Source organism: Peromyscus californicus, unplaced genomic scaffold, assembly GCF_007827085.1.
Source record: "Peromyscus californicus insignis strain IS unplaced genomic scaffold, ASM782708v3 Scaffold_6__1_contigs__length_162567912, whole genome shotgun sequence".
Lineage (NCBI taxonomy): Eukaryota > Metazoa > Chordata > Mammalia > Rodentia > Cricetidae > Peromyscus > Peromyscus californicus.
Window position 1 is genome coordinate 18687267 of NW_026294584.1, and position 144179 is coordinate 18831445.

General features: G+C 37.6%; 1 protein-coding gene and 1 long non-coding RNA gene across 3 annotated transcripts; one reads left to right on the plus strand and one right to left on the minus strand.

Annotated features, from left to right (window-relative positions):
* Positions 1-850: 850 nt before the first annotated feature.
* Calcr (calcitonin receptor) lies at positions 851-80454 on the minus strand. Of its 2 annotated transcripts, XM_052720670.1 has the most exons (16): positions 80334-80454; positions 79977-80152; positions 69951-70057; positions 37608-37686; positions 31682-31841; positions 30221-30331; positions 27811-27923; positions 25784-25875; positions 23287-23413; positions 22243-22353; positions 12695-12848; positions 9657-9717; positions 9508-9574; positions 8481-8699; positions 7121-7162; positions 851-2883 (listed from the first exon to the last, which is right to left on the minus strand). In XM_052720670.1, the coding sequence occupies exons 3-16, from the start codon at positions 69971-69973 to the stop codon at positions 2602-2604; spliced, it is 1641 nt and encodes a 546-aa protein (XP_052576630.1). In that variant the 5' UTR covers positions 69974-70057; positions 79977-80152; positions 80334-80454; the 3' UTR covers positions 851-2601. The 2 variants fall into 2 exon arrangements, with proteins under 2 accessions (XP_052576630.1, XP_052576631.1); XM_052720671.1 differs by lacking the exon at positions 22243-22353.
* A 164-nt stretch (positions 80455-80618) lies between these two features.
* Positions 80619-116733, plus strand: LOC128099908 (uncharacterized). Its single transcript, XR_008214597.1, has 4 exons — positions 80619-80815; positions 106421-106448; positions 115515-115555; positions 116275-116733. It is a non-coding gene; the product is annotated as an uncharacterized LOC128099908 (long non-coding RNA).
* The last annotated feature ends 27446 nt before the right edge of the window (positions 116734-144179 follow it).

The following is a 144179-nucleotide window of genomic DNA, read 5'->3' on the forward strand; positions in this document are numbered from 1 at the left end:
GTTGTACACAAAGGCCCATTTTGAGCAATTTTATATTAGAAAATCTAAAGAGATGGGCAGTTACCTCTGCATAAGTCACCCTCTTGAAGAATTACATTGATGATGTGGGAAATTATTTTTTGTTCTTCAAAATCTCAAGGGTGTAACAGTCTGTTTTTTCTGCTCTCTGGAGCATACAGGGGAAGATGCATATCTGTGTATCCCTTCTCAAAAAATTCTCAGGTCTCAGGAGGCAGCAATTTAGGGTGTTATATCTACAAATCACTCTTGTTCCCCTTTATTAGTTTAGGAGTTCTCATTTAATCCTCAGGTTTTCCATTTCATGCTTTCTGGATCTGAAAAATCTTTCTAATAGTGGCCTTTATGCACCCTAGTGATATTTAATTGGTTACCTTTTATTAAGTCTTAGTCTTCCAAATTATATTAGAAACTTGTAATTATAACAATTCTAATGACCTCAGGTGATGCTAGACAGATCAAGCCTGGCTCTAGAATAATGAAAACTAACACACTACAAAATGATTTTGTACTTCCCTGTCCTGGGTTTCTTTGCTGTAATCCCCAAATGTATCTAATAGCAGACTGACAGTTATGGATGGTTTCATATTATCAAGAGTATGAGGGCTGTGTCACTAGGTTAGATTGAAAAGTGGTTATACCAATAAAGATAAGGATCGTGTGATACATGTCAATCATTTCACCTATGCTTTTAGATCTTTCTCCCTCCCATATGACAGACAAGGTGGGCTGTTGGTAGTTTAAGGCTGACATGGAGAAAGCATGGAATGACCAGAGACAAGATGAATGAATGAAAGATGAAAGTATATTTCTCTAGAAAAATAAGCAAACACACATCTTTGCCTTTTTATTATGCTCTATATTAATTTATACATGCACATAGCAGAAGCGTTTCACACAATTTAGGTATTACATGCAATGCTATGATAAGCTAGTTTGATTTCATCAGCTCCTACCACATCAGCACAATAACATCTCAAATATTATCACATTTGTACTAGAGCTGCCTGAAATACACTGTTTTTGATGTTTGTAAACAAAAAAATAGGAACATCACTATGTAACACTGTGATTGGAACAAAACACCTTCGTTTCAATTCTTCCCTTACATTTCGTAAAGGAGACATACTTTCAGTATCCAAAGTCCACGGTCACTTGGAAAATACAGTTTTCTCTAGGTGCACTAAACATTTAACCAGAACCAGTTATTTTTTGCCTTTACACAACTAAATCCCTCCTGAAAGGCAGTGATATGTCATAGATGGGCCCCGATTTGGAGGATTTCCATGAAACTCATTTAGCATATAAATTAAATAATGATAACTGTTATAGATTCAGAAATCAGTAATGATATTGGTTTATTCATGGATCTTTGAAGATCTTATACTGGGGAGTAAAGAGAGATGTGGAAATATAAATCTGGGTTTTGATGAGAAGTTCGTTTGTATTTTAAGATGAATTAATATGTGGTTAAAAGAAGTCTCTGTGTTGTGTTTTTTCTCCCTCTTTTGCTAATAGCAGCAAACAAGAGGTCAACTAGAAACTGATATGTAATTAGCCGCACTGAGTCTTCCTGGAAAATACAGAGACCTTGTTAAGCTTTGAAGCTGGGTGGAAGGAAGTTAATGGACTTGTATGGAGTCTTTTAATTACCAGCCGTAAACAAATCTATCTCTCACTGCTAGATAGCACCCGAGGGCAAGAGGTAATCTGCTTTAGAAACCTTGGAGTGATTTGCTTTATAAATCTTGTGGTTTAGGAAAGTGGAAAACTCTTTAAAGAGTGTTCTCTTTCACAGAGAATTACATTTTTGGCAGTGTTGTGAAAAATTTGGTGATAGATTCTTGGTGACCTCCCAATTTATAAATGTCAGTGACCAAAGCACATTCAACATTAAGATCAATTCCTTACAGCATTTGGGTCTTCCTGGTGGACAGGATTATCCAAAAGCAATCTGAGTATGGTACAGTTCCAGCAAATTTACTGTAAATGTCTTCCTGCCCAATGCCCAGATTGTCTCCTATCATCTTAGCCGTTTGTATGTTTAAAAGCCACACCATCTTCCAGAGGTCATATTATTTGTGCAGTTTAATTGTATGGATGGTAAAACATGTAATAGAGAATTGGTTGAAATAAAAGAATTAAAAGTCAGATCCATAGCCAAATACAGAAATATTCCAATTCAAAGTCCAGTGCTAAAATTAAAAATATTGAGAGTGATTTTAATTTCTCAAAGGTACAAATGGCTCAATATTAACAAGGAGCACCCTGTATCTGAACTAGGACAATTTAGTGGCATTTTTTGGATACCTTGCCTTCATTTCTATGACACTGTCATCTCAGTCCTAGATGAATGATGGAGTTCACAAGTTGCAGTGGGGGACTCTATTCCTAGACTGTCTCCCAAAGCAATAGTACCAAGAATAACTTTCTTCAAAATCACTATGGACAAATTCACTTAATAATTCTTCACGAATGAATGCTGAGCTCCTGGGAGGGTGGGGATCACTTGAAACGCATGGTCTATCTTTCCCCCAGGAAATGAAGGCTCAGCGGTTCACAATGCATGGGGTAGCTTCACGTTCAAGCAGATGTGTCTTCCGGGACGGCGGATGGATCTTGCTGGATGACGTTCATGGGGATCATTTCAGTACTCTCTTCGCCTTGATGGTTGTTGACGGGAGGATTCCTCGGTTCCTGGTGGCAGATGTAAATGGGGAGATCACCTTGCTCAACAAACGCTGCCTGGCGAGGAGCCGCAACTACGCGGTTGCGGTTGGTGGTACGGCGGCGGCGGCGCCTCCCCCAGCGCTGTCTCCACTGGATCTTGAGCTTCGCCCACTGGCGCTTCAGGGCAACTTGCACCTTGAAGAGCAAAGGGAGACTGTGGTCAATAACTGTCAGCTTACATACCTGACTCTTGGGGCTTATCAGAGGCTAGAAGAGGCTAAATTGTAGATCTGCTCTAAGAACTGAGTTTATACCGTGGTTATGAAATATACCACCCTGGAATAACAATATGCCAATCGAAGAAGTGAGTTACTTGTCTGGGTAACAACGGGCAAGCTATTTGCCATTTTTGAGCAAAGCTTTCTGTCTTGGCTCTCACAGCCTGTGAAGGAACGTTGATTTGTTTCATAATGTAGCAGACATGTCTCATTAGAGGGAAGGAGTTAGGAAAATTTTTACCTGCTGCCATTCATGCTAAGACATGATTTTATCCAAATCTGAACTCATGGATCATGAAAATATATCCATAAACGGCAACATAGTCCTAAATTTTATGATAATGGACCCACGTTGTGGATTTACCCTTACCAAACGAGGCTCCAAGTGAGGTGTTGCAGATAAAAATCTGACTAAGGCAGCTAAAACCTTTTAAGAATGAGACTTCAGTCTCTTTCAGTAGAAAAACAGTCAGAAGAATTTGGCAATCTGATCATTTGAAATACTGAACTTTTCAAACAAACTATGGATATATGTTTTTGGGTGTAGCATTTTAGATTCAATTATATTTTAAACAGATAAAGAAGCAAGATCTTGAAGCGCTAAGGGCTGGGGTGAGCCATGCAGCTGCATTTTGCCTTGATAAAAGTCATACAGGGACAAGGGATGGTGTAAAGCATTTAGTTACCACTTACTGACTGATTGCCATAGGCCACATTATAATCACTTGATTTGCATTAATTTATTTAATCCTCACAACAGTCTCCTTATAAGGACACCACTGTTGTGTTCACTTACAGACGGGAGGTCTAAGACTATGGCATGTGTGCACAGTCAGGGAGCTGCAGTGTGGCAAAACTTGAGTTCCTTGTGAAGCCTGCCTTTATTTGGATTGTAGATAAGCCCTTTGATGTCAGGGTTATAGTCTAGAAACCATCAATGTACTCTTGAGAAACTAGGAAAGGCTCCAGTTTGGTATCTTTGGAGATGCAGTGTTTGTAGATAAAGGAAACCGATAGTTTCCATGGATTCAGCATCTCTTAAAACCGAGGTTGTCCTTACAGCTAAAACTTACTTAGAGTTGTAGAGGTATACATTTCCGATGGTTACAAATGTAGTGTTAGTTGGCATAGGTGCCCCACAGAAAACACATCTTGCTTTTGCCTCACCTGTCTTTTTACAATCTCCACCAGAGTATCCACATATATTGAATTATCCAGTCCAACATGAGGCTAATGGGTGTGAAGTCAATTTTAATATTTAAAATTATTATTCCAGGAAGTTAGCAACCTTCTCTAATTGCATCCCAAATTTATGAACCATCCTTTTGTGTGGTGATGGCAATCTGCTTCCATTTATAAAGTATATATTTAGAAACAGGCCCTCAGCAGCATGCAAAAGATACTGCAATGGTTATAGTCTAAGAAGGGTGATTATCTCTTACAGTAGGAGGTGGACACAATACATGGACTAGATGGTGCTTTGATGAATAAGGGCATTAAATCTGTGACCTTGAAAACAAAACAAAACAAACCAACCCAGAGACTTTTTTTTTTGCTTCTGGAAAGCAGAAGAAATATTCAGAGAGGTCAAGGGGTAAGTATAACACACAACATTCTGAATTATATAGGTTTATCGCTCATTTTGAAAAAATAAGAACCACAAATAACTTTAATTTCCCCCTTGATTTTTATCAATATATTTATTGTTGAATTTGAAGTATGAAAGCTTGGTCTGAAGGTCTGAAGATACAGTTGTTCTCGCTGGCTCTATTGTATAGTATGAAATTGTGGAAGGCTGGTGTATTTAGGTCTTGGTTCCCATACTTGTAGAGACAAACATGACACTAATATCTTCTTGATCAGGTTTGAATGCTTTGGGGTGTAGCTCTCTTTTCCCGTTAAGCTTATCATAGGCACCTGTAGTTATGTGCTGATGCATGGAAGGGGGGCTTTCCTCCCATAATGGGAAGAGGTAAGTCCTCCTCTCCATTTGTCACTCTGCCACCACAGTCTAACATACCTGCTGCTCTTAGTCTATCCATGGACCCTCTACATAAGGCTTTATTTTCATGATGGCAATCACTGATAGCAACATGTTAATAATTAATCAGAGTTAAAATTTCAACTTGCATCATTGCATTGCTCACCTATTAGTCCCTTGGATCTTTGCTGAAACTCAATACCCAGCCAGGCAAAGACTCATGATGTACCTATCTCACATGTAGCTGGAAATAACTTCCTACGAGTGTGAGTGCCTTGCTTGAGTTCAATGACAGAAGGAGAAATAGATGCAGAATGTCCAGCTGAGACCCAGATGCCTGATATCCATGGGACTGTGATAATACATTTGGCAAAGCATACCATTTTTGTATTATTAGAAATGTCATGCCTCTAGCTACATGATCTTAATGAAAACAGGAATGTTTCAAAAAACAGAAAACATATGCAATAAACTCCAGAAATTTCAACTGTTAAGAATTGGGTTTACTTTCTATGTCTGAGACTCCCAGTGACATTGTAGCTAAGACACAATAAATATTGTAGCATTTTTACAAATTCATACAAACCTCTGGCGCTTTACAAGGCTTTTAGCCATTCTGAGTCTTATTTTTCTATTAGCCCTATTTTGACATTGTTTTGTATGAAAGAGTTTATTTTGTGTACTAAAAACAAACAAAATGTAAGAGTCTACATTTGCAGGGTGTTCTCACTGGTGCAGTATTCTACATGGGATGATAATAAGACCTATTCACTTTGTAGTTTTTACTGTTAAAGAATAAAAGGAGGGCTAGAGGTTACTCTGTCAGCTAACAACTGAAGGATATCTCCTTTTTATCCCAGGCTAGTGTGTGCCTTAGCAATCATGAGTACACAGATGCATTTTGTTGAATGGAGGAATAAGTTTTTGGATGAAAGAATAAGATGTACCAGTTGTAAAGGAAATAATGAAATTCTTTCTAAGTTGGATTTGGAGATGGGCATCAGGTAACAAAGCAGGCAAGCATTTTAGATACTCACTGAATACTATCTAAAGAAATAATAAAGCAGGTATAAGGTATCGATTGCTAACGATTAGAAAATGTTCCTCAATACTAACAGGATAGTATATGGGCATATCTTAACAAACTATTGAATAGAATTATTTTTGGTAGGAATTAATTTACAATGATAAGAATACCTGTGTATTAAGATTATGTGGTCTTGAGAAAGCAGAGTATGTTTTCTAGGGAAGGATTGCATATATAGATAATTTACTGCAATTTAGTTGATTTAATTGAGAGTCAGAAAGTTTGGACTATGATTCTGGCTGTCACAGCTGTATTTGTGACACTGGGTGAGTGACACCATTTTCCTGGAGCTTAGACTTATCACCTAAAATTTGAGGGAAACTTTCAAGTTGTATTCCTTGAGATCATGGAGGTTCACTGGAAGAAACGCTAGGGCTATAGCAGCTTTCCTTTCACATTTTATAATTAAGCTCTCAGGAAAGCTTTTGTTAGAGGACATTGTAATCTGGTTGAAACTACCTGAGTAGCCTGGTTGTATAAGTTTCTGCAGAACACTGAACCAGATATTCAGATTATTTATATAAGTCTTTAGTCCATGACAGCAATCACTGTCATTTTTGAGAATCCTCTATTTAGTCTTAACTTCAGGGTAATTTTTCAAAATATTTGAATACATGGTCTTACAGTGGCATAATCAACTAGAAAATAGGCAGAACACTGACTGTTGTGGCCTGGGTGTGGGTTTCCAAAAAGAATAGATAGATGGCTTCTTATTCTGTGGGAACCCAAAATAATTTTTGCTAATTCTGCTGAGCATGCTGACCTGCTCACTACACAACCCAAGGAAGTATGAACTTAGCATGCTCTTTGGGTCCTATGTGTAATTGTACCACACATTCATAGGTGAGACTCAGCTTGAGGTAGCATGCACACACACACACACACACACACACACACACACACACACACACACACATACACACATACACACACACACCCCTCAAAAACCCACTATCCCATTACTCACAAACCCCTATGAGATCATGCAGGAAGGAGATCTGAAGAAATTGCACTGTTGTCCTTCCAAACTGCAAAATGTTGGCTTTATATAAATTGGTGATAGTATTACATGAAATGCATGCTTACCTCATGGTTGCAGAAGCAGTAGATAGTCGCAACAAAGAATCCCTAAAAAGAAAAGAAAAAATACATTTGAAGTTACTCATGTTTGCATGATGTCATTTCATAAAATCAACACACATAGACAGTCTAGGAAGGAATATTCCACTATTTCAACAGCATGTCATGGTTTGATGAAACAGAAATTCAGGAAAAAGAATGACCTACTTCTCTTCAGTGCTATGCCACAAAAATATTTCCATTAGAAGTTTATTTTCTGCTCAGTGGTAGAGCATTTACCTACCACGTAGGAAACCAGGGACAAATCTTCAGCACCAAAAGTTTAAAAATCATTCTATCAGTAGAGAAACATGTTTCTTGTAAAGATTCAGCAACTAGAAGGGTTCTAGTGATTTTGCTTATGTATTGCTCCATTTAACATGGAGAGTTTTGGTGAACATGCTGGCTATGGTAGATTTGGAAAGTCTTTGTACTTTAAAAAGTTAGAGGCTGTGATCATCAGGTCTTTTGAAATCTTTTGAAAAGTCTGAGTATGAAGCTGTGGGCTGTGAATTAGTGCAGGAATATCCAAAGTATGTCTTTCAGAAACCCAGACTCAGTTGCCTTTGGGGCTTTGCTTAATCTTTGTAAGATGCCTTGTACTGAGTTTTAAGTATGATCCCAATAGCTTAGGTTATTAAAGAAACACGGGATCTATTTTTAACGTAAATGACTTCGGCCTTCTCCTCACATTAGGCCTTGACAGTTGGAAAAAAAATGCAGTGGATTTGAAATTTATAATTGAGAAGGAAAAATTCTGGTCTAGGATCCTGTGTTAGAACCTCTCCCTGAGAACATCTTCATGCCCAGATCTATCTAGAAGTTGCCTTTATTAGAGTTTTTGATCTGGGCCAAAGCTCTGGAGTGAATGGAAGGAAGGTACCCACTCTCTTCTCTAGTGTGGCTAACTATGCAGCCCACTCTGGTAACTCTGTGTTCTCCTACATGAGAAACCCAGGGACAGTGTCCCCATACAGTCCCCAAACTGTCATGGATAGATTCTGACAATGAAAGGTCAAAGGAGCAGGAGGCATGGGCAGCTCTGTATAAATGCGTTCCTCTCATCACTCCAAAGAAAGAAATGCTCAGCACCTACTTGTTATGCAATCAGTAGCCTGAGTGGGACCAGTAAAAGGCCCTGAGTAGCAATAAAGTGGAAACGTACTCCTTATACAACCTCATTTCTTTCAAAAGTTCTGGTTGGGCCTGCTGAGTTGAAGGCTGTGAGTTTTAAGATCATAATCTTACAAAGAAGATTATGGGTTTTAGTCAGATGGACTTACCAGGAGAACAAGACACCAAGTAAACATGTAGTTGCTTTTCTTACCTGGAAATGAATCAGAGTGTGCATGACATAATCATAGATCATCCCAAACACCTTGTGGGAAGGCCTCCAGGGAAACACAACAAACTGGGCACCCAGCAGGGGCACAAGGACCATGGTAGCCTTCACAGCCTTCAGGTACATGTAGGTTTCTGGCTCATGAGTTTGCCTCATCTTGTTCACAAGCACTCGGACGATGTTGAGCAGAAAGAAGAAATTGACCTGCAAGATTCATATGAGCAAATAATCCATTACTGTTGTGTGAAATATGCTACCTGTCAGATCAATGAGTAGAGAACTTTTAAAATACAAGAAGTTGGCATCTTTGAACCACAGACTTTCTGGCTCTGAAGCTTAGTTTTGAAAATAAAACCTTAAAATAAATTAATTCTAAGTGCTCAGAGTGAGTTTTTAAAACCTGGGATAGAAATGGCCATTGTGCATAACATGTAAGACAAGAACAAGACTTTTGATGGTAGTTGAATTCTATGGACCTGGGTCCTCAACTGAATAAGAGGAACAAAAGGAGATGAGCACCAGCACTCAGCCTTCTCTGTCTGTTGTCTGTGGACAAGACAATGCGACATTGACTCACACTCTGTCGTGCATTCTCTGTCATGATAGTCTGTCTCCCCTCAAACCAGGAGCCAAATAAACTCTTTCTTAAGTTGCTTTTGTCATAGCAAACAAGGGAAGTTGCTAATACAACTGGAGAGACTGAGAAACAGCCTGGATGGCAATCCAAGTTGCTCACTTACTAACAGATGCCTCCTTAGTGGAAGAACAGAATGTGGGCATGAGGATTGGAAACTGTTGTTACTTTTCTTACCATGAGAAAAGAAAACATTGTCTTAGAGATTAAAATGCTATATTGCCTCTCTCCTATGTGTGCAAATGAGCTTCTCCACATATAAAGAAAAAGACATTTTTTGAAAAATATAATTGGTTACAGTACATGTGCCACATAGAAATATATTCACAAAGCTGAGCAATGACACTGATACCAATATATTAAAAAATCAATTCTTACCACCAGAGCCATCATGATAGGTCCATGGATGATGTAAAGCAAGTTGGTATTCACACTCAGCCAGCAGCTGCAAAAAGTGAGGGTATATATCATTACAAATATGCTTTCACTTTGGAATACATTAGCTTAAAAGTCAATGTGATACTTACTTGTCATTGTAGTAGAAAACACGAGTAACGGCATGGATAATGGTTGGCACAATTGGGAACCCTAAAATTGGGAAAAGTACAAATCAAACTTGGATCCCATGCCATAGCTTAACTGCAATTGCATGGATAATGGTAGCATTTTTGTAAAGACGGTGGCAAATTGAGTGTACCTATCAAGACATTCCCCTGATATGTTGGTATACAAATTATTTCATCAAGCCAGACTTGGGGAGTTTGGCTAAGAGCATCCAGACAATTAAAAGCCTTTTGCCAACTCCCAGCTGTAGTCAGTACCTTGCAACTTGCATTGTGACCCTTCCTAACATTGTTACATTTTTGAAGATGCTTTTGCTGATACTGTGAACTGGGACAAGAAAGTCTTTCATTGTGTGAATTAGACTTTCATGTAGTAAGATTCTGGGTCACCTTTAAGGGATGTGACCTGGGTCAATTATTTGCTGTGAAAGCCTTCTTTGATATTCATATGATTTCTTTTGGGTATTTCGTTTTCCTGTTTATTTCTGTACATTGATCCTTTTAAGACAAGTATTCTGGAGAAATCAGTGTATTCCTATCCTTCTAAGTTCTGGCTATGGCTTGTAGAGGAAGTGGAGTATCCTATTCCTTGACTAAATTGAAGTACTAGTAAAGATAAACAAAACTCCTTTGAGTTTATCTTCAGGAAAATTTAGATGCTATCTATTCAGCCAGTCAAATTACATGTTTTTAAAATAATTTTTCTTTCTAAGAATGTATTCTGAAGTTGTAATTTTCCTTTTACAAAGATTGTCTTTTTACTCAGATGTACCTAGTACATGATAATACTGTTGATTTGATTGAAGCATCTGTAGAAAGAGGTTTGTTGCTATAGTCAGGCTAAGAAATATGTCTCAGGAAAGAATTAAGCTGGTATATTTTAAATTTTAGTGAGCGAGATGAAAAAAAAGAGGTCTCAAACTCTTAGGTTTTCACATAAAATCATGTTGATTTTTAAAGGCATAAATGAACTAATTCAATAATACCATTGATTACATACTGGGCTTGAAATAATTTTAACTTGGACTACTTAGACAACATATGATTGGGTTATTCACAGCAGCTCTAACAGACTATTTCCTCGTTTGAATTCAAAGACTCAGTTATTCTCTGGATTTATTCTGAAGAACACATTTTAGGATAAGACAACAACAACAAAAGTAGGTATTTAGGAACCTGCGTCTGCCTCTCCACTTCACTTGAAGACCACCATGTTTCCTAGCTGTTGGGGTAGACCCTACCTCTAACTCCTGGGGCTTGACACCTTCCTGCGACTAGTGTGGTTGTTGTTATGTACAGTCTTGGTTTTTCTATCAATCCCTGCTCTTCTAGTCCCCAAGACTTGGAACAACCTTTCTGCTTCTACCGAAGATAGTGAAAACAAGAGCAATACTTAGTCCACAGGATTCCTTTCCTAAAAACAGGAAATCAAAGAAATCCTCCTTGTTCAAAGTGTAAATCCACAGGAAGATTTATCCTTCCTTCAGTTTATAGCAAGGGGAACCAGTAAAGGCAGGAAGGACCCTGGAGACATGGCATTGCCTGAATATGAGAGATGCTGAACACTAAGTGATGCAATACAGATGAGGAAAAAAGCAGCCAGGGTAGACTCAGTCTTTCATTTTTGTGGTGGGGAGAATTTGAGCACCAGACAGTTGTTCACCCACAGGATGGGTTTATTATGATGCTCACAAATCTCAGAGTTCCATTCCAGTTTAGATCCTGGATTTGGAAACATTTTTCACACAGATGGCCTTGATGTTTCTTAAAGATAAGTTCCCAGAAAATAGCAGATGTTCTGCAACCCAACTTTGAAGAGTATTTTCAAATATCAGTTGTGCATTATTTTATTGAAATTGTAAATTCTATAACCTATGTTACTGTTTTAGTATTTTCAAAAGGAAATTGTATTAACCAACAGAAAGTTTTCTCTGTTCCATTACATCTTTTAACATTCCTGGGAAGCACTTTTCTTGAGACGTTATTAGGGTTCCCCTTTACTTGTCTCCCTTCTACACAAAGACAACGCTGTGTCAGTTCTAAGCAAAGGCTACTGTTTTAAAAATGTGCCTCTCGAATGGCCTCATATTTGTTTGGGGGGAGTTGTATTTGGCGTTGCAAGTTTCTTAATGGTAAGGAAAGTGGTGGATTTTAGTTTTTTCTTCTCTCTCTCTCTCTCTCTCTCTCTCTCTCTCTGTGTGTGTGTGTGTGTGTGTGTGTGTGTGTGTGTGTGTGTGTGTGCGTGTGTGCTAGGTAGAAGTGGAGCATAGACTTTGACATGTCCCAATAGTTAACTTTTTGTCTTTCCAAATACATATCAATAAGGAGAAAATCCTCAATTTTGAAGCTTTCTATTTTCTGTGGCTAGAATACTGAACAAGAGATCTATCTACTGCCTTAGCCAGCACTGGCTAGCAGTGCCCTCTTCAGCGGCTACTGTGAGTTTAATATTCTTTGATTCTACTTGCATCATGCTAATGAAGTTTTAAATATATGCTGAGCAAAGAAGGTTAAGGTATTGTATAAATCCTTTGTTATCATTCCTTCCTTTTTGATACTGGTGAACAACTCATTTCTTTCTTCCTTTGTATTGGTTATGTGCTAAGTAGAGATCTTTATTGATCTGTACACAAAGATGCCAACAAGCTTTATAATTAACTTGCGGTGTACCAGTATGGAAAGAAACATGTAAATGTTCCTTTCAAGGTACCCTTGTCTCAGCTGAATGTCATAGGTGAGGACAAATTTATAGCCAGCGTTTCTTTCATGGAATATTTTCTGAGTTTGAGAGAACTCAGAAGTTCTGAAACACTTATGGAGAAAATTCCAACTGGGTTTCAAATGAAATAAGTAAAATAGATCTGACAGAAATATGTGAGGGAAGCTCTGCAGCAGAAGACTGGAATGCTGACTATGTTTTCTGAAACCAAGACTGGAAGAAGGTTATAAACATGTGAATCCAGGTGGATCTAGCTCAAAACCCAATTGTACGAAATACATACCCCAGCCAAGAAGGTAATACCACCACAGGCGATGATCCTCAGCGAACACAGACATGACGATGAGAGTGTGAAGGTAGATTCCCTCACAGAGCATCCAGAAATAGTTGCAAGCCATCATGTACTGGTGGATGAAGTGTAGAATCTTGCAACTTATCTGTTAGAAAAAATGAAGATTCTTAGTGGAAGGAAGGCATGGTTATAGATCTAATGGTAAAGGGAGGAGCACAATTATGAGCCAACGTATCTGCATTGAACTCTCAAGAATTACCCTGAGTATTTGTTAATGTGTGCCCTCTAGATTTACAAATCAAAGGGACAGTGTGTAAGTCACAAGTATGGTATGTAAATAGATGCATGGGCCAATGGAAGCTGAGGCCACAGAATATTTTTTCCTCCGTTAAATTCTGTAGACTTACCTAGACTAGAGAAGTTCATTTTCCTACAAGGTGTCTGAGGCTAGTAATGTTAAAGAGCATCCAAGCGTTTGCCATAGGGCTTCTGTACTCTTTCCTCCTCCTGTGGTCCAGGAGGCAAATAACCCTGGACATTTTTCGTGCTGCCTCTGAAGCTGATTGATCTGTTAGCAATGCTTTTTTAACCATAAAGAGGAGATGACCGGGGGAGCAAGTTCTCTTGTATGGACCCAGAGCCCAGGCTGATCTCAGCTTCTGTTTCATAGGCAGCCCTGTTTTCTATATAAGGAATCAAATGTTTGCCAAACCCTCTCTGCATATTAGGATTGTGTCCTGAATGACTTCTTAGAGAAGACTTAGGAAGCATACCAATGTAGACTTAATCACAGATCTCTTAACCACCTGTACGGGAAAACCACAAACCACGTAACAGAATATCCTGTTATTCCCTAGTCTTTCTAGAATAGGGCTCTTCATCTTGACATCACTGGCGTTTGGGGCTAGATAACTGGTTGCTGTTGTGAGGGATTGCCCTAGGCTTGTTGGCAGTTAATGGTGTTTCTGCCCTCTAGCTAGGTGATGTCTACGGCATCCTTCACCCACTTGTAATGAAAAACGTCTCCAGATACTTCCAAATGTTCTTGGTGGAGCAAAATGTCTCCAGTTAAGAATCCCTACCTGGGAACACCTAGCACTGATTAACTTCCAACAACCACAAGACAATAACAACAAGACTCAGCATTCTGACTCTAGATAAAAGGAAGTGGTTGTTTGCCCAGCAATTATTTTACCAAATGATATGTATTCTATCACATTACTCCTCCTTGGGGTATCTTTGAGTCTAGTTGGATTTCAATTTTCCTTTCACAAAGCAAAGTAACAATGAAGTGACTTTCATCCAAGCACCTTTCTGGGATTGTAAATTTCTATTGAATGCATAAGAGTTCTAATTCATTGGGTGGGAAGCGATATGCTGAGCCAATTCTAGTATGTTCCTTTTCCCTTCAGGATTCATAGGAGAAAGCCAGCTTGGCTCATGAAAAGTAGTTACTATGCTTTCAAAGGTAGAATCAAACTCTGGTTCAGACCATGAGGAATAGAAATGTTGAAAATCCACAACATCAGGAAATCTAAGCAATATCTATATAAGTTTTGGGAAAGAATATTTCTGGCCCTGCAGTCCTTGCCATCAGATGATCTTCCTTAACCAGGATTAGTTGATTGACTAGTATATCAGTTTTGTATATACTAAGTAAATACTTGCTACGATGACTCCAAGACACCCAAACATCAGTAAAATGAGGAATTCAGTTGAGATTCAAGATTCCTTTTGAAGATTACTCTTTGAAATCCCAGCTTCCCTTTGATTCCTACAGGCTGTGGTGATTTTTCTCTTGTGGGAGAAGAGACAAGTAGGTGGAGATGGCCTTTTGCTTATGTGATCCAGAGTAGCTGAGGTTTCATGTTCAATCAAGCTCGTTCTTGTTATTCTTGGTAGTTGCATTCTGAGAAATCATCATAAAAACTGAATTAGCAAGCACTAAGTCATGCATTTAAGCATAATTCAAGGTGAGAGTTCTTTGAGACCCTGGTCACAACATTTTCATCAAGCAAACAATACACAGCTTTTGTTTTATATGTTTTGTGTACAGACACCTTATTTGATATATATTATTAATTTATTGATACTGAATGTTTGGCCCACAGCACAATAGCCACTTTTTGAAAGAAATATATTTAATACTTACTTTCTTCGTAAGTATATCAAGACTTTTTTGTTTTGTCTTAAAACAAATTTATCAAGGGAAAATTAAAAATAATAGTCATATATTCCTTAAAGGTTCTATTCTTGCAGAGTTCAATGCTTATGGTCAAGGGGGTGGCCTTCTGGTGGCAAGACAGACAAGTAAACAAATAAATGTAATCATGCACGATGACTTCTAGAAATATATATTTTCTAGTTAATCTGACTATTAAATTATTTTAACAATTGTTTTCTCAGGTACATAACAAAGTCTGGCATTTAGAAGAATCAATGAAGCCAACTAGAGGGGCTTGTTTTAAGAACATTAAATTCTCTACTCAATTTGTGGACAACCAGCAAGGAGTGGAGTATTAGACTGTGACAAAGTGAACACATTGCTTGGTACTGTAAAGCACTATGCTCACACTCTAGCCTTCGCACTTTGGAGGGCACAGGGGCGACAATGTGGACTATTTTATACAAAGAGAGGTGGCTGTCTATAAATTTGCTTTTCAATTTCTTGTGAAAATATTGAAGCAAAATGGAGAGAATAAAAAGAATCTCCTCTTTCTTTAGTTATTGAGGGATAAACAAATTCCTAAGGAAATATGGCAAATATTGAAGACTACATTGCTTATGGGCTAGTGTACTAACTCCTAAATGCTTTTCCCTGAACTAAAGCTTCCAATTGTACTACTGTGAAGTCTTGTTTTTAAACAGAAGTAAACTTTGTTACTCATTCAAGTGATCTCCAGTGATACAACATGTTTGTTTATATTTCTCTGGAACTTCTGAAAACATTTTCTCATAAGTTCACTTTAATACGCCTGACTCCTCCACTACTTACATCCAATAATATTCAGATAGAGGTGAGCAACAGATTCTTAGTCAATTTGAATGAGTATGGCTTTGTATGTTGCTCAGCTGAGTGTTCAACACTTAATTAATATTATTTATTATTTAATACCTAAACCAGTATTGCTTATCAAGAATGGACACAATTTTCTGGGCCTTTAATTTTAACAAAAGAGTACTGAAATTCTTGGTAATATTTGTAGAGATCAGGACATATCTGAAAAGATCAGGCTGCTGACATCCATAGAAAATGTATAATGTTGGGGCAAACTCTCCTAAACTGAGTTTTTATATTAGTTGCATTTTTGATCTTTGTCATGTTTTTCTAAGTGTCCAGAAAGGGTATCCTTTGATGACAGCACTCCTCAAATAAAACACCCAGATAAACTCTGTTATTTTTCTCCTGTGTCCCTGCTAGAAGAGCTGTTTGACTTTGCACAGCATTTAAAAAAAATGGTATGCGTAGGTTCCATTGGTAGAATGCAGAAATTCTCTAGTGGTCAACTTTTAACTTCCATTAACCCAAATTTCTAGTTTCCTTTACTAAGTAAAAGTATATACTGTTCTGCTATGGCTTGTTTTTCCACAAACTTGCAAAACAACTTTCAGGTGTCAAATTGACAATTTGAAAATATTTGTGATTAAATTAATAAAGGTGTCTCAAACCTAATTTAGAATATTCTGGTTTTCCCTGATAAATGCATTGACTTTCTGAAGTAAATAAAGTGGACATGTATATTTTCACTTGTTGGTAGCTTCTGAAATTAGAGTATGTGCAGTGAGAATTATGACCATTTTTTTAATCTAATAATCTGAACTCCTTGTTCAAGAAGTGAATTTTGGTTAAGACAATTTATCCTTCATAAAGATTGAGACATTTTTGGCATTTTTAGCTTCATTTTGTTTCCAGTCAGTTCTTTGTTGTCTCTTCATGGTATTCATGATATCTGTATTTTAAATTTTTATGTATTTGGCTTACATGTTCTTGGGACTACTCATCACCCTGGTATTTTACGTGTATTCTTCAAATTGGATAGTTATTCTTGGTTAAGCACCGATTTTGCTGAATCCTTCCTTTGTGGTCTCCATCCTGGAAATAAGCTAATCTAATGTAACATATTTAAATTTAGGTTCCTCTTCTTTTTGGTTCTGGAATTTCCATGTAGTTCTTTGGTTCTAGGATTTCCATGTAGTTTATTTTTAGTAATTTCAACTTTTCTGGTTACGATTTCTTGTCTTTTGATTCATTCACAACTTTTAGCATGGTTATGCGACTACTACATACTTCAATATTTTTAACATCTGGGTTAAATAACAGTTGATCTTAATTCTATTTTCTTTCTTGTTGTAGCCCAAGCAGGCCTAACACACATGGCAACTTTTCTGTCTCAGCCTCCTGAACGTTGGGATTGCAGATGTGAGCTACCAAACTCAGTTGTACACTTTCTCTTGACAGTAGGTCATATTTTCTAAAATCGTTTTTTTAAATCTGGTAGCTTTGAACTACTTCTAGATATAATAAACAATGGGATGATGTAGACTCTCTGGTTTAGAGTCTAGATTCTGTTATATTCCTTTGAAGTTTTCTTATTTTGTTTGTTTGAATAGGTGCTTTACATAGCTAAACCCAAAGCACAAATTCCCAGTTGGACTGTTGGTATCTTGAATCTCAGCTGAGTTACTTCAATTTAATCATACTCTTGGATTCCTTTGAACATATACGGTCAGATGGGATCTAAACATAAACATATATTTATGTATAAAGAGAGAGAGCCTAAGCGCCTCACTTTTCTGAGAAGAATACCCTTTACTTTTAGGGCACTGTAATTGCCCTATATCTAATAATATGCAATACAGGAGCTACTCAGCCATAACCATTTTCTCTTCAATTCAGACAATTAATCTATAACACTTTGTGATGATTATAATGGCTGACTAAGCATAAACCAAATTTTAAAGAAGCATTTCCCCCACAAAACTCGTTTTACTCTTTAAGTAAAATGAAGTGTATAGTAGTCCAGAGTAGGCTGCCCATAATAGGACCACATCATGGCATTATTCTCCTATATCACCCAAGGAAATCCATCACAGATTTTTATTTCCAGTCTACTTGTCCACAGGATATTGAAACAGGTAACCCCCATCTAGTTTAACCTACTGTGGACTTTCCATTCCAGTCTGTTCTCTCAGTCATCTCTCCCTTGTTTATGTGTTCTGCCTTGCAACAGCAGCCCTTGACTGGGCAGGAGCAGTCTTTTCCACCCTGGACCTTACAAACCCCAGTGTCTAGATGCTGAGGACTCTTTCAAGTTGACCTTTTTATAAAATCGTAGGGTGATGCTCTATACAGTCTGATGGCTCAATTGTTCTGAGCAAGTGATAGAAGAAAATCATGCCATTTTTTGAGCTTGGGACTCTTTTGCCTTTACTTAGGTAAGATGCTACAAAAAAATTTAATCGGATTGTCTCAACTTGAGCTGCAAAGTGCTCTCTGGTTCCCAGTAAAAACCAATCTCCCCATATTGTCCCCTTTAGAGCCAGATAGAAAGTTCAGACAGATATTTCTTTCTAGAAAATGACAAGTATCCTGGCAGCTTTGTTCAGATGCAAAAAGAACAATGCTTTAAAAGCTGCCTCTTGACTCTACATGGAGATCATTAAACGAACAGATAGAATAAGAAAAGTGAAAATTTAGATATGGAAATGAAATGCTTAAATGACAGTGGGCAATTTTCACATCACTCAGTAAACTGAGGATCTATTCAGCCCTTATTTATGGCATGAGTTATTTTGAATTTAACTTGGAAAAAAACCAAAATAGAAGAAAGTGAAGGAATAAGAATCTTATCTTGGGTAATACAGAAAAGAATAAACCTTTCAAAAATATTGGAGGGAGAGAGTGACTACCTTGACAGAGAAGGAGGCACAGAGCCATAGAGATACACCACTGCTGAGTGGGATGTCCCATGTCCTTTCTTTCCTTCAGACAACTAAATAAAAGATCATAGAGGAGTACCACCACATTTGGTACATACAAGATGAGGTGACCTCTCTCATTGAGAATGAATTTCTTATTTTTAATAATTCCTTTAGTCTTTGGATAGAAAAAGTTTTGTGCCTCTTGAGTACTGACTCAGTGGCTTGAGAATAGGAACAGAGTGGAAAAATTGTCCCTTCTCTGATTTAGTCTGCTTAGGAGAGAAAAATGTCATTGAAAATTAAGTGTTGTGCTATTCTTTGAAGGAGATAGATGTCCATGTAATATTCAGAAATGGAAAGTATGCTGGTGAATTAGCTTTTCTTGAATTTATGACTATGACTATACTGTTCACATTATATTTCAATTAATATCTGTAGATTGACAATGCCTGATAACATTCCCTTTACAAAAGATTTTTTTTTTGCTTTTTTCCTATTTATTTATTTGCACTTTTTTTCTTCCTTGTCTCTATTTTTTATGGTGTGAGAGAACCTTGATTTAATACTATTTGGATTGATGCTTTTATTTTTTTTTAAGGGAGATACTTCAAATTGCTGCCTTAAAGTAATGTTAAATGCATGATTCTGCATATGACTTAATAGGATTGAGAACATGGTCCTTAGGCTTTAGATGCTGGCATGGATGTCTCATTAGACAGGAGAACTTTACTTCCAAGAAAGATGGAGTTTGGGAAAAACAATTGAGTCTTCCTTGTTATCATCTGTTCCTTCTACACTCAATTCTCTGACAATAGGGAAAATGTCTTCTTTCCTCCTACTTAAATGATGGGATCTACTATAACCAAAGAAATAATGTTCTGGTTGGGAAAAGATTCCCAAGAAATTGGGCTTTCATAAATATACTTGTGATGACTATCTATTTGCAAGGTGAGAGAATATGAATTTCACCTTGCATCCTCCATAGATGGTAATAGCTTTAAGGACCAGAAACATTTCAAATACACCAGTTTAAGAAAATTCCTGAAGCAATTTTGCTTCTGTAGATGGAGTGAGTGGTCCTATGCTGCTTGTTTATGGAGGGTTCGATTTAACCAATTCTCATTGGGAAGCAGTAACTATTTAAACAGAGAAAGTACCTGAAAAAAATCGTCTCATTTCTTTCTTCTGGGAGAAGGGTAGGCTGTGGGGTTTACAGGCCTGAGTTAACTTTTAGATTGTAATCATTTACTTTTAGCCTATACTATTTAAATGATTTGTTGAGAGATTTGAGTTTCCACACTATCTCTCAGGGATGAAACAGGCATTTGGAATTGTGAAAGAACACATCATGGTATCACTTATTTACCATGTAATTGAGCTGGTACTGGCAGCCCATTCTCATTTTGTGTAGCCTTAGACAAAAGGAAGTTTCATTTTTAGACTCAAAGAGAAATATATTCAGATTTGTGTTCTTTTATTTTTCATGATAAAAACAGCCACGTATCAAAACAGGCCAAAATATCATAGACGTTCACAAGTGTGTCTGTAAAACACAGTATGCCGTGTGAGCCTGGGCTCATTCCGAGAGACAGTGGAGATGATGGCAGGAAGAAATATTGTCACCTAATAGTATCACTTCTGTCCAGGCTGAGGACTAACATTTGAATCTTGAGTGTGCAGTAAACACTTAATTGATTGGATAAAATTGTTATAGTGTTCCATGGTTTTTCATTAGGAGATTTGCTCTTATATATCTAAACTAATGAGTTTGTTAGATTAGAAATGTACTGATGGGAGAAGCAGTTTTTTATTTTTCGTGTCACTAGGACAAACTTCTTTCCTTGTGTTCTAACATATGCGAGAGAATCACCCTCATTCCTGAACACTAGAGAAAAGCTTTCTGTTTATTTCTCTGGCTCTCCTAAGGTCTCACTGACATTTTCCCAGGAAGTCAGCAGCACAATGGCCAAGCTAGCCCTCCAGACATCTGCTCACCAGCTTCAATAAAGGTTCTAGGCAATGGAGGAGCCACAGGATAGATACAGGATGATTTGGTGATGGTTAAGAACAGCTCAACTGGAAGAGTGCTTTGGCATGTCTTCTGCTAAGACAGCCTATGAAAGTAAAAGCATTTAGCAAAGATAGCTAATAAGACTATTATGAGTAAGAAGTTGTGTAATAAACTCATTAGAAATGCCAAGCACAGAGATGCATGGACTGAACTACAAGGTAACAGTTAACAAAAACCTTGTGAGTTTACAATATTAAGCTCTCAGGGATCATAAAAAAAACTTTATGCATCTTTTGTGTTCTAGGGCAACTCCTTAAAACCAAGCAGAGTGGTTTTGTTGTTCTCATGTGATGAATAAGTTTTCACTAGTTCCCACAATTAGTAGTGAACTTGGTAATGGGGTAGAGACTAGCTTTTTAGACTATTCAAGATGATAGCAAGGTCAGCAAGACCTCACAAACTGTGAGGGTCCTCTTTGCTAGTAACAGCAGGGGAGCAAGCTGAGCAGATGGGAGAAAATCTATTTGTGAGCATAAGTACTTCAGCATAAGCCCAGGTCAGTGTGGTTGGTTATTCAATAACTGAAGTGCCACCCTTTAATGAGAAATGAAAAAGTCAAAACTCTGACAGTCCAGAGAGATGCTTAAAGCATCACTTCTACTTTGATAGGGTTGGCTCATTAATTAACCATACAATGTATGGCTAATTACAGAGAATCACTGCAATGGATGAGACTTGTTTTTTTCAAGAACATAAGGAAATAACAGACAGTCAAGAGTATAGGAAAGAGGGATAGAATTGAATGAGATTGGGCTGTCTTTGAATCCTATCTCCAAGTATTCATAACATGAAAGAAATTTGCCTTCATAGAACTTTATTTTCCTAACTTTAAAAATAGAGTAATATCCACTTCTCACTGGAGATGTTGTTAGCATTAAATTAAATGAGATTAATTTTATTTCAATCAGTTGGAATTTAAAAAGAAAAGTCATCAAGGAAACCATTTGGTTACATAATTCTTCAGGTAAGACAGGACTTTGTGTCCATTAGCAGATGGCAGGGATTTTAAAGAAGAAACATAATGCTTTTCTGAATATACTCAAATGGCAAGTGATTAACACTGTGGATTTCATTAGAAGCCAAATTAGGCTTCTTTCCCATGATATGCCACTGTTATGCAGGATGCATGCTCTGGGCAGATTTCACGCATTTTTGTCATTGGGTTGGAAGAACTGTCAAATGCCAGATTTGAAAGATGAGGCTATCTACAGATGCTTGCATAATACAGTTAAGCAGAGAAACAAAAGTTAAAATATGCCCTGGCCAGTCCTGTGTGCTAGATGGCTTCAGTTTCTGCTTCCAGGTTCCCTCTCCTCCCCATTCCCACTGCCCTGGGCACATACAAACATCTGTCTACATGTAGTAGGGCTTCCCTGATCTCCAGTTTCTAGATACAACTCAGTTAATGGGACCCTCTACACAAACTAGTAGATGAGAATGAATTAGGAAAAAGCAAACCCCCACCCACACCACCCTTTGTGGTTTTGTCCCAGGCTGTGTCTGGAGACAGAAGTTCCGAGTTTCTGAAGGTCAATCCTCATCATACCACTCGACTGTCATTAGAGTCCATCTTTCCCTCGTTTGCACTCAGGGGTAAGAGTGGTGACAGTTCCCACTGCATTGTCCACATATGTGTATTATGATGAAACATATGCATCTGTCAATGTTTCAGAACAAAAATGATCAAATATTGGCAATTTCATATGCAATGTAATAATTACATCATTAAACCATTTTTCTGAATTGACTTTACAGCAACTGAACTTCAGCATCATGTGAATAGCAGCTAGCTCATATTTCTTTTGCCCCCATTGACTAAAGTGAAGCCACATTCAGAAACTATTATAAGGAGTACAATCTTAGAGAAAAAGAAAGAATGTTAAAGACAAGTGTGAGTTACTGTGAACAACCCTGGGGAAAATTGTGGTAAAAGGAATCCATGGTAGTTGCTGGCAATAGAGACAAATGACTTGAGTTCTTTTCAATAATGCATAAGATGACGGTGCTCATGGCATGTGTTTCATGAATGTCTGTCTGGTTGACCTTAGGCTTTTGTATTTATGTCCATATGGATCTTTCCCAAGCATGTAGATGTAGAACTTGACCATATCTGTGTGATTCATATTAGTAAATGCACAAGTGCTTACAGCTGAGGTGACTGCAAGAGCCCATCCTAGCAGCATAACAATGAAATAATTACTATCGTGGCCCGTGTATAATAATCAGTGGCAAAACTGGGTTTACTGGGAAGCACTGGTATGGTGTGCCTAGTATCATTTGTATTCCCAAGAAGTGCTCAGTATTTTTACTATGTTAAGAGATCATTAATATTGATCAATCATTGGGTGGTCATAAAACATATGATTTGTTGCATAATTATTTACCTATGTTTCAATGATTCCCACCCCTTTAACTTGCAACAATTACTTTCATGAACCACTAATAGGCTTGCTTAATAAAACTCAACTATAGAAGCAAATATGATTATACTTTAAACAACTGATTAAGTCAACCATTAGTATCATGTTCAATATGTATAATTACTGTGTTCTTTACAATAAAATTAAAATCAAAGGCTGATAGTGCTTACCGGATCCCGTCTCACCAGATCGCCATTGGGCACGACCTCAACCAGGTGGATGATGATAACGATAGAGTTCAGAATGTAAGTAACAAACATATTCTTGTGCAGTGTCACCCTATGGCATGCAAGGTTCCTGGGAGAAAAACAATACAAAAGCATTAAGTGTTGTAAAAATGCTGAAATTTTTGTGATGAGAATATTCATTAATTCAGATTTTCAGCGGAAAGTCTTAAAATCCAGTTTCCAGTGGCATTTCATGACTTTCTTTTCTCAAAGTGGCTTCCTATAGCAGCTGAAAGATTGAGTGGGAAAATTCCTTTTAATGATAGTAAATGCTATAGAGTTAATTAAGTTGTTAGTGAAGAAACAATGAGGGTTTGGTATGTGCTCTCAATCCAAAGTCTACTGTCCACTGCTGTGAGCAAGCAGGAGACATCAGCAAATGAAGGGAGAGCGTGTGGTCACAACTGCTGTGACAAGGCACAGGATCCATGTCCTAAAGCCATTCCAGTGCTTCCCACCATTTCTCTTCCATCATTTCCCGCTGGTGGGGCTCAAACACTAGTAAGGAATTCTAAATGAGATCCGATTCACTCTCATGGTGAGCCCAGCTACGCTTTGGATCTGAGGAGATTGACAGCTGCTGCTCCTGCTTGGCATAATCCTTTCCTACTTTGTGGGCACTAAGCAAGTTTCTGGGTTTCCCCTCTACTTCATTAACTTGTATGTATGAGCAAATGTTGATGTACACATGAAAATAGAAGATTATAAATCAGGTATATGTGTTCCTCCTTCCTAGGTTTAAGTTTCTGTTTGGTAGGCTCTGGGAACTGGGAGGCAGTGGACCATATTCAGTTATTCCCAGATGAACTGCCTGGTGCTATGTGAAGGGTATGACAAGAATCATTTTCCTTTGGGACTAAGTTGAGAAATATTTCACTTTGTCCATGTACTGAATTTATAGACATTCATCTTGAGTGGCTTAATATAGAAATGATGGCTCCAAGAGCATTCTTAGTTTCTTTTTTTATTTGACTCTCACACCTCATCATACATTTAAATGACTAGTGAAACAAGGACTCAGAGTATGATCTCTGCCACTTATCTTTCAGCCATGGCTACATTTAATATTTTTGTGTGATTAGAGTTTTGAATATTTTTTCATTCTTTCACTTTTCTTGTGATTTTATTAGAAAAGAACTCAAAGGTGGACTTTTAGCATCTTGTTTTTTAATGAAAGCTGTTGTGAGTCATGATGATTTATTTATTTACCATGGTAAAGAGCAATTGAGAAATGAAGAGACATTCCAAAATTAATCATGTGTTGTGATTACTCTGCTGTGTTCTCATCATTATAATTGAAAACATTCTTCTAATTCTAGTAATTAATTCTCTATGTCTTGTTGCTTTAACAGTCCTTCTTCTGCTAAACCTCTTATTGAAGGAGCTTATTGATGATTTGCTTATGTCATTTACTAATCACTAAAAATTGCTTAGGTGTAATATTTAATAAATTGTGAATATGATAGAGATGAAAACTTAAAAAGGACCCAGGAAAGGTATCTTGCTAAGGATGTGCATACAGGTGATTGTTCTACCCTTGGGTTAGTTATCTTTAGTATTATCAAGGTAATATTTTAATAAAATTTAAATTAGTATTCTATTATTCTATCTATGAGTCACTATATATTTATTTACATGTAACATACTTTAAGTATGGAGGATTATTTGGATTTGGAATTCATTACATAGGTAATACAACCAAGTATATAGATTCAACTTTAGATCAAACCCTTCACTGGACTTTTGTTCCCAAGTATCTTAGAAAGTTATTGTCCTGAACAACAACTAACAAAGTCAATGAAGTGACACTGGATAATGAACTAAATTCTTTCAGAAGTTTTCTTTAAGCTTACTTGAATGAGTCAAAGTCACAGAGAGAGTCAGGATTTACCCTTCCTTCTCCATGAGATGCTCTCACAGCTTCACCAGCCCCACTCATGTTCTAGTTAAATTCACTATCATACAACTCATAACTAGGTAGCTGCATTTGAACTTGAGGATTTGTGAGTGAAAGGAAATGGGGGATACATTCTTGTCAGTCCATGATGGAACCTTTACTGTGGCAAAGAAATTTTTACTGTATGACCACAGAGTCCTTATGGGTTTGCAGAATTAATATGGGAAGGAGGCACATTGCCTGTGAAGGTGGTAAGGAATAGATCTTACTCTATTTAAAGTTCAAAGTATATTTAGTTCATTTCAGTTTTCTTGCTAACTCATCATGCCCAATGGCATATGTTCCTACAATCCCCATTACCCTACTCTTTCAAGAGTTACTGTTATTTATGTAAACTGAAAATAAGACAATAATAATGATAGTAATATAAATGGAGGATGGGACTTCAAGAACTTTTCTTATGATATTGTTTTGCTGGGAACAAAGACATAAAATAAAGCTGACACTAGAATAAAAAGGAAGTGGTATTTTAAATGTACTTACTTGAAATACAGGAAGATCGCCATGGAAGCAACTAAAGCACCAATCGACAGAGAGTGCCCCACAAGAGCCAGGTAGTACAGGACATATGCATTCTAGAGCAGAATGAGTTGGAAAAACATCTAAGTAGATGAACCGTGACTATGGAAAGCAACAGTAGTTTCTATTTCTAAATGTAAGTATAAATCAACAAGGGTTTACCCCTTAAATGTATCAAAGTTATAACAATATTTCAGAGGATGAAATTATTTTTTCTATATTAAAGGTGTACATAGAAACAAACTGAGCCACTTTCAAGGACCAAAATTCCTTGAGATAAATATCATTCAAAATATTGCAGAAGTGATTTTAAGTGAATTAAAAGTTAATATCCCTAATCGTAGTAAGCAATCAAGGCAGATTTTCAGTCCTTGGGTCCTGTTATCAGCAACAGGTATGTCTAATTCACTGAAGTGTTGATGAATAATCCTTCTAGAATCTTCTGACCCCTGACGCTTAGAGCGACACTTAGAGAGATTAGGGAGGTTTATGGCAGGTTTTTCACTTTTATTTAACTCAAAATTCAAGGAGATATACCTTTGTATATCAATTTAAATAAAACGGAAAATTCCCATTAGTATTTTCTTAGCCGAAGAAGTCAACATTCTCCTTGAAAGAAATTTGCTAATTCTATTATTTTTAAATGATAATGAACTTATTTCTGTTCTTATGCTGTTATGTTAGTTGACTCAAAAGAATATCTTCCTTATTAAATTTATAACATTAGTTTATTTTTTCATATCTGGTACCTGAAGGAGAGTATTTCTTCTCATATGTGGCCATAGTGTTTGAGGAGGTCAAACACAGCAACACTGAGAGTAATTTATTTAGATTTGCATTGCTCCTAATACTCTAATTAACATAGTTATACTTTTCTATAGGAACCCAATTAGCATGCACTCATGAAATTCCTTACACGGTCACATCACTTCCATCAGACTTCATCAAGTGACTAGTTCTCCATTAGGGTATAGACATATATCTATGATGTAGAATAGCTAAGCAATTTGTAAAGGGGCCACAGGCTTTGGTGACCTCATCTTATCTTGAAGGTGGCTCACTAGTTAACTGGACCCTTCAGAGATTCTCTTTATAGCTAAATATTGATGCTATTTCTCCCAGCTCTCAAAAGTAAAGGAGCTGAGGGTAGATTTAGTAATATTTTCAGATGTTTAATGTGGTTAAAGGCAAAATATAATCTGTTTCTCTCCTCAATGGACTTAAATAGACGTTTTAACACCAAGATATTATTAAAAGTATTTCATAGCCTGTAAGACATGAGTATTAATGAATCCTAGTTGACACCTCTGAAAATTTTCTGAACTGCCCTCACTGTATCGGTGGGTTGATGGGAAGCTCCACCATACCCAATTGTAAAATTTAGGTCATATCTAACATGTGTGTTAAGAGAAGTAAGTTTAGCCTGTTGCTTTCCAAAAATTGGAGGCTCTGAAATGGTCTCACGAGGAGAAAGATATTAGTGAGTTCCTTAAAATGCTCCCTAACTTCTGGCACCAGAGGAAATCCCATCATCTGCTCCATGTACAGCATTATCGTTGTCATAACTGGCCTGATTCCCCGTTCAAGCAGAAGTATTGATACTGAGTACCAACAAGAAGGTAAGTGCTAGTTTCTCTAGTGTCCTTCAGAAACCCTATTTCCTTATATAGAAATCTGGTGCGTTTTTGTTTGCTTGTTTGTTTTTGTGGCTTTTGGTAGCAGATATTTCATAGTTTTTTTTGTTGTTGTTTTTTGTGTTTTGTTTTTTCGAGACAGGGTTTCTCTGTGTAGTTTTGGTGCCTTTCCTGGATCTCGTGCTGTAGACCAGGCTGGCCTCGAACTCACAGAGATCCACCTGCCTCTGCCTCCCGAGTGCTGGGATTAAAGGCGTGCGCCACCACCGCCCGGCTGATATTTCATAGTTTTACATCCATTTCCACGTACAAACAATGGCACTCTCATCTAATACTGAAATTCTAAAGAGAACTTACGTTCAGTTTCTCAGTAGTGAAAGCATTACACAGAGTATAGTTGGACCAGGTTCGATTGCTGTCAGGGTGTCTAAACCATTCTCCATTTTCATCACAGTATTTGGAAACCATTTCTATTAACGGAACAGAATGGTGGTGCATTAGTATCTCAAATCCTAAGAAGAAAACTAAAGCTTACAGCCATTCCTAAGAGTGAACCACATTGTAGAACGTGACTATAGAGATAACATGGACCATCTTGCCACTTTGACATTGGATGCGATAGAGTGAGTCCAAGTGTAGGGCATCATATGCCTCCTTGGTAAATGTTCCTGTTTACACTTTAGCATATTCCTGTGCACTACACCCTCTTCAGAATTCCAATACTGAATTCACTCTTTCACTATTTGTTTTTGTGTGGTATACATATGTGTATATGTTCGTGTGTGTGTGTGTGTGTGTGTGTGTGTGTGTGTGTGTGTGTGTGTGAAGGTCAGAGGTAGATGTGTTAGGGATTTTCCCCAATTGTTCTCCATCTTATGCTTTGAGAAAGGATCTTCCAATGAACCTGAGCTCACCAATTTGGATAACCTGAATGGATCCTTCTGTCTCTGCCTTCCCAGCATTGGGATTTAAAGGTGTACCTCTGTGCACAGATTTGAATGTGGGTGTTGGGGAATAAACTTACATCTTCCTGCTTTCACTAACTTGTTGACTAAGATTCCTCAGCCTACCCCACAATGAAAATTCTGACATTTTGTTGGAGTATTTTTGTGATGCTAAGATGTAGCCCTATGTCAACAATAAAATCATAAAAAAATTGAAATGTGTTGTAGACAGATTTATTGAAGATCTGTTTTTCTTTAGAAGTGAATTTGTCTCTTAGCTAATATGTCTCCATCCAAAAACTAGACCAAAAAGATGGACCTATGACTGGAATCTCCACTTTGCTTATCAAAACCTCACCTTGAAGTCAATATTTAGAACGACTTTGGCAAGAGCCCGTTGCTGCTTTTGAACTGCCCCCCTAGCCTCACTGCAGACCAGCTTTTCTGTTCCAGCCAAGTCACCTTAAACAAAGCTGCAGATCAAGAGCCATGAAGCATTGTGTGTTAGGCAGAGATAATAAGGGCCTGAAGGATTCTCGTCATGCAGCATTTTGGTTCCAGTTTACAGGATGCAGCTCAGAGTTAGGGCACTGGACAGAGCCCATTCTTCATATACCATCCTGTAAAAGGAGATTCCTAGAAGTGTCTGGCCTGCACTGGTTTTTATTTTGTTTCACATTGGTTTTAAAAGTAGCCCCTGTAATTATACTTTGATTATATCTATTGTTCTGACTTCAGTGATAAGTGAGATCTTCCCTTAAGGAAGTCCCCCAAAGTGTTTTCCAGATCTCGCCTCAGAGAAGGGCTCCTATTTGCTCTTATGGAGATCCAGAGACACTTAAATACCTTTGGCTGGATCAAAACCATCTGACTCATACCTCATCTTTTTCTAGAGACTGACATGTTGTGTCTAGCTTATCCCATTTAGTTGTATCGTCAGGACCTCTTTTATAACTAAGGTTTCTATATCCCTTCCAGTGTCTTCTAAATTTAGTCCAATGGGACAGACCTTTCTTTTTCTAGGGTGGCTGGATATGATTTTCCTGGTTCTGACCAGGCAGATCCTGTAGTTGTGTGACTATCACCACTAACCCTTTGGTGCCTGCCTTACCAGGCTCATCTGGTGTGCACTGATTCTAAGGCACAGCTGTTCAGTACATTTATTTGAGCCTTCCAAACCCTCATCACCTCTGTTCCTGGATTTTTTTCATCTTTTATTAGATTCAATTTACCCAATCCCATTTTCTACTCACATCTTTCTGCCTTGTTTCTGGATTGAGGCTGGGACATACTACCCACATGCTGCTGCACTACTCCTAAGTATTAATCATGGAACTACCTCAATTCCAGACCCCTATGTTTGGATACATGACAATCCTAAAATAAGTGACATCAGCCCTTTAGTCTCTCATGTCACTTAGAAACTGCTCCTCTGAGACCATTATTCTGCTTGAGCGTTTTGTGTCGGCATCCAACAATACATATGTTGACAGGACCAAGGCCTGAAAAAGCAACATGTCTTCTCCTAAAAGTTACGAATGTACAACTTCTGCAAGTTTGCATGAAGATTATGAAATGCTTCATTCTAAATAGAGAAGTCTCAACATCATGTGTCGAGGTGGAGTCGCTTGTGGTTTTGTGTGACATACTGGAAAGATAAAAGGAGACACTAAGTATGAAAACACGTTACAATGTGAAAAGCGATGTTCCAAGTGAAACACGGCTGCGTAACTTCCAGAGCTCACATAGATATGGTTCCACTTGTCCACTTAACAAGTTTTTTTATTCGGAACAAAACCAGAAAACGAAACTAGAGACCTTACCTGCTGTGTCAAAGTCCGGGAAGTAGTCTGGGCAGTGCTGATAGGCTGTGACTCCGGCGGGCGTGTCATCCCAGCACAGCCATCCATCCCAGGTACGGTTGCAATATGGGCCTGGGAATTCAGAAAGAACTTGACATCGGAAGATGTGACTTAACTAAAAGACTGCTTATCTGAAGATATCTCAGAAGGCTGATCCTACTGCTGCAATCAAGACTAATCAGACTTCAAATGAGCATTCGTCCTTTGGATACCAACTTTCAAATGCTTTTAGTGTATCTGTGGAAGAATATCTCACTGGATGAGAGGCAGGGTTCTTGCTTTGCTTTGTAAGAGGTTCTGAAGTTAGGCTTCCCATAAAACAAGCAGCCCCCAATACTGTGTTTCTGTCTATTTATTTAATCGTGGAGGAAATCTAAAGTGCCACTCAGAAATTAATCAAATGGGCTCTGAGGTATGTTTATAAGTTTTACTTATAGAAGTTTTACCTTTTGAAAAGTATTCAACCAAGAAGTTGAATTTAATTTGTAACATGTAAGGCAAGGCATGCTCTACTACCGTTGCCCACATAACAATTTGAAGAAAAATTTAGTGAAGGCATTATTTATCAAAATTCATGGCACAAATGAATTCCTCAAAAATCTGAAATCAATTGACATAGAGGTGAGGATATTTTCTAATTCAATAAAGCATATCAGTATGATGCATCCAATGAACCTTTTTGTTTAGTCATTACTTAACACAGACTCTGTGTATTAGGAGAGTATATTTAATCATTTCCCTCTTGCTAAGTAGCTTTGTCTTAGAATGTTCAAGGTTATACAAAAGTCTTAATTGAATCTTTTCAAGAGTTTCAGAGACATGGAAAAGAATTAAAAAGCTGTGTTAGAGCTTGGTGGGCAACATTCTTGCTTTTTATTTTTCTCTGGGACTTCTATAGCCAGTAGACTATGCTCAGCCCTGAAAATATTCGGGCTGTTACTCTAAAGAAGGACATAGATTAACAAGGCTTACTGTGGCAACTTCTTTCCCCCTCTTAGTCCCCATGGAACTGGGGGTGGGGTAGCAAGAGAGAAGAAATAGCAGAGTTGTCAATGAATTGACATGGAAGGAAAGATATGCCTAATTAATCCAAACAAGACAGGGTTTGCACAGGTTCTGCCTCAGGCAGATTCTCTGCTCATCGCTTTCCATTTTCCTGCCATCATTCAGTCCTATGTTGTTCCTGCTTATTAGGTGTGATTCCTGAGTTATTGTGGTAATTTTGTCAGAAGGGCAAATGTCAGCCAAAATGATGTTAGATGAAGTAGGGGAAAATCATCATATCTGCTGCACAAAATGCATACGCACACCATAATGTGAGAACTGTGGATCTATTCCATTTTAGCTCTTCATCACTATATACCTTAGGATGACACAGTCTGAAATGATGTTTCACACAAAGGTTCACATGACTTCTCTTACCTTCTCCATCATAAGGGGGCATCTCCTGGATCCTGTCATAGCAACCGTACTGGGCTTTCAGCAGCTTCTTGCGTCCAACCAAGTAGACAAATGGCTCGTGATCATGGGTGGGCTCATTGTCACTGTCGTTGGAAGAAGCCTGAAGAACTGGAGTTGGGGTCTGTATAAAAGGTAAAATCATTACTTACAAGTAGGTCATAAATTAACACATAAATAAATGTGATGATTTTAAATGTATGAAAACATATTTTTCATTTTATAGGCAACATTTATGCAAGATTCCAATAAAATATTCTATACTAAAATAATTGCACTTCACATTCATATTTTTTTTTATTAATTTATTTTGCAATACAATTCAGTTCTACATATCAGCCACGGATTCCCTTGTTCTCCCCCCTCCCGTCCCCCTCACCTTCCCCCCAACCCCCCCCCCCCATTCCCATCTCCTCCAGGGCAAAGCCTTCCCCACAGACTGAGGTCAACCTGGTAGACTCAGTCCAGGTAGGTCTAGTCCCCTCCTCCCAGGCCGAGCCAAACAATCCTGCATAGGCCCCAGGTTTCAAACAGCCAACTCATGCAATGAGCACAAGATCTGGTCCCACTGCCTGGATGCCTCCCAAACAGATCAAGCCAATCAACTGTCTCATCCATTCAGAGGGCCTGATCCAGTGTGGACCCCTCAGCCATTGGTTCATAGTTCATGTGTTTCCATTCATTTGGCTATTTGTCCCTGTGCTTTATCCAACCTTGGTCTCAACAATTCTCGCTCATATAAACCCTCCTCATTCTCGCTAATTGGACTCCCAGAGATCCACCCGGGGCCTAGTCATGGATCTCTGCATCCAGATCCCTCAGTAGTTGGATGAGGTTTCTAGCACAACATCACATTCATATTTTATCCATTTATATTTGTAACAATATCCGTTTGCTATTGAGAATGTAGAGCAACCATACACACTCACACACATCTTGATCATCTCCTATTGTTTTAATTTTATTGTCTTTAGAAAGTTTACACAAAAGCAAAGCAAATAATTTGATTTCCAAAACATCTCCATTATAGTCAACATTTCTATCTTTGGAAATATTTTTTTTTTTTTTTTTTTGGTTTTTCGAGACAGGATTTCTCTGTGTAGTTTTGGTGCCTGTCCTGGATCTCACTCTGTAGACCAGGCTGGCCTCGAATTCACAGAGATCTGCCTGGCTCTGCCTCCCGAGTGTTGGGATTAAAGGCGTGTGCCACCACCACCCGGCTCATTTTTTGGAAATCTTAAGAATCATGGCTCACATACAAAAAATAGGAAGTGTGAAATAAATATGCTTCTTTAGTGAATATTTTCAGCTAAGTTTTGCTCAGGTATGGGTTATATGCTCTGACAAAATTTGCCTCGTTTATCCCTCAGAACAAACAAAATAATTGATTTTAAGTTCTTCATATTGGTTCCATTAGCACTTGACCTACACATAGTAATTCATTTTCAATGAGGAAGGCAAATGCAATTCTTAAATATTTATATTGGTGCATCAGTTTTCAGAACAGGTTGCCATTGTTTTCCCACTTAATCACTGCCATAGTTCTTGGCTTCTTATAAGTTGTGTGTTTGTCCACGTGTGTATGTGTGTGATTGTTTACCGAAACTGACAAGCCAAACACTACTGAGGAACCAGTGCTGAAGCAAACAGGTGTGAATCCTGCTCCTGTGGCGCTTACAGTCTAGAAACATAAGCACTGTGCGTGTTCCTGACACCAGACACTGAGAACAATAATCTTCCATAAGGACATTCTCAGATATCCCATTGGGAGTTAGAATGTGTTTTTATTCAGCTTAAAAAGATTTTTGAAGGGTTTCCTTATTTTTGCTTGCTTTTTGTATCTTATTTGCTCACATGTGTATAAATGTATGTGAGTGTATTTAAAAATTCAAACTAATATGACTAAACCACCAAAGAAGGGAAAATTACTGTCCCATGCAGGAGAGATGTTCACTTGATATGTTTAACTGTGAGACATCTTCTCATTGTCTTCTAATTAAATTAGAAGCTGGAATTTCATATATATAGATACATATTTTATACTAGAAATTTTAGACATTAGGAGTTATTTTTTCTTAGGTATGGGTCTTTCCAAACCACATTCTGAACTCTGTCCTTATATGCTTGGCAGCTCATTAAGAAATATTCTTTCATTAATTGGAAATTCATGGGAGCCTGGGGGGAATATTATGTATATATATTAAGGATGCTAAACAGAAAAACTCTACACTTGTGTGTTTTCAGTGACATCTTTATTAGGTTTCACACATTGTAGCATTAGTAGGAGTGGGAATAACATGTGAGTGAGAGTAGGCATGGTTCTGCTGATTGGAGGAACTTCATACTTACCATTCTTGCAATATTGAAACAAACTCCAGTGAACTGGGTTTGGAGCCTGGCTCAATAGAGATTGTTTCAACACTGAAAGAATGAAAAATCGGAACCTCTGTTTTCAGATGAGCCACAGCATTCTGGGCCTGCTCCTGGTCTGGTCCTTGCTTGAACATTGAAGGTGAGATGTTCCCAGTGGTCCCTGAATCTCTCAATGAATTTCTTCCTAAAATTATATGCACCTTGGGGCACTCCATTTACAGATGGATGGATGGATAGATAGGCAGATAGAAATATGTAAATGCAGATAGAAATATATAATATATTTCTAGTCATGAAATTAGTACTGCTTAAAAACAACATATATATATAAAACTTTTACATTGTTAAATAAACTTTTCTAATAATTACATGCAAATAAATTTGCTAATGATAATATTATTTTCAACAATAAAAAGGAAAAGTAAAGCCAGCAGTGATATCATGAGACAATCAAGCAATATGGAAGATGTCACAAGATTCTACTAATTTTAAGTATTGTGTTTATGCTATGAGCGATTCAACAAATATATGATACCATGCTAATAAAGGTGGCAATGGGACATGAGCATGTTACATGAATCTTCAAAACCAACCAACCTACCTACCTACCTACCTACCTACCTACCTATCTACCTACCTATCTACATCTTAATTGCTGTTCCATGTAGCAGTTTAGCTACCATATATGTGGTGTCATTTTGGAAGATCGTAGAAAGTGGCATCACACATATGACAACCAAGCTGCCACAGCGGCAGTTGGCAGGTGAGGCTTCACAAGGTCTTTTTTTTTTTTCAGTAAATACTCTAAATATCTCCCATATGTCAGGTCCTGTTGTAGGTCTTGAAAACTCAACGGTGAACTTGCCAGCATGGTTTCTGCCCTCAAGAAGCATATATTCTAGGTTTAATTCATACTAAACATGAAGGACAGAAGAAAATCATCTCAAATGAAATGAATATATGCTAAGGTAACTCCTACTTTGATAGGAGACAATATGTCTTTCTTCTGTTTGGTTCCAGATCCCTGGATCCATGCTACTGTGCTGCAGGAAGCGCTGCTTGTGATTGTATCAGGCACAATTGCTCACAATGGAGTAAGTGTTCATCAACTTTCTTAAACATTGAATGAGAGGAAAGTAGTAAATAACTTACTCTGGTCATTACTCGCTGTAAGGTGTCAAATGATCCCACTATAACCCATAAATTAAAACAATTAGAGTAAAATAATTGTAAGAAAGAATATTAGCTAGATTTAGAAATTGGCATGATTAATAAGCTTTCCAGGTCACTGTCCTTAGCACTGAATGTATAGGTTATGATTATTTGTGGTTTTTAGTTATACTTTTCACAACAACTAAGGAGAAGAGATAGTGCTCTAAAGTATTCACCCCATTTTCCGACTGTGATCCGATGCCTGTTTGGTGTCCTATGTATTTTCTGGGGGAACACAACTTAGTAGACAAATGATAACAAAAATCCAAATACTTCTAGAAGAATCTTGTTTCTTTTTCTGTTTTCCTCAGTGTTGTCCTTACCACCACTGGCATCACCGCCAGTATGTGGTGTAAGTCTTCACTATGTCCCCACCACTGTCTAACCCCACAGAGAGTGGCCATCAGTGTGGGATTAACGTAGGCGAGACCACAGGAAGGAGGGGGCCCAAAGACAAAATAAAATTACTTTAAGGACAAATAGGGAAATTAGTTGGTAGAATTTAATCAATATACTGGGGGTGATATTTCACATCATTATGTTATATAAAATTGATGGTTTAGATTTATTAAGAGTATTTTACTTCAATTTTTTCTGAAATATATCAATGTGAAATAAGCTGTTTTGAAAAAAAATTGGTGTGTCAAATTTTATGTGATGGAAAAGTCCTCCAAAAGAAATACATAATTAATACAAAGAACACAATTTTTTTCTGTTATAGTAGAAATCATGGAGCCATTTGTATACCCTACTCAAACATGTTTCGTAGAAAAGATATGTCTATAAACCATGGTTATTAAAGCCTATAACTCATGTAAATACATGCATTTTCTTTTCAATATTATAAAATACATTAGTAAAAGCTTTGAATAAATATGACCTGTGTTGGCTTTGTAACATACTAAAATGATTTGTAGCCTAATTTATCTTGCTAATCTTTAGTAGTTTTTTTAAAATCATGCATATCTCTCTCCCAAGTCCTTCCAGAGAGGGGAAGAATATTATCAAAATATATTTAAATTTAAAAATTGCTTTAAATAATAAAAAATATTAAAAAAATAAAATCATGCCCAATATTATGTGTTTTATGGCACAAAGTTAAGAGGTGTTTATGTATATTCTATCAGGATTTAACCTGAGGAATGAAAAATAACAGTATTATTTATGATCAATAAATACCATACTTCTACATTTATAAATGTTATGTAAGGGTTAGGCATTTATAAGCAAAATAAAACTGTCTACCTCTACAACATTCTCGCTGAGGTATTTTGTTTAGAGTTATGATATGAAGTAACCTGAATTTCCAAATATTGGGTTAATTATATAAAATTGTATTTTGCTAATGACATTTTCACAGTTTAAAATCATATGCTAGTTTGGCAGAATAAACTAAGAGATAAAAGTGACTGCTAGACATTCCCATACACATTTACTTGGTCTATGAACGCTCCCTTTCAAATTAGCTTCATATCTACAGAAAGCCAGTACTTTTTTTTCCTTTACTTATACAGGTGAAGAAATTTAGGTGGACTTGCAAACCTGCCACCTCGTGGTAGAGAATGAGTAAATGATGTCCTGGAACCCATTGCAATCCTTGCTTTGGTTTGTAGCGTGAGATTTTAAATGATATGTATTGACAGCTGTGATTCAGTTTGGTGATAGAGCAAGGATTCAGACATCCCTTTTTGCTCATCTCCCTTTTACACACTACTGAAGGTGATGTAACAGTGTGTTGATGCAAACAGATGCTGATAGTGTCTCCTAAAGCAATTATGCTTTTAACTAGCTAAGTCTTTATGAATAACGAAACATGAAGTTATGTAATATGAACCTGATATGAAAAAGCTGCAGAAGAGTTACAGAGTGCCAATGGTTCCTCAAGTACTGAACATTCTTGGTTTTGAACAGGAATATACCAGAAATCAATCATTAGACTGGTGAAATTTAGATGTTTTAAAAGTATAGTAGGAGTTCAGAAGCCATGATTCAAATCCACATTTCAAAAACACGCAAAAAAAAAAACCTTATCCAGAAAATTTTCAACTTTCTGTACTACAGAGATGAATCAAATTATTGCTAACTTTTCCAAACAAATGGAACTCAATTGTCTAGATAAACTATGACAATAATTAAAACGAGCAAAAGTTCAAAGGAAAGAGTTGTTAACAAAGTGTGAATAAAAATGACAGTTTGAAGAAGCTCAGTTTTGATTCCCTTGCGATTGTCAGTTCACTCACACTCAGACACTCCTCCCTGCTCTGCATGCTTATTAACATGGAGTAGAATAATTGTCTCCACTTACGATCAGAAGCAGGAACATCAGTGTGAACTTGTTCAGCAAATGGAACCTCATCTTCGGTTTGCGAAGATTCCCCCTTCTCCTAGAAAAATACAAAAGTAACAAAGATTTAAAATAATGTAGCTCTGATACCTTTATATTGTTCCCTCCAGACCCACTAAATATAATACATGAAAACACGACGATTATGCCTCTGACATACTTGCAGGTACGTGTTCCATTGTCCCTTCTGTTAACTAGAATGTTGTCCTTAAGGCACTATTAAAATTTTCTGATCATATCTATTAACATTTTTTGTCAGCTAAAATGAGATCGCCTGGCTTTAAAAGGTCTTAAGTTGAATAAAACAGTTTAATACAGGTTATAAGAAAGAAGGAAAGATATATATTTGAACAGGGTGGTGGGGAGCCATGTGAAATGTGTATGAATAAGATAATGAGGTCATGAAATATATTTTAGATTATCAAGAAGTACATAGGTACAATTTAACACTAACTTTAAAATTAGTATAATTTATTATTATTTCTCAAGTTTAGCAAGCCATGTGTACTATGCTATAAAACAAACAAGAGGAAACAACACCTACTAGAATGTTTATCAGATATTCAAATCAGCCCATTAAAACCTATTTTCACTATGACAATTTCAGTATTTTTTATTACTGATCTGAAAGGCTAAGTATTACAGTTGATATATACATAAAGCATTGCATATACAACATATTTTCTTATATTTTATTTGAGGCTTAAATATAACAATAAATGTGAAAATTAAATTTACATAACTACTTTGCATTTCGTAACTGAAATAAAGGAATTCTAAGCAATCAAGAACAATCATGCTGATTTTAATAATATATCTTATCAATGAAAATTGATGAGTATTGCAATGGGGACATAAGGAAGAAGTCATTTCACTGGGCATGGCAAACAAAATCTATGTTTTGTGAAAGATATACAACCTATTTGACAACAGTCCCCTGTAAGGATAACTCATACATTAAAAGAAAACAATTAAATCAATGGAAATCCATTTTAGTGAGGGCCTTTCTCTACAACCAAAGCTTTATTCCTACTATCACGAGCATGCTGATAGAAAAATTGAATTAGTATTAATTATCAATATTTAAGAAGGAATATTGGATTAGCTTTCTAATTGCATTCCTTAGGAGAGCCCTGATGGTGATTAGGTGTTAAAAATGTATTTTGAAAATGTAATTACAAAACCATAAAGGAGAAAGAATCTCAGTGGCAATGAAAGATAATTATGATGCCTAAAAATATCTCTCAACAAAACATGAATGAAGGCAGATCACATTCAGTAATATACCAGAAAATGGTCCAAATTTCCCCTTTTGAGTCTCGTCACTGGTTAGATCCATTAGAAATTTCCTCTAATGGGGAAAAACAAAAACAAACAGAACAAAGCAAAAAAAAGAACCCACCTCTTCCCATCTCATATTTGCCTCACCTAGTACATATTATCACTATTACAAGATTTAAGTGTAGTCCAAAATAATGACATTTTGCAACATATGTACTTGACATAAACCCATGGCTGCTCACTAATAGACTACAAGATAGTTAGTTGTACTGTCAAATGTAAGCAATATTTGGTACTCAATTGATAACAGAAATTATTTAACCAAATATTACCTCTAATCAGTAATGTTTATCCCTCCACTCTGTAAAATCCATGACCTGCCATATTGGGTAGACACTCATAGAGTCTGTGATAACTTATGTCTATCTTCATGATTATCTAATGCCTCAGTCTCTGACCTACTTTTATGTCAGACCCCCAAGGGTTTAGTGTCCTTAACTGTCACCCCTTTCTTCCCCCCCACTTAGGAAAAACCTCATTGTTTTCCCATTTAGTACAACAAAGTAATTTACGTTTCGGGAAAAAAAAATAACTTCACACTGTTAGTAAAGAGCAGAACATGCCTATTGTTTCTCCTAAGGAAACTGATTTAGCTTATCTACCCAGTGATGTCTGATCATGATGCTTGCTTCATAATAATTTTTGTAGCATATATACAATATATATGTTTGACAAATGTTCAGTATACTCAAGGTGTAATATAAATTCCTTAAGAAATATACTAGAGAGTAGGGTAAATTAATATTTAGGAGAGTTTCTAGTTAAATTTCCAATCCTGGAAATGGGTAGCTTATGGTTTTAGGATTACATATACTTTTTTTTTTTTTTTTTTTTTTTTGGTTTTTCGAGACAGGGTTTCTCTGTGTAGCTTTGCACCTTTCCTGGGACTCACTTGGTAGCCCAGGCTGGCCTCGAACTCACAGAGATCCGCCTGGCTCTGCCTCCCGAGTGCTGGGATTAAAGGCGTGCGCCACCACCGCCCGGCTACATATACTTTTATAAGGAGTAATTTGCCAAGAATTTATTGAGCATACTGACATTGACTCTTAGGTAAGAATCACTCAAAATAAAGAAATTACTAGACACTAAGAAGTGAGAAATAGCTGATAGGTGGTGCCACACACCTTTAAACCCACCACTTGGAAAGCAGAGTCAGGCAGATCTCTGTGAGTTCGAGGCCAGCCTGGTCTACAGAGCGAGATCCAGGACAGGCACCAAAACTACACAGAGAAACCCCATCTCGATACCCCCCCCCCAAAAAAAAGTGGGAAATATAACTTATACTTTAAAGTTGGGAAGAATATTTAGAAGTAAACCCATTCATAGACCAATTGTTGGGCTTCACTGGCCAGTACTTTAAAGTCGTTATTAAACGTAGATGAACTAGTAGCATAGTTATGAAAGGTAGCTATTGCAAATGAAGTGACAGGGAGTATCAGGAGACATTGAAAAATTAATGAAGTACTAAATGAAAATTTTAGGAATGAATATCAAATATCTGGAATAAAATAAAATACCAGCTAGAATAAACAACAGATTGATCTCAGCGAATGAAAGAGATCTGTTTAGGGAAGGGTACCAACAGATCCCCCTAGTTAAGACCAGCTGTATATATCTCTATTTTAAATGTCTTCTAGTTGAAACAGTTCTTTATCTTAGAACAAGCAATGCTTAATGTTCTGTAGGAGCCCCTGCTGAAATATAGACCCACAAGTCACAGCCTTTTCAGTGATGGATAGGATACAGTCTGAATAATGGTTAATCTTTCTATGGTCTCAGCTGAGTATGCTTTGTAGGTAAAGGGAACTAAAAGCCTGGGTGGAGAAACCAGGTCTCATGCTATTTGCCTTCTTTTGCCACTATACTGTTTGGTACATGATGTTTTCAGTTTTTAGAGGAAGTCACCATATTCCAGAGAGATGAAGACACTCATCGGAGAACTTTCAAGCCCAAGTCTTTTTGACTCTCCAGCCCATGCTTTTATTTTTCCAAGTACACCATATTAGTTTCTTCTTGTTAGAAAAGTCTTCTGTTTGATTGCTACAGTATGAAATACAAGTGATCCAGAGCCTTAGATACTTTCATGAGACCTTTGTAAAATTACATGGAATCAGCAACCATGTGGTAAGTACACACATGGGGGATACACTCTTGAACTAAATTCAACTGGATATCTTACAATATTTAAGATAATTATGTTTCTTTTGATGACACGAATTATTATGACTTGTGTTGACAACCTAAAATGTCTAATTAAAAGGTAATTGTGCCTACAGAGTGGATACTCTCGGGCTGTTCTTGAAGGGCCTGCACCTGCCTCTTACACACACAAGGGTATCATAGGATTCTAAAGAAAATTACATGGTCTTAAATTGTCCTTATGAAACCTTTTTCCTTATGAGTGACAACACAAATGATTTATGATAAGCTCCTTCCCCCACCCCAGCAAATAATTACTGTTCCTAGGAGCTGTTATCTCACTGTCACAGTAGAGCCTGCTACATAACATAACAAAACATTTCACACAAATTGGAGACTCTGAGAACACCAGAGTTGACTACCAATGCTCTTCTGATACATTTGCATTGCTTGTCACTGGCAGATGAATCTGACTTCTCTCAATGCACTCCTAGGAAAGTCTTAAATGTACTGAATTAAAAGAAAATTGGAATATAAGAAATACCAAATGACACTTAATATATTCAAATGTTCCAGTGAGGATGTGAAAACAATTTCCATTTCCAAAAAAGATCAATGTGATGATTTATGTTAACAAATGTTTAAACTAATTAAGTTTTTGTCATAGCATCCACTCCTAACAGTAACAGTACAGAACAATTGGTTATTTCTTCTGTTATTCTATTGTATCTCATGAGAACCATGAATAGGGACAGCAGATATGAACCTGCTTACTTTATAGAAAAAGAAAAATGACATCAGAATAAGAAAGAGTTTGCTCATGGCTTATCATATGCTTAAGGCTGGATAGAAGTCTAAGAGCCAAGTTGCAAAATGTCACTTGACTGGTAATGATGGATAATATCTATGCAATACACCATATGGATAATTATTTATAGCTGTCATTATATTGATATATGTCCAGCATTTCCTTATGTGTGTATGCTTTATTTGCATATATTATTTTCATACGTTGATTACAATGCTTGATTCTGATGAAATAATATATATACACTCTATTGACATGTTTTCCATAATTGAAAAATTTTAAAATAGAGGTGGATCTTACAATCTGAGTTCAATGTTAAGTGGAAAAATGTACCACAGGCAGTTTTGAGTTGAAAAGTGGTTCAGGAAATGTCAATCTGAATATGATGTTTTAGGATGCATTAAACAATTTTTCTTTCGTTTATTTTTTATTTCAATTTAACCACAGATTAGCATGTTATAAAAATCCATCTAAATAAGTCTGAAAGAATTCTTTCAGTATGCATAAAATTTATAAACTAAGACTGTGGGGTTTTATTATAATTGAAAGGTCTAATTTCCATAAAGACACAAAGTAATGGCATGTGAATATGGGGACGCTTATAATTTCCATCATTAGCATACTTAGGGTAACAGTTTGCCTAACATTTTTACTTATTAGTCTTACTTAAAATTTTTGTTGAAATCAATTTGAGATTTGGAACATTGCCTCTTGTTAAAATGTAAAATTGTTTGAATTTAATCCTTTAAAATGTTGTGAATTCCAAGTTTGTAATACAAATAAGTAGGTGGCTTTTATGTGACCCCCAAACTCCACTGTGAAGTCATTAGAAAGTTCCACTCAGGAGCTCTGCGTTTTTGGCTAACATCCATTTACAGAGCTTTAAAGTTTTGTGTACACCCTAATTCAGGAATTCACTGCTCAGAACATACTGTAAGGAAATCGTATGTGAGCATAGATTTGGCTGAAAGAACACTAACCTTAGACTGTTCATGGCAGCAAAAATCTACCGTGTGGGTCCTGGGGACAACTCAGGTCTCAGGTTCAGCTGCAAGAGCATTTACCTGCTGAGCCGTCTCACTGGTTCATTTGCAGAAACTTTAAAGTGTGAAGAATTTAACTTATAATGGTGAAGTATTTTATATTTTATAACTAAGGTTAATTACTTCTACAGCTCCCTTCAAATTTTCACGTTTGAGTAGATAAACCAGATCACGAAGGACTCGAGAGGTAATACAGAGTACAAAGTTCATTTAAGGCATAGCCAGGAGCAATTCAGTTTGTCATCTGTGACCCAAGCTTCAACTCATTCACCTTATCTCATTTTCTATAAATCCTCTCATGCCGCTATGAAAATATATGTAATTAAGTGAAGAGACAAGTATGTAAATAATTAACATGTAAAAACAGTTATATTCTCTTATGGCAATGGCAAAACTTTCAGAAGAAAAGAATAGCAAAGATGGAGAAAAATCAATTTCTTTTCAGTTAGTTTCCTGCCTTTTTGTTTGGTTTACAGACAGATGGCTGGGAAGATGTAGATGACTCTGCCATATAACTGCATGTTACAAAACCGAACGTTTTAAATGAATATGCTAATCATGTTGTTTCACAGTACTGATCACTTTGACATATAACAGAATATAGTAAGTTAAACTATTAATCAAGTTGCTAATGTATTTCCTTTTCAGCCATGTATGGCCCTGAAAATTGCTTTGAACTTTCTTTCCAATAATATAATGCAAATGCACATGTCTTTTCTAGATGTTTCTCTTCACAAGGACTGTGACACACATGTGTTTACTTAATCCATATTCACCCCCATTATTGAGCAGGCACACAGAAGGTCTTGGAAAATCATTTAAGTGTCTCCTTAGTAAGTCTGAGACCAGAGGGCAACATCATACACTGGCTCAACAAACTAAAACAGTAAGTCCTGGGAAACAGATTTTCTTTTTAATTTTTCTTTTACCAATGACTTATTTATGTATTTTTCAGGGCTGGGAATCGAACAGAGAATGTTATACTTCTTACAAAGGTGCTCCACAACTGAGCAAAACCCCGAAATCCTATAGACTACTTCTTAAAACCCAGAAATGGATCTTATTTTTGCAAATCTGAGCCACAATATTGAAGTATAAGTCAGAAAGTGTTTCCAGTCATTAGCTGGTAGAAACCCAGTGTTTAATCTAAATCTGATAGTTTGATAATGTGGTCACTACCCTTTTTGAAGTAGCAAGATTCTGATATTAAAAATCAAACAAGTAGAAGTTTTTATAATGGGTTCTCATATTTTATAAAAATTTATTATATGATGTATTTATGACTCTAGGACTCTACTTATAACACATTATATTTCTAGTTACCATAGTTAATTTTTTATTGTGGAGATAATAAACCCTTATTAAATAAAATGGAAAAAACATGTTTTCAAAGAAAGCAACGTGGCTCGAATCTCACCATTCTAAAATAACTATCTTCAATATTTTATCTCTGTACAGTTTTAAAAAAGATGTATCTGTGACTTTTCACTATATACAAAGTTATAATCAAATTTTAATTATATTTTTATACCTCATATGTTTTATTTTTCTGTGTGCTAAGGGGGAAATGCTTTCTTGTTCAAAGGAAGCAAATATGATTCCAGTTTCTCCCTGTTTATTCGTCATGTTCTCCCATGATAATCACACATGTACAACTAATTTCACAAAGATGTAAATGTGTGTGTGCGTGTGTGTGTGTGTGTGTGTGTGTGTGTGTGTGTGTGTGTGTGATTTCCCCAAATATCTGTACTCTAATCCTTTGTCCCTATGTAGATAAGATTTTGTTACCATTCTAGAAAATCAATTCATAAGACAACAGAGTAAATAATGAAGTATACTTTGCACCTGAGCCTGCTTTCAGTATGAGTCTGGTCTGCAGTTTAGGTCACAGCATATTTGTAAAAGCCAGTCTCTTTATCTTTAAATATATAAGGCTCATATATTTTTCAAGCTCTTGTTTATTTGTCTATGTGTACGCATGCATTAGCATATGCTCATCAGTGTGCAGGTGTGTGGGTGTGTGTAGATGGTTGTGCAGAAGCCAGAAGAGGACATCAGGTCCCTTGGAGCAGGATTGACAGGTGTTTGAAGGCTAGCAGACTTGTTACATGAGTGCTAGGATTTAAGTTCCAGTCCTCGAGATTGTGCAGCAAGTGCTCTTAACTGCTAAGCTGTCTCTTAGCCCCTTCATTTGAATATATGGTGTGTGTTGTGTATGTGCACGAGCTCATGCACATGGCAGCCAGCGGCTAACAACAAATGTCTTCCTCCATTGCTCTCTACTGTATTTTTTGAGGAAGCATATCCCCCTGAACCAGAGCTCACTGACTTGCTTGCAAGTTAAGAAAAAACATGGTAGAATTTCTTATAACTATGTTTATACTAACAGTATGGCAATTATCCCAGGGGGAGGAGAGGGCCTTCCAAGTTAAAGGAGAGAACAGAAGATGAATTAGAAGCAAGTCACAGCACATCAGCTAGTCCAAAGCAAGAGGAGACAGTACCTCCCTTTTACTGAGAACATGTTATTTTTTATGGCCACAAGTATTATTGTTCTTTTATTCCATGAAATTAAGAGTAAATAATTTAATCTAGACATGGAAGCTTGTCAATTTAAATGTTTTCAGATATTAGGAAATAGATGGATAGCAGCCATCAATATTCATCCTTAAGTTGTTATTATTTTTTTACAAAATAAATTATTTCAGTATGTCTTTAAATATTTTTTGATTACTATTATTAATGGGGATTATAGAGTATTTAATATTAAGTTAATTTAAAAGTGATTGAGTACTCTTTGGGGAAGAATTGGTGTGTGCACACAAGCATGTCTCTGTGTGTCTGTGTGTGTGTGTGTGTGTGTGTGTGTGTGTGTGTGTGTGTATGAATTTCATGTTTAGTTCTGGTTGGACTATTTTTATTTATTTAAGTGAGGAAACTTGGGCTCTGGATGATGTTGTAATTTTCTCCAAGGTGATGTTGCCCACAGTGGCAGAGCTTGGGTGAGATGCCATCGCCTGTGGCATCCATCTTACCAATCCATCATGCTAACACTTGTCCTTTCAAGATGAATACCCATTACCTGCTCCAAAACACAGCAATGGAGAAATGAGGTAGTGTGTCACTGATTCTGAATTACAGACAATATAAAGGGAAAAGGTTAGGGTGTGATTTATAATATACATTTAGATCAGCATTGCAGACTACCGCACTTGAGTTGCCTATGTGTGTTTAGGTGGCTGTTTACAAGAAGATTTCATGACATTTTAATAGAATACTTTAAATATTATATTAAACATAATACTTTACATAATATGAAGTAAGATTTTTTTTTTCAAAATTTTATTCCATCAAGCAGGTAATGCAATTGAAACAGGAAGAGACAAGCTAATATTCCTCATGCATTAATTCAGTAGATAGATAATTGTGTCATGTGTTACATATAGCTGCAGGGGCTTTGGAAATGCATTTATCATAGTTCCATATGCCTCCTGTGTGCTTTAAAGGAGGAGAGGATTCTCTCTGTTGGACCGACACTGGTGGAGCACTTAAACAACTGCTCCATCTAAGTGTTGTGAGAGACGAGGGACGGCCCTTGTTTCCATAGGAAGCTCTTACCTGCAGTTTCAACTGTAACTGTACTGTGCTTGGTAGCTATAAGCATATGATTACCACCAACTTAGGGTTTTAACATGTGGAGGTATTCATGCATAAATGGATGGATATTTGGACATGTGATAAACACAAATATTAATAGGGCAGTGGTGGCTCATGCCTTTAATCCCAGCACTAGGGAGGGAGAGGAAGGCAGATCTCTATGAATTCGAGGCCAGCCTGGTCTTCAAAGCAAGTTCCAGGACAACCAGGGCCATAAAGAGAAACCTCATCTCAAAAGCAAACAAACAAACAAACAAACAAAACCCAAAACGACAAACAAAACATGAACATAAATCTTTCTTATAGTTGCAAAATAAAGCCACAATCTGAAGACCCACAAAAGCTGTGTGCTTATTATTGCAATTTTGTCCCATTTAATTTTAAAACATTTATCTGATGTGTATCAGGGATGTTTTAATTTGTCTTCTAATTTTATGTTTAAACATCATATATCTGGGAGGTATATGATGCTTATTAAAATACATATCCAAGGCACAGTTTTAAGAATGTAGAACACTAGGCGTTAGTATTTGCACACTGGATAAATGGGTGAACAGAAGGTAGACAAAGGTCTGGGGCTCATCAGTGATTACGATTTCATTTTGAACAGTCCCTGGGAAGCTGGCACAATAAGGTGCACATTTCCCCTTTGTGTTTCAGATAGCAGTTCAATTTGTGTTCCACTTTGACTCACAAATAAGTATTTCTGTATCTTTACATGCTAAACAGAGTCCTTGTCCCCAGGGCTTTTTATCAGTGATGCTGTTTACAGCAGGATCTCTAAGCAAGTTGGTTAGCCACAGTGAATACGTGTATACTAATAGGCGTTTTGACTATTATTTTTATTTAAAAAAGTTAAGTTTGGACAAGAACTCTTTCCATCAATATTACTCTCAATTAGGAGGTAGGACAACACAATCATGTTGTATTATGGAAACAAGGGAGCACACAGAGAGGTTAAGGGAGTCCCAACAGGAAGCCCCGACTGACAGAGGTTTTGAATTTATAAATCAAAACAGTTCCACTTTACTGGATTTATAAATAAAAATAATCAAGACTACATCTTCTGTCCTGAGTGCCAGACTATCTGAAAACTCAGCAGGTTGACCAGGGTTTTGTCTTCATTGTTGGAAACTACATTCATTACATAACCATTTCCACCTTTTAACTTAACTTTAATGCCCAAGCATACAAAAGTGTTGGCTCAAATTTATTTTGGTGGATTAATGTAACATATTGGGTAGGAGGTCTATAATTTCCTTAACATACAAAATGCTTAAGATTATCCACAAGTGGCACATTTTAGAATTCATTAGAGATCTTTGACAAGCTTTACTCTTAGCAAGGTTCCAGAGAACACAGATGGCAATTAGTCACACAGGTGCTGCTGGCTAACTTTCCTGATTGAGGAAATCAGCACAGTCCATGGGAAAAGAAAGCCTCTCAATCTACAGAGACGAATGGGCTTATTGGATGCTACTGACAGCATCTTATACAACCTCCTATACTGTACATACATCCCTTGGTCCTAGAAGAATACTAGGTTCTTCAGTGAGGTTAATGTTTCTCTCAGTGGTCTCTGGGATAGACAGCCACATGGGCAACACCCATGAGCCTCTGAGATGTCAGCCTTCTTTGGTGGTGAGGCCATAGGTTACCCAGATGATTCTCATTAAACATGTGTTTGAAGAAAAGTTTCTCTTGAAAATAAAGTGAAAATGTACAAATTAAATTCTTATTTTATATTTATATTTAAGTTAGCATTGTTTGGTTACAGGTGGGATGCTTAACTCTTACCTTTCATGTATTTATTTTGAATTAATTAGAATTAATGTAGGTGAATTAAGATTTCATTAACATAGCATTATTAGGATGTTAAAAATGTAACTTCATTCTGTAAAGAATTTTTTAAAGGTGGGGGTCATTAAGAATGAAGGCCGGGCTGAATGTGATTTAAAGTTTTTATGCCTTAAGATTTCAGGAATATTTCATTCAATTGCATATTACCTTAACATATCACAAAATAGTGTAGAAAATCATAAACTATCTTAAGACATGATAAAATTAGCAAACTTTCAATCTAAACAGACAATATACAATTTTTAAATCTCCCTTGAATTTATCTTTTCATACTCATCAGGTCAACTCCAGAACTCTAGGGAAGTACAAATATACATGATCTTATATTTACATTTAGCCTCCTATTATTTAATTTTATTCAATTCTCATGCCAGTTTCCAGTTCAACAATGTCAAATAGTTGAGATACCTCAAAAACATACTTAACAAGCTCCCAATCAAAACTCACTGTGAAGCTAGCTTTAATAATATGCTAATCATCATAAAGGAATTAGCATGACACTATTTTTAGTTATTATAGCTGTAATATATCCAGTGTTCTGAATAAATCAATAAGCAAAGCTCGAATATGTTGTTAACATATACTCTAGATTGAAAATAATCTCTTTGATATATTTTTAAAAAGCAATGTAAATACATCATGAGGATAATACAAGTTCTGTGTGGCTGCTGTAGAACAGTGATGGATGCTTACCAAGCTCTGATAGTACCACATGTCCCATCATGAGCATTACTGAACAAAGTTTTACTAGTGGACCATTACCACACACTCTATAAAGTGCCATCCATTGATAGCTATAAAGAAATAATAATCAGTAGTAATTTTAAAGAATGGTAACATAATTTTTGCCCTCTTCAAAAGTTCCTTCTCAACTTTTGGAAAAATGTAAAGACAGTTTCTAATGAAGTCCTCCCAAGAGTAAATCAAAGGCCACATCCACGGGTCTCAAAGAGCTCCCAAGGCTGATACGGTTGAGCTGGAAGAGTGTAGCAGTGCTGAGGACAGGGCGAGAGCTCTGTTCAGCTTTTCTTGGTTTCCTCCATTCTCCACTAACCACTAACTCACCCCGAGAAGCCCTGTTGTTTGGTCTGATGTTAGCTGAACCACTTTTATTGCCCTCTAACAGTAAGGTAATTTATCAGGGGGTGTGAATAAAAGAAACTCCCACCATCAGGGAGTGCCAGTTACTTGAAGGAATCATTACAGATGGGTGGTGCTACTAAAACAAGAAAGCTGTATAGTTGCTCTGCCTGGTGAGCCAAAACCTCAGTCAGAGGCTGATAAACATGGAATTAGTAAAGCATTTGATTTCAAATGCTGCAATGATTCTCTCAGAACAGACGTACTAACAGTCCATCTGGCTGGATTTTTGGGAGGAAGGACATTGTAGTCTATTGGATACAATTCTTCATGATATAAATGGCAGAGGTGACTTCATCCAAAAACCCAAGAGTTTATCTGTAGAAATCCAATACAAACCTATGCCACAGAGTATTGATTGCTCACATCCAAAGCAGAATAATCTCAAAAAATCATAAGTATTCTGTCTTTGGGGTGAAAGATATGTTCCCAAATCCTGATCAATGCAGTAATGTTTGAAAACTAGACATGAGCTAAACTCATTTGGCCTAATTGCTTTGTAAGGCCAGTACTGTCAAACCATTGAGGAAAATGGCCTTCTGACTTTCTTTCATTTGTCTCCAGTATGCCTAGGAGCCAAAGAGAACTAGCATTATTCTTGTGAAAACACTGCTCTTGTGAAGCGATAGTTTTATTGCGTTTTTCCCTCCCTCCAATATTTTTTTGATAAAATTATATACTGAAGAAATGCATATTGATTTTAGAAACATCTAGCCTTCCAAAATCCATAGAGCCTGCAATGCTATGACATATACAGGTAATTCTGTATAGCATCATTCAATATTTATATAAAGAAACAACTTGTATTGGCTATTTCATGGAATGCCTCAATCTATTTAGAAACCACCAGAGGATCATTACTGTCTTCATTTCTCAGACAGGAAGATGGAGGTTCTGAAAACTAACCACTTGATCACTCTTATTAAATTAGTGAGTGATCAAGTCGTGATGATAATACTAACTCTCTAAACTCAATATTACTTATAGACCATTTTATGTCATTAGTAATCCTCCAATATTTTTTCCTGTGAATATGTACAGAAATGAATGCAAATTTCACTACTATTAAAATTTTAAGAGTTAAGGTTCTTCATTCCATACATATCCTCTATTTCTTCAAGTATAACCAGTATTTCTTGTAATACTAACATAATTTATTCTGGACCCAAGTCATGATAACTAGAAGCAATTTCATATCATGAATAGATCTCAAACAAGGTGAAATTTTATTCTTCACATTAAACAGTTTCCAACTAGGAGAGTACGTCTCTATGCTTGCTTAAATTCCTTAGGTCTATGGTCCTGTCTTAACTCTTTGTTCTCCTTAGTGCTAAGCATGTCCTTCTGCAATTATTTTCTTCTGATATGAGAAACTGGTGGGAGATTTTTAAGTGTGGACTATGAATTAAGTTATAGTATTGCCACATTAAATGCCATGATTTGGGGAGTGGGGGTTGAGAGAAGTAACAGGGTTGTTGCCTTCCTTTTCCATAAGCTGTCCTTCAAGGGTCATCTGAGCAAAACCCTTAATTGCTACAGCAATTGAAATTTAGTTTTTGTTGGTGTAGATCAAGAATACTAATTAGTTTAGCAGGATTTGAGGAGCATGAAGTTCAACTTTGGAGTTGGTGAGTTTTCAGTCCAATGAAACAACATGAATGTAGATGAGTAAGAACTAGTGGCTGCGGATGCGCGGACCGCCCGCCCTCCTGGGCGCACAGCAGGCAGTCACACAGCAATTGGCTAGCATGATTGCAGCTGATTTCCCTTTGTTCAACCGGAATTACGTCTTTTGTGCTACGTCTCACTCTGTGAAATAAAGGATAGTGTGTGGGGTGTCCTGAGATCCAGGGCAAAGCTCTTCTTAACCATACACTATTTTCCCCTATTTTGATCTGACTGTAACTCAATCTATTTCTTTTTAACATTGGCTTAAAGCAAAATTGAAGGCAATTTTATTATCTACTCGCAATTTATTTAAACACATATTAAACTCTCTCTTTTCTTGTTCATTTAAATTTTAAAACAACTTAATTTGTATTCAAAAATTTAAAAATAAACTCAAATGTGAAGAGAGCTCTAAGGAAAAGATATGCTTCTGTATTATACTGAAGTGGTACAAAAGAATCAGAATAATAAGCATTCGGATACTTCTATAAGTCAGTTTAATACAAACATCACTTTTCTTATTCATCATTGATCAGGAAAGATTCAATAGAAACCTCTTCAATATTGGTATCAAAAATTCACTTTCATTAAGAAAGATGAGAATTATTTTGACGTTAAAATTCACTGTCATCTGATAAAAACTGAAAGAATTCAGATGTGTTTTCACTTTATAACTTATAACACACGATTTCCATGTAAATTCACTCCACTGGGCTGAACAATAGATACAAATTGGATTATAAACTCCAGAGCAATAAAATCAAATTATAGCTTTAGAATGAAACACCGAAAAGAGCACTGAATAATTTTTTTTGGATCAAAGAGCATGAGAATTGAAATTAAGTGCTTGAAGTTAGAGGGGTACAATTTGTCTCTACATTTGTTACTATTATTTGTATTTTTTTCCTGTTAAAATTAACCTGTTTATACTTATAGCACTTACTAATTGCTAGAGGATTCCTGCTTTTAATATTTTGAGAAAATTAAAATTAAACAACACATAGAATATGTGGAATAACAAATAAAAACCAACAGGAGAACAAATGGAATCCAGAAAATTTACAAAAAATCCTAAGAGCAAAATGTCAATTATAACAGTAAACATGCTTGGAATATAGTTTCCTCTCAATACACATTAACTTTTCATTTTATTAAAACTAATACCGAATCCTACTTATGCTCATAAGAAAATAAAATGAAGCAGAACTGAGCAACGTAAGAAAAATTATCTAATACCAACAAAAACGAAGGAAAGTTTAAAAAAATTTAAAATTGCATGGCATCTCCACTTCTAAGGTAAGGCTGGTTGGTACAACTAAAAACAATAAAATAAAACAAAGTAACTTTTCTGGACCAATAAGCAATTACAGTGTATTTACTACATTAATTTACGTGTCCCACTCGTTTTGAGGGGAGTTGGAAATTTTTATGCACACTTCCCCCTCCGTCGTCAGTGGCCTTACAGTGAGTGTATGTGTGTGCACATATTTTCTTATTAATTTTCGTCACTTTTGGAAAGCACTTAAGAATACCTTATGTAGTGTGGTATGGGCAATAGTTTGTCCTATACATGTAATTTAGCCTTGTTTTCGACCACGCGGGGTTGCTGTATGCTCTTTCCCCCTACCCTTTCTTCTCTCCAGAAGGAGAAGGCCTGAGCCCTCACCTGCACCTTCCTCTAATTCTGCTTTATGGGTCCTTTATTTGGGAGCTGGAGCGGGATTCGAGCCTTGGCAGCACTGTAGCCCAACTGACCATTTCTTCAGAGAGTCACACTTGGCTAGGGAAGCTTGTGACAAATCTTCCCACAGCCGTCCTCCAACTGCTAAGCAGCAAAGATATTTATGTCACAGCGCGTCTCCACACCTGCGGTCAGGGATTTCACGCTGCTCGGGGCTCATTTCACGCAGAACAGGAGGAAGGGCGTTGCTGCGGTTTTCCCAGGCTGAATATGAGCTCATCTTTCCTGCTAGCTGTCCCACACTACCCTCAGACTTCAAGAAGGGCAGAAAACACGCCACTGTTGCCTGCACTTTTTCCCTTAGGATGCTCTTTAGGCACAGTTGGATCTGCTGTGTGTTAAATTGGTAGGATGGAAAACACACACACACACACACACACACACACACACACACACACACACACACACACACACACACACACATACACACACACACACACACATGAGATTCTTGGTGTACTTTGAAACCGGGAGACTCCATGCAGGCACAGGCCATGCCTGTTGATATTTTTATCAGGACTGAAAGAACCTATTTGGTTCTCTAATAAAACATAACTCTCACGTATGTGGCTCTCTTTTGGGAGCATTTCTAGCCTCCTGCTCACTGGAGATTTAGGATGGAAAGATGATTTAAATAGTGTGTATTACAAGAATTTAAACTAGACTATGTAAATTCTGCCTCCAGATGTAGAAGATCCAACAAAGTAAATTCGTTAAGTGGCTGAATTTAACAGAAATCAAATATGGTATATTCCTAGTGCTGGGATTACAGTTACTGAGAAATTCAGGTCAAAGACCATCAGCCTGCTGGACTTGGATGGGGTTTTTGCCAGGGAAATGATGGACGCCCCATTGTTGGGGCAGCTGATGCTGAGGCTGGCAAGGATCCTGAGAACATGTTTTAAAAAAGACCCTTTGCTGGCAAGAGGAGTAGAGATGACTTCATGGGACTTCTGAGTCTAGAATTGCTTTGCTTTTATTACCAATTATTTTTGCTGTTTTTTTTTTTGACACAGTGTTTTTAACTTTTAAAAAGTCTAAACAAAAATAACTGTCCACTTCCTGAAGTTACTGTTCTTTTGTTTTGTTGCTGTTCCAAGACTGACCTCACATGACCCTGGTGATGACAAGGTTGAGAGCTGGAGTGAAAACAAGAATCCTCCTTAATGCACTCCGTGTTGGTTTTGAAAACCCAAAGTGAGTTTTTCCTCATCAGCTAAAGTATGTAAAATGGCAACACACACTATCAAACACACATATTTGATTTCACTTCCTGTTATATCAAATAAGATACTGTAAGTGCACAGACATAGTGTGAGGACTGAAGTAAATCCTATGTTACCCGAAACTTTTGCCCATAATACCTTTGGAGATGATAACTTTATATTCTCAGGACATCATTAGCTCACTAACTCTAACAAGGACTACTCTTCATGGTAGGATTTTTATGTTAGCTGACCCTCCTGGGTCTTATCTCATGGGCTGGCCTGTTCAAGAAGAGTGGTAGGGCTTCTAGAAATTTCTAGAAATGTTATTCAAGTGTAAGGAGGCAGAGCCTGCTTTAGCCTGCATGTTCTAGCTGGTAGCCAGAACTTTAGCCTGCATGTTCTAGCTGGTATTCAGAACATCCAACCCTAAGACATCATGTGTTCATTTAATAGAACGCACTTGTCTTTGGAGTCCATAGGTGTTCACTATGCTCTATTAGTACTTCAGCTTCTTGTGTTCTAACTGGTGGATGAAGAGAGCTTTTTTGGTTATTTGAAGAAATGAATGAAGAGTATTAAGTAAATTTTACTTCTAATTGTCACTATGCTAACAATTCTACTTTCTTTCTCCTTAAAGTTCCAAAGCCTTAAAATTCAGGAGCAAAATGTTCTATTTGGGTATTTTTATGTGATATTTCCTCCCCACAAAACCACATTAATTAAGGGTAGAAGTAGCTGTTCTGTTTTATGGACAAAGAGGCAGAGTAGTTGTGTGGCCCCTAGGAGTTGCACAGGTTGTCCAGGTAGAGTTTGCGTTAGAGCAGAGGCAACCCCATCGGAACTCAACCCCAGCAGGCTTTTATTAAACTTAGAAAACCATGCTTCACGCTCAAAGCAAACAGCTGGTCGCAATGAAGTAATGAGACAGAGCCAGCCATTTCTGGACCCATTCGACCGGTTTCTACCAGAGGTTCTCAGACATGCCATCTTATCAGAACATGAATAAGTGGCTGTTTCTTCAAAAAAAAAAAAGAATTTGTGAAACTGTCCTAATGTGTAAGCCCAGCAACAAGTGTCTATTCAAGTAGACATGCCTCAGGGTCCTGGATGTTAGTGTCTCTGGACGTCCCTACCCTTGTATTCTTCAAATGAGCCCACACATAGCCCCAGCTCTGCTGATGAATGCTATGTAATGTGGGCATCGGAATAATTTCGAGTGACAGTTCCTGACGGTAAGGCTCCAACTCTGTATGTGTTCTTTCTGAAAATTTGTCTCCTTCAGAAATTTTGAGGGACATGATACCTCCTGTATTCTCTAACTCTTTTCATAAAAACTCTTCTTAGATGCCATGCAACGACAGGTAAAACATGGAAGTCCACCTCTCATCCTTCCTCAGTCTCACATACTGCATCTTCTGGTATAATAATTTTTCCTTGTCTTAAGAATCAATTGTATTGGTAAAGTGATTTGCTTTAATAACTAAGGAGTGCTTTTTCAAATTATGGTTTCTGATTCTTTATTGGAGGGGAGTATAAATAAGTTGTTAAGTTAAACAATAATTAGATACTACTCCTAATTAATGATCAATTATCATGCAATTATTTGACCTGTAGCCAAGGAAGAGTTAAAAGAACTAAGGGAAAATTCTCAGAAAAACCAATAAAAACAAATTAAATAAGCAATCAAACAAACAAACAGAATCAAAGGACATAACACTCATAATATTTCTCTTCCATATCATCTGCTTTAAAACAAAAATACATTTTTCTCAGCACTGAGGTTAAAGAATACAAAAATTTATGAATGGGATTAATGCTGAAGTCTGTGTACTTCTGGCATTATATAATCTTTGCCCAAGGATACATGAACTAATTAAAATAAGACACATTTTAAAAGCCCATAAACAAAAACTTAATCACATTAAGATAAAATTTTATAAGGCTTTATTTCATATTCTTAGTGATTATTAAAATGCTAACCCGTTTATTTGTGTTGGCCAGTTGTAAATTTCTAATAATTATAAAGCTAATTTAGTCCAAAGGTATTTTTTTTTATGAATGTGTTTACACCTGAGTGGAGGAATTAAAATTTTTATTTTTGAGTCTCTTAAGATTTCAATTTGCATACTCTTTTTTCCCAGAGACTTTTCATGGTAAGATTAAAAAGCAATCAAGTAAAAATTATTTTCATGTAAGAAAAGTACTTCATTGAGTATGCTATTTCGTTATTTTTCAGAAAGAGGAAAAGAAATAAATTAAAGCATGTGATTAAAATAAATATGTAAAAGTTTTAGTTGATAGACATCTGCCAATAATTCAAAGAAGGCTATATAGACAGAGAGTCATGTAATGTTTGTATGTTTTCATTTCATGATGCTCTCAATGGGGGACCTGAATGCAGCTGTCCATTTTATTGGCCAATGAAGTCTTCTTTCAAATAGAATCTTAGAGACTGAACAGCGAGTAAGGACACTTAGGCCTCTGTTGCTTGCTTCATTATTCATTTACTTATCTATTTTTATGTGGGGTGTGTGTGTGTGTGTGTGTGTGTGTGTGTGTGTGTGTGTGTGTGTGTGTGTGTCTGTGTGTCTGTGTGTGTCTGTGTATGTCTGTGTGTCTGCAGATGTACACAGCCATGCTGTCTGAGTAGAGGCCAGGGGTCAGTGTTGGACGTGAGTATCTTCCTTTAGTGTTCTTGGCTTTATATTTTGAGACAGTATCTTCCATTGAACCTGGAGCTTAGCATTCTTGTGAGGCTGGATAGCCAGAGAGCCCCAGGGACACTCCAATTTCCTCCCCCAACATATTGGGGTTACAGAGGTATCTCACTGAGCCAGGCTTCTACGTGGGTGCTGTGGATCTGAACTCAGGTCTTCAACTTTGGGCTGTGCTTTATCCACTGAGTCATTTTCCCAGACCCTCTTTTTTGATAGTTATGGGCAGTATCTCACTTCTCATGACTATTAATTTTGTACTACTTTTCCACTAGGGAAATAGAGTGAGAGAGAAGAGGGTATTGGGTAAAAAAAGAGACTAAGACCTGTTGTACTAAAGTTTCCAGCTGTTTTTTGAGCATTCTTAGTTTGTAAACTGCTTAATTTGTAAACCATCCAGTTTCAGAAAAGGATCCTAGATGGCCTAACACTACTCTTGGGGCTAGGAATGAGGTTATTATTTTTCATAGAGAGTTCCCCAAGAGAACAATTTTAGGGTAAGAATTATGGTCAGGGTAAGAACCAAAATGAGAACTAAGAGTCTGATCTGAGAATGAGCCCAGGCCAGCTGGCTATAGGACCCAAGTATAGCTCAAGGGCTTGATGGAGTCCTTACAAAGTGGAGATGATGGAAAGCAAAGGCCTATGTTTGTAATTAACTCTGACATGTGGGCAGTAAGCAATGTTTGGGCAAAAATATTCAAAGGGAGCTAAATTCTCCAGCATGGCCATATAGCAGAGGGCTTTAAGCTGAATGATCGTCCCACTCACTCAATGTCTTATCTTTTAAAGAGGCAGAACAGCAACACAGTTAAATACAGTGATTTACTCCAGAACAGTGACAGAGTTCAATATACTTTGCTCTGCTTTCAGTAAATATCACAGATGTCAAAATGTGAGGTGAGATCCTTTTGATTTTTCTCAGTATAGGACATTTAATTGTTGTTTACAGTTCGCTACTATATGATGCTATTTTTCTTTCATAAGTAAATTTGTAGACAAAGCTGCTAATGTAATCAAAGCTGATGGAATGACTTTAGAATTAAGCAAGGTTTCCATTTGGATTAAACACACCACACACACACACACACACACACACACACACACACACACACACACACACACACTCGGGTGTGGGGAGGATGACAAAGTACCTACATGACATATTCAAATAGTTACAGTGTGCTGTGACTTTAATCTGAATTGCCTGAAGAGCTGTTGAATCTGAGCTGCCTGTTGTCTGCCTAGCTTTGAGTGTTACAATTCAGATGCAGAGGAGATACCAGTGGCACTAGAGACCCCCAATTCTACAGCAGTAATCTTGGTTCTGCAAATTTACAAGAAGTTTACTAGAAAGTCTGTAATGTTTAAAGACCCATTTTCAAGTTTTATATGCTTTTTCTTATATCCGAGGAAGAAAAAATAAAAACAGAGTATAAATCTTTGAAGCAAGAAGGCATAAGTGGATCTCAGATTAACATATAACCGCCCCCCCCCCAAAAAAAAATACCAGAACTCAAAATCATTTGATCCTAAAATATGTTTTCAAAAATAAACTAAATGCCCTGAGGTATATATTTAAGCACTCTAGGTATAAAACAAACCCATCTTGAGACTTGCAACCAAGTTTAAGAAGATAGTTCTTTGAACACAAAGGACACTGATGTTAGCACTGTGCCACCTGCTGGACATCACGTCTACTCCTAGGAAACGCACTCAACAGTTTGGAAACGTATATTTCAGCCACAAGGCTTCAGCCAGATGAAGTCTGAACTATGTAGTCAAAACTCTCTGAAAACTTTGGTAACAAGTTATGTTCCTTTCACTATTGATAGCTTTTTTTTTCTTTTCCTAATGAGAGCCATATATTCAGAACAATACTAAAACGTTCAAACAAGAACATTCAGCATACAACCTTCCTTCACGGGTTTTTTCAGTGTTAGCTGTTGTAGATCTACCCCATAACCACAATCACAGGTTTATTGATAGGCATTAGGGCAAACATGAAGGGCATTTTTTCAAAAGGTTATAGGAATGTCTTAGCTACTGTCACCTGACCTTTTGGGAAAACACATCTTAGAACAATTTTTTATTTTTATTTTTTGGCAGGGAAGGGGTTATAGCTCATGGATAGAAGAAATAGACAGTTATAAACCCCCTATGCCCACAGATAACATAAGTTATCAACTAGCAGTATGCAAAATATTTATCAATGCTAATTTAAAAAGTCCACTAAATTTAAATATTTATACTGAAAACAGAGAAAGCCAATGTTACAAAAAAATAGAACTCACATAGGCCTGACTTCTGCGAAGATATAAGTTAAGGCTAAGTGGTCTTGGCCATTGTTAATTTGCCTCCCATACTTTTAATTTCCTCTACAAGGTGAGTTGTTTAACTTACAAAGTGGCTGTGGAATTAAGCAAGATGACACACCCTTCTCAAGACCTCAGACACAGCAGGTACTCAGAAGAGATTATGAGGGGCACAGATTAAACTCCACTGGTATACACATATACATGCCTTAAAATAAACCAAGGTTTATTCTAACTTCTTGGCTTGAAGCATAGTTTAATCATGTTTGTTCTACAGCTTTTGTATAAATGATATTTGCATTTATTCATCTTTTGTCATTATCTCCATACATGAAGTGTTGCTATATTATATTAATATATAATATTTATTATATTATTATAATAATTATATATATTATTGTTAAATAGATATGAATTTCAAATGACAGGCGATGGGAAAAAATGACGGGGAAAGAGGTTGAATAGAAGTCTCTTATCTCCTATGTAATGTACCTCTGATATGATAAAAATGGAATTTCTTTTGCTCATTTGGACAGGATAGGCCATGTTCAGTGTAGCATGTCTGACAGCTCCTGGGAACAAACCACAGACGTTCGTTCCCACTAGATAATATGCACACAACATTTGTTTCCATGGAACAGAGAAGACAAGGGAATATGTTTTTATATTTACCCAATGGAAGCCAGAACCTTGATTTTCTTTTTCTTTTGACATGTGTTGTTTTATTTTAGAAAGTTTTAAAACAAAATGGTGGAGATACATCATGGACAAGTTGTTCACCGAGACCCTGTGGAAGACAGTGTAGGTTGGCTTCTAAAGGGCCACAGGTGTGAATCGCAGGACAGATTTTGTTAGAGAGCTGGCCAATAAGGAAAAGACCTGGAGGTTCTGAGGAAGGATTAAGGATAGGATCCCTGAGCAGGCAGAGGTTTCATTAAGATCACCAGCAGGGTCTGTTCCTGAATTAACATTTTATGGTGCTAGGTTTACAACTTCATCTTGTAGAAAGAAAAAATTTACTCTTGTGGGTTTTTATTTTCCCTAAAAATTTTAGAAGAAGCTTAAGCTAATAGTAATGAAGAAGTATGGAGTGAGATTTCCATCAGGGTTAGCAGAATCCCTTCTCAACAAAATGTACATTACATATGACAGGTCAAGGAGACATATTTGAGATCCAAGACCAAGTGGGGAGAACAACCACGCAGGGCGGAGTCTACCTCTCCACACTTCCATGGTCACAACCAATCTTCCAGTGTGGCACTTACTCTCACTGTGCCTAGATGTGGCACTAGTGTCTTTCTCAAAATAGAGCGGAAATATCAAAAATCATAAGAACATGAGCCAACCATTTTTGCTTTTGTTATATTAATTCTTCAAGAAGTTTGTACCTTAACATCAACTTTGAAACTTGCCAAGGTCAAAAGATAAACCTTTATACTGTTGATCTACTTTTTACATAGTATGAGCTTTTTGTGGGGTTTGATGAATTCCCATGAAAGTTTGCTTCAATGCTTCCTGTTGGTTTTGGTGTATGAGAGGGTGCATATTTTAATAAATGATCATGAAAGTTGGTGTACAAATTATGCTTCTATTGTAAATATAACCTTTATTTGAAGCTCTATTTACTCAATAGTATATTTATCATGAAATCACACTTCTTAGAAACAGACAGAAGTTTTCAACACTTTAAGGGGACCTGCTTGTGCTTTACTTTGTAGATTTAGAAGCACACTGGGTATATATGCTTTTCTAAAAGAAGGGGTGTGGGTGGGAGGAGGGTGAATGAGGGAGAAGTTAGAGGTACAAGTGACTCGTGATTAAGGGTGACACCCCAATGTCATATTCCACTTTTAATTGACAAAATAGAATCTTAAAGCTAAGGAAGTGGGGGTGATATAGCCGGATAATAGGGATACAGAGTGCATCAATAGCTGATTGGCAAGAAAATTTATGACCCATCAGTAATATTGTCCCTAGTTTAAGCCAAGCGCCAATCCAAATGGAAGTCTACTCTTTAGGAATAGGACAAATACAAAATTATAAAAACAGTCAGTGGATATCCCATTTGCCAAGTCACATGTATAATATGTGGGCCTGCAGGGCACTTTCACGTAGTACACACTATCAGGAATGCTCAGTTATTTACCCACATTATCGTCACACCCCGAGCCTTTAGCAGTGACATAGTAACCTAGAGAGGCAGGAACTAACAACCCTACTTAACAAGAGGAAACTGAGGCACGAAATGTGAAGCTACTTGCTTTAGGCCACTTCGTGAGTAAATAGGGTGGAATGTTTGATCTGAGAATCTCTGACATCACAGTCCCTATAATTAACTACCGCATTAAGCAGCCTGGCGAAGCTGGCTACAGGAAACTTCAAGGCTCCATCTCCCTAGGACTTGATGGGTGTTAGGAATTTCTGTATGAGCAGCCCTGACCAGAGCAAGCAGAACTACTGCTCCTTTGTCAGAACTCTACATGGGGCTGAAAAATCCCTTTGAGAAATAGTAGGTGGTCAGGAGTCTGAGCTGTCAGAAGGGGATTTTGATGCAATCAGGTTTCAGCTATGCCCCACCATGTTCCACCATGTTCGTACTGCAAAACAGAGCAGGCCCAGTTAACTCAGGCCTTTGAGGGGCCGTGGGGAAGCTAGTGGAAGGCTAACTCATTAGGAAGTGGCAATGGAGGAAATGGCAGGGCCTCACACTCCTGGGGTCATAGGGCTGGTACAAATAAATTGGTTATGATTCACATGTGGAAAAGTCATTTATGAAATAGAATTAAAAGCAACAGTTTGGATGGTGCCTGTGTTCAACTTGCTTGAAAAATCCTTTCAAACAGTTGTCCAAGTGAAGATATTGAATTCTAAACTTTTTAAAGTGTTTATTGATGTAGGCAAGCAACAATATCAAAGAATCATTGATGAAGCACAGCATAGTGCTTACCAAGTTTATTAAAACAGGCAGAAATGGAAATATGGAAATAATATATATTCCCAAAATATATCTTTAAAAAATGAGTTTTAGAAAACAAGAATATGATGACAAGAAAACTAGACTTGGCCTGGCTGGTAGATTGAGGTGTTTTTTTTTTAAATCATATTTGTGCTCTATTTTAATTTTAGTTAAAACATCCCATATCCACTGTGGTTTTTTTCAACTGTGTAAAAAGGATAAAATTTACCTTTAATGGAAAGGAAACCTAGAGAGAAAAGGGGTTTGACATGGCATGGACGGCTTCCTGAATCCACTAGCTAGCTATAAGCTAACTAGATACTTATAGATATTTGAATCTGTCAAGAATAGGGCAAGACTGCTTTAAAATAGCAAGGCAAGTCTGGATGGTGAAAATAAGGATGGGATTTTCCTGGGTGCTTTGCTCTCAGTATGAAAGCGGAGTCTAAATCTGCAGGGCATGAATGCCCCCACCTGAGAGATAGAAAGGATGTTCTAATTGCATCCCAAGACCTGGCTATGTGCTCATCACCTTTTAAATAGGTTTTATTTTAAAATATCTTATTAATTGTTTTATAATTCTTTTAACACAATTTTAAAAATTCATATTTTAAATGTAAGTTAAAGGGAACTTTTACTTTGTACTTGAACAGATTAAATAGGCCGACACCAGTTCTTAAATATAACTTCTCAGAAGTAAAACAAATCAACAACTCTAACATTCCTTGTACTTTTGTGTATAGAATGTACAACACTGTAAACAGACTCATTAACACATTTAGATGTATTTTTCTGGGAATTTCTTTTCTTAATATGCAATGGGCATCTTTCCAGTGCAGCTCAGTGTCTGCTGTAACACATTGAAGGGTCCTCTCTGTGTTCAGGCAGCATCCACTTTTGAAGAATTACAGGTAATAATAGAAAGAACATTCTAGAGACACTAAGAGACAGGGACAAAAGATTTACAATTATGTTAAGGAGACAATAAGTAGAAATATTGGGTTAGTAATAATATTTTCTGCTTCTCCCTGATAACTACAGAGGTCAAGTCCTTTACTATAATAACTTTGGCTGTTTTTCTCTTCTTTTGCAACTCCCTGCTTATAACTTTTCCATTTAAAACGTTTGTTCCTCTCTCTTCTAAGTTCACAGGAACTTTTCTTTCCCCCGTGTTTGATAATTTATCTACGATTCAAGGAGGTCTGAGTTCAGATTTCGGTTTGCCTAATTTCTGACAGTGATTTGGGGAGTTCCTAATTCTCAGATCATGTATATACAAGTGATGATAAAAACACATACTTAATAATATCCTTAAAAATTAAAGTTGTCAAGTAAGACTTATACATGCCTGTGTTTTACAAAGTGGTGTTTTAATGTGTGCATATATTACAGAATGGTTAAGTTAAGCTAATGAAAATGTAGGAAGAAAGGAACAGTTTTTTCCCCTTGAGTGCTAAAATTAAGACAATGATTGTATGGTTTTAGAATGGTGCACATGTGTGTGTGTGTGTGTGTGTGTGTTTGTGTGTGTGTGTTTGTGTGTGTGTGTATGTCTATATGTCTTTGTGTGTGTGTCTATACATCTGTGTGTGTAGAGTGTCATTTAAATGAAATCTGTCTGCTTTATGTATAGGTAATACTCTTTTTATTTTAAGACATAATCACTCAGAATATAGTCATCTTTTTTGTGTTTTGCTTAGGATGCTTAGGTCTTGGTTTATAAAAAAATATTTTCTTATATTTCTCCTAGTACACCAGTATTCATTGGTGATATTGTAGAAGGTATACTTCTTTGCTAATTGTCTGCTATTTTCTCAGTGGGTTTTATTTGACAATAGTGTCACAAGCTAAACTCCAATGTGTAGCTAGACCCTTATTCTCCCTTTCTGTATCAATACCATTGGTATTCTCTCCTAAGCTTCAGGGCATGTTGGCCCTTCATAAACAAAGCCCTCACTTTCAAACAATTTATTATTATTATTATTATTATTATTATTATTTATGTAATGTGTTTATGCATTTACTCACTGCCTATCTTCAGCTTTCATGTACTCGCAGGGATATGTGGCCTCATCTTTCTTTATCACTGAGCCACACTGCCTAAAACAGTGGCTAACTTGAATAAACAAACAAATCTATTTTAGACTTGGACTTTTCTGCTATTACTTCAAATATATCCATTGTGAAACTGGTCACGAAGAGAATAAACAAAGCAAAAGGCACAGAAACTCGTGTAACTACTGTCCTACCTAAAATTTTAGTAGGAAATAAAGTAATTCTTGCTTTTCATGTAAGTATTCTGTCAGTGGCAGTTAGTTTCAAAGGCAGTCATGTTGTTAGGTTGTGATTTTTTTTGCACACTGTGGCTTGGTAGTGCTTATTTGTTTTTTTTTTTCTATTTAAAAGAAAATCATTTGCACTGCCATTTGTTTTAGAGAGAAAAATGTAACTATTTCTTGAAAATTTCATCTTTCAAGATCTAGATGAATGCTTGTTTTAAGAAAATAGAGCTTCATTTTCCTTCTGCACCTCCCCGAATCTCAGGAAAGACGTAGACAGTGAGTGCTTCATAGTCTTTTAAATATAACTTTTAAATTATATTAATCAATGTTTAAGTAGAACAAGTGTCAATTTCTTTTTTAATTAACCTATTTTTTCCTGATGTGAATTGAGAAATATTGAAATTGGGAATATTGGAAGGACAGGAAATACTATAAGCCTGAGTAATGACAAAGCTACCCACTCCAAGCAGGCTTCCCTCAGAAGCGACCATGCTCTATCAGTGTTTTGCTGACCTTCTCACTGTGCAGAAAAATACTGAGCCTGGAGAAGGTCGAGCAGCACTGGACATTAGCAGCCAACCTGAAACTTCTGGAACTACTGGAAGGCAGGGAGGAATGCAGGTCAAAAAACATGCCTGGGGTTATTTGTGAATGTCATAGCTTGACCAAGAGCACTGAGAATACCTGCTAGTGTATCAGATACAAAAACTGTGAGTATCAGCCCACCTTAGCCTACATCAGACACTCTGGGAATGGGGCCCATATGCTGATACTTGACAGGCTTTTCAGGTGATGCTTTTCTGGACTTAAGTTTTAGAAACACTGCTTTGGTTCAACGAGGTGATGGGTAGGCTGAAATTATTTGGGAGGTTAAAACATCAGACATATATTAAAATCCTTGCCTCAAACATCAACCTCCATGTCAAAAGGATAAAAAGGAAGTTGAAAGCATGGGGGAAAACCTTGGCAAGACTGTTAACAAATTGTAACTTTAAATTTGGTGAAAGTTAATCTAGTTTCCATAGAGTCTTTTACCAGGATTCCCAAGTGAATAATATCCTAAGGACAGACCTTCTTAATTGGATGCCAATGAGACAAACTCTTCTATTTCCACCCCCATCAGCTAAGGCATAAATCAGTTCCTCATCATCCGCTTCCAGCAAAGCTGGGTTGATTGCGTTTTTCCAGATTGCTATCAGGAAGGGTCTTCCACAGTCTTTTGGGATATAGGCTAAGGCCTTTGTCCTTTTGTGGCTCAGCAAAAGGATTTATATTAAAAATCAAGACTATTGTTGGATACAAATTATTCCCACTCTCTGCACGAACCTGTAGTTACAAAGATAGATGCCATAATGTCTCTTCTATTTCACTTTGAGTGGTGGTGGGGAGGTGTTGGCAAAGTACCCAGGCACTTGAAAAAGCATTTTGAATATTTCTACTCACTAATTTTTAATGGAACAAAGTAAATCTTTGAAGAATATTTTTGTCTTTTAGCATAAATATTTTAAAGCCATTTTCATAAATTAGTATAACAACTGAAAATTTCAGAATTATCTCCCATTGCCTTGCTCACACTTTGCATTGGTGTCTTTCTCTAGTATAATGCTAACTGTCCTTGGGGACTCAGTCTTGCTATATCCCTATCTGGTGATTGACACACCATGTGACAATTTCTCTGTTGCAATTTTGCACCCAAATTACAAGAAAGTATGAAACCTAATTGATAACTGTTAAAAAAAAAGCTTAAGCTACTCATTCTCACAACATAGGGTGTACTCGATATTAGCTTGCATCTATATATATATGAGAAGCCGCTATTTCAGTTCCAGATGTGTGAGGGACTTGAACAAGAAGTAGAATGCTTCACTAAGAAAAAAACAAGCCCCGTGGAAGAAAGGAAAAGGAATTGGTTTCCTTCCTCATTTGTCTCTCCTGAGGACTGAACTAGAGCACACTTCTGCTTTCTGACTAAAAAGACAGAAACCTCTTATTCTTTAGCATTAGGGTGGAAAAAATCCATGTATGCAACTATTTTAACCTCCTGTCAACAATTAAAGTTATGCTGAACTCTAGACATAGCAGGTCCCTGTATAGCTAACTTAATCACAAAGCAAAGATTCATGAGGAAACTTAGGATCTGCACTTTAGGAAAAGGGATCTGTTGATGTGCCCTGGTCATCCAGTGAACCTTCTTTTACAGCTACACAACCATTTGGTTCACATTCAAGTCTACTTTCTCATTAAATCTGTGACCTTCAGCTACAACCTTCTTTATTCACTGAAGGGTCTTCCTTGTGTATTCTGACCATCTTATACAATTTCTGTGAGTCTGCTTTAAAGCATCTCTCACTGGCCTGATATGTACAATAAATCATTTTAGATTCCCTCTGCTTTTCCTACTGAGAAGCTCTCATGTTGTGTCCATATGTACAAGGACATATAAGGTGCACATTTTCAGAATGACGAAGGCACATTCAAACCACATGAGCCTGAGGTTGCCATCAGCAGAACTGTGCAGTGGGCTACCATGAAAACAAAGGTCGTGATGCATATAGAAGTGGGAGAGGATAATGAAAGAAACTGGAATATGAGAAGAGAAAGGGTGGAGCCTTAACTCCATCACCTAACTAGATCAGGTGTTTCAGCTCATGCTTTAATCTGAACTGGATTTTTCTCAATTGTAAGATGAGGACTAAATGAATAACAAGAATATATAAGGGGTCAGGGATGTAATTCAGTGACAGAGTGCTATCCTGATATGTATTTGGCGATAGGTTTGATACCTACCACAATAGAACAAAAAACCTGAGATAGATAGATAGAGATAGATCGTGAGATCTAAATAAAATCTTCATAAATCTGTTCACAAGAAAGGCCAAACACTACTACATATATATAAAACAATGGCTTGTTATATATATATGTGTGTGCGTGTGTGTGTGTGTGTGTTCTCAAGATGACACCATGGCTGCTGCAGGAGCATTGCTCTCTGCAATGGTAAGTGCCTATCGAAGGAGAGTGGGAAGACACTGCACGGGCTGTGTGCACAGTATTCAGCTGGTGTTCAGGTGCTTTGTACATGGAGAGGGCTATTCTATGAAAGTGTGGTGGATAGGGATAGTGTCACTCTCCTTCACGTCTACTCTGTGTCCCTTCAATGTCTTTAAGAGTCAGAAAGTGACGTGCACTTTAAACATAAAGCTTAAGTCTTGGGGAAACCTGTGAAATGTATTTTTGGTAACTCCTTTCATTATTACATTCTTTTGTCTTTTTATTTTTAGAGGGAAGAATCTTACGGTATATGAATTAGTGCTATTCTCTCCAATTGTCCCAAGTATGAGGCAGAGGGCATAAGACTGACAAAGTTTTAATGAATGTGTTCAAACGTAATTATCAGCCATTCCGACCATCATTAGATTAAAAAGGGATATTATTGCTCTGCAAAAGGAAGATTATGTTCCCAGAAAAAGTGCAGTCCTTTGTAGGGAAAGGTTCTAGTAGTTAGGGAAGCTCTTGACATTGTCTTTGAGCTTCTCATTTTGCTACTAGACAGTGAAACTCTGCCATGGGTTAGTAGATCACATTTGAGAACAATTGTTTTCAATTAAAAGCCACATGGGACCCTGAAAAGGCACAAACTCAGTACCAAGCAGATGTGATCAAGCATATAAGCTCTGCTTTCAGTACGAGTACAGCATAGTGACTCAGACCATAGTGTGGTGGGTTGAGTCTAGATTCAAATCTTGCCTCTGCTTTTGGTTATATGACCTTTCTTCAGATTTGTAAACTTCATCACCCTCTGGACTTATTTGGGAAAAATGAAACCACCTGTGACTACTGTATGAATTAAATGAGGGTAATTCTTCCAAGAACTATTACAGTAAGCCCTTATATTAGTTAAAAATGATTGCATTGGTACATTACTAATGATTAGAATTAACATCTTAATTCCAATTCCTTCTTATTATCTTCTTTCAATTTTCAGTTCTAGTATCTGTGAACTGGAGGTAAAAAAAAAAAAAGCTTCCCTTTCCAGGCTATTGTAAAATCTAAATGAGATAATGTATGTCCATATACTATTTGGCAAATATATATCTGAAACTGAGTTGTAATACACACTGTCTGTTCTGGAACTCTGCCTAGAAATACTGTGAGAGAAAGGAGAAACAAAACTAATGAATACCATTAATATATAATATGCAAGTCTCCAGCTTCTCTCCTACCCTGCACATCCAGCTGCCTGTCCAGTCTCCTCAAGGTGTCCTTGTCTCCCACACCTCCTGCCTACTATCAGCACTATGGTTAAGTCTGAAACCACACCCTTTTCATATTAAGATTATCTCTTGCAAGCTAGAAGTTTCTGATGATGGAGTAAGACAGAGAGGCAAACCCTCCTGCATTATTGTGATCTTAATAATTTCTTAATAATGACCCAGTAATTTCCTAATTCTCGAGGAAGTTGAATAATTTGATGTAAAGCAGGTATATTCTTCTTCAATAGTTTTTCTTTTACTATTCTAAAATTGAGCTGTAACACTAGAGGAAAAATTTTAGATTAAACACGTTTTTACAATAGAATATAAGAAATGTGTAAGAGAAATAAATGAAAGACTTGAAATTAATATGAATGTAGATATGGTAAATAAACAAAAGCTGACATAGTAAATAAAAATCACTTGCATGAGACCAAGTAGCCTGACCATGCCTGAAGGACACAGAGTTTTCTTCGAGTTTCAGAATGGACCATCCCCATCCTGTCACCCATTTGGCCCAAGTACACAGAGTGCCTAGGCGGTCATCAGATAGGGAAATGAGACTGTTCAGGGAACATGGAAAAGAGCTGTCACACTCCAAAATAGAGCCTGGAAAGTTTATCATCTCTGAGTGAATAGGAAAATTGACCGTTTTTAGACTAATTAAAATTCAATGTATTTTCATTTGCCATTTTGGGCCCACACATTTATTTTCCCCTCCACATCATTAAAACCACAGATCCCATGGGTTTCTGACTAGTTTTCATGGAAATAGACAAAATGTAGTTTTAATATTCTTTTAAAAATCCTGTTATACTGAGTTGTGTTTAACATTTTTGAGAGAAATTGCATCTTTAAAATAATAAATCAACTTGTTTTCATTTGGTTTTGGTTTTCTATGAATGAAATTGTCAACTTGGAAAAGTACAATTTCCATTTCTGATAAACCACAGTGCACAGTGGAATACTATAAGCCTGGGTATAAGCATGGCAGCTGCAGAGGAAAATATTTAGAATAAGGAAAACTTTTATTATTTCTATATATTTTCCAATACAGGAATTCATGGATCTGCTGTTTAAAGACAAACAAAATGCAAAAGTGAAAGACATTTTACATTAACAAACTTTGGCTATCATGAATTTAATAGTAAGTACATTTCTCCTTTCTGATTTACTTACACTCTGGCTCTCCTTGGAATCATTTTCAAATCTGCTGTGTGGAAGCCGTGGTGTCTCGTTTCTTCTTGTGTGGAAGGCGCTCTAATGACACTTACCTTAGGTGGATACTGCAAATATAAAATGCATTAAAATCAGTAAAAAGCACAGAATGTTATAGGCTTATAGTGAGCATTAAAAGTGGTAGATATATTTATCATTATTATATTTTATTGAGATGTTTTAATAAACATCTCCATTTTGTATACATGGTTACTTACAAGCTCTTAATTAGTTCTAAAATCATTCTTAAGTATGAAAACGTATCATTTATAAGTTGGATATAGTGCCTTTTAGTTGATTTTACATTGGCCCTTAAATCTTTAATATTCTTAACCATAGTATAAAGATTAGCATTTTGGAATTAACACTCAGACTTAATATACAAAGAAAACATCATTATTGCTGAATATATATGTTTTTTTTTTTCCTGAAGGGAGTTAAGCACAGTTTTCCCTGCATGCAGAAAGCAGGATTTGTGGGAATAGGGTACATATAGTTGATTTGAGCATGGGAGAGTATCAAAAGAGACAGAGAGACGTGGGGATGGTCAAGCAAAGGGGCTTTTCCTTGGGAAGTTATACATCTGGACCACACAGGCTTACTGAGTGAGTTGAAAGGACTAGGCATACCAGGAGAATAGACAGATTAACTAAGATAGCCCAGTCTTGTTCACATGTTTCCTTCTCTGTTCACCTATGAGTGTAGTGGTGCACGAGGGTTTCTGGAAATGCTCATGGCTTCCAGTCGGTTTGTCAGCTCCTCAGAGAGAGCACTGACATGGAGTCAGAGGATGGGACTCTCCCTGCAGATATCCCACCTTTTGCTGGGGGAACTATGACACTTCTGCTGTGGTCTCCTCCCTAATGAAACACTTCTGCTGTGGTCTCCTCCCTAACGAAAGCATTGGATTTCTGATCTTAATAAAGGTCAAATATTAATTATCAAGAAAACATATGGCACCACCTTAAAGGCAGAAGTGCCATTTTAACAAATTAAAATGCAGCTCAATGATATCATAACATTCAAATTGGACATCAAGCTGCTACTTCTCAAATGTGCCTAGGTATTAATATTTTAGTAGCTAAAAAGAAAAGCCAAGTTTCTCATTGACCTGCTATTCACTAAGATAACATATCTAATTTGTAAGAATATATATTTTCCTCATGGGATGCAACAAAATTATTTTCATTTTCAATGGGAAAAGAAGCAACCTAGTAAATTCTTATTCTTCCTGAATTGGCCCCCAAGCTATGATCATTTGCTTTGTTGGGGTTTTGCCTTAATGCCATCTTTGCAGTCTATGTGATGTTAGGGATGAAAAAGTATTCTAATATTGTCCTGACCTTTTAACCTTGTAGTAGGCCCAGGCAAGAAGGTGCTGAAGCAATTTGCATTACTGTGTGCTCTGTGCCATGAACTTCTTTGAATCTTGGACTAAAGAGATTCCATCCAAATGCTCATAAGCATCAATATTCTCTGCAGGACACCCTTATGCTTGCCAGAATTCTCCCTGTCCCACATAAGAATAGAAAAATCATTACACCGAAAGTTGGGTTAATTAATATATGAATTGAGTCAATTTAAAATTAAAATTGACAGCACTACAATTTGTCTTTTCTTTTACCCTTGTTGCCTGAGATGGCTTCACAAGGATCACTCTACAGAGAAAATCTCCTTAACTAATCAGGCTTTTCTTTAGGAGTCGTTATTATTTACTACAAAGTGAGTATTTCCCTAATTATATCCATAGGATAAGTATTTTTTTTTTGTTTTTGAGCTTCAGGGAAGTATAAACAGAGTTTTCATGTTCTTTGGTCATCAAATTGCTGTTAATATTAGTAAACTCATTTGATTACTGCTTTAAAAAGGAGTTGGTTAAATAATAAAAGCCTAAAATTCAAAATCAATATTACATTCCACATTTTGGTTGCTGTGAAGAAATGTCCTGCTTATATATTTAGGCATCTAGAACATTCTGTTAATATAGGAGGGGCTTGGACTATTCCTAGCTGTGTCAAAAAGTTGGAATTTGGGGATGATCACAGTTATAGTGCCTGTAGCCCCATTGGATGGAATGCCAGGCTTAAAGTCTTCAGGTAGACCAGTTAGCATGTGTGTGGAGAGAGGCTCCTCATTCCATCTGTTGCAAAGCTTGACCATCGACCATGATTAATATTCTTATTATAGTTTTTTTAAGGTCTTGAAATCACCACCAAATGTCATTAATTGGAGTAGCAGAGAGAACAATGTTAGTCAACCTTAGACTTGAGTTGTAGCTCTGCCACATTTAGGAGTCCAGGAATTTTGGCAAGTTTCTAATCCTGCTTCCTCATTGCTGGATTGGCCTTGATAATATCCTGTAAGGACACAGGATACTATAAGGGTGTCCTGAGAAGTGACTGAATAGTTTTGCATCCAGCACACAGTAGGCCACAATGTACTGTTATTGCCTATGTTACTATTTTGTTGTATCTCTCAAAGTCAGAGGGCTTATCTTAAAGAAGATAGATTTTCTCTTTAGTATGAGTTGTTTCAGATTCTGGTCTGTACTGGGGAAATAAGAAAATCCTTGATCACAAATGTATAAGTAGCACCCAATTAGCTTCATCCTAGTGCAAGAAGCAGAGGTATAACTATTCTTCAGGATCAATGATAGATTGGTTTCAGGACCAAAATCTGTGGACAATTAATTTCCACATGGAAAACAGTGTAGTATTGGATTGTAATCCAAACCACACGCTCTTGTATACTTTTAATCATTCTGGACTACATGTAATAACTGCTATAATGTAAATGCTATTTGAAGACTTGCTTTTATTTTTAATTATGTGTATGTGCACATGTCAGTAGTCTGTACATGTGAATACAGGTGCCTATGGGGGCCAGTGACATCAGCTACCCCTGGAGCTGGAGTTACAGGCAGCTGTGAGTCATCTGACATGTATGCTGGGAATTGAACTTGGTCCTCTGAAAGAGCAGTGTTTGCTCTTAACTGCTGAGCCATCTCTCCAGCTACTACAATGCCATTTAAACATGTGCTTGGCTGGACTGTTTAGGAGACAGTGACAGGAAAAAGCAGCCTGCCCATATTTGGTAAAAATTTAATTTTTCAAAAAGCTGTTGTCAGCATGGGTGCAAAAATCCAAGTCTGCAGACCCCATAGGCAAAGACTGTCCGCTTCACTCTGTGATTTCGAGGGGTTCTGCATATTTAACTGGAGTGGTGGCTCAGAAGCTCCTCTACATGGGCACTGGCAAACACGGACTGCAGCTTGAAGCAGGAGAATGGGTGGAATAAGCCTCAAAATGAAAACAGATTATTGATTTGGAGGGAGTACCACAGAGAAGTATCTGAAAGTTCTGGGACATTCACAAATTAGTACTTTAAAATAATACTTTAAGCTTTGCTGTAACAAAAATCTCTTCAGGAAAAAATAAATGTCAGCATCATTATAGCTAAACTGAAACAGGTTTTAACTCATCCCATGATGAGCAGAGAAAGCTGTCTGGATTTTCTGAGAAGATGGGACAAATGGATGACTGTCCTGTGTAATCCTGAATGGAAAGAAGGAAAGTTAGCATGTATCCATAACCAAAAAGGAAACGTCATAAAACAACCAGAAAAGATTTCATCTAATCATCCAAAAATTGACACATTTGTTCTAAAAACTTTTTTATACAACTTCTAAGGATATAACCATTCTGAGAACAGTTTGTATATGCTGAAATACTAGAATTCCTAGAGGGGTAGGATTCATAAAGCCTTTATTGGTCTTTCCCCCAATATGTTATTGTAATAAAGAGATTAATTATTGTCAAAAAAGAATGAATACACTGCATGAAAGGAAACATATTATACACATATTAAATGTGTGAACACACATGAGCACACACACATGCACAGACATGCACCGTCTCCCATGCACAGAGCCTGTGGAGTCTTTAAAAGACTGATATAAGGCTGTGAGACTGCATTTTGTTTGAGGGGTCAGTGCTGTCAGTGAAGACTGAAAAAATGAAGCAGCACTTAAGCTGAAGTTGAGGTTGTACAGTTTTTAAAAATGAGAGATAAGTGCTTTTCAAACTGACTGAAATGACTGTACACCTCACACTTCCATTTCCATCCCTTGAAGCAGGCACCCCAGGCTGTAGCCTTGGCCAGCTCTCTTCCTTCCCTGTCTCCTGCTTACTCTCTGCAGACCTCTTGGCTTTCATCCTGGCTTCCAAGGGGCTATTGGCTCTGTACTTTTCTGTTCAACTAGCCTCTCATGTTTTCAGAAGGCTTCTTTTCCATTTGTCCCTTAAAATTTGGTGTTCCCAAAGGCTCTGTCTTAGATGATTAGCTTTCCATTTTAATTTCCTGTCTTTGATTTCTTTCTTTCCTCTTTCTTTTAACTCCTTTGTACTGTTAGCTGCTAAAACCGTACTGAAGTTATTCTAATTTTTAAATCTAGTATCAAAGTCTTTGGAGGCATGAATGTCTATATCTACTTCTATGGAATACCACCATGTAGATAAAACGAAATACATCACGTTTCTTTTTTTTTCTCCCAAATTCAACTCTAAATCTTTCTGATTCAAAACACTTCTCGTCCATGCTAGGTGATTGATGCTGCAGGTCTCCTGCTATCTGTGAAGGAAACCTAGAATTCCTCATACAACTGGGCAGTACCTTCATTCAGCTCACCTCCAATTTTTATCATTGACCAAACCCTTAAAATATTATCTTTAAAATAATTTCCAGACTGTTTTTCCTATTCTATCCCCCCCAAAAAGTGGCCCTAAATGATTCTCTTTCTGTTGCTGCAGTAAGACTCCAGGCTTCCCATTAATTTGTATCCACCCCACTTTCAAACTGGTTTGCATCCTATTTTTTTCAACGTGATTCATTCAAATGGGAAATTTGATCATTGTCCCTTACATTAGTTCTTTCAACCCCCCACCCTTTTCTTCAGGATAAAATGCAATCCCTTTAGTTCAGCTGGCACATGGGCTTCTTGGTAAGTTATTGGGGATCTGCAAACCTAATGGGGGCAACCCATGTATCTGCAGTTTCCCAAATCACCATGTTGTTTCAAGCTTTGAAGCCTTATATTTTTATTTGTTTTTAATAAACAATCTAGTTCCTTTCTGTAACACAACTAATGTCTTCCCCTCTTTGTTCAGCTTCTTATGTGTGTTATCATTTTAATGCCAAGTCATGTCCTCTTTAAAAGGATCACCTCCCTAGAAACTGTTCCTGCTTTCCACTTCAGAGCACTATGGCAGTGCATACCCCTGGTTGGGTAATTGTTGGTTTGTCTTTCTAGTTCCCTCAAACCAGGGACTAAAATTTATCACAATATTCTCTGACCAAAACATAATAAACATTTAGTAAAATTTTACTTAGTATTAAAATCTGAGTGATGCAATCATGGCAAAAAATTTGTTATGTTATGGGGGAATAATTAACATTCTCTGAAGGATGGATATAAGTTAGGTCTGAAATGCTGGAGTTTGAGGCCCCAGACAAACAATGCACAGCTTCTGTGATAAGAGCTATTGGGAGAAACATAAACCAAAGCAAAGCAGTCTATCAGCTGAACCATTATATAAATGGACATGGACAGACACACACACACACACACACACACACACACACACACACACACACACACACACACACCAGTACCGAGGAAATAGAATGTAAACTGAGGTTGACAGGCAAGGGCAAAAGGTTGAAAGTGAAGGATGGACTCTAAATTTGGAGTCAATTTTTCTAGTATAACTGCAACTCCAGAACTGGAATTAAGGAGCTGCTGAGATTTTCACCCTATCATTGATGGGGGAAAAGTCAGATGGGCTATATCATGAAACTTCTTAAATAACATTCTGAAGAGGGGGCTACATCCTTGGAAAGCACTCAATAATTATGAACAGAGGGTGACAAGACCAGAGCTTGCAATTATTCTGGCTATGTTTTGAATTCAACACACAGGGACTGAAATGTGGTTGAATATTAAAATATTTTGATAATAGTAATAAGGGGTGACTGTGGAGCTGGTGAGAAAGCTTAGCATCCATTAGAAATTCAAAGTACTCTTTAGACTTGATAAGATGTAAAAGAGGCATACATTGCCATAAAGAAATTTTAGTGCAACAACATAGTTAAATATTGATTACAGAAATATTGGTTGCATTGCACTGAACCAGGTACTTTTTTTTTTTTTTTGGAGAATTAACCCATGTTTACAGAATGCTGCACTAATGTACATGCTTTCTTTAAATAAGGAGAGACTTTCTTCGGAACAAGGCAAAGTTTTACGTTTCAAGTGTCCACAGGTGCCCACAGGTGTCAGGCAGCTGAGTGGAGCTGCAGACACAGTCTAGCAAGCACAGCGGGGTTTGAGGAAAGGGGGCTTCCAAACCAGCCCAGGACCAGGGACTTTTACTGTGCTCTTTGACGGACATTTCCTTTTCTAAAAAATTGGTTTTTTGTCTTTAGGAATAAAGACAGAACTACATTCTAAACCCACACATCCACACTGCTTTGGGGAAACTGAGTCATGAAAATTGCACTGAACAGTATTAAGGAACATAAAGCAATGGCATTTCTACTGATTCGTCCTCAATGTTCCAATCCCATGATTTACTTGAAAAATACAAATTTCAAGATCTGTAACCTCATCGTAGATCAGTTTTCTAACCTTATACAATGAGGCCAGAAGCACATGATTTTTGTGTATTGATGAAATTTGAAACAACCTATGACCATTTTAACAACACAAAGTATTACCATTTGGGTTTTCATCAGCTGGAACTCTGGAAGATCAAATCAACAATTGAATAACACATAGCTGTCATACCAAACCATGCTTTTAATTATACTTAAGATGGAAGAAATGCCAATTTCTGAGTGAAATAATCACTCTATTTATTTATGCTTATTTTCTACTAGATGAAAAAATCCTTGAGGACAAGGATATGACTTTTTATGTACTGTCAGACTTGAATCAATAGTTGGCATTTAATAAATAATCAAAATGTTTATGAATAAATGGTATTTAAATATATAACACATGGAGCCTACTATGCACAAAGTAACTACCCAAATTCTTTACAAATATTAATTCATTTAATCCACATTAAATAAAATCTTTTAAATAGGTTTAGCCTTTTTAACCCAGAAAGGTTGAATTACTTGCCTGATTCATGCAGCCGAAAGTGATGGAGCCAGGAGTCTTGCCTGGGCACAGCTATGTCAGAATCTTTGCTCTTACCTTATATCACTTGCAAATAGACGCTGTCTTTAAAATTTTAAGGACATAAATATTCATCCAATGTATGTTTTTAATGATGCAGTTGAACTCACAATAAGAAGGTATGGGTTTGAGTACATTTTTAGTTTACTTGATTTGTGGCATTAAGCAAGTTTATTAGCATAATGGAACCTCAATTTTATCATATATAAAATCAGGGCAGTATTTTTTTTACCTCAAAAGCTTATTATGAGCTTTACAAAACTGGTTTGTATGAAGATACCAGAATACAGTCGGCACCCAGAATGTTACTTGGTATGCCAAGGAGAATGGTTCTTAATTTTTTCCTTCTCCCCTTTCAAAAGGTGCATGTTTGCACACTGTATATCATAGGTCTTAGCAAAAGCAAATCAAATTCTTCGCTTCATAAGGCATTGTTTTTTTAACATTTCTTGGAGATAGAGTTCATGTACTAAATCATTTTCTGGATGGTCAGAGAGCTTGTTTTCTGGGAAAAATCTTATTTTGGTATCTGTTATGATTTAAACATCTAACATCAAGGAATAAAATCTTTCTTCCAATTAGAAAATCAAGTTATATGCATCACATACATGGAATGAAAGGATAGGCCAGCAATACAACAAATGACATTTATTTTCACCATGATCCTTCAACATTCATTAATCTATGAAATCCAAAGATCAGACCAGCAATTCAATAAGTGGCATTTATGTTCATCAAGACCCTCCAACACTAATAGATTTTATCAAATACTATGGAAAACTGTATCAGCTGATTCTTATCAGTCATGGTTACATGTTATAATCTCCTAAAGATGTTCATCAATATACAGACCTCTCCCCCAGATATTCTCATTTAATTAGGTTGGGTAGGGTCGGGCAAGCTTTTTCTCCCCGTTCTTTCATTAAATAAAAATTCTCTCAGGGATTCTAATTTGTGGCTCAAGTTGAGAACACCAGATCAAGTTATCAATGAAACATCACTGGCCCTTTATCCTCACTTTACCTTTACTTTAATAAACACCAACAAGAGATAGCATTTTTATTCTAATCAACATTGAAAAAGTCTAGGGGGTTTTTGTAGAGAACAGAGATGCCACGGCATGATTGTACTAATATTTAGCTTCATTTCTTTAATTGCTTGAAACAGAGGCTATCTTTATTAATCTGCCACCTTCAAAATAACCAGGAAATAGAGACCATATGTATATTAAATTAATTTTTCCATATAAGCACCTGAGATTTCCATATAAGCAACAACTCTGAGATTAGTCATATGCTTCTGTGGATCAGTTATAATGAAGAGTTCATGTTTACTATTTTCAATGTGTTGGTCAATAAGCAATAAACAACACAAAACACTTTTACAATATGGTAAGTATTATTCTCATGGTTTTAGTTCTTAAAATTAACTGTGTAGGCTAGAGTCATTGTTGAACCAAAACAAATCCCAGGTGAGGGTTGTTTGGGGCTCTTTTAAAACAGAATAGAAATGAATGTGAATACTGACAAACTGAGGACTTTGCAAACCCAGTCATCCTAGTTCCTCTCATAACAGAAGCATATGAAACCAGCAATTCCAGCTTTCCAAAGCTTAATTATTTAACTACTGAAAGTGTATTAGGCCAACAACAAGCTGTTACAAATTATATTTCACAAACATCATAGCATTACAAGCATTCCCTCTTCATCCTTAATGGCAAGTCAGCCGGCTTGACTATATAAAATACTTGTCTTCTACAATCGTTTCAGACACTTAAACCTGGACACTCGGCTAGTTAAGATTAGCTTCAGGAACATAGTCAACCTTCATTTTATTTTGAACATTTTAGTCTCAGTTGCCCAATAATTTCAACAAATATCCTTGACTAGATGGGTTTTCTCAGAGCCACTTAAACCACAAAGGTGGTCATGGACTCCTACAGATCATTTCTTCCTTTTCTGATTTACTATATATTGTGAGATTAAAGATATCAAAATTTAAAGATATAGAGCTTTGAGGTAGATTCCAGAAGCAAAGCTGGCATGATAGGTGACAAATTTAACTGCATTGTTAATTTTTGACTTTGGATTTCCTTGGACCTAGGGGAAAATGACTGTTTTGAGAAGAGGAATTAATTTGTTGAAATGTTTCTTGATGTCTTTCACCCAGGCTTGGAAAGAGCATCATGAAAAAGAGGGCTCTTTTGGAAACTATGCACACAACAGATTTTTCCTAATAGGTGTGAAGAATGGCTGCTATGCATAAATGATTGTTGGAAAATAATTCTTTGTAAAACATGACCAAACAAGCAACCCCATTCACTACTGTACTCAATTCTAAGACCATTCCAAGACTGAGAACAACGCAACACATTATCTAGATGCTGATATTCTCTGCAAACACCTATTAGGAAAAAAACCCCACAACTTTAAGTCTAAGAATTGTAATAATCAATAAAATAGAGACTAAAAGTTTTGAAAGAAAATTCATATGCACAATATTATGAAGAGCTCCTCAACACAAAATTGTAAGCTGTAACACCTTCCAAAGATGCCTATTTTTTTCTTTAATCATGGTAAAGTGAAGCAAGAGAGACTAAGCAACAGACTGCATCAGAACCTCTAACATCACAATCAAATTACAATTTTGCAATAAAAAAACCCAAAGTATCAATCTCACCACCACCTCTAGCTATTTCTGAGACCCCCCAGATCTTTAAATCCCACTCACCCTCAGACCCTTCTTACCAGCAGTTCTCTCTCTGTCTGGGCACAGCTCAGGCGTTCTCAGGAACTCAGGCTTCACTGGGCATCTCCCGGGAAGGGGATGCCAACCTCAGGGTGAGGTGCGCGCACCTCTCCAACCAGGAGGGTCTGCAAGCTGCTGGGTGCAGCCCACCCAGGGGCTTGGCTGGCTCGCTTTCCTAGTTTAATGTGAGAGCAAACTGGGTTAGTCTTTTGCAAGCTCTCTTGCCCCCCTCCCAATTTCCAGGCACTTTAAGCCTTCTTTAAAGGATAGGTTCAAAGTCCAAGGCTGTAAGCTAAGGCTGAAGGCAAGGGTCCCTTTCCCGCTGCTCTCTGCTCTCTAAAGCGCGGGACGCTCACCTAAGCGGAGCCTGCCTCTGCTCGTCCCCGAGATGAGGCTGTGCGCAAACTTCTCCGACTTAAGTCCTTTTCGGTGCGCTCCACCCCCGCCCTTCGCGAGACGCGCGGTCGAGGCGGGGCGGACGCTCGCAGAGCCCGCTCCGCCCGGCCCCTCCCTTCACTCCAGGCCTTCCAGCCTTCCAAGGGAGGGGCTGGGGGCCCCCCCAAGTGCCCCCGAGACCCCCTCGCCCCCGGCGGGAGAGGGTCGACCCCTCCCCACCTACCCCCCACCCCCCCCCACCCCCCCCTACCCCCTCAAGGGTCCCGAAACCCCTGCGCTGCGCTCGGAGCCCCGGGAAGCAGGAGAGGGTCCCTAGTTAGACTTATGAGTGGGAGGGACTAGGGGGTCGACAGACTGGGCAGAGAGAGATCCGTAACCGGTCCCTGGAGGCAGCTTTCTGGGAATCCAGCCCCTTCCCCGAGGATGCAAATTCCATAGGGAGGTGAGTTTCCCAAAGAACGCTAACCAGAGAGAGTGGCACTGTACGTAGTTCTGAGAGCGGTCACTCCGAGGACCGCGCCAGCGACGCGGCAGAGAGTGTGCTCTGTAGTGGGGCGCGGTAGTAAAATTGGGGTGGGGGCGTGAGAAAACAGCAGACGGAGACCGGGAGTGCTGAGTAAGGAGCCCGGAGGCAGAGGGTAAGCAAAGACAGAGGGTCCAGCAAGCCCCGGACCGCTCCGGATTTGGGCAGGTGCAATCTAGGGGGCAGGTCGGATTTGGAGGGACATTCTCTTCACATAAGAGGACGTTGCTGATATCTTAGTGCCAGAAGTGAGGATAGCTAGAAAGGAGCGGAGTCTGAGGTGCCTGACTTCTTGTGGAGGACAATTCCGCTTCTCCACAGAAAGCCGGCAGGAGCCCGGGACAATCCGATTCCAGGCGGGGCGCAGCGGGGACGGCAGGCGCACCCTGCGAGGCAGGCAAGTTGTTTCTAAGGGCGGGCTGCCCCCCACCTCCTTATGTCCGGAGCTGCGTGCAGTCAGGCGGCAGCGGACACTTTTTTTTTTTTTTTCCTATTCAAGGAAAAGCTCGGAGAAGCAGCTACCTGTTTGTCCCGGGAATGCAAGGTGGCTGTAGCCGTCCAGGTTACTAACATACCTGAGCAAAAGCAATAGTAATAATGGGGTAGGGGTGGGGGGAAGCCAGAGAGCAATGCAAAACTCTTTCCTAGGCACTCAGAGGTTAAGCGCTTGGGCAGTTCTGGGTGTCAGAGATGCAGGTGTCTTTGAAAGGGGCTACAGCCCTTGCTGCTCATTCTTTCTTGGAGATCAGTGACTAGGCAAAAGTGTGAGTGCTTCTGTCCTAATTTGAACCCTGACTCTTCAACTGAGAGAGACTACAGGGGTCCTTAATTTGTGTAGTTTGGGACTTTTATTGTCTTAGTGGAAGACGGAGTCCAGGGACAAATCAGCTCTTCCTTGGGGGGCGTCTTTGCAGGCTCCCTCTTCTGTATAACCCCCCCTTTACCTGCCACTTTCAGTCTGGTGACCCAGAGGGCTGAGTGTGACCCATCATGCATTCAAACCTAAAGCACCACCCCAGTGCAGGGGGAGAGTCTTCATCCTCTTCATTTCCCGGGTCTAAGTGGCAATAATACTGTTAAGAGTATGAAGTGAGACAAGGAGAGGGACCGGACATTCGGGTGAGAAGGGGGTTTGCAAGGAAACATGCTGAGTAACAGAAACAAAACCTACAGGTGAAGCTTTCTCTTTATACAATTAATTTGTGCTAATGTAAAAAAATTAAAAGTGACCCTCTAAATTCAGGCTTTAGATGCAATTCTTGGCTGTATGCTTTAACATCTGTCTTTGGCTCAAAAGCTCTCTGATTTCCCAGTTGCTGCTGGCCATCTGACATCTGATCAGACCTGCCTTTAAAAATTCTTTTTGAAACTTTATTTGCCTTCTTTGGGTTTTGTTAGTATATTCAAATTGTTCACATATCTCTCACAGCAACTGCTGGGGGTCAAATGTTGAGAATTCTCCTTTTCCTAGCTCAAACCACCAAAATATCAATTAATTAGAGAAATGATAGTATCACTGCTCTGGCATTGAGTGATACAGCAAGTGCAGAGAGATTGGCTTTGTTGTTGTTGCTGTTGTTGTTGTTATTGGCTGACCCTTGGGCATCTCACTGTATTGGTAACACACAGTAGTATTTTAAGAGCAGATTGGATTTGTTTCTGTAAAGCCGTAAAGTTCACATGACTGAGATGTCTAAGAATAAGTAAAAAAAAAAAAAAAGAAGAAAAAAAACCCAGCACATGTATGTTAGAAAGTCTCAAACCATGTGTGGTGTAAGCACTCGACTAATTGGAGTGCTAATTGTGTCAGAAATAATCTTCAAGAAGCAAGAAGTCACTGTAGCCAGATTTCAGGGAGGCTGGAGTGAGGTCTGGGATGAGACTCCGGTCTCTCAGGGGTATTAAATTAACTTTGCCTGCTACTTTAATACCAAAATTGCTATGCACCTGTTGGAGGCACTTGGAGTCACAAAAAGCGTAACTCTGTTGTTGTCTTAAGGCTTCCAAAATATTTTCTGTGTGGTCTCCAGAGGGCAGATGTTGATGTGGGGACCATTAAGAAGGATTTGCATGGTTTTGTTGACTTTCTGAGAGTTATTGCTTTTTCCTACAATCAATTTAGTGAAATGGAGTAGAAAATGGCAGAATGGAGTGTGTTTGGGAAGCATGGGTGCTGTTTCTTGAAAGTTCAGTATCACTTCCCTATGCCTGGACTGTACTGCAAAAAAAAAAAAAAAAAAAAAAAAAAAAAGATTTCTTCCTGGGGGTCATAATCTAAAGTGGCATAAATTTGATTTGTGCCAAGCTGCTGCTTTTCAAACTGGATGCCTCATATGTGTAAACAAACCTTTGAATAAAAGAAGTTTGTCAAGGGAGCATTCAGGAAATAAGCACCTTAAAACTGATAATCCTACATTTCTGGAATTGTCACTAATTACTTTTGACTTCAAAATGCTGCAGCTTTACAGGAGGTTTTGTGTTCTTCTGTCCCTCTTTAAACATTTTGTCCTTTAGGCAGCTGTGAGTTTAGGGAGACTCAGCTATCAATCTTGTCTACTGTGTTTGGAGCCTGAAAATCTAACTGCTTTAGAAGCAAACTCCACCTCTGTCTAAAACTCCTCAATTTTCATTGCCCAGAGTGTGGAGTCTTGCCACGCATGAGGTAAAGAGGTTGCCGTTCGGCTGCATAGCGAAACCCTGGGATCTGCCCACATCTGCCCTTCAGCACTGGGGTTCCTGGCATGAGCTGCTGGGCAGGTGGGTACTGGGCTCCGGACTAAGTCCTCATCCTTGAACTGCGAGCACTGTCCTCATGAGGCATTTCTCTAGCCCTGAGATTCTTCTCCTTTTAAGCTTCCTTGCATTGAAATACATTCCAGGCCGTCATACACCATTTAAAACATATTTAATATTACTTGGGTCTGTAATACACTGAGTTAGCCACCCCTGTGGGACCTAAACAGTATAATATACAATTCCCACCCTCAGGAAGCCCACCGTCTCTATAAGGACATGTATCTCTTTCTTTTTAGCCTTCCATACACAGCAGCTGGTGGTTATCCTGTATGTAATTACCCTTCAGATTTACAGACCTCAGGATGACAGCAAGAATAATAATTCACCTTGGTGAAAAATAAATTTTTTCCCTTGAAATAATTTGAACTTTGACCTGATAGATCATGCTTTTCTGGAAGAAAGTCGGCTTTGATTTTCAGGCTGTTTCTGAAACGGAGCTGGTACATCTCACAGGGGGCCGCACGGTGATATTTCTCAGAAAAACATAGCTCCTGGCAGCAGAAAACAAAACACCAAACTAAAGCAAAGCTCAACAACAAATTCCACGTGAACTAGGAAATGTCTTTCCTAATTATACTTAGTATAAACTTTACTTGGGTTAACTGTTAACCCCGTGAATAAATAACCCAGAGTAGGAGATGGTAGCAGGCCATACCCTACTGGGTAGTAATGGAAACTAATTATTCCATGTCTGATGAAGTTGGGAATGTATTCTTCCTGTTTTATAAAGAGAATTCCAGACAGAAACCCAGGAGCCAGGGGGAAAAAATCTGCAAAAACAAATGTATGCATTCATTCATTAAAAAAAAAAAACATGAATAATTGAGCACTGAGGGTTTACATCCTAGTTGGGTGGGGGGGGCAAATAATGATACGCAGAGTGAGCAGTGGTGAATTTCAGGCACTGGCGGTATCGAGGAGAGACAAGCAAGGCAATATTGCTGTACATGTCAGGGAAGCTTGTCTCTGAGATGAGACCCTCACACTCACCAGGAAAATCCTCACGATTTGCTTGTCCCTCACCCCCTCTTAGAGATGCCATTTGGTCAGGAATCGACTCATCTTGGGATTGTGCATGTGTGGGCATGTGTGTCTCTGTAAACGGCTCTCTGTAATTTAGTTGAATTTGGTCTGTGCTCGGGAATTTGGAAGATAGGAGGTGTGGGGTGAGTAGCCACAATTTTCTGTACTTCTGAGGCTGCTTCGTATTAAGTTATATTAGTAGAGAGAACTCTCACATGGTACTAACCTTTTAGCTTAAATTGTCAGGATATCTTGTCAGACTGCTAAGAGGTAGATACAACTTCCTCTAGAGTTACAGCAAAAACTTAAATTGTCTTTAATAGCTGTGGTTCCTAACTCTCTGTTTTATAGTGAAAAACCAAGAGTTTTATCGTCTCTTCCTTATTGAAAACTTACTCTGCACTGTTCCATTTTACCAAGCATCTATATCATTATCTTATCTTAATTCTATGATGCAGGCATATTTCATTATGGTTGTGCAGGTGCATAGGCAGATGCGGAATGTGTTTTGACAAAATAATGAAGATTCGATTGCAGGATGATTAATTCGTACATATACTGGATGGCAGTGTTTCAATCAAGGCAAGAATGGGCATCACCTGTCCCCTCAATTCCAGTCCTGGCTGGTAGGAGAACAGAGGGAGAGAGAAATACACAGGGCTGTAAGGGCACAGGGTCAGACTGCTTTGCTTCCCATAGGCTTGCTTCCCTAATTAGGAAAAAACAAAAAACACAATCTTATGATTCTAAATAGCAGGAAAGGCCCATGTTAGGCATCTATAAATATTTCAGAAATAGATTTTAATTATAGACGTTTTCAGAGAAGGTGACGAAGGTGTACAGATCTTTCAAAGGCAGAAATTGCAAAAAGCAAAGAAACCTCCAGTGTTACAAGAAAGCACAGGACTGGGGATAAGGAGAGGATTTCATGGCAGAGGAGACTAGGGGAGACCATGCATTTCTTCCCTGGGGTGACCCTGCGCTCCTCTTGTCCCCAGGGTGCCGTTCTTCAAGATTGATTACAGGAAATAAATTGATTACAGATGACTGTATGTGTCGGGAGAGTGAAATCATGCCTCCAGAACCTCGTTACCTGCCTCTGCCACTTCCCTGGCAGCTTCTCCGGCTTTGCCTTCTCCACTTCAAAGGGGGCAGTGTTTTCCCACGTCCTCTTCATTACTGCTCTGTTTACAGAACATGTTCTATTTGTTGTCTTGTTTCACCTTGTTGCCTAAACCTTTTTAGATGATTTTTTCCCCTCAGGTTTCAAAATCTCTACTTGATGGATTCTGTCTTCCCCTTTCTTAAAGCAGATTTTCTTGTGCTTTTGTCTCTCAGTGACGGACCAGCTAGATCCCCACTTTCTTGAAACTGTCTCTAGTCTAAATATTATTTGAAAGGAAATGTTTGTTTCTTATGAATCCGAATTAAGGTGTCACATGAGGTGACAAAAATCACCTGCTGTTATGTACAGATTTAACTCAAGGACATATGGTGGTACTGCTCAAGTTTTGAAGTGCTGTAAACTACTTGGGCGTCTTGATGCAATGTGAACTCTCCTTGATACCTTAGGAGTGGGCCCTGAGATTCTGTATTTCTTTCTTCACGTGTGTGTGTGTGTGTGTGTGTGTGTGTGTGTATGTCTGCTCATGAAGGCCAGTGGGTGATACTGGGCGCCTTCTTTCGTACTTCTCCACCTTAATTATTTAAGATAGTCTCTCTCCATGAATCTGGAACCCACAGAATCTGCTAGACTGGCTACCCAGCCAGCCTTAGGAATCCTCTGGTCTATCACTCCCCTGTCCTGGGATCACCTGTGTGCACAAATAGACCTAAGCTTTTATGTGGGTTCCAAGGATCCGAACTCAGGTCCTCATGCTGTGCAACGGACACAAGATTCTGAATTTCTACCGAGGTCACATGTTTCTGATGCTGGTTTATAGCTCATCTTTTAGGCAGCGCAGATTCTGCCTATTCCCCTCAGATATATGCTTTGTTTTGTAGATTGCACGCATTTCTAGGTTTTCAGTGTGTTTTATTCTATGAGATTCAATGTTGTATGGCCCCATGAAATGGGATTAATTCTGTTTTTTTTTCTTTCTGGTTTAATCTTAAAAAAGAAATAGTGATGACAATTGCTTTGAATAGAGGCAGCTTCCTGTTGCAGGAAGCAGGGAAAGAAATTTATTCTTGGGGCTTTAATCAACAGAATTTTTTTTTTTCTTAGAAGAAATTTTGGTTCTAAAGAAGCTAGTCTTTCTGAGAGAAGAATCACCTGTTGGAGAAAAGATAGATGATGCTGACAAGGCATTGATGGAGGTGGTAGGGTAGGTTTGGTACGTCTGGAGTTTGAAGGTGGTGGGTGTTTGTGGTAATTGTCATTTGTGGTGATGGTAACAGAGTTTGAGACTCAGGTCGTGCTGATCATAGGTGTTAGTGGCAGCTCAGTGGTGGCAATAGTGGCGATGGGTTCCTGAGCTGTGCTTAGAGAGTGCTGCAGCGGTACTGGCGATTATATTGTCAGTTTTCAGTAAACAACAGAGCAGCAAATATCAGTTTCCACTCTTGATTCAAGCTGTTTGCTATCTTTGTGTATGCTGTCAAATTGCTCAGTTTCTTGGAGCCTCAGTTTATTCATTTGAAAACGCAACAAGAATAATAATTATGTGATTATGCTATAGAGATGAAATAAAGTTCGTAAAGCTCTTAGGAAAATGGAAAATACATGGCTCATATTAAACATATGTTGACAATTTATTGGCAAATGTGCTTAACTCTGCTATCGTTCTTAGCTTGTAAGTGTCCAGTTGAGTTGAATTCAGACTTTTAAAAATTTAGTTCATGTTTTTCTGTCTTTTGCTCTTCTGGACATATCTTCAGTAGCTCAGAACTAGAGGTCATAGATATGATATTAACCTTTGGATGTTAAATGAGTGAAGGCGTTTCAAACATTTATTGCTTAAATTTTTCTTCATACATAATTTCAGTGCTGTAGAGATCGACACTTCTAGAATTTAATAATGCATTTTTTCCTTCTAGAATTTTCAGTAGTCTGATAAGTGGGTAGTTAGAATCCATTTACATGAATATAGATTGTTTCTATATGTTTTTATATCTTAGCCAATGATCCTCATGCGGTACCATTTTCCTCCTAATTACCAAGTGAATGTTCAAGAAATTCCAACAGTTAATACTGGATGGAGATGAAGTCTCCTTGAGATGTTCCAACATTTATAAGATTCCAAACTTCCAGGCCAGGTACCTGGGACTCTTCAAGATTGGGCTATAAATGCCCTTATTGTCAGTTATTGTCCACTTCTTACCTCCTCACGCACTTTATTTGGCCAGTGTAGGCCGTATACACAGTAATAATAACAGCATCAATTCATTAAATATTGATCTACCACCTATCAGACACTGTTGAGCAGGTCTCATGCTTTATGTTATTTGATCTCTGTATCAACCCTGAAAGGAACATTTTATTGGCCTTATTTTGTAGACAATTATAATAGTTAAGAATTTTTATCAATGTCATGAAATCTATTGCAACTTCAGCTCATGTATGTAGAATTTTCTATTTCTAGGGTCATATGCTGCCTCTCCTATACTTTCTTGCTTATCTACTTCTGTACCTTTGCTCATGGTTGGCTCTCATTCTGAAATGAACTCCATACTTTATTGTTTTATGTAAAATCTACAAAACTATGCAAAGCTTCACTCAAATCCATATTCATATGACTTTAGGAAACTTCTTTTTTCATTCTGTGCCTCAATTCCTCAATAGAAAAAAATGGGAAAGAAAAACTTTTTTTGTATTATACAAATGATCTAGAATTAAATATGTTCTATTTTATGCTATATCCCATACTCATGTAAGCACATGCTCATATGTGTGCATGCATTCATGCTTATAAGCTTCAATCTAAAGCTAATGAAGAAGTTAGATCAGTTCACGCACAAAGTGTTAAATCAATTTATAGAAGCAGATTTCTTAGGAAAATTCTAGTTGAAAAATGTTGAATCTGTAACACAGAGAAAATTTGTATCTTGGGTCACATAGTTGGGACAGTTAGCTATGGAATTCAGCATTTTTGTTTTCTATACCAGAATATTTTTTTATTTCATTACATTGGAATATTCTGCCTTGTAAAACTTAAAAGCTTGCCACTGAAGTCCCTTGTACCTCTTTAGTGGAGAACATTGCATTGTCACTACTGTGATATGATTCTTACCACTCAAGCTGAGTTGTGACCTCTGTAGAGGCAGAGGCTTATCTCATTCATCTTTGCTCCCCACACACACCACTCTGATACAGTGCACATTCATTGATTGAACATCTGCTATAACAAGGATATGCAATGATTATTCATCAGTTAGAAACTGAATTCCAGGTGCTCTCACATCCGCGTTCAGTTTTCTCATAGCTATGATGGCCAGGCACAGTTGCACAGAGGAGGAAACTGAGGGGAAGAAACCTCAAGCATCCAGGTATTTCCAAGCCCACCAGCAGAAATAGACTGTGAGTTCACTTGATCTTTGAGGCAACTGTTTCTCTGCTCTCTTCCTATAATGCAGATAAGTGAGAATTACTTGGAAATTTTTTTTTGCCATGGTGATTTTCTTAATATTTTTCATTTTCATATCTATTTTGTTTATTTAATCAAATGTTTTAAAAAATTGAGCCGGGCGGTGGTGGCGCACGCCTTTAATCCCAGCACTCGGGAGGCAGAGCCAGGCGGATCTCTGTGAGTTCGAGGCCAGCCTGGTCTCCAAAGCGAGTTCCAGGAAAGGCGCAAAGCTACACAGAGAAACCCTGTCTCGAAAAACCAAAAAAAAAAAAAAAAAAAATTGAGTGATACACATTGCAGGATATTTGGAAAATAAAAGAAAGAATTGCCTGTAACCTCACTAGTCAGTGATAAGCAACATTAACATTCTGTTTCTTTTCTCCCATTACTTTTTCCATGTAAGAAATATTAATGGTATCTGCTTATCTTTCTCTTTTCTTAAATTACATTTAAATTGAGATTGCAATTCCCTTTAGAATGCAACTACCCCAGTCATCGTCCAGGAACTAGTAAATAAGAGTGCTTTATATGAAATGGTGTGAAATGACCTACGCTGAACCCGGACTGCTCTATCTGTATATTTGATGAGACACTCAAAGAGGTGTGGGATACGAGGTTCCCATGCATTTGGTAACTCTTCAGATTTTTCTCACTCTGCAGTATCTTTTTTCCAGCTGGAACCGCAGCAGCACAAATAACTACAGACACCTGTGCACAGACAGCTTCTGCCAGTACAGTGAAAGAGAGCCATTCTCCAGGGTAACAGGCAGGAGCATTTAAAGCAAAACGTACAGGAAATCTTGGTATTTGCATGAATCCGCTCGTAGGCATTCATGTTGGCCATATTTCGGAAACTGCAAATAAGTACATTTCTCTAGCTACTTCAGGGCTTTGCTTTGAATAGTTGTAGACAGTAGAATACTTACTTAAATTTTTGTATACATTTCTTAATTTATACACATAGTGGTTGACTTTCCCAGAATGTTCATTATGAAAAAAAGTGAGAATGCAGAATCTATTGAAAAGATAGGGAATCATGCTAGACCAGAATAGTGAAGCTAACTGGTTTTAAGTGTCTTGCCTTATTGCCTTCTCTGTGAACCCTTAAAGGGCTAGCAAGAATTTAAGTGTGGCTTCAAGTAACAGAAGAACTACAGATAATAATAAACTAGTAATATTAAGGTTTAATTTTGTCTTCAAGAAGGATATGGATATAGGTACTCAAGAGAAAATCTTGCTAGTAGGGTCTGCCTATACAAAGTCACCAAAGATCTGAGCTGCTTCCAGTTCACTTCTTCTCCATTGTTAGGGTAAGGTCCAGGTCCATATGGGTGAAAAGATAGTTCTGGTGCCAAAAGCCACGCTTCAAGTTAAAGGACATGGGTGTCAGAGGGAAAAGCATCAATGGGTACACGGTAACTTTCTTTTAAAGAAGGTTCCAGAAGCTACCCAGTTTCTCTTTTACTTAAAACGTGTTAGATGGAGTTGGAGACATGGCTCAGAGGTTAAGAGTACTGACTGTTCTTGCAGAGGACCCAGGTTTGATTATCAGCACCCCCATGGTGGTTGACCTCTGTCTGTAACTGCAGTTCTAAGAGATATGACACCTTTTTCTGGCCTCGATTTTCACTAGATACACACACACACACACACACACACACACACACACACACACACACACAGGCATACACAAACAGGCATACACAAACGCACACAGGCATACATATAATAAGGTAAAAAAAAAATGCCTGGACTCTAGTCATATGGTTATGTTCACTTGCCAAAGAATAGGGAAAATCTTATCTTTATCTGAGTTACTATGCATATAAACTAAAAATACCCTTGTAAAATAAAGATACAATGGATACTGAGGGCAATCTTGATCTTTTCCAGAGAGATTATTAAAAGCTACTACTACAAATAATATTTTTATTTTTCTTCTATATGTATCTGTATTTTGAGTAGCTGTTTAGTGAAACTAAATAGTGCAATCTCAGATGCCTGGTCTAGAAGCCAGCAGACTGCAGCCTTTGGGCCAGGTCCAGCTGCCGTCTGTTCTGTTAATAAGGTTGTGTGGGGATACGGTCACACTCACTCATTTGTGTGTTGTTTGTGGCTGCTCCATCACCACAGAAGCAGAGAGAGGCAGCTGCATCAGTGAATTCAAATATTTACAACTCACCTTATAGAGAAAAAAGTTCACGGACTCCTGTTCTGAACACTACAGTTTCATAAATATTGAATTAATCCACTTTTAAAGCATGTCAAGTCACTAGTTAAAAGAAGTTCTTTATGAATTATTATTACATTGAGATGCATCTATAATAAGACATCCTAGCATTTTATGTATTACTAGTTAGGTGAACGATGATGATGATGAAAAGCCAATATGTAAGACTAAAAATATAAATGGAGTTTGAATTATTAAAATTGGAAGAGTTTTTGAAAAAATAGAAGAACCTGTCAAACCTAGGTCATGGGTTTATGGAAGTCTACTATTTTCTCTATTTCTTTGGAAAGTTGAAAAAATATTCTGTAATTAAATTATTTTTAAGAATTTATAACAAAAATACATGGCTTCTCTGAAAAATAATTTCAAAAAAGTGGAATCAAGATCCAAAAATGGTGCTGGGGAGATGAGATGTCTCAGTTAGTACCGTGCTTACCATGAAAGCTTGAAGACATGAGTTCGATCCCTAGAAATCATGTATGAAACCTTGGGGTGTTGCCCTGCACAACTTATCACTCCATTGCCACGGAGGCAGAGACAGGCCAATGCCTATAGCTTTCTGACCAGTTGGCCCAGCCTAATCTAGTGAATGACCCTGTTTTAAATAACACTGTGGGCAATACCTGAAGAATGACACCCAAAGTTGACCTCTGGCCTCCACGTACATCCACATACATTTACTGAACAAGCACACACATATACACATATATGAACACACATCGGAGAGGAGGCAGAAAGATTGTAGGAGCCAGAGTTCAGGGAGGACTAGAGCGAAGGGAAACAGAGCCTTCTGAACATTAAAGAAGTGATGCACAACGAACTCCCAGAAGCTGTGGTTGCCTACACAGAATCCATCATGGACCAGAGAGAGATTCAGGAAGCCCCCACGCCTTGCTGTGCAGCTCTTGGCTTCCTGGGGAGGAAATGATGGTTTTCTTTAAGGGTGTGGCACCTGGTATGCTCCAGTTGATGGTCTTACACCTACACCTGTGAGAATGTAGGTAGCACAAACCAGGTTCAGAGAACCATACCAAAAAAAAAAAAAAGACGACTTGGGAGGGGGTGGGAGGATGGGGCTGGATCTGGGAGCAGTTAAGGGGAGGAATAGAGATTAATGTGATCAAATTACATTGCATGCATGTATGGAATTCTTAAAACAAAAATATTAAAATAAAATTAAAACCAGAAGAGATCCAAGTCTATTCTAATTCGGACGCTGGAAGGAAGCTCCTTCTGGAATAGCGTGCTGAACAGGCTGCTCCTGTTGCAGTGTGAGATTATTGTGGTTGACCCTTCAGAATCATATCAGCAATTCCATAGACTCTGCACATCTGTAAACTGTGACTGCCTCTGCTAGAGGACTCCAAAAATAGCCCCTGTATCCCAAAGCAGAGAGGACAACATCTGAAGTAATAAGAGCTCTGTAGTTTCTGCTGTTGGTCTTGGCATCAATTTCGATCATTTACTCATAGTGGAGTAAATTATTTAGAAAGACCAAAAGCCGTGTGATAGACTTTTTTAATATTTAAGCTTTTTCAAAAGGGTGCTTGTAATCTATAAACAACTTGATATGTAAAGGGGAAAATAACTCTCTAAATTATTTAAGACTTGTCACTTTAGTGACAATAAGAAAAACCTCATTGTTCCTTTAAGGGAGCATTCCTATATTAGAAAATTAATGTGGCTGTATACTTTTGAGAGAAGGAATTTCAAAACCTCTATTGCTGTAAAAATTATATCATTGTCTTTTAACAATATATGCACATATAATATACATGCGTAAAAGCTGTTTATCTGCCAAAATTGGATTACTTTACCAATTGCAAGTTTAATTAACTGAAAAAAGGTTACATTTTAATTAAAATTTAGGGTGACTCTTAAAGGCTGTAGTGTACTTAATATGTGTTATAAAAAATCTCACAGTATTATCAATACCTCTCAGGTTTGACTACTCACACGTTCCAAGTCATTATCTTGAGAATAAAACAAAAACAGGGGATAATTTTTTCCAAACTCTTTAAATCAAGCATCTATTGTGTAAAAGGCAGGTGTTACATACTGAAGATGTGAAAATATGTAAAACATAGTCCCTCAAATAACTCACAGACTAGTAGGGATAGGAAGAGAAGTAAAAAGTTAAGTTTATCAAAAGATATAAGTGTCCTGACAGATGTGCAAGACATGGGAGGTGCCAGAAAGGCACAGATGGCGCTCCGATGACCAGGTAAGGTAAGTAGAGAGTGCACCCCTTGTAGAGTCCCTGGCAAGTCAAAGGCCTCGTGGACATCTTGTTTGAAAACAAAATGAATTTCTTCATGTCGGTAGAGTATAAGGCCATTGAAAAGAAGTGAGAAGATGGGAAAATAAAAAGGTCGTCGGAGCGAGATTATCATTGAAGACTTTTAAAAGGAGAGAAAGATTAATTTTTGTCAGACCTGGGTTTTAGCTATCTCCAGTCGAGAGGGAGTGAGATCAGAAGAACAGAATCCAGTTAAAGGATACGCAGTGGCTGGGGTAGACATGTGTGTGGCAGTGGTTAATTTCAATTATTGGCAAAGACCATTGAAAGGAGGAGGTGAATTTTCGTTTACTTTGCAGAAATAAACCCATTTGATAATGGGGGATGGCGAAGAGTGGGGAACAGAAGAAGAGAAGGAAGAGGAGGAGAGAGAGAATAAAGAGGAAGATAATTGTTACCAGGGAAACAGTTGATCATGGCATTTCCATGTCAGAGGGCATATGAGTTTGTGAGGTGGGAACTGGCCAGGGAAAGAAATTTCTATTTCATATTTAATTTTTTAGGTCATGTTTTATATTTAATTTCATATTTCATGTCTACTTGATACCCACATGAGGATAATGGGGCCTGAAGATAGATATTGGTGATCTGCTTTTCAAAATATTTATCTGTTTTAACATATGTGTACTTGTGTGGGTCTTGTGTGGGTATGTGTATGTCTGTATGTGTCCAAGGTGGCCAGAAAAAGGTGTCAGATTGCTTGGAACTGGAGTTTTAGGCAGTTCTAAGCTGCCTTGTGTGCTAGGAACAGAACTTAGGTTCTCTAGAAGGGAAGTGAGTGATCTAAACTTCTGAGGAATCTCCAGCCTGAGGGATTCATCCTAGATAGGTAATGATAGGGAAATTACTGATACTTATTAATACAGACTAAAGTGAGCATGAATGGCACTTTCTGACTAGAGTGACATTCAAATGGATTTATTTCTTTTGGAGGCCAAGGAAGTTTCTGTGTGGGGCTCTTTTCCCCACTCCCTGACAGAAATTGAACTAACTTTTTATCACTGATCACATTTTCTTTTCCCTAGTTCACAAGACAATTTTTAAAGGCTACAGGGTGCCCCACATAGAAAGTGTACTATGGGCACTGACCAGCAGTCACCAGAAAGGAGAGAAAACCAAATAGAAGATTAGTTTGGAAAGTATTTCTAACAAACACATATGCCTTTTCACAATGCATTCCCTTTATTATTAATTTTACGTATAGCAGATTACCATTAGAGTTATTCTCAAGAATACTACTTTTGGGAGTAGCATATTTTCCTTAGCAATGTATTTTAAAAGAAAATTATATACACATCAGTGAAAATGAGAAATTAAAATGGCTTCCTAGATTTCTGTTACATGTGAACGCTTCCATTTTTTATAAAGCATCATTTGTCTTTTTGGTACAAAATCCTGGAAACATAGAGAAATTCATGGCAATTTTTATCTGTTGTCACTTAACGCTGGTCCATTCTTCCTAGTTCAGCTATCAAATAAGTATTTGATATTCGTAGACCAAGTTTAGTGATAAACTCCATCTATTAATTTAAAAATATTTGAATAATTTGCATCAATGTACATTTCACCTCCATCTTAGTATTGTTGAATATTAAACAATATTCTAAGCTAATGATTATTCAATGTAACATCCCCATTTGGGGCATGTTTAGGGTTTGCCACACAAGCGGAGAAAATCTCAAAGTAAGATACACAAGGCAGGTCTTAATTTCCTCATGGAGAAGTCAGAGGTAGGCAAGGTGACTTTGCTGTTGTGATGACCTACTGGGCTCTTGGGACCCCAGCCTCCCCTTTTCTGGCTACTCTGATGTCATTCGAGCTATTGGAGGCAACCTAAACTTTCCCAGAGCCTCACACGTGTCTTCTGTCTACTTCATGTTACAGGAGTCCCTTCTTTTTGTAAGAAAATTTGCACAATTTGGTCTTTTAGCTAGAACTGTTCACTTAAATACAACTGTGTTCTGTTACTGACAGCAAGAGAAGATGGATTTACAGGGGGAGGAAATCACTGACCTTGCCACGGTCAGTACACCATCCACTGCTGTCTTAATATAAAGTATTTAACAGTAAACTAAGTCCTTTCCCAAGCCACTGATGGGAATTTCTGCAACTTCATACTTCTGGATTTAAATCTGTTAACCAAGTAGGTCTCAGTTTACCAATGGCAGAAACACAGTATAACATAAGCTATAAGGCCATTTAATTCAAAATAAAAGCATTTATTGAACTTAATATGGCAAAAGTCCTCAATTGTTTAGGGAGCTATTATCATGACATTTAAAAAAATAACTCCTCTGTCCAAATGCATTACTCACTTATGAAACTCTTTCAAACCTGTTGCCTTTCCTGACTCACCTGAACACATGCCTCACCTGCTCTCACAGACATCTGTCCTGGTATTTCTCACTGGGTAGGACTTGTCCCACTTTATCTGACTTCCACCACAACTTGTGCTTTTATCCTTTAGATTTTTCACCACCATTTCTAATCTGCTTCCATCAGTTTTCCTTTACACATGAAGTTTTCAGTCTTTATTTCTTAAATCATGTTCATTTGAATATAGGTTTAGAATTAGTGACTCCTTAGAAATCCCACAATACCTTGTGACAGAAGACCTACCAAAAGCTATTTTCATCAAGAGTTGTAGAGTCTAGTGAGGAGAGAGCAGGGGCTCTTTCTGGGGCTGAGGAGCACCCCTGATCTCTGCACCTTGGTAATCATGACAACGTGGATAGGAAATATCTCCATGGCATGTTGTTCATGGTCCCAGGAGAGCAGAGCACATTTTCATTTTGTTGAGGTGAAATGATACTCAGATGACTAGGGGAGCTCCCTCAGGCTACTGGTCAACAGTACTTAAGGGGGATTGTACAGAGGCAAACAGCAGATGTCGCTGATATTCCTGGGCACAACTGAGGACTCTGAGCTGTCTTTGTCCATCTGTACCAGAGCAGTTGAAGTGGATGGGAAAACCATCTGTTCAGGGAGGCAGGTAAAAGAGAGGACTGTACAATGGCCTCCTTTGCAAGCATAATGGACACAGTTTATGGTCTCCGGGATGCTGAATACTATTGTTTAGACATGAGACCATTGTAATCTGGTGCTTTGAATGGGAATAACAGCATTTCAGATGGAAATAATAGCACTTCAAGGTTACACAAAGAATGTCTTCTACATCCCTGGACTTGGACAAAGAGAGGACTGGAAATTGTGTGGGGGAGGAGAGGGGGAAGGGAAACAAAAAATAAATGATGAGTATTACCAGGGTGATAACCCAGAAAATACAAGTAAAATAAACAACGTTCTCTGACTTTCTCCTTTGAAATCATTACAGCTTGATATTTCTATGAGAGAAATCTCACAACCCTTCATAAGAATTTAGTAGTAGTTTTTAGTAATAATTCAGTATGGTCAGTCATCTGTCTTGTGAGTAGTACCATAGTGAGGTAGTTTAAGAGTAAACATTCCCATGGAATCAGGACTGATTCACTCAAGATCTATAAGCCTCAGTTTCCTTCTACATAAAATAGAGATAGTAGTAATGATTTGAAACTATTAGCTAATAAATAGTAATAATTTTGAATACCTGCCTCCTTCAGGTATTTAAAGTGAAAATTAAATAATATCATATAATGAATTGGGCATAGATCAGACTATCATTGCATATTTTTGCTGTGTAATACTCACTACATTAAACTGGCTACAGTTTTGCTTTCTAAAGTAATTTTCACACAACACACTAGACTTCGTTAAGCTGTCATGGGAATGATAACTATTTTTTTTGTTCTTCATTTTCCAAGTGGTTAAATTATTTCACAGTTTATCAGCTGTGATCCAATTCCACCGTTCATACTCTGGCAAAACTGCCTTCTCCAATAAAGGGAGGTGGATACAGACCTGCAGAACTGGAACAAAGGATGCTGAATTGCTATTCCAAAGTGCCTTGCTTTGAACCCAAATAATTTTTCCTGCTATTAGAGCACAATTTTTCTTGGAATAATCTTGCATTTCTTCACATTTTATAGGGCATTAGATTGACTGACAATTTGATAATCAGGTAATTGAGGGTGTTGGCATTGTATCTACTTCTTAACTAGATCTACCAATTCAAGGAAACACTTCTAACATTTTATATAATATTTGCATATTAAAAGCAATAAAGTGAGAAGACACTTAGAATAAGCTATCATATCAATAATCTTTCAGACCTTCTGGAAGTGGTAAAGGTGTGGTGTTGGTAGTGGCGGCGGCATGTGTCTGTGTGTGGTGTGTCTCTCTGTGTATGACACATGCATATAGTAATCCCTCTGTAGTTGTGGTTCCCTTATTAAGTGCTCACTCAAAACTTATTAAAACTATTTAAAAAGAAAATTGTGTTATTTTGAACATGCACAGACTTTTTTCTTATTTTTCCTAAGTAGTACACTATAATAACTATTTATATATAATTTATGTTGTGTTAAGTATTATAAGTAACATAAAATGACTTCAAGGGTACAGGAGGATAATGCATATGTTGTATAAAAACACTATGCCATCTTATAAAAGGGACTTGAACATCCTCAAATTTTGATATTTATAGGGAGTCCTGGAGCTTGCACATACCAAGAGATAAATGAACACACTTACACCCACACATTTGTGTACACACACACACACACACACACACACACACACACACACACACACACTCATATAGACATGCAAAGAAGCAAAGCACATTTGTAGCAAAAGTGATACTTTCTTCTTGTCCAGTGATTTGATGGAGAACCCCATGCAAAGCTCTAGTAGGTAGGATGAACATCACAGAAAAGCTCCTTTTTTCTATTTGGTATCCATGTAGTATCACGGATTAAATTTAGGTTTCAGAGATGCCAGGTGCAAGTGCCCTACCACTGAACTTCAGCCCCAGCATATCTTTCTTCTCTTACTTCTGTGGCATGAAAGCTCACATTTGTGATCAGTGGACCTGCTCTTAGGGGAAGATGTTAGCAACATCAGCAATTTGTACCTGAACCATTAAGGGTGTTTTGTTTTTGGTGCTGTTTTGCGCATTTGGTATTAATAATACTGACAGCTATCATCTATATTAATTGTATATTATTGGGTTACAAGTGGTCATAGAGCACAGAAACTTCAAACAAAAGCATTTATTTCCTCACACAATTTCTTGCTGGAATGGCAAGACTGGATAGTTGTGTTTTTGAGCTTTTCATAAGGTTATTCTTAAGTTAGTGCCATGGTCTCTGGGAACTTTGACTGGATGGAGGGCTGAACTTGATGACAATCAGTTGATGTTTGCTGGATGGAGGCTTCAGTCAATCCACTAGACCCTCTACAACAACCCGAGTGTCCTGATGCTGTCAGCTGGAGTGTGCAACCCAAAAGGAAACGCCAAAGCTAAGACAAGATGCATCATATGTTCCGACAATCCTTCACTCTTGCCATGCACCACTACTGTTCAAAAGTGAGTCAGTATATCCAGCTCACTCTCAAGATAGGGAAGTAGAACTTCACCAAGTGAGAGAAGTGCCATAAAAATTTTGTGGACACACTTTGATCGTGATACTTTTGCATTATTTTAATAACCTCTCTAGGAGTTTCAGCAGGTAAAATAAAACATTCATTAATACCAGGGCCGCTGCAAGTCAAGGATTTGCCATATTGTCTCTTTTCTACCTTGACAATGCTTCTTTCTGTCAAATTATAATTACCTGTCAGTGAAATACACTGAAATGGATGGTACTTCAGGCCAATTAATGCAATTAACCCCTTTAATTATCAAGAAAGTTCATATTTCCTCAGAACAGGGCAAATTAACTTTCTTAGGTGTAGGCTTATTTACTCATAAACATATCACTCTTTCCTTAAAGTAGAATTATAATGCAAGTTTTCCTCCTTTAGCATTTTTTTCTTCTCTACTCATGAGAGCCTCCTTCACCAAGGTTATTTTATTATGTGCTTACGTGTATCTTTGACTAAGAGTCATTGGACCGCTGTAAATTCTTCACTGTCACAAAAAAGATTATTTTCATCACAGGGGCATATTTTTACATTAATAGCACCAAAGAGCCATGACCCTAACCATCTGTGCCCTTTGTCCCTTTCCATACTGACTCTGGGGTTGTCTTCCTGACTTACTTCGTCCCACTGAGCACCAGAATCTGTGACACAGGCTGTGGTGGAATGACCAAGTGGACGAGGCTGGACTTAGTGCCTCTGCGAGCTGCCCTAGCCAGCTACACCTGCGTGAATGAAGCCACCAGGACAGGACAGACCCTGGCCAGCCTGCCAGGTGACCACAAACACAGGGAGAGCCAAATGCCACTACATGTTGCCACATGGGATAGAAACAAGCCATCCAGTCAGCCCTGACTCTTCAAATCTCAGTGTCACAGCATTTAAAAGAGGCTTGGAGAGTTTTTTCCCATAGCAAGAATTAACTACTTGAGCAGTGTTTCATGTATTCTAAGTTTTGTGGTTTCAGAAGTCAGCATAAACATAAAGAGAAGAGCACTAGAATACCTATGTAAGTGATGTAACTGATCTCTAAATATCTGTAGAATCGATCAAGATCACCAAATATAAAAGCAGCAACTTATACTCTCAATGCTGCTTGTCTTGTGCAAATAATTTACAAGCTAAGAAGGTGTTTTAATCAGCATATTCTAAAATTGAGCTCCAGACCGAAATTAACAATGAGCAATAGTAATGTTGGAGAAATAACACAGGAAAGAATAACAGAGAAAATGAGAGAGGGAGAGAGAGACAGAGACAGACAGACAGACAGATAGAGAGAGGGATAGAGAGAGACAGAGACAGATGGTTTTAGCTTTCTCAGGTTATCACTCAATCTGTGAAGGAAACATCTGTGAAGATGTTTCCTGAGAGGGTTAAATGAATATGAAAATCCCTCCCTGAAGTGGGTGGGACCACTGCAGCACTAGGAGCTCAGACTGAATAACCAGATGTAAGAGCAGCTTTCCACCCTCACTGTCATGCTTTCTCCAGGGAGATGCACTGTACCTTTGCAATCTGTAAACACAATGGAAGCCTTGTTTCCTCCAGTTGCTTTTTGCAAGATGCTTAATCACAGTGATGAGAAAAACTGTCCCCTGGTTTTCCTTATAAAGCTTTGGACACCTAAGGGAATCTGTCATGTCTCTGATGCCAGTATCTGTGCTCCAAAGCTTTCCTGGGGGACAAACCAGTCAGTCCCCTGAGCAAGGCTCATGTTCTGTGTCCCTGCTCTTTACCTCTCCCTGAATCCTGCTCCTGGGCTTTGAATGAAAATCCTAACTTTAAAATATAATAGATGCTGAATAAATATTTGTGGAATACACAGAAAAATATTTAGTAGAATACATTAGTTTTTTACTACTAAAACCTTTTCTAACATGAAGATGAACTTTCTTAGGGATACTTTTTAAAAAAAAATAAGAAATAACAGTGAAATAAATTATACTTATCAACATTCATGTCCCAGTTGCCTCACCCAGTTCTGTCATGCTTTGCCCCCTGCCCCCCGACTGAGGATTTTCTGACTCTGGAAAACACTAGCCTTTGATTTTCACTAATAATTTTACCTCCGGAAGCTTTTCCGGCTACATGCAGGATTCAGGCCACTTGTGAAGACTCACGAATAAGTTCTATATAGTTCTCCAAACACATCACAGTTTTACATGGCTAGATTTCTTTGCCTACAGGAAATGCTTATTCATTCAACAAATCTTTTAAAAGATTGATTGATTTTTACTTATGTGAATTTGTGTATGGGTATGCACTCCATGCAGATGTCACAGAGGCCCAAAGACCATATCAGATCCCCCTGAGGCTGGTAGTTGTGAATCACCCAGTGTGGGGTCTGGGATCAGAACTCAGATCTGCTGCAGCAGCACACACTCCTAACCTCCATACCATCTCTCCAGCCCCTATTTGACAAAATTTTAAGTGGTCTTCTAAACTTCAACTCCAAGAATTACTTGGATGTCCAATCTTTTCAGTGTCAAAAGCTGAACTTAATTTTAAAGTTTTAAACCAAAAAGTTCGTCCTACTCAGATTGTGTGTATATGGTAACTTTTCTCTAAATATCTGTTTCCAGGTGTGTAGCTGCTTGCTAAATTTATCACACAACAGTTGATGCATGCTTAGAGTGAATATCATAATGGTATTAGTCCAAATACAGCCCCTCACCATGCCATTCAACTCCCCCCTTTTTTTGGGATTGAAATAATTAAGCTTTCTCAGCTTCCAGCTTACTCTCAGACTCCCAGGTTTTCTTTTGAGAGTATTTAACTTCATCACTATTACAATTGTTAATGCTATCTTTGACTAAATTTGCTTATTTTATTCTAAAAACAAAACAAAATAAAAAACAAACCAGTGCTACCACAAGCTTTTGCACCTGTAGTCCAGCAGCATAGACATTTAAAGCCCAGTTTGTGTTAAACTATTTTTCTTACCCGGATTACTTATACACACAAACCTACCTAGTATTATTATAGCTTAAAGTAGCTTTCATTATAATGCATGATGCAAATGGGGCATGAAATGATGTAAATGTTAATTGTCAAATAAGTAGGTAAAATGTAAGTAGATTTAACCAAATTAGTCTTATTAAATATAAAAGTTTAAATCCAAAATAAGTCATATTTCTATCTTAGTCTGTACAAAGGCAAAAACAGCAAATAACCTGTCACTATCTTTTACTTGGTAATAAAGGCATATTCCTTTTGTATATTTACATGTATATATATATATATATATATAAAATATATATATACACCTTTTTATACATCTTCCTTTTATGTCAAAAAAGAAAATAGGGCTGCAGTGAGATGATCCTAGTATTTGTATATGTGTTTTGTTGCATATAATTTTTCAGGGTGTATCAAAATGTGCTTTTTAAGAATAAGTAGACATGTTCTGTATTAAGGTCAGTGTGGCATGTGTTATTGAATTTTCTTTCTTTGTATTTTTGTCTTTCTTCTTCCCACTTTAAATCCACTAGAAACAATAGAGATTCTTCTTTATTTAATGTGGGTGCATTAAAACTTTAGGGATTCTAAATTCTCTCTTCAATATGCATGAACACTTCCAAAGCTTGAATAAGATAATGTGGCCTTAAAAAGTGATCCTTCTATTTCCCCTTTTACTAGAATATAGTATGGAGACAGATAATGCATAATGCTAGGTAATGGATCACATCAACTGAGGTATGCCAATAAATCCTTGCACTGACCTTACACATAATGTTTTTCCAAGAAAAAATGTTTTAAGTGAGGAAAAAAAATCTCCTCTTCATTGTATTTTGTTGCATTTTCTTTAGTAAGAAAAGGATAATGTTGTCTGCTGTGTATTTTTTTCTTCTGTTAGTTTTCAGGGACCAGTCAATTTAAATTTGTAATTTAAAAGAATATATACATATGTATATCATTACAAAACAAGGAAAAATTGTTTGAGAGTTGATGCCAAAAGAAGATAGCAAAATAGGTATAGAAAAACACACACAAAACAAACTGCAAATTCAAATGAAATAAATGTGAATCTATTTAGTCAGTAGGAAAGCATTCTACATAATTTTAGTGTAAAGATAGTGCGTCCTGATTGGCTTATCCTTCATGGGACCTTTTATTCACTCTCAGCAACCCACACAGACACCCATCCTAGCTGATACCGATATTGATCACCAGGTGAGTAATATTGCCACAATGTTAAGTTCATATGGGCATCTTACAACTTTAAAGATGTCCCTGTGTTGTCCCTCAAGGCCTTATTCCAGGCAAAGAGATAACTACTCCTTCAGTCCTTCTGCATTCAATTCATAACTCCACCTCAGGAAGTGTGAAGGGGAATCCAAATACATAACAAAGACTCACATAATATTGTGACATGTTGGTCTTCTGATATCAACCTTTAGGTATGGCTTAATAACATGTAGTTGCACATGTCTTGTGTCTGACACAGCTTCCAGTTTTCCCTGGCTTAGTGAGTTTTATCCTAGAAGAAAGAGAACATTTCCTTTTTCTGAAGAACGTAGTATCTTTGGAGAAGAGTCCTCTTTCTTGGCTTTTGCTCTTACTTAAATCTAGTATCTACATTTTGAAATTAATTTCACAGTGTTTCCTAAATTGAAGAATACAACCTACAGATGGGTTCTGATACCAGCTTCTTAAAAGAAAAGCAATTCAAACTAAGATGAAAATCATATCAAGTTAAAAATGACTCAATGAGAAGAGGAAAGAATATCAGCTTTTGTCATGTAATTTAAAAATACTTTAAAAATGTATAGAATTCTTTATTTTTTATTGTGGGTACATAAAGGAAAGCTTGGAGCGTTTTCATTTCTGAACTTCCAAATACATCTCATTTCTCTGTCGTCACCACGCTTTTTCCATTTTAAAATAGGAACAGATTTTCAGAATTACTAAACACCCGATGCAGTGTGAGGGGACATTAATGGGCCCCTCCATCAGGGTGGCTCCTTTACACAGTTAGATATGGCTCCAACTTATCTGTTTCAAGTAGTAAATCTGCATCAGTTTTCATATGAAACTCATCTCTCTGTAAATCCTGCTATCTGACAGAGGAGTGATTACTGATGTGGGACATGAATTCATTGATATATGCATTGCCTCCAAAATAAAATCTTTTAATGCAAACTTAAAAGAAAAAGAAAAAAAATTTCTATTTTTCTATGGTGATTATATAGCATTTCCTGTGTTCTCAGTACCAGGTATCAGTATCCCAATATTCTTTTAATCATTTTCTTGGTAGGAGAAGAAAAGGAAGTTGGTGACTTCCATTAACATTAGCCCACATTATTTTAGCTTTGATAAAATATTTGTTTTCTTTTTTGAAACAGGATCTTGCAATATAGCCTAGGCTGGCCTCAAACTGGCATCCTGCCTTATCCTCTGGAGTATTAGGATTACAAGTGCATGCATCACCATAGCTGACTAAGATATTGTAAAGTACCATAACTTCCTCATTATTCTCAAGTTCTAGTGATACCCAATATCAAGGTATATGGTTCCTTAGTAGGCACAGATTCAGATACATTATCTGTGGCTATCATTTTTCTCATTCACAGTATCCATTGTGACAGGGTGGAGCCCACACTGTGTTATTATATTTTTAGTATCATGCTTTCACTCTTACTACAAACTATTTGGAAAAGAACTCAACCCATGAAACGGTTAATTACAATTTTTCATGAGGGCTACAGAATAAACTTTAGCAATGCAAATTAGAAATTTAGAAAAAGCAAATTATATTGCTACAATTCTACTCTCAGGATGGTTTATAGGAGACAAAAAGAAAAGACAGACTTGTCAGTAAACAGCACCTAAGTTTATGACCTGTGAAGCTTATTAGGATAGAATATTATTCATAAATGGGATTAATAACATTGACAGGTGAAATGACAGTGTGAGGGAGGAAGATTTTCTCAGTAGTGAGAATTGGTTAGAAAAATTCTGTAAACTTTGAGGCAAGTCATGAAATAGTCACTGAAAACTGATCCATTTTTTTCCTGGCCTCAATTTTTCTGTTTTTATTATAGAAAAATAGGTCTTAAACTTCCAGGTCTTGGCTATATTTTTCTGTATTTGGGTAGTAATTTTGTGGGAATATAAATGATGATAACATCTTCCTATACATGTAACATCCCAATGATAATACATTGGTGTGGTTTGACACCACTTCTAATTATGGTTTCTTGTACATAATGCTTCCTATTTAGTTTTCTTGATCAAAAGTCAAGCCTTCTCTGAAATTTGGTGACTGGGAAATTCAGGATTTCTCTGAGAACATACAAAATTGTAGAATAATGCTTCAGAAAATTGATAATTTTCTCTTTGATATTTCAAATTTTAAAAGGGGAATTGGGACTGAATATAGTTACTCTCATTTTAATTAAAGAAGGCACTAATTTTAACCACGTCCATTTCATAAAATGTGCAATGGAATCAATAATGATCACAGAGAATTTGGAAACACTCTCCCTTCTGTTTCATTGGAAACATCTTTTCCATCATTAGTGATGAGAAAGAATGGAATCTTTAGAAGCTGAAACAACACATTTTTTTGCACATGCAATTTGATGAAAAAAATAGAGGACCATGTTGTACAGGTACATCTGCTGATAGAAAAGTAAATAAGGAGACAGAGTTTGGTTTTGATTTTTAGTACTGTCTAGCCTTTCTCAAGTGCGGTGAATTGAGACTCTTACTTTCCATGTTAACTTTGCCTCAGCAGACATCAATGATGTGCCTCTGTTTAGGAAAATAGATATATTCATGGACAGCTAAGAAGAATTCTAGGCCTTATTTCTCCTGAAGGTCATGTGCAGGTGGAGAGAAAAAGTGTGTGTGTGTGTGTGTGTGTGTGTGTGTGTGTGTGTGTGTGTGTGTGTGTGTGTGTGTGGTTATTATATGAGAAATACAAAATAAAATCAATGATAGGATAATGATAATCTATTGGTATTAGATAAGGCCACCTAAGATTCATCGTCAAAGGAACAGAGGTATAGGGAAAACAGGTTTATTTTCTTCCCGTCAGGTCCTATGAACCACAAGTTCTTACATTTGTATCTTTTCTCTTTTAGGATTAACTCCAGTGGACTCTCGTGTACTGTGAGTATCTTACCAATTATTGATTCTCCAGTTCAGGACTAGGATTTCATTCTGAAGATCTGTAGTCATGACCAGCTGTTAATCATCAACGTCCAGAAATTTCTTACCTTATTACACCTAGACTTTGTGACTTAATTCTAGACAATAGGATACCATAGAAATGGTGGTTTGTGTATACAAGTAAGAGATATCATGGGTTACTTCTTCCTCTTGAATCATCTGCCCTGGAGGAAGCTAGCTGTCATACTCTGTGGATATATGTTTGGCAAGGAATGTGGATCTCATGTCAATAGCCATTTATTGCATGCTTAGATGACTAGTCCACAAACATATTGACTACAAGCTCATGAAGGTTCCAGTCTAGATTCACATAGCTACTTTGTTTCTGGACTTTTGACACTTAGAAATTATGTAATATAATACAACTTTGTTGTTTTAAAATGCTAATATTTGGGAATAGCTTGTTGCTATTATAATAGACAAGTGATTGACCTTGTCTCAGACACTTCAATTCTGTGAGAACCCTCTTGTTAGAGTGAAGGTATGTTAAAGTCAGTTGCAATACAGAGGGAAATGGCTCAAGCCTAGGTAAGAGTGTGTTCACTGAATTCATAGGTGAACCTATGGATATCTATCTAATACCCAGGTGCTTAAAAAGATAGATTTAGTAGATGACTGAACCCTTCTGTGGATTCTTCTGTCTTTGGAATAATAGCCATCACAAATGACAGCTTACCCTGGAAGATAGTAAGAATCATCCTAGGTGGAATGACAGACTAGTGCCATATAAACTAACAAGCAAGCAAATGAACAAAAAAAAACAACACTTGAAAGATGACAGTATTGTCCTTAAAATGCCAAATGGACTATCAGAGATGATGATACACTTCTGAAAAGTTGCAAAGCAAAAGTGTTCCAAATTTCTCAGGGATATATGTAAAATATGGAGCAGAAAGAGTGTAAGAGCAAAGGTGACATGTGACTTGAAGGAAATGGTGTTTGAAGGTACAAGGGAGAAATATATGAACTCAAAATTATGAGAACATGCACAAGACCAACACAAGCTCAAGACAGAGACAATCCCAGCATCTGGCAGGGAAGGCAGGTACCCCCAGTTGGGGAGCTATTGTTATTTGATTACTACTGGAAGAGGAAAATCCAGTATTCTTCAATGGCGTAATATCTGGTACATCAACTGCACTCCAGGGCAGGCCCCATGACCATAGTATCTGGCTAACACAAAATGAATTTGATGTTTTTGTCATCTAAAGAGAGAAAATATAAAATTGGGTGGGTAGGGAGGAGTTGGGGAAAGTTGTGAACATGATCAAACTACATTGTATGGAATTTTCAAATAGTAAGTTCATTATATTTTTTAATATCTTAGTTGGAACAATTCTCTACCTAAAAGTTGAGTATTCATTGAAGAACATTAGAATTTTCATTTTTGCTTCTTGAGACTCATGAGAGCTGGTCTCCATTTGTAAAGCAAATAGGAAGGAAATATTGTGAATGCACAGATATTTATCCACTGCATGGAGCTCACATCTTAGTATCTCCCACAAGCAGGCCTCCTGTTTCATTGACTGCATCATGAAAGGAATCCATCACACAAATTCCAGAAATCTTTGCTCCACAGCAACAAATTTCATGAGTAGCATCAATCAGTTAGTAACACTATGACTACAAACACATTTTCACAGTTTCTCAAAATGTTCATTGCAGAGAATTCGTTGTGATTTTTTTATCTATTGGCCTTCAACCCTGAATAAGTCAAGGAAGTGAAGAGCAGATGCTTCTGAAAGAGTTAAAACCACTTTTACATAACATTCTATTGAGTATTTAATTCAACAAGCCCAGCATTTGTCAAAATAGTTCTCATTTTCTGGCTTTAGTACACCTTGACTATGAACAAATGTTGAAGCATGTTAGAGGTTTAAGGCAGGTGTTGTTTCCTCTTATCCCACAGTCTGGCAAACAATTCTCTAACTTCACAATTGGCCAACACATATTTATTATTTTTTTTCTCTGAACACTTGTCTCAGTGGATCTACTTGTAAGCTAGGACAAAGAGAGAGTTTTCTTTTAAAACAGAAAGTTATGTTGAAATGTCAAAAGTCTCTAATAGTTTGTTTATTGGCACAGTATATTCAAAAGATTCTTGAGGAGTTGCCTTAAACCAGTGGACATCAATGTCCACCACAACTACATATTATGTAGTTTTCCAGAGAATATTCCAAGTAGTCATAGCGTGTAGTGAGAGAAGGGAAGAAGGGGGCACTGGGAAGTGAATTTGTCCAAATTTATTTATAACACTGATACTTCTAGAAAACAAAGTATGATTTACTTTTACTTGAAAAGGGTTTTCAACCAAGGCTGTTTCCTTGGTGACATATAGCAGGGCTTCAGTAACAACCAGAGCTACTTACTAAAATGTTTGGAGGTGAATATTTCAGCAAAACAAACAAAAAATCCAAATGTAAATATGATATGAATTGGAATACTGAAGTTTCATGCCTCCAGCAAGGGGCACATATGTGTATTTCTTGGGCATTTCTGTTAATTCATTGAAACACTTTAGAGATGATGTCCTAGGAAAGAGCAATTTGGTAGAGAATTTGAGCAGTGATACTCTGTAATCACTAAGGTTGATTTAAAGATTGTTGATATCCTAGATGCAAAGGAATAGAGATAAAAATCCCCAAGGTACAGTCAGGCACTTTTGAGTGTGGTTACCCTATTTTACTCCTTTTATATTTTGTTACACCATTGACTAAGGGCTCATTCTCCACTCTGTGCTTGTGGATTTATATATGTAATGCTGGAGGTGTAGTCAATGTTGTTGCCCTCTGTGATCTGACTTTATCTTCTTCCCTCGAGTAGCTGAGCTTCTGCTTTGGTCTTTGATTTTTAAACATATTCTTGAGACTTTCCTATTTTATTTTATAGTACTCAAATCCTTAATTTAAAGCCTTCTCAGTTTCTCATTTCCTAAAATAATAAGACCCATGAACTTCATTTTCCTATTGCTCCGCATCACTTCTCCGGGCTCTGTGCCTAGGACCTCTCCACTAACTTGTCTTTTCCTTCTCTGTGCCTTTTGTGGATGGGTATGTGTCTCCCAAAGGCCCATATACTAAATGCATTGTCACAAGCATGGAGTTCTTCTGTGAGGTTGTGGAATTATTAAGAGATGAGAAGGAGGAAGGAGGAAATTAAGTTGTCGGAAGTATACTGTTGAGGAGATATTGGGACCCTGACCCTCCTGTTTTTTTTTTTTTTCCTTGTCGCCAGGAAATGATTGTTCTCTTATGTTTTTGCAGACTTGTTCTTTCTCATTACAGGCTCTGGGCGATGAGGTCAGTTACTGGACTGAAATATCTGAATGTATGAGCCAACACGAATCTTTCCCTTTTAAATGGATTGTCTCAAGTGTTTGGTCATAGCAACAGAAAGCTGACTAAACAGTAGCTTCATAATTGTAATCATTCTACTGTTAAATATCACTATGAAATTATCATATTCTGTTAAGCACATGAAAATATTTGCAGAATATTCCAGAAGTCTACTTGAAGTTTATATTCCTCAAAGGTCTGCAGGGTGATGCATAGTCAGGTTCACATGCATTTTACTTATCATGCTTTCATCTTCTGGCTTTGATTATCAGTAACATAGCTTCCATATCACTGCTTCTCTTTGCCAGCACCTAAAAACGTCAACCTTCTTATCTAGATTATTAGTCATTCTCAGCTGTTTCTAATTCTACCATTAGATGGTGAATAGGTAGCAGGGTTTTCACATCTTGAAAGCAGAGAAGGAAGCAGCAGAAGCCACTAGGGTGGCATTTTCTCACCATGGAGCATCAGGAAGATTATGTTCCTTCATTATTTCACATTTACTTATTCAGGGTATAGTTAGGAACACACCATGCTGATTAGCAAAAGTCCTGACTATAACAAGCATTGATTCATTTACTTGTAAGGAGCTATACTTAGGTTTCTTTGGGTTAGAAAGTGTCTCCCAGTCTATCTTTGGCTACATTATTATAGAAGACTTTGTAGCTTTGGCCTCCGTGCTGTAGGTTTTTTTTCCATTTTCTTTCTTTCTTTTCTTTTTCTCTCTTTTTTCTGCAGCCGTTATGAGTGTAGTGCTTGAGATAACCATTAATAATATTGTCTTTTTCTGAAAATCTGTAGAGAATTCTAATGGAGATGGAAGTCTCTAAGAGTTGCCTAGAGTGGATGGGAACATAAAATAATATCCTTTGAGAAGCATTGCCATCAGCATGCGAATGAATAACTTAGAAAGTTGGATGTGGTGGCACATAGCTGCATTCCCAGGAGCTGGAAGGCTGAAGCAGAAGATCAGACTAGACCATACTGCAGAATAAAAAAGACCTTGTCTCAACAAATCAATACAACCAAGTTTTTTTTTAAAAAAGATATGACAATTGCTTCATGTCAAACTTAGAACTTTGTTAGGAAAGTTCTTGAAGGCATACAGTGTATCCAATTTGCTCTCAAGTCTATTCACCCTCACCCAAACATTTCTAAATAACATTTTTATCTTTTCAGTATGTTCTGACTTTTCAGTTTCTCCTCTGTATCCATCTCTGTGTAGCAACACTACATATCTACCAGCAGGTAGTGACCATGAAGAACATTATCTGAGTCTCTTCCGTTTGGGGTATCATTAGATCACCTCTCTCCCACTGCCATTCCCTGGCTTGTTCTCAGTTTTCTAGAAGGATCCTTTACAATTTCTGTCTAATTTGGAAAAAGCTATTTCGGAAGAGCATCTTGCCTCCCTGGCTCTGAGACTGTTTGCTTCTCTTTCTAACAGCGTGAGCAAAGGGCACTACTTAAAAGTAGGAAGTTAGAGGCTATTCAGAATTCTTCTCTGTTAAATATGTGGAGTATGTCATTTCACTCCTCTTGGTTGATGACCAATTGTTGCATTCTAGAGTTCCATGTGACGGTGTGGGAACTGGCTTAATAAAATAATAAACCCAAATCACACTTTTGTCTAAGCATTTTAAATGCCCACACAAGTACAGTGTGTCCACCAGCCATTTAACACTTATACTTCTGATTCATTCAAATTATAGTAATTAACTGTAATCATATAGAAATAAACCAAAATTTGCCACAGAGTGCTTGTTTAAAGGCATCCATTCATTATGAAAGCTTTCAAATGTCAGTGGATGCATAATAGATTAGAATATGATTTTCGTCACAGGATTTCCTGTTACGCTATTGTTTCTTCTCATGTGACTGTTTGAGTCCACCAATTTTCCTTCTCTGGATTTTTACATTCTTGCTGTTAACTCATCATAGATAAGCTCTGCCACCTCTGTAAGTTTTGCCTTTGGAAACTGGATATAGGAAAACTTCAGAAATAACATTATTCATGAGCTTCAAAGGAGCAGAATGAAAAGTGGACTCTTCCCAGGAAGTAAAGTGAGGAACTAATAACCAAAGAAAAGTAGAAAAGTAGGGCTCCATGATAAATTGGTTTAATTCCTCAGACACCTTGCAAGACCACTGAAGCTCCGTGGGTTGTTCCTGGGCTGGATGTGAACTTGAGTTGAGCCAGTAATTCCTTCTACATTCACAGTTTATATATGGCAATAATGTAGAGATCAGTATTGATCTTGAAGACAGTTGGCATGACAGGTTCAACTATGTCTTAGTTTGATCAATTCTTAGATATGGATCCAACCTTACAAATCTATTCCTCATAAAATTATGATCAGACTGACTGCACTTATATTCTACAACTATGTTAAACTCGGTATTTAGTTCCAATTACCTTTTAATTAGATTTTTTAAAGGATTTTCTATATAAACAATGATGTCTACAATTAGATAGGAATAGTCTTCTATTTGTTAGCTACATTCCTTTCATCTATTTTTATTTGCCTATTGCAGTGGAATATTTAGTCAGAGCTTAGGCTTGTCTGGTTCTCCACTTTAGTGGGCTAATATTCTCTCTAGTATTTGCTGTTAAGCATGACACTGACTTTAGGTTTGTGTACATGTTTGTGTACATGTTCACAATAAGAAATGCCCTTCTATTTTTTGCTCTTCCACAGGTTTGTGATAGGATCACAAGTGAATGTTAAATTTTGTTATTTTAAAACTTTAATTGGAATGATCTGATAGCTTTTCTTCTTTGTTTCATGTTTTTCAGACAGTGTGTTTTGATCACATCTCTTCCCCTCCCCCAACTCCTCCCATATCGTCCTCACCTCCATACCCACATATCATTTCTCTCTCTGTCAAAAACAAAACAATACAAAACAAACAAACAAAAAAACTAGCAAGAAAAAAACCCCACACAAACAAAGCAAAACACACATAAATATGGAGTCCATTTTGTGTTGGCCAACTTCTCCTGGGCATGGAACCTGCCCCAGGGTGTGGTTGATAGACCCGGTGAGAGGCCATTGGGGAAAACTAATTTTCCCCTTCCCAGGAGCAATCAATTGCAAAAGCTTCTTCTTCTTCAGTGTGGGACTTAGTGTTTACTTTTCCTTCTCAGTGTTGAGACTTTCTTTAGTCTGTTAATGTGAAAAATTATGTTAATTTTTCCTTTTCTAATGCAAACTGAGCATATGCCAGCTGAATTTCTCTTGGCCATGGCATAATATTATGTTATTTATTGGCAATGTATTATTCTTTTTACTTTTTAAAGAGCAGAATGAAAAGTGGACTCTTCCCAGGAAGTAAAGTGAGGAACTAATAACCAAAGAAAAGTAGAAAAGTAGGGCTCCATGATAAATTGGTTTAATTCCTCAGACACCTTGCAAGACTACTGAAGCTCCGTGGGTTGTTCCTGGGCTGGATGTGAACTTGAGTTGAGCCAGTAATTCCTTCTACATTCACAGTTTATATATGGCAATAATATAGAGCCCTAAAGTATTAACAAATCAACTTTTAAAAAAGTTGATTTGTTAATACTTTAGGGCTCTATATTAATTTTCTATCAGAATATTCACTAAGTTTCACCAATTATGTTGATCAATAAATATTGCAGAGTTTTGTGGGATCTAAATTTATTATGGCATGGCTGAATTCTCTGGGTTCCCTGGTCAAGGTCCAGTTTCAGTGAAATTACATTTTTGACTACAGACTCAAGAGAAAAATCAGTCTCCGAATACTTCAGGGTCTGGGCAGAATGTATTCTCTTATGTTTGGAGTGCTAAGTTCCTCATTTCCGTGGTGGTTGTCAGTATGGGGCCGCTCTCAGCAATTAGAGGCCGGCTTCATTCCTTTTCAAATGCTCCACACAGTCACCAGGCCACCAGCGCCTATCAGACCCTGCTTTGGAAACTCTGACTGCTTCTTTACTCAGTAAGGGACATTCTCTCCTTTTAAACAAGCATACATGTGGTTTGATCAGGTTCATCTAAATAGGCTTCTGCTTTAAGAATAACTCTACCTACAATCTCGCCTAGCCACTGGGGTAAAAGCTGTCATATTCGAAATTCCAGGCATTATGCAGAACAGGTCTCAGAGTGGTCAAGATTCTTGAGTCTAGCTTGCAATTTGGCCTGCCACAGGATGCCATCTGGTCCTTAAAGATTCAAGACCTTGCCAAAGCACTACTCATTCTCTTCTCTCGCCCAAGGGTTCCAAGACTTCCACCCTGTTATAAAACTGGCTTAAGCCCAGGAGCTCATCTAAAGCTCATTAGCTCAAAAGTCCAAATCCTGAGTCAGAGAACTGTCAGAAAAGAGGCAAGCTGCTGCCCTTCATGCAACAAGCAATCAGAAAGACACAAAGCCACCAGGCCCACCAGTTTAAGAAAGCAACTGATATGGTGGCCACAAGTTTGACCAGACCATCTTTGCAACTCATTTTACCTTTGTTTGTATCGATAGCAGAGTGAGATCACCATCCAAGTGAAAGCAACCTCTCAAGTGCAGGCACAGTTTGATCTGTGTGCAAATGATACATTTGCACTGAACATTTCTTTTTATTTGTCATGTTTTGGTCTTTTGAGAGCAAGTTCAAGTTGGCTTCCAACTTGCTGTGTAGCCAAAGATAACCTTGAGGAACATCTTCTGTCTCTACCTTCCAAGCATTGGGATTACACTTGTGCAACTTTGCCCTTAGCCCATTCAGTAGTGGGCATCAGCCCAGGGCTTCAAGCAGGCTAGGCATATATCTGAGTACTGAGCCACATTTGAGTCCTCTATTTTCAAAGCATTGCTTTCTGTTTTCATATTTACTATTCTCTTCTCTCCCATTGCTCTGAGTATAATTGGCTACCCTCCCTTCTAATGAAGAAAAGACCATCAATTTAAAATGTTTTTTATCTATATAAGACTATTTTTAACTTTTATTTTAACTAAAATTTCTATGTTTTACTTTAATTCCACTCCAAAACATGATGTATTATATTTTTATTGGCCCAAATTGTTTTCTAATTTTTGTGTGCATATGATTTCTTCATTGGTCCATGAATTATTTAATATGAAGTCTAGATACATAGGGAGATTTCCTAGACATATTTATATTTTGATAATTTGCATTTTGCTTCTCTTTGGTAAGGGAGTATAAAAATTTCAACTTTTAAGAATATTTGAAAGATATTTATTTTATAATCTATCATCTGATCATGTATATTTTATAAGCTCATTAAAAGATTATGAATCTTAAACTATTGGGTGTATTGCTACAATAACTGGCTACTGGGTTCATATTGTTAACAAAGTCATTTCAGTTTTTAATGTCTTTCTTGGGACCATGAGATAGCTCCAAACATAAAGGCAGACCTTCAGTTACAGACCTGTTTGCAGAAGCACTTTCCTTCCCTGGACACTGAGAATTTCTGACAAAAATATGACAACTCTTTAGTGAGATAAGAATGGCTAGGTCAAAGTGGCCTGACTACCTAGCACACACGGGGGAGAAAGGAATGTTTTTGTTTCTCATTTCAATCCCAGTTCCCCAAATGTAACCCAGCAGGCAGTGGCACATTGTCTTGGGTGAATTTGCATCTGTTACAGTGGATGTTTTTCTATATTCTGCACTCACTTTCCCTTTCTCTTCTTGCTAGCCCTCCGGAGACCAAGTTTGCCATCCGAGGACACAAGATTGGTGAGTTTCTCCTTGGAAAACCTAGTCTCTGTGTCTAGCCTTCTTACCTCCCACTGTTGGTCCTCGGACCAAGAGATCCCTTGCAGACACTTACAATGTCTGACATGAAATGCCTCATGTTCTTCTGTTATGTGATTAAAGCACAAAGCAAGCTCTCAGACCAAGATCTATGTATGGCCCATGAATAGTACTCTCAACTGAATACTACTTCACAGCTTGGTGTGTTCTGTAAAAACCCTTTCTAAGTGGTTAGAGGTCCCTCATATTCAGGGTTTCATGTCCTTTTTGAGATACCGAATATTAAAGAGCTCCTTACCCTACCCAATGGTCCTGGACAACACTTCTCACAGTGGCATTTCTCAGGTCATATATTCATCCCTAAATAAGCATAGCTCAGTCTTTTTAGAGTCCTATATGAAAGGACATTTCTTGAGACAGACCTTTTATTGAACTGTGAAGAGCATTAGCTTGTGCTGTGTGTGACATCTCTGGGACTAACCATCAAGGCCGTTAGTGCCAAAAGTGAGGCCTATCCCAATGAGCAGGACAATGGTTGGAAGTGATATTGTGTAGTGAATTGAACTAAGACAATACTTTCAGGAACATGATCAAGTAGACACCGAGGGCAATCCTTAACCAGATTCCTCCTCACTACAGGAAAAACTCTCCTTAACAGCTGAGATTGGGGGATTAAGTAATATCTCAAGGTTCTTCCACAGGATGAGAGGCTTCCGAAGACCATCTGAACCAACTTCCACCAAGTTCTCTGATTCCCTTCAGTGACAGTTCAGAGATTTCCCACTTTCTGCATTCATCTCTTCTCTGCCAGCTGAAGATTCAACAGCCTACACCAGTCTTGAGCCTGCCTGTGACCTGCATTTATTGTTCCAGAAGACTCCAGGCGTTACGAATACCAGTTACCAACACTCATAAACTCATGAACCCGACTTCAAGCCCCATCCATCATGCTCACCACTTTTTTGATATTATCCTCCGAAATCTTCCCGCATATTTTCCTTCTAACACCCAAGAGATCACCAGTACCCAACTTACAGATTTTGTTCTTGATCTCTTTCTCCAAGGTGATCTCATGGATTTCACTTGGGATGAGGTAATGCAGTTTCTGGAACTTCCGTAAAAATATACTATTATGTCTCTCAAATAAAAGTGGATCTTAATCCTGGTGTCTGTGTGATCATTTTTTCTACTAGTGCTAATCGTCTGACTTCTTTCCTGTGTTTCTAAGTTACTTCTAATAATCATTTTGCTCCTTGGGCTAACTCTATCTAGGCTTTACAACGCCCCTAAACTTCTCTGACATCTTGTTACTCAAGGTATCTCATAAACTCCTAAAAAAAATCTAATGGTTTTCTTAAGCAAGTGGTTACTGGTGTTGTCTATCTCTGCCTCCCAACTGACAGGGATAGGAATACACAGCTGCACCCTTTAAATGGATATGACTTATCACAAACTCATACCCTTACTAAAATAGATTCTTTAATTCTGATCAAATAAAATGGCCTTAGGAGTCCAATCAAATAACCTAATAACTTTTAAAATATGACTGTTCAACATTATCTCTCAGCCACATATCCCTTTGTGACCCAATTCTTTCCCATGTTAAGCTTGACCTTCAAGCTTTAAAATGTATTAAGGTAGAGGACAGAGAAAATTTCTCTATTCTAGATAGTCTTCCTAATACCCTCTGTACAGCTGCTGGTCCTATGAATATATAAGTTAACAATAGTCAATTCCAGGACAACCTCAAAGTATTATGTCCTGCTTACCTCAAGGTGAGGGACAGCTGAAAAAAAATTCCCATCTCCACTGAAATTCTACCTGGTCATATCACAATGGTAAGACAGTAAAACTTCCAAGTCCTTGAACAATTGCTTACAAAGCACGCTGTTGAGGATCTGTAATACTGAGCACATTTAGATCCCAATCAATTCTCAGTCAATTCTCTCTTTCTGTGAAAACACAACCCATTATTGGCTGTCCCACAGACATAGCCTATGCAGCCCTTTACCAGGGCAACACTAGCTTATTATTATGTCTTTCATTTACTTTTGAAACCACATAAAAATCCTTTGGCCCCCCAGTCAGCTTTTCTGCTTGAATTTAACACCTGCCCAACTCTGAAGGTTTTTTTGTTTTTCTGTGGACCAATGCAAAATTTTACCTTCTTGTCAAATGAATTGACACCGGCACCCCAACTTATATTACACCAGACATCTAAGTTGTTTCTGCCAATCAATTGGTCATAATTCCTCTCTTTTACTCAGCTAACCAAAACAAGTGATTCAATTAATTATTTTATTTGTAAGGTGGGTGAAAAAAGTGTGGGACTTTGTATAGGGACAGCTGGTCTTGTTTGTGCATCCTGTGCCTATCATCACCTTTCTGTTGCACTAGTGGTATGTTGTGACTCCATCTCAGATGCTTTTGAGGTCGTACAGGATCAAATTGATCAATTAGTGTCTGTATCCCTCCCAAACCAACATGGTCATGATTTACCAACTGCTGACTGTTTCTAGAGGAGATGTGCTATATCTACAAGCAAGCTGGGGGCAGTTCAGGACATGGTAACAAGACTGAATCCAGACTGATGGAATTTGAGAGAGATAAACATAGATACAGAGATAGAGATAGATAAGAGGTAGGAAGGAGAGAGAGAATAAGAGATTGGGAGGGGAGAATAAAGAAAGAAACACTTTCACAAAAATGGCTGGTTTTGAGACTGGCACTCCTGAGTAACCCCTGGATTGTAACTTACTTGTCAAGTTTGTTATTCAGGACCCAATATTTCCAGTCCAGATGCTGCTTCAACATGCATCCAGACAATACTATGAAACAGGTCATGACCCATAGGACCTTTAGGACAGGCTGCCAGGTGTTTATGCTAGTGAATTTTAATCAACTTCTCTTCCTTCATTGTTCCCTGATGTCCCATGGCAGGTTAGCAATGGTAGGTGGGGACATTGATATTACCCCATTGAATATGAGAACTTCTAGAAGAAGAGATCTTTGTTCCAATGTCTAAGGTTGGCCATTGTTGTTTTGTCATGGAGGAATGTGGGGGCATAAACAACTTTGGGGGTACTACAGCATGTCAAACAGTCTCTTGAAGGCCTCATCCTATCATTTGAATCAATCAATCAATTAATCAAAATCAACCATGTTGTCATGTCAAAGAGATGTCCTAACCCCAGGTCCTAACCAGTCAAACATCAAGCATTCGGAAGTGCCATGATAGTCTTTTATAGTAGAGCAGAACACAAAGCAAGGTTTTTTTCCTCCAGAAAAGGAACCATAGTCCACTGGTGCATTGCGTACAGTTCTACTGCTGTTCTGCCTACTGTTTCCCTATAGTGAACTCAATAAAGTTCTCTTTCTATTCTGATCTCACGAATAAATACTTTCACTTCTCATGACTTGGGACTGTTAAATTTTTCTTTTATGGGTCTGGCACTAACTCACAATAGGTTTTCTGTTTATACATCATAATTTTTTATATTTCCCACACCTAATGGATGATATAAAGCTTCCAGTATAAAACTTCTTACTCTTCACTTCATATTTTGTTGGTTTACTTTTATATTTAAGGCAAATATCTTATCAGTGACCATTCCTTAAATTGTAAGTCTGTGAATGATGAAACAGGACTGGTCTGTTTTATAAAACAATATGAGTACTTTTAAAGATATTCAAAGTAGACATTTCCTGTTTGAACCAAACAGAATTATGGATAAATATATCATATTACAAAATTTGTCTTATCAGTGATGATGAGTGATTTGATCAAAGCTATATTATATACTTATACTTAAGTAGTTATTAGTTTTAATCATAATCAAACATAAGCAAATGACAATCTCATTTATATTCTGAACAAAATAAAGGAAATTAGTGCCTCTTCTAAAACTTCAGGAAATTAAGCCAAGTAATAATTATAAGGATAAGGATGAAGCAGCAGCCTTGTCTTCTACAGTGTTCTTCTGCATAATTATCCTGATCTAGAGTGATAAATTAGCTACACACACACACACACACACACACATACTTCTTGGAGGAAACATGTTTTAATTAGCTTACAGTTTATTTTGGCTCTCAGTCTTGAATAGGGAAATATATCAATTTGTACTTTCAAATTTCAAATGATAACTATCTAAATAGAAATTACTATCAGTACCAGTTTAATGCTTTTTAATATTTACTTTTCTGTACAATGAACATCAAAATTGAATTGTTTCATAAATTATAAATCAAAATTTATATTATCATTTGGTGATATTACCATATTTATGTGGTAAAAATTCAACCTGAAAAGTTTTTAGTCCTTAAGGTACTCCTTGGAGAGAACTGGGTGAAGTAATGGACTCAGGTGACTAAGAAAGCTGGGTGAGGTTTCTGCATGGATTACTTGATAGCCCTTAGCAATGTTTTTACTCTTTGGAGTTTCTTCCTCCTCTTTGTAAAGAGAAGGGACAAGCTAGAACATCAGTAACATCCTTACTAATTTTAGCACTCTGTATCAGGGTCCTACACAGACCAGCTGAACATTAAACACAATGGTTGCCAGTTCCAGTGCAACTTTCCACACATTTTCTCATTCTTTCTCGGTGCCCAGATAGCCATCTTGTTATTGCTTTTCAGAGCTGTGGACTGCCTTGGCAGTGACCCTCTAGTATGTGCTTCAAGTCTAGCACTGGCGATGGTATCATTGAGTTTATGTAACAACAATTAATGAAAAAGGAGACCATAGATTTTAAAAACAGCAAGAAAGGATAAATTAGAGAGTTCAAAGGGAGGGAAGGAAAGGGAGAATTATGTAATTCTATTATAATATCAACAATAAAATAAAATTTAAGAACTACCACCCTCTAAAAGCAACAGATACTTGCTATTGATGGAAAAGGACTTGACTTCTGTGACTAGATAGAGTTAAAATAATTAGATTAAAATTAAAAAGGCTCACAAATTTTCTTCTGTCATTCTGATATTTTCCATATAACTAATGCAGAACTATTCTCAAATAAGAGTACTTAGAATAGTTTTTTGACAGCATTGGGAACAACTTATTTTATTTTATTTACTTTTGTTTCTTTCATTTAAGTATGAGTTGCTACTGAAAATAAATCCAGATGTCAGCTTTGGCACAGCTCCTTGTCAAATTACAGTAAGGAAAAATAGCATAGCAATTTGATACCCATTCTGTGTTGCACAGCACATTATATGTGTCTTTGACAACCTATTGCTTTTGATAATATATCTTAATTGATGTTTTTATGGTCTTTACTAGATAATGGATCACTAAAGGATTAAAATAGCTGCCAAAGACCTTTCATGTCTCCTAAAATGCCTATTATGTCATGTAGTGCATAGATTAAATAAGATATAAAACATAAAACTCTTTGGGTTGAATTGAATCATTCAGCAGCCTCAGGAAGTAGAATAGAAGTCTCTTGTTACCAACAAAGTGAACATGGCCAAAGGAAAAGACCCCTACTTAGAAAATCATTTAGTAAAGATACTAGGCTATTTTAAAGACCATCCTGTACTCAGAAATTAAAAAGACACTGGGTTGACTAGTATTATCATTTGGGGTTGGCACAGTCCAGTGATTAGCTGGTAGTGGTTTTAAATTTACCTAGAGAAGGTCGAATGCCTATAATTTGTTGTATTTTCTTTCTGACTTTTAGTGTTCAAGATACATTACCAAATACATACTTTGTTTGGATGATAATTTTGTATGGAATCTATATTCTGTATTCTATAATCTATATTCCAGTTACATAGTTCATGGCTAAATTGGTAGCTGAGAAGAACTCTCATCTGTGGCAATGTGGGAAGGAGAGGCATAAATACGAATCAGGATGAATAAACTCTAAAATATTCCTTGTGAAAGTGAGGGAGATGACCAAACAGACCTGTACATGTGTCCAGGGAAAGCCAAATGCCATATTGATGGTGGATACTCCCTTGCCATCTTTCCAGCAGCTGCCCCTTTGCTTGCTCTGACCCTGAAACAACTCATGTATTGCAGCTTCTCCCCTTGACAACCCACAGTGCATTCTGTAGACCACAGTGAAGATTCCTTACTTTATTGTACCATGCACTGGTGCATTTAAGGCACAGTGGGACCATATCTGATACATTCCTTCATCTTTGCACTTTAATAATTTAGCAAATGATGAAAATAAAATATAACAGAAAAATTGTAGCTGGATTTTTTCTGTGTCTTGCCCAGTCTGCAGCTGCTCAGACCCAAGTAAACACATAGAGGCTTCTATTAATTAAAACGGTTTGGCTATTAGTTCAAGCTAACTATTGACTAGCTCCTACACTTAAACTCAGCCCATTTCTGTTAATCTATATGTTGCCACGTGTTCCGTGACTTTACCTGTATGCCATTATATGCTTGTCCCTGGATGGTGGGCTGGCATCTCCTGACTTAGCTTTCCTCTTCCCAGAATTCTCCTTGTATGCTCATCCTGCCTGTATTTCCTGCCTTGCTACTGGCTAATCAGTGTTTTATTAAACCAGTCAGTGTACAAAAGCATTATCCCACAGCATTTCCCCTTTCCTGTTTAATTAAAAAGGAAGGTTTTAACTTTAACATAGTAAAACTACATATAACAAAACAGTTATCAAGCAAGAATTACAGTTACAGTATCTAGCCTATTTGTGTTTTGTAAAATTAAATAAAATATTCTATCTATCCTATATTTTTGAGTCTAAAGTATCATATCTATCTTATCTCTTATCATAACCAAGGAAAACCACAATTATAACTATCTAGTCTTCAACTACATCAAAGACCTCAGAAGAATATGATATTACCTAAGTAAACAGGAAGAGCATTGTAAGCAACTTCTAAAAATCTAGAATGACAGAGACAGCTGCCTGCCTGGACAGTTAATCAAAGTTCCTCTGCAACATTGGGGCATTCATCTTCAGCCTATAGGCCTAAAATCTTTCAGTTACTTCTCTCTGTGTCCTGTAGGATATTTAGCAGTCTCCTCTGAGAAGCAGGAACCTGAAGGACCATCTCGCTTTGCAAAGTTCAGTGGTTATGTTCCTATGAGTCCTGCATGTCCAGTTGATACAATGTTTTGTCAAGCAGTCCAGGCAAGAACAGTTTCTTGCCCAAATGACTATTTTTGACAAAAAAGAAGACAAACTCCATATGGAGGGTGTTCGACACTCATCTTTCTCTTTGAAGTAGATCAGTGCTGCCAGGAGGAGATGTGTCTCATTGTCCAGAAAGTCTAAGTTTCTAAAACATTTTAAATGCCATATTCTGTAGGTCTTTGAAGTGTTTGAAGATTACCTACCTAATTGAAATATATCTATGTATACCTAATTGAATTATATCTATGTATATCTAGAAAACTTAACATGTTAGAACTTAACATCATAGAAGACTAATTATTAATCTGTATTTTTAATTATCCATTACAATTTAAATGAGCTGCACAAACATAATATCTTAAACAAGAGTAGAAATATACATGCAGTATAACATAATTAACTTTAAACTTTTATCAATAAACTAAAATCTATAGCCATGTAAAACATTTTAAACAAGTTGCTTTTTAAAAGCAAATAAACCATTTCCTAGATAATGGTATCATAAGTACTATAGAATATTTTGGTTACTTTGTTAAGGTGTTCATTGATAGAAAAGAGTAGCAGATTAAAGAATGAAAAGGGATAATATCTAGTCACTGTTTTGTCACCCAGCAAGAAAAAAATACCTGCAATATTGTTTGGTAATCCATGAATGTTACATTTTTTAATAGTGTTTTCTTTAATAATATAAATCATAAATTTCTCCAATCTAAAGAAAGTTTTATCTAAATAGCTTTGTATATACCAATCTGTCAATATCTTTCTGGATTACTTTCTATATATTGGGACTATTTGAGTATATCACTTATACTTTTATTTCATCTTATGTAGATGTCTGTTTTGTCTGCATATCTGTATACCACAGGCATGCCTTGTGCCCAGGGAGGCCAGAAGAAGGTGTTGGATCCAATGGGACTGGAGTTACCGATGGTTAGAGCCTCCATGTGGGTGCTGGAATCAAACCTGAGTCCTCTGGAAGAACAACAAGCGCTCATAAACACTGAATCATCTTTCCAGGCTTTGAATTTTTAATTGGGAGTATCTATTAGGATACAGATTGCAGCATAATTGTAGGAAATACAGTATACAAATCATAGTTATATAACCTAATTTTTGGATACATAAATTAATTGACTAGTTTATCTGACTGTTTTAACATTATTTATGATTAATGATGCTAATCAATAACAATGTGTTTACAGAAAGATCATTCAAAACCATTAAACAGTGTAGGTATTTATGTGACTGGAAGATCAGGTGATGCAGCTTAATTCTTTCACAAACCTGTCTTTGTGAGGTATTGTTTCGTTCACTGATGCATCCTTACTCCCAAGGCAATCTTCAGGAAGAATAGATTCCACTTCCTCCTTCCCATTTCCCACTCTCAGCCATCTTCTTTTCTCACAGTATCACTCCTTCCATTCCTGCTTCTGGGCCGCAAAGCAGCAAAGCACTGACTACATGCAAAGTTTCAGATTAAACAATGGAAAGGAAGGAAATACATAGTTACTTCTTTCAGTTGTCAGCTCCCAGCAGACACACCAGAGCTCTTTTATCACAGGGCATGGGTACAACTTCTCAAAGTCTTCCTTTCTTCACTTATGAAGTATGTGCCATAATAACTACTTCCAATAATCTTCATAGAATTAAATTAATTGATGTATAAAACTCCTCAATTAAGTATTCATGGCAACAACTATTTTATGAATCATGTCCAGGATTAACTATTTCTGACATAAACCCAAATTCATTTGGTTTAGGAGCAGATGTTTAAAAACTTATCATTAATACTTGCAAGTGTGTGTGTGTGTGTGCTAGAAAAAAAGATGTATGTATGTATACATATGGAGAGAGAGAGAGAGAGAGAGAGAGAGAGAGAGAGAGAGAGAGAGAGAGGTGTATGATGATTGCGTGAGTAGAGATGCATCTGAGACATGGCTGTGGTGCCAATATGGATTCCAGGGATTGAATTTAGCTGTCAGGCTTGTATGGCAAGATCTTTTACCTGCTAACTCACTTACAAGTACCTAGACAAAGATTCTAAAGGGTTAATTATTACCCCTTTCATATTAAGGGTTGACAGACTGGTCTAGGGATGAGGAACTTTGGAAGGGAAAACATCACTATACTTATATATTTATTTCTGAGAGGGTAACATTTTACCACCACAGTCTCACAGCTCTGCTTTCTTTTCATAGCACTGAGCCCTCCACTTGTCAGACCTGGATCTCATGCTCCATCTTATGATGTGAAGATCAGTTTATTGATCTCTGAGACAACCTGTGTCTGATCACATGTGAAACACTGAGCAGACATTGGACATTTTCAAAGAGTTGACTTGTTCCTAGCATTCCTTGTAATGGTTTGTCCTGATCACAAAACTGAGCAACGACATTTTCTTGACTAGCACAAAGTGAATTCCTTCCAATCGTAAGAGGCATGTTTCTATCGTGTGAAACTCTTTCACCAAGTTATTATTCAAACACTCTTCTGGAGCAAATTGTTCATAGAGTTAAAATAGACAAAGTAATCTACTTAACTTGATGAACTGCTTTCTGTGGACCAACATCACAGATTGAATTTTCTTCCTGGTTAACTTCCATTTGCCTGAAAATGAGATAAAATGAAAAATGAAAGAAAAAGAAGTTGGAAATTTTTAAATAGAATCTCTCTCAAATGTTCAAGCAATTCCTTTATACCAGGCTATGAAGGAAACAGTCCTTAGCTGAGAGTATAAACCTATCAAATTACAGAAGGAGTGTTTGAAAATGATGTACAAGTTTTGGTTTAAAAGGTCATTATTTTCTGTTCATTTGTTTTTTTAATCTCAGAATGCAGCATATGGAGAGAGAGCTAATGAAATCACAATAAACCCCCCCTTTGCTAGCTTCCTGGGTTGTGTGTCCTTTGGTGTTTGTCTTTGCATATTCCACACTTGAGCTACCCAATGTTGACACTTACCCTACTCAGCCTACTTCTTAACTGTCAGCAGCTCTGTAGCATTAGGCAACTTTATTTAAAAAAGGTATGTTTTTATTTGTGTGTGTGTGTGTGTGCGCGTGCGTGCATGCATGTGCATAAGAGTGTGTGCTTGCTTATGTGTGTGGTGTCTGCTTACATATGCATAGAGTGTCCAGAGGGGACAGAAAGAGATTATTGAATCCCTTGGAGCTGGAGTTCCAAGTCTGTGTGAGCAGCTCCATATGGGCCAGGCAGTAAGTGCTCTTAACTGCTCAGCCATCTCTTCAGCCCCAGGTAAGAAATTTTATTTGTAGGTTTTTCACTGACATTAGTGCAGGCTTTCTGAAAACATTCACATGAATTTGTTTTACATCATGACTCCTTGGAAATTCTATTTATCTTTTTCTTTGCATGTGTTCTACTCACACATGTTCTACTCACACACTACTTAAGAAAGATATTATTGCCAGGCAGTGGTAGCACACGCCTTTAATCCCAGCACTCAGGAGGCAGAGGCAGGAGGATCTCTGTGAGTTTGAGGTCAGCCTGGGCTACAGAGTGAGTTCCAGGAAAGGCACAAAGCTACACAGAGAAACCCTGTCTTGAAAAACGAAACAAAAAAAGAAAGATATTATGGCCAAACAAATGGAAACAGGCTCTATGAAACAAGAAATACTAAACATAAAATGTACTTGGAGATTTTCTCCCAATAGATATTGATTTATTGATGAGGAAATTGAAGTTAGAAGGATTCTGTGTGTCATCAGGATCACACATTACTCCAGTGGCATTAAATCCTCTTTCTAACCCACCCAGTGATGTCTACAGTAAGCTTCCCGTCTTATTATTATTATTCCGTATGAGACACTGATGGAGCTACCCAGCAAATGCTAGCACCAGTGAGTTGAAGCTTGATTTCCATTTGCCATTCTGTAGAGCAGTGGTTTTCAACCTTCCTAATGCTGCAACACTTTAACACAGTTCCTCATGTTGTGGTGACCCCCAACCATAAAATTATTTTTGTTGTTACTTCATAACTGTAAATTTGCTACTGTTATGAATAGTAATATAAATATCTGTTATGCAGGATATTGGATATGCAATTCCTGTGAAAGTGTTGTTCGACCCCCAGGGTCGCTGCCTACAGGATGAGAAACACTGCTGTAGAGATTTAATTTGCTTTTGTTTTAACAACACTGATATACACCTGAAGATTATCAAAGAATGTTCTGCACTTGGGAGGCTATGTTCTTACTCTTACCTGTATGTATAAGAGAAGTAATAAAAATGAAAGAACATATTCTACATGGCTACTGCTGGCATGAAAGATTCAATTTTGAGTTTTAGATACTCAGTGTTGTTCAGGATATTTGTATGATTGGTTTAAGGGGTCAAGTCTTTTTCTTCACGTGACATTATAAGGTAGATCTGCTTTGGCCTGGGTGTCAGTTGGATTAGCAAAGTGTATTATGATTTTCTTTCAAGACAGCACAATGACATATTATCTTAGAAAAATATTGTTTTTTAATAATAAACAATCATGCTAGAAAAAAAAGAGAAGGAGCAGTGACTAATTTGTTAACAAATTCCTAGGAAAAATTATTGCTATCATGAGCCTATCCTTCAAAAATTTGTCTACTGCCTTTGAAGACACCACTCAAGGATGTTTCCTCTTTAGGTAATGACATGGGCTTGCTTCATCCTATTTAATGAAAGACTTCCATTGGCTCTTTTTGAACTGATTAATTTATGCAACATATACCAATTAAATTTTTTAATGAATGCTATTGGAAATAAAAATATGCCTAAATGTTTCAAATAAATGAGACAGACAGAGCCTCACAGAGGAAAGCTCATGCCATCGGGTGCTTGTCAGCTTCATGTTATCAACAAGAATGGGGATAATGAGACTTCCACAGTGCTGCTACGGGCTGTCACCACAGCTTGAATGAGCATGACAAGGAATTAAAGGATTTTTCACAAATTGTTTTCTTGTTTCTGAGAAGTTTCTCCAAGTGTTTTGATATAACACACTACACCGGGGTGATTGGCTGATTGTTTGACCAGAGGGCAGTTAATGTGCAAGTTAATTGTAGTTGGTATAAGAAAAGGTAGGCTTATGATCTACCAAAAAGTGGGCATTGAGTACACGGAGCACTAACTGGAACTTGGTTATCTTAAAAACAATAAATACAAACAAAGAAAGAAAAACTGTAACAACTAAAACCAGAATATGAAGCAATTTATCCATCACTGCCCAAGAATCGTGAAGAGGAAATAAGAGGGCGTTACCACAGTATAGAAGACAGGTCCTTCTATAGGAGTTAGTATCAAGGGTATAGGGAGGATAGCAGCAGATGGAGCCAGTGGGATACTTGGTCTCTGCCTAGATGTGATGAGACGTAGAAGGAAGGAAAGAGCACACTGGATTTTTATGCTGCTTTTGCCTGCCTGTCCTTTTTGCCATACTCCTCACCGGGGACAAGCCTACTTGGAAGTCAAAAGACACGAATGACAAAGAAACACCATGTGAAAAAACTGAAAAAAGATGGAAAGAGGGAGATAAGTTATTTCATGAACTGGTATATAAAATAGAAATACCCTGAGAAATTCAGGAAGACAATATTTGTCATCTATGCAAAAGAATCAAGAACAGGTGGCTATTCCAGTCACAGGAAGTAGAATGTTAACTGGTCTTCGAGAAATCCAAAGAGGAAGAAGGAAACTCCTAGACTTTACCCAGAGACTGGGGAGGTAACTCAGTGGTGGACTGTACCTAGCATATGTAAGCCTCTGCATTCAATTTCCTGCATGGCAAATGTAATAAAATAAATATGACAAAATAAAATAAAACAAACAAATAAGTAAGTAAATGGCCAACAATATGGCTCAATAGTTTTGAGCACTTTCTATCAAATCTGAGAACTTGACTTTGGTCCCTGGGACCCATATGGTGGAAGCAAGGAGGCTGTGTCCACAGGTTGTCTTCCGGCTGCCTTAGTGTGATCTGGATTGTCTCCCTACACATGCCCCCAATTAATTAAACTAAATTGGGAAATAAAATTACCCAAATGTCTTAACCTTAATTTCATTATACTTCCAGTAAATACTAAATATTTATACAGGTAATAATTACATTCTTATAGTCACATTAATATTTATAAGATTGGCTTTTATCATTAGCATGGTATTACTGAGTAAGTGATAGCATCTGGCAACAATTTATTCTTTTTTTTTTTTTTGGTTTTTCGAGACAGGGTTTCTCTGTGTAGCTTTGCGCCTTTCCTGGGACTCACTTGGTAGCCCAGGCTGGCCTCGAACTCACAGAGATCCTCCTGGCTCTGCCTCCCGAGTGCTGGGATTAAAGGCGTGTGCCACCACCGCCCGGCTACAATTTATTCTTAAGTCAATAAAATTCCTAATATTTTGGCCATAAATACTCTGACAGTTTCCTTTTTTATTCAGGTACAGATCTAGTCTAAGAATTGCAGATCATGACCGGTATTTTAATCTATCACTGACAATTTCTCTGTCTCCAACACAGAGCATTTTAGTTGTAAAGGAGATGGTAGCTTTAGAGTATTAGACAATTAGTTATACTGCCCAAGAAAAACATCAAGCATATTAGAAAAGGTTAGGAGCAAAGCCATCATAGTTAGAAACTCTTGGCTGTAATATCCTGTAGATTGCTTCAAGGATTTCACTAGTCAAAGAGGAATAGGGATAACATATGATGTGGTTGATGTGAGAAGTAAAACAGCATAGGAGAGAACTTCAAATGGCTTGATAATCTTTTGTTATTTAAATTTTCATTAATGTATTTTGAGGGTTTGATATGGTTAAGTGCATGCATTTTTGAGGCTTTGCTTTCTTGATGGACTATTTATTTTGTCATTAGACAGTTTCCAAAAATACTTTTGTTTTGCTGCAGCCACACAAAATTTCTTGTGCTTAGTATTTGAATGAGAATGTTTGCTCACTTCTGCTTCCAACTTATCTGTGTCTTTATCACTAAGGTTTGTTTCTTATGAACAGCCTATTCTTAGATCTTGCAATCTTACTTGGTGTAGTTAATCAGTTGGAATGGTTATGCTATTTCCATTTAATGGAATCATTAATGTGATATGTACATTATCTCAGTTTGGTAGTATATCATGTGTACTTTCCTCCTGTTCTTCCTTTTTTCATTATTTTGGCAAGTACCTCTCTTTTGCATCCTATTTTACCTTTTGGGCTGACTTTTAAGCCAATCACTATACTTTTTGTCACTTCTTCTAGTAATTACTAGATTAGAAGTCACCAAATTAATATAGCTTTTAAGTAATGAAAGATTACTTCATAGCCTATGTAAGAACTGCATAAAACTTACAATAGTATATTTCCACTTATTTTCCTTATCATTTATTTTGGTTTATTGAAGTTTAATTCATATACTTTCATCTTTTAAAATATCTTTCTTTTTACATTCACTTACTTGTGTGTATATGTATGGTGTGTGTGTGTTGGAGGGGGCATGTGCCTACCAATCTGTGAGTGTGTAAGTCAGGAGACAACGTGAAGAATTTGATTCTTTCCTCCCACTACATGGATCTCAAGGATTGAACTCAGGTCATCAGAGTTTGCAGCAGGCACCTTTACACACAAAGTCTTCTCCTTTGCCCCTTTGCTACTGATTATGAATAAAAACCAAACTTTTTAGAAGTCTCACACCTCCACAAAGAGTTATGGGCAATCAATGGCTCCAGACAGAGAGAGGAGATTCTTTTTCTCCAATGATAAGCCTCTTGATAGGTTGTCCAATTCTAAGTGGTCAATTCTCAACACATATATGAGCAATACTAAATAGACTCAGTAGGATACACATCTAGTGTGTGTACTTGTGAGTAAAAATAAAAGTTTAAGAAGAAAACATCTTGAATTTGAGAGGCATACCAGAATTGAAGGAGCAGAGGTGGAAATAACGTAAACACAGTATTCATGTATGAAATTCTCAAAACTTAAAAAAATTAAATTAAAAAGTAAAACATATATGTAAATAAATAAAAAATAAATATATAAGGCACCACAAAGTCTTTTGTGTTTACTTGGCTACTTACTGTTTTTGATACTCTTCATTTATTCTGAAAGGTTATTTTTCTCTTTTTTCATCTTTCATCTTTTTTTACTTTAAATGTCTTTGTGTGTGTGTGTGTGTGTGTGTGTGTGTGTGTGTGTGTGTGTGTGTGTGTGTGAAGGGTGGGTTTGCTGGAGACAAATTTTCTTAGCTTTTGGTTATCTTATCATGCTTTCATACTTTTTCAATAGAGACAGATTCTAAGATATGACAATTTCTTTCTTTTCTATTAGGACTTTGAAAGTCAATCTAACTTTTATCATTATTTCTTATATGAAAGTCATCTTTTCTTTCAATATTATCCTGTTTGTAATAGGTCTTATATTCTTTAGCTACCTTTAGAAATTATTCTTTATTTACAGTTTTAGGAATTTGATTACGCTGAGTCCAGGGGTCGTTTTGTTTGTATTCATTCTGTTTTCTGTGCTGAGCATTTGGGGCGAAGGTGTTGATATCTGTCATGCATTCTGCAGGTCCCAGATGCCATCACAAACTACTTTCTGCTCACACTTTCTTCATTTGATTATGATAGGTAATTGTTTAGTTCTGTTCACTATTTTCTCCTTTGAAGTTTAGGTGGGATTCTTTTTACGCAACATATCTTCCAGTTTTCCAGTTTTTTCCCTATTATTAAGCCCACCTTATGCATTTTGATTTTTTGACATGGCACCCTTTATTATGACTGTTTCTGGTCCTTTATTATCTCTTCTGTTTCATGATTAATTCATTCATCTTTATTCAGATTTTATCAACCTTTTCTGCTATAACTCCATGTATTTGCCAATCATTTTTAGGCTCCTGTCAATAATATCATGATCTTGAAAATCTGTGACTATACATTTGTAACTGTTCCTTCTTTTCCTCAAGTCATGTTCCTTACTTTTTTTACATTTCCAGCACTTTTCAATGCATATTGAAAATTTTATGTAAAACCATTAGCCGAAGCAGACACAAATATCATTTACCTCACAAAGAGTTTGCCATGTCTTTGAAGCTGCTGAGGTGAAAGTCCACCTGCTCAGTGGAGGAGATGGATCTGAAGTTTGTGGGCCTTGATTTATTTCAACATAGACGCTAAACACTTTTACTTTGAGATGAAGAGATTCTCTTTGGTAGAGCCTGGAATATAAACACCAAGAATCTTTTGAAAGACTGACGGTTTGTCGGTAAGGTACAAGTCTGTAAATTTAGAATAATTTTTGTGGTTTATATCCTAACTGCTAGGACTTGGAGAACTGGGACAGTTTCAGATGCTTTAATTTTAATTCCTGGTTCACTCATCATTTGTTGGTGCTCTGTCTCTGTCTCTCTCTGTCTGTCTGTCTGTCTGTCTCTCTCTCTGTGTCTCTGTGTCTCTCTGTTTCTGTCTCTGTCTCTCTGTCTCTCTGTCTCTGTTTCTGTCTCTGTCTCTCTCTCTCTCTCTCTCTCTCTCTCTCTCTCTCTCTCTCTCTCTCTCTCTCGTGTGTGTGTGTGTGTGTGTGTGTGTGTGTGTGTGTGTGTGTGTCCACTAACATGCTCCCAAGGGCTCATCCTGACATTGGAAGAACAGTCATTTCCTGTTCTCTGGAGGCCAGCAGTGTCCTGGAAAAGACTTTTCTTCACATTGGTGTGGTCAAGTAGGAAAGAACATCTTTAAAAGATGCAAATTTATTTACCATAGAAGTGAAGAGAAGCTGCTTTCAGAGAGAATATGGACAAAGCATGCAGTCGAAAATTTGTTTGATTCAGGGGTATAACAATCTCAAATATTAAAAATGGAATATGTGTGGTAAGACTAGCCCATGAACATGGGTTTAACCCATGAATATGTATTTAACATTCTAGGATACATAAAATAATAATGCAGTAATTATTAATTACTTTATTAATGCTAAGGATTTTCAAAATGTTTAAAAAGTATCAATTGTGTGATATCGAATATTGACCCTGATATGTTATGGATTTGTAACAAGTTAAATATGGGCATCCATGTCATACCCTAAAGGTATACAATAAATGTCTTATTTTGTTGACTTTGTTTTTATTATTAAGGATTTGCTTAGACTAATAATATTTATTAATAAGTGCAAGTAGCACAGAGTATAATGTAAACCCTTTTGCTGTAGAATTTGTTCTTCATGCCTCTATGTGGTCTCCTATAAAATCCCTGAGTATGTGAGCTGTTGTATGGGTTTTAGTAAGGAGCATTTGCTTAGCATGTATGTGAGGGCTTGGGGAAGTGACAGCTCCAGCAATTCTTTTGTTATTCAGGATTGTTTTAGGTATCCTGAGTTGTGTGTGTGTGTGTGTGTGTGTGTGTAGCTGAAAATTATCCTTTCAGGATCTGTGAAGAATTGTACAGGAATTTTGATGGAGATTGCATTGAATCTATATATTGCTTTTGGTAGGATGACTATTTTTACTATGTTAGTCCTGAACATGGGAGGTCTTTCCATCTTCTGATATCTTCTTCAATTTCTTTCCTGAATGTCTTAAAGATTTTATCATACAAGTCTTTCATATATTTGTTCACATATTTTATATTTAAGGGGCTATAGTATTAATAATCTAATTTTGGTTAGACCTGTTTTATCAGCGAGCAGTCCGAGAATTCTGACATTTCTTCTTTCTCATACACATGCGTGCATACACACACACACACACACACACACACACACACACACACACACACACACTTGTGATCTTCATACATTGTTTTCAATTGTGTGTTCAGCATTGGGTCATGGTCTAGTTTGATTATATATTTTGAAATAATGGTTATTTTCTTGGGGAGTAAAGATATTTATCAATACCTTTTCTACATCTTGCTTCTGAATGACAATCAAACTCCCATTTGCATTTGACAAACAGTCTAGAAAATAACGTTTGCCCTGAAACTTTGGAGGATGCATAATGATGGCCTCTACAAGATTTTCTGTGTTGGGTATGATATGAGTGCTGTGTCTTCTTTGTGCCCAAATGCCATTATAGGGTGTGTTACATCCTCTGTTTTCCCATAGACTCCCCCAGTGCAGGTTTCTGGCCAGTCTCTGCAAAGTGAAATTGATTCCCCCAATATGTATGGAACTCCTACTGTGTTCTAGGAATTGAAGATACAGCAGCAGTACTGGAATAATTCCCCACTCCTCTGCAGCTTACATCCCACTGAGAAACATAAAGTCTACTGTGATAGCTGTAAATACCCCAGTTAACTAGAAATGAGAAACCGCATAACACCCTTTCTAATTTCTGTGCGTGGCAATGCCTTTTCTCTATTAGTCTCCTCAGGCTGCCGAAGCAAAACACCCCAAACTGTGGTAAGTTAAATAACAGAAATCTACTTTCTCATAGATCTGGAGACTTTAACTCCACTACCAAGTTTCCGGAAGGGTTGGTATCTGGTGAAGGGTTGCAGATGGTTGCTTTCTTATGGCATGCTCTGTGGCCTTTGCTCTGTGTGTGAAGTTGTGTTTTCTGATAAAAACATACATCTTAGGATCTAATGAGATGGTGGAACAGATAAAATTGCTTACCAAGAAATACTGGCACCTGGGTTTGACTCCCAGAACCCGTATAAAGGTAAAAAAGAACTGATTGCACAAAATTGTCTTCTGACCTTTATACACACCTGCACATATCACGTTCCCACCCACACTAAAAATAATAAAAAAATGAAAAAGTTAAAAGCTATTACTCTTAACAAGTGTAGTGGTGCATGCCTGTAATGCTAGCACTCAATATGTCAAGGCAGAAATATCTTCAAATCTTCCAGCAAGCCTTGTGTACATAACAATTTCCAGGCCAGGCAGGACTACACAGTGACCTCTTGTCTCAAAACCAACCAAACAACAACAACAGCAACAACAACAAAACACACACAGCAAACTAAAACAAATCAAAATAAAAACTAATATAAATGAATTAATCCCACCAGATTAGGGCTTCAACCCTGCTTTCTCGTTTGACCTTAATTACCTTCTTATATTAAGTGCATACTTGGGGTTAAGCCTCAACTTGCACATTTTGGGGAAGGTGCCAGACATAAAAATCCAGTCCATCAAACTTTCTGACTTCCTATTTTCTCATATTCTTCTTAACTCAGCGGTTCCATTGCTGATACCTTCTAAATTAACCTTAATGATAACAGCTGGTCGAATAGGCCAGGCTTCTCTCTGTTTACGGCCTTAAATCTCATCATTATTATCCACTCATATTATTTAAGTGTCAGTGTATTATTTGGTCCCATATCTTGGCAGCTTGTCTTACCATACTGATTATCAGAGAAAGCCTACAAGGACCCCACAGCTTCATTCCTTTTTACCTCTCCATCTGCCCTTTCTGAGACTTCTTCCTTCCTGCAGCTGTTTCACATCTATAGACTGATGCTGCTTGTCCCCTACGGTATGACAAATGGTCTGTCACTTTTAGGATTGCTGCCTAAAGTGTTGATACTATAGGTAGTTTGCCATCAGTCTCTGTGAGATGACTCAAGACCTCATTGGGCTTTCCTGCAACCTCTTGGCCTATATTGTTATACATTTGTTAGCACTAAAAACAGGGACTGCTTCAAGAATTAAAGCAAGCTTGTGAAATCAAGTACATCTGTTATTTGTTGGTCATATCTCAAGTGTCTATGAGGAGCATGTAATTGGATGGGTTACTCATTTCAAGGAAGAAAATAATGGTGTGTAGACGACTTGGATACAGCAAATAAATCACAGCGAAGGACTCCTACCAGAACTGGATACGTGTGTCCCAGTTGTGTCTACTAAGGTGGGTCCCATATTAAGAAGGTAAGTATTTTTAGAACTGAGTGTTCCCTAACTGGCCATTCGTATCAATTATGGCTTATGTTCCCATCAAAAGAACAATCAAGACCCTGCGGGACTTTTTGCAGTTCAGTAGAATGCACTGCACCATTGACAGTGAAGCCCAGGCATGCTTCATCAGAAAAATAACACAGGCACACTTTTTAAAAATCGACAATAAGCTTTTTTAAAGAACTTTTCATAGAAGAAGATTCAGAAATATCTCCTCCTCTTTGAAAGATGACCCCATTCTTCCTTCACAGTATCAATCAGTTTCATAGGATCCTATATGAGGTGGACATACTGAATTTCACTGCAAATATCCCAGTAGGTACAGAGCAAATCTTGTGGCAGGTCCTTTCTGGGGATTCATTGAATTACTGGTTCATTGTTGGTTTGGTCCAGAGACCCTATAGGAACTTGTCACTCTGCTCTGAGATAGGAGGAAGGTAATGGAACAAGCTGCCTTTCAGAGATGTGTCATTCAGGTGTTACGTTATTCTGTCTCCTCTGTAAACCCAGCATCCTTCTTCTGTACTTGCAGACACTGCAATAATCGGGGAATCGGGGAGATGTCAAAGTCACTATACATAAGCTGATAATTAATACCAGTCACTTATACTCTTTGCTTGAGAATTTTATGGACAGTGAACAGAAATAATTTTTATTGATATGCTGAGCCAGGAGAATGAAGCACCTATAAATAAAGTTAACCCGGAAGAAAAACGTACATATCATGTACCATCTCCAGAATGAAAATTCTAAGTTTGGAATTTAAAGAAATTTGCTTTTTGTCTTTTGTGTTAATTTTTCTTCCTGCCATTTCTGCAGCAGAATTTCATCACATTCATCCCTATATTCATTTCTTTGACTTGAGTCTATCTCCTTAAGGACAAGGCCCATGTTTACATAAAAAACAGGAAACACAGAGCCCAACACTTAGTTAGATGATATAAGCAAAGAAGGGAATAGTTTAGACATAAAAGTTTTTATTCCCTGTGCTGATTAGTTTTTTGTTTGTTGTTTTGATTTGCTGTTTTTTGTTGTTGCTGTTTGTTTGGCAAATTGAAAGAAGCTGGAATTGTGTAGGAAGAAGGAACCCCAACTGAAAACTTGTGTCCTTTAGAGAGGCCTGGAGGCAAGTTTGTGGGGGCTTTTCTTGATTAGTGAAGATGTTAAAGAGCCCAAACAACTGTGGGCAGTGCCACCCCTGGGCAGGCTGAGTAAGCCATAGAGAACAAGCCCCTGAGCAGCTTTTTCCCAAGGTATCTGCCTCAGTTCCTGCCCCAGTTTTCTGCTTTGGTTTCACTCAGTGATAGACCACAAACTCTAATGTAATTGAACAATTTCCTCCACAAGTTGCTTTAGTTATAGTATTTATCAAAGCAACATAAAGCAAACTAGAACATTCCCTAAATACCTTTACTATATTACTGTAAGTTTAGCAAAATAAACATAAGATAATGTATCTGTAAATCTATCTTTAATAGATATCTTTAATATAACTAAACTCAACCCTATACACATAGGATTCATCAATTCTATAGACGATATGTATAAAAACTTCAATCTAACAACTGAACACAGAAAGACTTTTTTAAAAGGTAGCTACTGTTATCTTTGTTCAAGCCTGAAGCTCCAGTTATTTGAAATTTGTATTCGGAGTATTCAGAAACACAGTGGATAATAAGACTAACAGATTGCAAAATATCACCGAGATTTCTCTGTTGGATTTTACTTGTACCAAAAAATAAATCAAAAATTTCACATTCTAGTCATAAAATTTTTTAGGAAGCCTGTGTCCTGGTTCTAATACATTCTTTCAAGAAAATGGAACTTCAACTTTGAGTGTCTTTTTTTTAAGATACAGATAAGGGGCTCTAGTGACAGCTTGGGGTGGGGGTGGGGGTGGGATGCTTGCTGTGCAAATGTGAGGAGAGAGTTCTAACTCTCAGCACCTTAGTAAAAAGTCAGACATTTCTTTTTATCCCAGCACAGGGAGGTAGAGAGAGGAGGATCCCACGAACGCACTAGCCAGCCACTTTAGCATAATCTGCAAGCTTCCAGCCAACTGAGAGACTTTGCCTCAAAAATACAGTGGAGAAGTGATAGAGACCCAACACCAACCTCCGGGGCCTCCACAGTTACATGTGTGGGCTCATACCCCCAATCCACAAATACATTCATTTCACACATGTGTACACTGCACACACTAAATAGGATAGAAATAATAATGATGGTTGTATTTATCCAAAAGAGTTAATTATGAGCATAAATAAAATATCACCAGAAGCCGTTTGGAAAACACAAAGTGCCAGGAAAGAAAAGAATTAGCTCAAATAAAATATGCAGATGCAAAATGTGGGCTTGGTTGATCACCTTTTTCCTTCATTCAATATTAAATGCTCTCCAAAATGTCATTTACATGAATATTGGGTTGGGATGACTAAGATTCATTCTAGATCCTAAAGTACCGCTCTATAACTTCTAACCTCTCTGGATAAGTTTTTCAAAGTTTTAACCTCCTTATATCCTGCCCTAGCCTGTTTAGCCAAGCTAGACTACTACTTCCTATTGTTGGGTAAGGTGCTTACTCTTCCCCTAGATTTTTTTTTTTCCTGTGAAAGGAACTCAGTAAGTCAGACCTGATTCTTTTCTCTCTGCTTTGCTCCTCAAGGTCTAGGGAAATAGGAAAAATAAACTGAATGACAAACTTAGGCAGGATAACTTGGCAGGCTTGACTTGGGTGCATTTGACTCTTGCCAGGGGTATGCTTGTTTGTAAGGTAAGCTCTCTTCTCTGCATTGTGACCCCTGCCTGGGTGCACTCTACTATGTGGGGCTCTCTCTAGGTTCAGCACTGCCTAAAACTATGGGCCTGCATTTATCTAATTCAGGATTCCAGGATTGGCAACTCGACTTCAGTAACACACTTTAAACGTAGCCAGTTCTTAATAAAGGTGAAGATTTGACATCAAAACTACTGTTTGTGGGTTGGTTGTTTCAGTCTCATTCCACGATAAGGTTTGTTTTTCGCCTTTCTTGCACCCAGAACTCTGTACACACAGGCTAACAGTAGCTACAGTTCTGTCATTATCATGGCCTTCTAGCACGTAAATTTGTTCACAGAGTTCTTTTCTTTTTCTTCTCAATTTTAATCCAGCATTTCTCGTTACTGTGTTTCTTGTCCTCTGACCTTCATTTTTGTCTTTATCTTGACACCTCCCCAGTGAATATTTTTAAGTCCCCTGATATTGTAAACTGACAGCCTAATACATACATTGTAACCTTTTGGGGGGAAACACAAACCTTGGCTATCCTTGAAGACTGAAGACGACCTACTTTTCCAAACGTTCCCACTGATGAAACGGAAGTTGGCATGTCACACATGAAGCTAACAGCAGCTGCCTTGCCTTCTCTTTTGATGTTAACTCGGAGAGCTTTCCCCAATAAGATGGGAGCTAGTTGGACTCTAGAAGAAATGCTTTGCTTTTCTCTGAAGATGCTTTGGACTTCCCCCATGCATGCATTGAAGTTGCCCGTGAGAAGTTTCGAACTACCAAAACTTTTCATTTAGATACTTGATGGATGGAATGCAACGGGGGATTACTCATTGCTACGCTTCTTTAGCTTTGTATTCATTGGTATTTAGCTTGGATGTCTTGTTTCAAGGTCTTGACAGTGCTGTGACATGATATCACTTTGCAACCAGCATGGGGCAGCTATTTCAAAGGTCACAGAGATGCTCAGCATGTGTGTACTCCATTTCCCACTTGGAAGACAGTTTAACGTTCTGATTGACTTTACCAAATTCCAGAGATTTGAAAGCTCTCTTCCCTGAGAAGAGACGATTTCAATAAGAGTTCTTAAAAAATATCCTAGATATAGCAACTGTAAAATTCAAAAAGCAATTTCAAGTTCCTTTAAAACCCCTGTTTAACAAGATGAACGGATACAAGACAGCTTAGGTCATCCATCCAGCAGAACTGTAATAAACGTAAATGCGAGGATTGGAACAGAGTTAGTATTTTGCCTGATATAGGCCTTTCCCCACTTCGCATCATGGTTTTCTTATTACAAGAGAAGTATAAAGATGTATCGTCAAGCTCTTTCAATTTACTCACTTTCCTGCATCACTGATCATTGGAAAATGTTCTTTCCTTAGGTGCTTAGTAGTCGGCCCTTAGACCAAAACCACTGCTAACTTGGTATTTTCTCTGCTCGTGGCTGCAAGGTTTCAGTCCGTGCACTGTTCTGACTTCCTGCTCTTGCCTTCCACAGTGACATGTTGGAAATGGTGCTGGCGCTTACATTAGAACTCAGCTGGAAAACTGCTGCCACTGGTGATGCGGATCCTTTCCTGGAGTGAATGCAATGGCAGCACGTGTGGTTTGGGTTTGCCATGCGTATTAAAAGTATTGTCATGTAATTACGGTCCAAATTTCAATCAGCTGGAGATATCTACTGAAGCATACTAATTAAAAACACATTAATTAAGTACATATTAATTAAAAATAAGAAAAAACCCACAGTAGAAAGCTAATACTGTACACAAAAAGCAAACCAATCATCAGGAGAAAGAATACCAGTACAATAACTGACTTTACCAAGGAGCTTGTATATGTGATAAAAGCCATAGTTAGCTCCTCTAGTGACAGTAGCTTTTAATAGTGACAACTATTCTAGCATCAGTCATATTGCCTGACACTGGGTTATACTTTTTATTTGTTAATTCATTTAGTCCTTAAAATAAACCTGTAAGCACTATCATTCACAGTCAAATGTTCACTGATGAGAACATATATCCCAAATAGGTTCAGTAATTTAAGGAACAAAATACGGTGGATATGCTAAAGTTTTAACTTAGTTTTCCCAAAGGGAATAAGTATACATGCTTTTGTCACTGGAGTTTGAACCCAGGTCTTTGTGTATGGCAGAAAAGCACTCTGGTCTGAGCTACATCCTCACTTACATATATGTTTTTAGCACATACTACCAAAAGTTCTAGATGCAGCTCTGTAGGATGATTTCTGGTATATAAAACATTGTATCTACAATGAAAAAAAACACAGCCCTTCATAAAGAGCAAATAAATCAATATTTTGCTAGTAATACTTAAAGACAACATTTTGCAATCCAAATAGGACAGCTAAGGCAATACCCTGTCAGAAAACTGTTAATTTTTTGCCAGGGAGTTATTTCTGTGTAATTCAGAATGATTAATTGATGGTTTGTTTAATTACTATTTGAAGCATTCAAGTAAAACTAATCTGTATGATATTTGCAGAGGTACCCTTTTCCAATTTGATAAATGGGTAGTTATGATTTCTCCCATCTTCAAATGGTCTTGGACTCTATGTGAATCATTGAAGATTGTAACTTATAGCTATACTAAAATATGTAAAATTTCAAAATACCCTTTTATTCACTTTTAATTAAGAGTTATTAAGGAAATATCTATATACTCAGGACTTCCTTGGATGTGTATCTAGTTGATACACATGTGATATTACCACAAAGACAGTAATTATGGAAATGTAGATGTCTTTTGGGATACTGGTTTCATTTCCTTCATACGTAGTGGATAGTTAGCTTACAGGGCTATTCCATTTTAAATTGTCTGAGGCATGGTTATGCTGTTTTCCATAGTGGCTATATGTTAATTCACATTTCCATCAACTGTATGTAAGGTTCCCGTATGTTGGCATTCTCTCCACACTTTTTAACCTTTTGTCTTTTGCATAATAGCCATCCTAACAGGTTTTCTTTGCATCTTTCTAAACTGGTGTGTGTGTGTGTATGTGTGTGTGTGTGTGTGTGTGTGTGTGTGTGTGTGTGTGTGTCTCCTCTGCTTTTATGAGAGAGCACAAAGGTCAGTCATTGTCCTTAACCTTTCCTTTTCTTTTTCAGGGAGCTAGTCAGCCATTAACTCTTGTCAGTGAGTCTCTCTCTCCCTCTTTCTCCTCTTTCTCTCTCATTTGAATTTTTAAGTTTATAATTACTCCAAAATGCATTGTTGTGTGGCTTTAACTGATTTATTATACCACGGACTGACCCAATCTTTAAGGTAATCTTTAAGTATGTTGTCCAATACTGTACTCATGGACATTCTGGGTGGTAACTTCCCAGCTGAGCATGTGAGCTCTGGATTTACTTTTGAACAGGAGGCATTCAACTTCGGTGTAGAGAGTGAATATTTTCGACATTTTAGGCCACATGGCCTGTATCAGAACTCCCTAGATCTTATGTTGTAGAATGAAATGATCATCGACAGTGTGCAAGTGAATAAACATGATTATGTTCAAATATAATTTTATTCACAAAGCAAGCAATAGTCCAAATAGGAATTTCATACTTTGCAAACTCCTATTTTATCCCCTTACTTAGGTCAAAATTCTCCACTTAATCTCACCAAGGTTAAAATTGAAATGTCAGATTTCCACATTTCCCAGATAGGAAAATCAACCATAGTACTGAGCAAATTATTGCCAGTCTTCTCACTAGATTTTAAACATGAGTCATAAGTAACAACTGCCACATACATTGTTTTTTCTATTTTATTGTTGTTAGATCTCTTCCACGATCTCGTTCATCAACAGAACATTTCAACACATGGTTTCAGGTATTAAAATTGTGGCGTGAGAAGAACATCATGGGAAAAATGGGACGGTACAACTTTCACAGCTACGTGAAACAGCTAGCCTGCGTCTGAAAGGAAACAGTTATGCAGGCCAGTCTGGGAAGGGGAGTCTAGAGAAGATTCCAGAAAGCAGCAATTTACCACAGCTGTTGAGGAATGAGGGGCAGCAGCCAGTTCGTTGAGTGTTAAGAATGCATAGAGCAAAGCAAGCAAGATAGAAGTGCTGCGCGGGCAGGCAGCGACCAGAGCACAAGGGATCTTTGGGCACTCATCCTGCTCCCGGTCACTGTCAAAGCCTCCCGGGTTTGTTGCCGGATCTAGAATGTTCCTCTTTAGTCTATTTTCCATACCCTGGCCAGACCATACTCACCCTCCTTAATCCCCTCGGTTTCAGAATTGTATTCAGTCACCTGTTGGATCCCAAAGACTTGCCATGATCTATTCTCAGCTCCATCTTTGTGCTGATTATCCTCTCATTTAGCTGTTTAAAAAACGCCTTCCCGCCAGGCGGTGGCCCACGCCTTTAATCCCAACACTCGGGAGGCAGAGGCAGGCAGATCTTTATGAGTTCAAGGCCAGCCTGGTCTAGAGAGCGAAATCCAGGAAAGGCGCAAAGCTACACAGAGAAACCCTGTCTCGAAAAACCAAAAAAAAAAAAGCCTTCCCAATATTTTGTTAGGCTCATTCTTAGCTCGTTTAGACACCGCATAGCTTTGTTATCGAATGTAATGTCTTTAGTTTGAATTTCTTCTCAGTCCTTGTGATTGGTGCATAGAAACAGTCGATTTCTGCATACTGATCACGTGTCCAGTATTCCTTTGGAGTCTTTATTAATCCAAGCAGCCCAGGAATATTCTTCAGTTTTCCATGCCGATGCTTCTTATTAACATATCTCAGCTATGCTTTTGTTTTGTTACTCCCTCGTACCTACTATGGTTGCACTTTTGATCACTCCAATAGCTCTAATATATACCTATATATGTGAGTTCCTGTTCATCCGTGTTCTTTTCAGCACTCAGCTTTTTTCAGTTTGATCAAATTAACAAATACACAATGGTTACTTAGATAATTGATATTATTTTCCCTTTTTATTTTCCTGAGCTCATTGCTAGGTTCTTCAGAAAACTGATCAATTCTAATTCACATTTAGTCTTTTTTATTTTAGCACAAACTTTTAACTCACATAAAATTTCTTCCTCACATCACCAGGGAGGCTACCTGGAAAACAGGACCCCAAGAAAGACACAGGGATCGCCCAATGACAGAGAAATGGAATGAGATCTACATGAACAGCCTAGACATGAGTGGGGGTAATGAAAGGCGAGGGTTGAGGGAAAGAGAGCTTGGGGGAGCAGGAGATCCCAGCTGGATCAACAACAGAGAGGGAGAACAAGGAATAGGAGACCATGGTAAATGAAGACCACATGAGAATAGGAAGAAGCAAAGTGCTAGAGAGGCCCACAGAAATCCACAAAGATACCCCCACAACAGACTGCTGGCAGTGGTCGAGAGACAGCACGAACTGACCTACTCTGGTGATGGGATGGCCAAACACCCTAATTGTTGTGCTAGAAACCTCATCCAACTACTGAGGGATCTGGATGCAGAGATCCATGACTAGGCCCTGGGTGGATCTCTGGGAGTCCAATTAGCGAGAATGAGGAGGGTTTATATGAGCGAGAATTGTTGAGACCAAGGTTGGATAAAGCACAGGGACAAATAGCCAAATGAATGGAAACACATGAACTATGAACCAATGGCTGAGGGGTCCCCACTGGATCAGGCCCTCCGAATGGGTGAGACAGTTGATTGGCTTGATCTGTTTGGGAGGCATCCAGGCAGTGGGACCAGATCTTGTGCTCATTGCATGAGTTGGCTGTTTGAAACCTGGGGCCTATGCAGGATTGTTTGGCTCGGCCTGGGAGGAGGGGACTAGACCTACCTGGACTGAGTCTACCAGGTTGACCTCAGTCTGTGGGGAAGGCTTTGC

Bases quoted from the DNA above. Each gene is read 5' to 3' on its own strand.
- Calcr (XM_052720670.1), bottom strand. From the start codon at position 69,973: ATGATTCCAAGGAGAGCCAGAGT. The intron at 30,332-31,681 runs GTAAGAGAAGTC...CTGAATTCCCAG, and splicing joins GCCCCCTTATGATGGAGAAG to GCCCATATTGCAACCGTACC. The intron at 12,849-22,242 runs GTATGATGAGGA...TTTTTCTAACAG, and splicing joins ACTCTAATGACAGTCGAGTG to ATAAGTTGCAAGATTCTACA.